This window comes from Euleptes europaea, chromosome 3, assembly GCF_029931775.1.
Source record: "Euleptes europaea isolate rEulEur1 chromosome 3, rEulEur1.hap1, whole genome shotgun sequence".
Lineage (NCBI taxonomy): Eukaryota > Metazoa > Chordata > Lepidosauria > Squamata > Sphaerodactylidae > Euleptes > Euleptes europaea.
The window spans coordinates 8232585-8371867 of NC_079314.1; the positions used below are offsets into that span (position 1 = coordinate 8232585).

The window sequence follows — 139283 nt, forward strand, 5'->3', positions numbered from 1 at the left end:
TGTCTGTTGTGGGGGGTGGAAGGCGATTGTAAGCCGTTTTGAGACTCCTCATGGTACAGAAAAGCAGGGTATGAAAACCAACTCTTCTTCTTTTTGGCCTGCAGTAGACCAGCTAGATTCAAATCCAGTAGCACCTTAGAGACCAACAAGATTTTCGGGGTAGAAGCTTTCACAAGTCAAAGCTAGCTCCCTTTGACAAATACGTTATCTGATGAAGGGAGCTCTGACTCTCGAAAGCATCTACCCCAAAAGTCCTGGTGCTACTGGACTCAAATCTAAGTAAACATCTTAACGGTTGGGCTGGCTTTCCTACCTGTTTGTCATCATGAAGCTGATTGATTTTTAGCCACTGAGATCCATAGGCTGCAATCCCACGTACACTTACCTGGGCATAAGCCCTATTGAACCCAGTGGGACTTCCTTCTGAGTAAACATGAGTGAGATCGTACTGTCTAGCAAGTCAGAGTCTGGAAGTGCCGGACTAAATCAAACAATAGAGTAGAACCTCAGTTTTTGTGGCTTTATGGAGGAAAAGGAAACTTTAAAAATATTCATGTTTTTATCTAAAGGGAATTCTGTGGTATTACTTGGTCATCTTTATTACCTTAATTTTATTACAGTTTCCCCCACCTGCCAGAGCTTCTGTGTATGAATTCAGGAGGAAGAAGTTTGCTTGTTAAACTTAGGGCTTCTGGTTAGTTGCTGAAGCACAGGAAATGCCAGAAAATGTCTATCGATAGCTGTAGGAAGGCGTTCCCCCCACCCCAAGTCCGATTGACCGAGGACCTTGTTTTTGGTTATGTGTAGCGCGCAACTTGCCTTGGTCAGATTCCACTGGAGTGGCATGCGTGAGTGCCCCGGTCAACGGGTGAGAGGGCTTGATCCAGATCTGACCTTTCTCTACCTATCCAGAGGGTGTCAGCAATCCATAGCTGACAGCTCCACCCAGTGACCTGGAAGCTGTTATCTCAGACATACATGGATTGGCTGTGGTTGGTCAATGGAAAAGGAAATGCACTTTGCACGTGATTAGAAGTATTACCTTGTTTTATTAATTTTATACGTTCGGGGGCTAGCCTTGGCATGAAAATAGGGTTCAAGAGCTGATGTAAATTGGCTTCTGGCTGCACTGTGTTGCAGGGGTGACGCTCCACCCGGTGGGGGGGGCTTGTTCCTCTAGCACAGGGGTCCCCAGCCTTTCTGAGCCTGCGGGCAACTTTGGAATTCTGATGCAGGATGGGGGCACCCCCCAAAAAAATTGCTACCACAGGAGGTGGAGCCAAACACACACAGGAAGCCCCAGTGCAGGGGAGAAGAGGAGTAATTTGAGCTTGGACCGTACAGAAAGAATTTTAAAAGTATACTGGGAAAGAGGAGTGAGAGAAAATAAACACTGTGGTGGCAGCTGCCATCAAAACATTCTTTTAATCTGCATAGCTGCTTGGATCATCGGTAACCGGTCAGAAGCCATGCTGGGCAAGAGCCCACCTGGCCCCACCCACCTCCTAAAAACACTTGGTGGACACCAAGAAATCTTTTGGTGGCTTCCATGGTGCCCAAGGGGACCCCTGAAAAGCAGCATCTTTCAAGGAACCCAAAGGGGCGGGGTGCCAGAGGAAAGTCCTGCAGGGCAGAGGATCGCCTGCTGGCTGGCCGGCTGGAAGAGGACACCAACGGAAACAAAGCTTAGGATCTGACCCCTAGTCCCTGCCTTCTTCCCTTCTGAGATTTTAGCAAAAGTGATTTGAACTCTGCAAGGAGGGCTTACCGCAAAGCGGAGGAGGAGGCAGGACTTCCCGACCCCAGAGTCACCGATCAAGAGGAGTTTAAACAAGTAATCGCTGTTGTTGGAGAAGGAAAGAGAAACAAGATTTGGTGACCTTTTTTTTTTTAGAAGGAGGCCACAGATGGTGTTCATGGAGGGGAGATGCGATAGAGGCTTATAAAATTACACCTGGTGTGGAGAAAGTAGACAGGGGGAGCTTTTTCTTCCCATAACACTAGAACCTTGGGGCACCCAACGAAATTGTGGGGAAATGGGTACAGGAGAGAGACAAGGAAATACTTCTTCATTCAATCAGTAATTAAACGGTGGAATTCAGTGCCGGTGGGGGTGAAGATGGCCTTAAAAGGGGGTTAGACAGCTTCACGGAGGAGAGATCCACCAAGGGCTGCTGGCCAGGGTGATTGAAGGGAGCCCCCATATACAGAGGCAGCCAACCTCTGAATACCAGCGCTTGGAGCCAGCATCAGGGGAAGGCTTCAGCCTCTAGGCCCTGTTGGTTGGTCCTCCAGATCAACTGCTTGGCCACCGAGCAGCCGTCTGATCCAGCAGGGCTCTTCTTAAGTGGTCAACGGGAGACTCATAGGCCATTGATGCACGGGAGGTTTTGCCTTGGATTTGCCGCTCTCTAGGTGCACGTTTTCCCCATCGGAATTCTCAAAACTCTGCATGGGGGGCTTGTGAATTTTGAGAATTTGGATGGGGAAAATGTGCATCTAGAGAGAGGCAAATCCAAGACAAAACCTCCCGTGCATAAACAGTGATCGTCTCCGGAGATCCCGCTGACTGTGGGTATGAATGAGTGTGGTTATCAGAAGTTGATTTCCTCTCCAGGTAGAGAGACACCCAAGACCAAATGGGCAACCTCTCCATTGACAGATCATCTCATTCACTAACCCTTTTTATATAACCTCCCTCCGCCCCCCCGCCCCCCCGTGCAGCCGTGTGACACACACAACCACTACCTGGCCACATGCCTCTTTGACACATGCTACTCACTATTCAGGGCTGATGGTTGACATGTTAGCAGGCAGACATGCACACAGTCAGACGTCCTGCTATCCTGAGCACGGGAAAGGGCGGAGAAGCCGGTGTGCCCTAGAGTAGCTTCCCGGAGTCTGTCTGTCTGTTTTGGACAAATAGAAGATGCATCACAAACAAAAATTTTGAATTTCCCCCCTTTAAATTAAAAAAAAAAATGAATTCAAGGAGTAGGGAGAAACAAGTCATCAATGAATTCCTGTTTCAGAAGAAAGAACTGCTGTATGGAAGCTGTTTGGTAGCTGAAATGTTCCCTTCCTAGCCGTATATTCGAAATTCAGGTCAGATTTTCAGTTCTGATTACATCTGTCACAAGTAGCAGGTGGTTCTCTTGGTACAAAAAGTAAATTGTCTCCTATCTGGCTTTCTATGAAAGCTTCTCTGTGTTGAAATAATCTAGTGTTTTGACTGTTGTGTGTATGTCAGGTGTGGGTTGCCAACCTCCAGGTGGGGCCTGGAGATCTGGAATTACAGCTGATTTCCAGACTACAGAGGTCGCTTCCCCTGGAGAAAATAGCTGCTTTGGAGGGTAGACTCTGGCATTATACCCTGCGGAGGAGCTTACCTTCCCCAAACCCCACCCTCCTCAGGCTCCATCCCAAAAGTCTCCTGGAATTTCCCAATCTGGAGTGGGTGGGCAGCCCTTAGGTTTGGTTCTTTGATAATGTGGCTTATCTTTCAGTGTATCTTTCTGTCTTTCTTGAGCTTTATCTGCCCCTGTTCTTCAATTTATAAAATTCAGCCTTATCCAGATTCTACCATTTTATTCAGAAGCCTGTTCAGAAGACCCAACATGAGATGGATGGACTATATAAAGGAAGTCACGGCCCTCAGTTTTCAAGACCTGAGCAAGCCTATTAATGATAAGACTGTTTTGGAGATCATGAATTTATAGGGTAGCCATAAGTCGGAAGCTCCTTGACAGCATTTAACACACACACACACTCTCTCAGAAGCCCTCCCTTTAGTTCAAGATGTGCAAGGGTGTAGCAGTGGCAAGGGGAAATCACTCTGCCCATGGCCAGAGGATTCTTTATGTCACATGTTCCAGGCTTAACCTTGTTCCGATCGATTTCATTGCCTCTGATGGATGAATCCAATGGAACTTCCCACCATAGTAAACCAGCGGGCCTCTAAGAATCCTTGTACATGGCAAACACATTGGTTTTATAACTCTCTGCCATACCTTCCTGCAAAAGAATCCTGGGAATTGTAGTTCTGTGATTAGGTTAAGTTTCTCTTTGAGATCTCTGTAGTTCTTGAGGGAACTACAGTTCCCACACCTCCCCAGAAAGGGAAGAAATTATTAAACCTGTTCATATTTGTGGTGTAGATGTACACAAAGTTGTCATTCTGCTCTTCCGTTTTTGCTGCTACGGACTAGCCATTTTAAAAAAAATATTTACTTGATGCAAATAGCTGCCATTTGTTAAAATATGGTGAATCAGTAACAAAGCCTAAATTCTACCTACTGGCTCATTTTAAAAGCCTAAATTTCCATGATTGTCACATCTGAGAGGAAGAGACTTTTTCTCTTTTTGCCCGTGCCTCCAGCTGCAGATTTTCCACCTGCTGTCACAATGGGTGTTTCCACCCCCCCACAACTTTGATGAATATGCCTCTGGCAGAGGAGTTTGGGTTTTCCAACATAAATCAGGAGATATTCACCAAAATGTGCCGTTTTCACCCAGAGTCGCTTAATGAGCCCCTCCCAAGAGAGCCTGGATGGCCCTCCTGCTCTCCAGGTAGTCCTGGCCCTGATTGCCCAGGAGGCAGCCAGGCTTGGAATAAAACTGTGCTTGAGGGGAGACAGGCAGCATTAGCAGAATACCCAGACACGGCAGCACAGTTGGCTGTCTGAATCCACCCAGCCTTAAGAGCCGGGTGCCTCGCGCCTGTCCTGCCCCCTCCAGCTGGCAGCTCTGCAGTAAAATGCCCCCCCTCCTTTCTGCTCTATCCTTCCAGAAAACCCAGCCCTTTATGAAAAGGAGGAATCTCCATCCACTTCTTGACACCCCCCCTCCGCCATTCTGGCAGGACACTCCTTGTTTCTTTGCCTGCTTTGAAACAAGGATGGGGGAGGGATGCCGGTGCTAAGGTTGATAGGGGGGGGGGGGTTTGATGGTCAGTGGTACCTTTGAGGCTTGGCCCTGCCAGTTCCTGGCAAGGAGCAGTTCCAGTCCAGTCCACAGAGGATGAGCAGGGTGTCCTGGGCAGGATGGGTCCCCTCGCTCAGGTATCCAGTGGGGAGTGAGAACAGAGGAAATCCCATGCAGGTGGGGCAGCGTTGCAGTGGCAGGTGGTGAGATTTGCAGCCCCTGGTGCACAAGGAGAGGCCAAGTTGGATCCAAGAGCACCTGAGTCGCTGCCTCAAAAGGGGGAGGAACAAAAGAACTCCCCTCCCCTGTTCCCTCCCCAGTTTCCCCAGCAGCTGGCCAGCTCCCTCCCTCGCCTTGCAGCAAAGATGCTCCCAGCTGAAGACACAGCTATTGGCCAGCTGTTGGGGATGACGTCATCTGACAGTGCTGAGGATTGGCTGGGATGGGAGAGGATCGGCCTGCCGGTATCTTTCATCTTGCAAAGGAGGGGGGGGGATGCCTGCAGGAGAACCGGTGGGGGCAGTCTGAGCAAATGTGCGCTCGTGCATGCGCAGGCTTTAGGGGAAGCGGGAGGAAAAGGCACTCTGCACAACAAATAAGGATTATTGCACTGTTTTAAAACCTGGCTACAGTTACTACAAAAGGGGGGGGGTTTCTGTGCATGCTTTGGAAGGAAGGGATGATCATCTACCTTTGTGATTGTAAATGCAGAAGCAGAGAGGTCCAGGTGCTTCCCTGAAGGCGTGATCTAGTACGCAAGACGGGACGGGACTCCTTGAATTCAGCTTTGGCATGCACTAGGAAGGGTGTGTGTGCGTTGTGGGAAAGAGAGTCAAGTATTACTTGGTGCCACTCTTCAAGGATGCTTTGCTGTGGACTTTAGAATATATGAATGGGCGTGGGGTGGCACCTTAAAGATGAACAAGGTTTTATTCCAGTGCCACCTTTTGTCAGGCTTGTGCATCAGGTCAGCACAAGGCAGGAATGTATATACGAAGTTACATCTGCCTAATGACTACCCGCTATGTCCATCTCATCTGAGAATATGGGGTCTGGCGCACAAGAGTTTGTGCTGAATAAAACCTCCTTGACCTTCCAGGTACCCCGAGAATCCTGTTTCGTTTTACCGCAACAGACGAACGCGGTGACCTCTCTGGAATTATTACAGTGTGCGATGCAGACATGCAAGTCAGTTGTCCCAAGCTGGATTGAGCTGCTGCTGATATTCTAGATAAACACATACTAATGGAGTCATCAAAAATTCATCACCATGCGTCTCTAGAAAGGCCAAGGTGGCTCAGGGAAAAATGTCTCGGCTTCTCAGAAGCACACAGCTCCAGGCTGTGACTAATGCAACCGTCTCATTTGGTTTTTGTGCCCCCCACCCCTGGTTTGCTGTGCATTGCAGTCCTGGGACCTGCAAGGGCCTCGTTTCAAGCTGAGCGGGAGCTTAGCACAGGTAGCAGCTCAGCGTAAACAGGACACGGTGCAAGTGCAAGTCCCACAGGTGAGTTCTTTTGCCTGAGCAGACGTCATCTTTAAATTGAGCCCAAGAGAATGTCTGCACCAGTTTATTGCTGCCTGGCTGGTCTCCAAAGATCCCAGGGGGAGCGTGCGCACCGCAGTTTGCCCTGGGACCCAAGTGAAAGCGTCTGTGTATTAAGAATGCTTCCCCGGATGGCAGCTAGTGGCTGAAAAGAGGAACTCGCTTTTACCAAGATGGGCCTTTGTCTCACTTCTGTGAGTGCTGGGAGGGGGTCACCCTTGTCCTGCTCTCCCTCCTTTCCTGAGAGATTCTTTCTCCATCTTGCAGAGCAGTCCCTTGAGGTCTCCTCTGCCTCGTTTCTCGCTTTGGCACAGCTGGGCCCGTGCGCACTGAGTAACTCTCTTCTCTTTCTAACTGGGACCTAAACCTCATCCGAAGAACACTGGAGCAGTAAGATACTGAAAAACTAATTTTCAGGGTTTTGTATAGATATACCCATTCAAAGCATGGTTGAGCTGATATGGCCTCTGTCATATTTCCACACCCCTCAACACATACCCTTTTCTCCTTGTTCAGGTTTGATTATATAAATAGGTTTGCCTAATGTTTCAACACTTCATGCATCTGATGAAGTGAGCTCTGACTTGTGAAATCTGATACTGGAATAAATGTCATTCCTCTTTTAAGGTGCCACTGGACTCCTTATGGACTATGATCTGGAGAACTGGGTTTGATTCCCCACTCCTCCACATGAGCGGTGGATGCTAATCTGGTGAACTGGATTAGTTTTCTCTCTCCTACACACGAAGCCAGCTGGTTGACCTTGGGCTAGTCACACACTCTTAACCCCACCTACCTCACAGGGTGTCTGTTGTGGGGAAGGGAAGGGGATTGTAAGCTGGTTTGATTCTTAAGTGGTAGAGAAAGTCGGCTTATAAAAACCATCTCTTCTTATTTTATTTTGCTGCTACAGACTAACACGGCCACCTCTTGGACATGAAGCAGGGTCTTGAATGCTTGTTCTTTAATACCGGTATTTGCTTTCATGCACAACCCCCTCTTGGATGCACACCTTAGCGTGGTGAGGAGGTTTGTGTGTGCCAGCAAAGCTGAGAGCAATACCCTAAGGAGTTTAGACTCTTGTCAAAGGGGCTAATCGCCAAGCAGAGTCACCCAGGGCAGAATGGTCACAAATGAGACACCAGACTAAGATGCATCCACCCTCTTCTGGGAACAACAGCCACATCAGCAGAAAAGAACAGACAGCTCCAGTGAGGATGGGGTTGGAGGAATTATTGAAGAGCAGCTACTGGGCAACAGCAACAGTGGAAGGTGACACTGGCAGAGGATCTTTTGTAGACCATGGCTGTGCTACTTCAGCTAACCCTGGTTAGTACTGTGCTGAAGAAGGCAATGGTAAACCACTTCTGATCATCTCTTACCTCAAAAACCCCAAGAGTAGATGGGATATCAATAGAGCTATTGCAAGTCACAGAAATTGACTCCATCAAAATCTTAAGAATATGCCAGCAAATATGGCAAACAATACAATGGCTCATAGACTGAAAATGCTTAATTTACACTCAAGTTCTGAAAAAAGGAGACATCAAAGACTGCAGCAACTATTGGACTATTGCATTAATTTCTCATGCAAATAAAGCGATGCTCAAAATCTTACAACAAAGATTGTTAGCATATATGGAATGAGAAATGCCAGATGTTCAAGCTGGATTCAGAAAAGGAAGCGCCACTAGAGAGCATATTGCAAATTTACATTGGTTACTGGAATGTACAAGATAATTTCAGAAGAAAATCAGCTTGTGTGTCATAGTTTACAGAAAAACTTTTGACTGTGTGGATCATGAAAAGCTATGATTGGTTTTAAAAGAAATGGATGTACCACAACATCTGATTGTTTTGATGTGCAACCTGTACTCTGGACAAGAGGCCACGGTTAGGACAGAATATGGAGAAACAGAATGGTTTCCAGTTGGCAAAGGTGTCAGACAAGGATGTATTTTATCTCCCTACCTCTTCAATCTATATGCAGAACATATCCTAAAGAAAGCTGGATTAGAATAGGTTTGATGAAGGTGGAGTTAAAATTGGTGGAAGGAATGTTAACAATTTGAGATATGCAGATGACACACATTACTGGCAGAAAATAGTGACAACTTGAAACAACTAGTGATGAAGGTTAAAGCAGACAGTGCTAAAGCAGGTTTACAGCTGAACATCAAGACTGGGGAATTACTCTAAGGTAGACAATGGGGAAATTGAAATTGTTCAAGACTGTCTATTCCTTGGCTCCATCAAAAGTGAAACTGCAACCAAGAAATCAGAAGGCAATTGAGACTGGGAAGGGCAGCCATGAAGGAGCTAGAAAAGATTCTTACATGTAAGGATGTGTCACTGGCGACCAAGATCAAGCTAATTCATGCCATAGTATTCCCTGCTACTATGTATGGGTGTGAAAGTTGGACAATGCAGGAAGATGACAGCAAGGAAGTTGAATCATTTGAAATATGGCATTGGAGGAGAGTTTTTCAGACATTGTGGTCTGCCCAAATTTGCGGATTCCAGTTCAAATCCCATCTCAACTCCCTAGAAGCTAAAGAAACTACTGTACTTTGGGCACATTATGAGAACACAAGTCACTGGAAAAGACAGTAATGCTAGGAAAAGTTGAAGGCAGCAGGAAAAGAGAAAGACCCAATATGAGATGGATTCTCAGTCAAGGAAGCCACGGCCCTCAGTTTGCGAGACCTGAGCAAGGCTACTAACGATAGGACTGTTTTGGAGGTCATTCATTCATAGGGTAGCCATAAGTTGGAAGGACTTGACGGCACTCAACAAACACAAACACACACACAACCCTGAAATTAGACTTTGCATTTCCTTGTTTAATTGATTGCCACTAATACTGGGGGCGGGGTTGTTGTTAAGGAAGTGAGAGATTAAGACAGTAGCTGATCCATGAGAAATTACAGAAGCGCCATTCCCCTCACACACAAAAACAGTCTTCAGGCTTACAATTACCAGTTGTGTTGTGCCTCAGACTGCATTTTAAAATTTTTGCATGAATATTCCTGAAAGACACTTTTCGGTGTGAGAGTTGTGAAATTCTGTCAGCATGTAGGGAACAAAATCCTGCAGTTATCTGCCCTTTTTGTTTTTTAAAAACCTGCTCATAAAGTTTTAGTTAGATATATACTGCAGAACAAGGCACAGCTTTTCCAGAAACTAGCAAACGGTATATCCGTTTCTGAGATGAAAGAGAGAGACAGATGCCCCCGCTTAAACGTGGCAAGGGTTTTCAGTGGGCACCAGTTGGCATCCAGTCCCATTCTCATGGAGGAATCCTGATTGGACCCAGGCCTCCGCTGGCAGGATCCATCTCAGGCCATTGGGTGCAGAAAAGAGGTTGACTTGGATCCCTCCGTCTTTCCTGCCTTGGACCAAGAGCCAGACTTGTTCATTTCCAAGCTCGGGTGCAAATTCTCCAGCCCCTCAGGAGCTCATTTCAGGATGCGGAGACTCATCTTTTGTTCAATGTTCAGCTTTTGAACAGACTGCAAAATAAAGGGGAGAGTGGTGGTTACACTGGGCATTGCTTGAGTCAGACTCAGTTTTTGCTGACGGGGTCAGTCTTGGAAGATATGATTACGGCATGATAAGAGGGTACTTTAAAGCATGTGCAAAGTACTGCCTTCTCATTGCTGAAAAACTACCTTGGCCTCTACTGCCACTGGAGAGTCGGAGTTTCCAGCTAACGTGGAGCCCTTTCTTTCTTTCTTTCTTTCTTTCTTTCTTTCTTTCTTTCTTTCTTTCTTTCTTTCTTTCTTTCTTTCTTTCTTTCTTTCTTTCTTTCTTTCTTTCTTTCTTTCTTTCTTTCTTTCTTTCTTTCTTTCTTTCTTTCCCTACTTACCTACTAAGGAAACCAAATTAAAACATGTTTTGTGTCAGGAGTAACTGGTTGGCCTCCTGAGGAACTGGTTGGCCACTGTGTGGGACAGGATGCTGGACTAGATGGGCCCTCACTGGTCTGATCCAGCAGGGCTCTTCTTACGTTCTTATGTCTATGCCCCACAGAATCCATATATGTACTGCCCAATCTCTAACCAGCCTGACCTTGGAGAACTCTTCAAAAGAGATGGCGTCGTCTCCATCGTGATCAGCCTCTTGGATGGTTCGGTCCGTGATGCTCTCCAGTTGCTCATCTGTCACCTGGATCCCGATCATCATTCTCAACACCTGGGGGTGGGTGGGGACACACACAAAGATAGGAGGTGCAGAGGGAGGGAGGGTTCTAGGGGAAAGGGGGAATAGTTCTTGCCATCCTTCTAATTAATCTCTTGGTGAGGAAAATCCTTTGCTTCTGGAGATTGGTCCTGATGCTGGATTGTGGTTGCAGGCAGAGAAAACCATTCACAAGTTCTGGGGTAGGGGGATTTTATACATACTGTGATTTTCTGGCCTGGACCAAATGAGTGAGAGAGGTTGTGCCTCTGGGGGTTACCTAGTGCATTCCCTTTACTACTGAATAATTGTGTCTCCTCATTTGAGAGCTGGTGTATCTATTTATTGACTTACCAACTTTATTTGTACCCCGCCTTTCTCCCCAATGGGGACCCAAGGCAGCTTACAGCATTTCCTCTCCTCCATTTTATCCTCATAACCCTGTGGCGTAGGTTAGGCTGAGAGAGTGTCGTGGTTAGAAGGAGGAGGCACGGGTTCTAGTCCCCACTCAGCCGTGAAACGCAATTGAGTGACGCCGGACTTTCTGTCAGCCTAACCTACCTCATAGGGTTGTTGTCAGGATAAAAATGTAGTGGTTCGGTTAAGGCACTGGACATCCCAGCTGCCTTGAGCGCAGGTGTGCTACTTCCTAAAAATGAATCGTGATCCTCCTCCACTTCTCAAGCACACTGACGTACGCATTTCCCCCTAGCCTTTCCCTGTATACACACATACAGTAATTACCTGTAGCAGTTCACCTCGTGAGATCTTTCCATCCTTGTCTTGATCATAGAGCTGAAAAGCAACTTAAGGGAGACCAGAATGATGGAGAGTTAATAAGGGGATCGAAGCGGAGGTGGTTCCAGCATTTATATCTACTGGGCTATAACTGCAGGGACCAAAGATATCGGCATGATGCAGTTTTTGATAGCCAAGTCATATTAGAATCCAAATTTTCAATTTGGTATACACTAATTAAAGCAGATCATTTTAGGGCAAATTACTTGTCTAAGATCACATTTTTTAAACTACGCTCAGCCTTCACATCCATCCATTTTCAGACCATGCAAACTGCTATGCTTGAAGGACGCTATAGCCAACGATCAGCTGCTCAGCATCTAAGTATCTTTGGAGATTCAGTTCCGGAAGATCTCTGCCATTATATGCTGGATAGGCCGTTCTATCTTGCTCCAAGGGGAATAATCTTTTAGAGATAATTTTGGCCAATGTAGGACAACACACTGTTATGGAGAAAGTTTTATTTCTCCTTGCAGAGCCAGAGCCAGCTGTCTTCTCTTAAAGTTGCCCTCTTTGCTTAAGCAGCAAAGAAAATACGTGCCAGGTTGGCCCAACCCATTAATTCTGAAAAGAATCGAGTTAACCAAGCGGCTGATGTGAAGCGGGCTTTCCTAATTACGTGAATCCTATCTGGCAGTCCTCTTGTTGCCCAGGACTAAAATAATCTTGGGCCTGAGATCACACTTTTCAAATTTCCCTTATTTTACGGGCGATTTTTGGCTTGAGTCGTTTTGTTGTTTCATGTTAGATAAGGCAAGATATCTCTGAAAGTTAACCATTTAATAATGTTTTGGGCTGTATTTTGATAAGATCTGGAGGGTTAGAGAAACATAACCTTAAAGCTTTTGATTTGTTTCTAAAATGTAACTTTTATTAAAGATCAACTGGATAACAGTTGATTCCTAATTCAGCAAGGAAGATTAGTGTGCAGGTTTTTGGTTGTCTCTCACGCTTCTGCAGAGTCAGGAAATTGGGCTCTGCTTGCAGAATTCTGCAGCCCGAGAATCTCAGGTTCCACCTTTAAAGAAAAGCACGTTTCTGGGGGACCCTCTTCCTGCTCCCCGGTGTTTTACACTCCCCTGTGATAATACTCACACTTTAGCTTGCTAAGTCGGCTGTTTATATTCTCTGAACCTTCCGTTCCCTCCACGGGCCGGAAGTGGGCCAGAACGTGGACAAACATTCGGAAGTCAGTCGTCTCTCTCCTACAGAGGAACAAGACCCTATGTGATGTAGCAGCTGCTTTGGGAAGGCACTTGATGGCTTGGCTTCAGTGGGACTGGCCAGGGGTCAGTGGGGCCAGTCAGTTGACCGTTCAGACCTTAGGTGGTTCCAAAGTGTTAATTTTATCCAAACAACAAAAAACATTAAGATGGCCTGGTACTTATGCTAATTGCAGAAACCAAATCAATGGTTGTTTTGGAATTATGAAATCCACTTAAAAAAATTATAACATTTCACAGTATTAGGAAAGTTTTTTTTAAAAAAATAAATGTTAAGTAAAAAGCTGAACAATTACTCTCTTTGGCTTTTTGTCCTGGAATACCAAGGTCAAACTACAATTGCAGTGTTACTCAAATAATGAAATTACTGCCAAAATAAAGTGAAGTAACAGCTGCCATTCAAAAAACCAAAAAACCAAGGGCAGCTGTGGAGGGGTGGGGGGTGGGCAGGCCTCCCCCCCCCCGACCTTGTGAACTACTGACAGCCGAGTGAAATAAAAAGAGGAAATTGCCACATTCACTGTGGTGCTCTTGGCTCCATAAAATATTTGACCATATCTGACTGTGCTCAATTAAGTGGTTGTTGGTTGATGGTATTTGCCGGGTGTGCTCATCCTAGCTTGTGTGTGTGTGTGAAGTGCCGTCAAGTCGCTTCCGACTCATGGCGACCCTATGAATCAATGTCCTCCAAAATGGCCTATCTTTGACAGCCTTGCTCAAACTGAGGGCTATGGCCTCCTTTATTGAGTCAATCCATCTCTTGTTGGGTCTTCCTCTTTTCCTGCTGCCCTCAACTTTTCCTAGAATGACTGTCTTTTCTAGTGACTCTTGCCTTCTCATAATGTGGCCAAAATACGATAGCCTCAGTTTAGTCATTTTAGCTTCTAGGGTCAGTTCAGGCTTGATCTGATCTATAACCCACTGGTTTGTTTTTTTGGCAGTTTCAAAGGAGTCTACTTTCTTCCTAGCTTGAGGGCCTCTTAAATATTTTGGAAAATGGCTGTCCTTAGGGAGTTGATTCAGAACAGGCATTAATTGAAGGGTTGCTTGAGAGACTGGCCTGATGTGTTTTTGGTTCCTCTCAGAATGCATAAGAATCTCAGAAGAGCCCTGCGGGGTCAGGCCAGGGGTCCATCTAGTCCAGCATCCCGTCTCACAGGGGCCAACCAGTTAGGGTTGCCAACCGCCAGGTACTAGCTGGAGATCTCCTGCTATTACAACTGATCTCCAACCGATTACAACTATTACAACTGATCTCACCTGGAGAAAATGGCCGCTTTGGCCATTGGACTCTATGGCATTGAAGTCCCTCCCCTCTCCAAACCCTGCCCTCCTCAGGCTCCACCCCAAAAACCTCCCGCCGGTGGCGAAGAATGACCTGGCAACCCTACAACCAGTTCCTCTGGAGGGCCAACCACAGGGCAGAGAGGTTGAGGGGAAGAACATCAGAAGAGCCCTGCTGGATCAGACCAGTGAGGGTCTACCTAGTCCAGCATCCTGCCTCATGCAGTGGCCAACTGGTTCCTCTGGAAGTCCAATAACAGGGCATAGAGGCCGAGGGCTTCAGAAGTTGACTGCCTCTGAACATGAATGTTTCCTTCAGTCACCCTGGCTAGTAGCCACTGATAGACCTCTCCCCTGTGAACCTGTCTAATCCCCTTTTAAAGCCACCTATGCCTGAGGCCACCACTATATCCTTTGGCAGTGAATTTCATATTTTAATCACTCACTGAATAAATAATTATTTCCTTTGTCCATCCTGAATCTACTGCCCAGCAGCTTCATTGGATGCCCTCAAAATCTAGTAATTTGGGGAGAGGGAGAAAAAAATTCCTTTTGTCAAATCCCTCCTCCTTGTGCATACTTTTATAAGTCTCTATCATGTCCCTTCTTAGTTGTCTTTTTCTTCTAAACTGGAAAGTGCCAGACTCTTCCCCTTTCCTCATAGGGAAGGGGCTCCAGCCCTGTGGCATCTCCGTATGAAGATGGGTGGGTGGGTGGGTGGGGGACTAGATGCCAGATGACACCCCTCCCCAGATTTGCAGACTCTTGGAAATATTTTGTAGCTTCCAAGTCCGTGGTGGGACATGCCCTCTCCGGCCCTGTAAGTGACTGGGCAGTGGAGGGAGGGGAGAGCTGAGTGATTGCCTTGGGCTTCCTAGACGGCGGCAAAAGACTCCTCTGTAAACAGGCTGGAATCATGCAAACAGTGGCAGCAGGCAGGGGAAGAGCGTTCTTGGCTCCTCTGGCTGGTGCCCCACCTGCAGAAATACATTCTGCCTTGCCTAATGGAAGAAGAAGAGATTGCAGCGGCGTCTAGAGTGGGTCCCAGCAATTGGTTTGGCAGAGTTCCCTTGCTAAGGGGTGGGGCTGGTTCCCGGCTGCCTCTTCTTTCCCCTCTCATCTGAATAAAAGATTTTGCATCTCCCTGCCAGAGAATGTCGGCACATCTCGCTGCCCTTCTCCCGTGTTCATGTTGGGTCTATGGTTGCCCTAAAAAGTCCTTCTGTGTGCTGCCTGTGGTCTTCCACCATGCGGGCAGGTAAGTCCACCTGTGCTACTAGCCTGCTTTCATATGCATACCCACTGGTGTCCTCTAGTGGGGCATTAAGGTCAGTTTCACTTGTGCTGAAGAATCATAGAAGAGTTGGAAGGGGCCATACAGACCATCTAGTCCAACCCCCTGCTTATTGCAGGATCAGCCTAAAGCATCCCTGACAAGTGCTTGTCCAGCCTCTGCTTAAAAACTGCCAGTGATGGGGTAGCTGATTCCGCTGTCAAACAACTCTTACTGTAAAAAATATTTTCCTAATATCCAGCCGGTACGTCTCTGACTGCAATTAAAACCCATTGATGCGAGTCCTCTCCTCTGCTGCCAACAAGAACAGCTCTTCCCTCTTCTAAGTCAAAGCTTCTTAAACTATGGGTCGCGACCCCATATGGGGGTCACGTAACTGAATGTGAGGGTTGCAAAAAATTTGGAAACAGTAAAAGGTTTCTGAATAAATTAATCAAGTAAATGTTTGATTTGTATACCTATTTTATATACCTATATACCTTGGGGAAGGCACTGGCAAACCACCCTGCAAACAAAATCTGCCTAGGAAACGTCGGGATGTGACGTCACCCCATGGGTCAGGAATGACCCAGTGCTTGCACAGGGGACCTTTACCGTTTTTTAATATATATACCTTGGGGTTACATAAAAATTTCTCGTGCAAAAAGGGTTTTGAGTGGAAACAGTTTAAGAAGCCCTTCAAATACTTAAAGAGAGCAATGCCCCCTCTCAATCTCAATAAATTGAACATGACGGGAGAGGAGAGCCAGCATGGGTTTTGTTGTTGTCGTTTTGTGGTCTGTGTGTGTCTGTTTCATCGTGCACGCTCACCCGTCTTGGAAGAATGCGTTGACGATCCGGTCCCCAATGGGATTGACAGCTAGCTCTCCAAGGCCTTGCAGGTCATCTTTGCTGCAGAGAGAATGGGGGCAGGAGAGTGCAGTAGAAGGAAGACGAGTATCCCAGAAGCAGTTTAAGCACTAGGGTGATGTCGTGTTTTGTGGGTCATGGCAACCTAAACCTGCTTCCCTGTTTTTTTGGAGGCCTTGGCCTGACTGTAGGCGCAGGAGTCCCCAATGTGGAGCTCGTGGACGCTGTGATGCCTGCCAAGTGTTTTCAGAAAGTGGAAGGGGCCGGGGGGGGGGGCCTTTCGCCTCGCAGAGCTTCTGGTTGCTGTGCAGATTTTTTAAAACAATGCCACGAACTTGCTAGGGGGCCACGTGTAATTAGTGGATGGTAATACTGGCCTCTTTTACAGGGCTGCTGAGAGAGGGTCCTGCATATGGTGAGAATGCTGAAGTACTTTAAAACATTCTCAGTTGCTTTGTGTTACTCATGGAAGTTCTTGCATTGCCGGGTCTCCATCGGCAAGCACAGTGTGTCTGGCACCAAAACCTGCTACCTGATCCCGGTGTGGGGCAGTGCTGGATAGTCAAGACACATTTGTGGATCGAGGCCTCCCAGATAGCAGGAGATGAGCCTTTCAATGCCTATCCAGTGCTATACTTCTTCTCCACCCTTACCTGAGGTAGCCTTTTTCATCCTTATCCAAGGCCTGGAAGCGTTGGTAAAGACGCGTCATCGTCGTTTGGGAAACTAGGCGCGAAGGAAAGGAGAAGGTTAAGGATTCTCAAGAAGACAGGCTGCAGATAAAAATTAGGGGAGCTGTCCCAGGCAGGAAATCAGAAGTGGGTGCTTTGTATTCCTAGCAATTATATATTCATTTTCCTTTGTTTAAAAGGTGGTGGTGGTGAGGATTCTGTATTGAAATTCCACCATCGGCATGCTGGAAATTTATTTCTGGTCTTTGTTCTATAAGAACTCAAGGTGACATATGTAGGGGCGGGGGGGGGGGCACCAGGAGGTCTCCCATCTAGGCCCTGTCCAGACCCCAGACCAGCATAACCCCAGAAAGTGGCTGTGCGAACACAGGAAGCGGCTTGCTCATGAGTCAGACCCTTGGCTTATCAGAATCACTCTTATCTATTCTGGCTAGCAATGGCTCTCCAGGGTCTCGGGGTCTTTCACATCACCTCAGACCTTCTTCTTTTAACCGAAGAAGCTGTCCAGGACTGATCCTGGGATCTTCAGCATGCAAAGCAGGGGTTCTACCACTAATCCATGGTCCCATCCCAAATACATGCCATCCTTCCTGGTATCCAGGTCGTTCCCATTTATTTCCCTTTTTCCTGGTCTTCATGCGAGGAATTCTGGGTGGTATGTGTGGTTGCCTCAGCCTCCCCTTGGAAGAGGCTCCCTCTCAGCTCCTGAGGTTTCACTAAGCATTGCTCTACTTTCTGCTTTCTTAGACGGACTAGATGCACTTCTGTTTCTAGCACCGAGGGGATGTATTTGAAGTGAGAAGGGTGAATACTTCTCTGGAGGTGCCGGCACAAGTCCAGCAGATGTAATTATGGCCCACCCCTGCTATCTTTAAGTGAGGAGGCTTCTTCTAGAGGGAGGTCACTGGAGCAAACCAGCTGCATTAGGGTTTCCTTTTTGTATGGGGGGGGGTGAGAAACAGCCTGCAAATCCTGTTCTCTGCGCCACTCACGGGTCTGAGAAACCCAAATTGTTTTAGCAAGAGGACCTGCACTATGGAAACGGCATTTTATTCCCCCACGTAATTCTTATGTATAATTCCTCACCTCCGAGAAACAGATGAATTAGAAAGCATTTCATACAAAGTCTCTGATGAACTCTCCAGACACACGGGACATGGACCAGTGTGATACAGGAAATCAGTGACATCATAAAGCGCCTGTACCGCCAGGGCCCAGGGAGTTCATTGCAGTCCCTGCAAAACTGGGACCTTCATGGCAGTTCTCTGCTCTGCAAATTAGCTCCAACCCCACCCTTTCCTTCCTTGTGGATTCCCTCAGACAATATGAGGACGGCTGCCAGATTAGATGCGAGGCCTTGGGTGGGGCACAGCATTCATTTTAATTACAGTCGCATTTAAGGCCAAAAATGTCCCCCCCCCCCAGAAAGCCCACACAGCCTTTCTGAAAGCAACAAGGTCTCCCTAGGAAGAGGACCGCCGTCTTCTGGTTCTCTGTTCTGATTGTTTTCAACACAACAAGGAAAAACATTGCATGCCCTTCTCCCCACCGCAAGCAAGTATGAACTTCTGGACTTTTGGCTCCGTGTCAGAACTAGACGCCACACCCTCCTCCCTTTCCAGAGCTGAGAATAAAACTAACATGTGTAGTCTGCCAAGCTGTTTTAACTGCTGTTCCCCTGCAAGTTAGAGTAGGCACTCAGATGTCCTGACTTGATAGCAGCTGCAAGTGGCAAAGTCCAGCATATTCGCCTCTTTCCCACCTTGGAAACAGAAGAGAAAGAGTCTGCATCCCACACCACTCTGCTCCCTCTCTAGCTTAGACCCCATTCCCCATTGCAGCCTAGGCATACAGTCCTAGCCCCTTGAAGACCTTTTGACTCCCCTCCTCCCTTTAAACCACAACCCTTCTCGAGTGCTGTGGCATCCATGCCGGGGATCCTGGAAACTTACAGCTCTCCCTGCCCCTAACCGGGAAATGATTTCCCTACCCCTGTCCTGCAGGTACAAAGTGATCACAAAGATCTCTCTCCCACACATGTTCTCCCACGAAGCTCATATCCTTCCCTACTTCCTAACCGACCTAACCATTAGGCACCACTCTGTCTTCCTGGCCTGGAAATCATACTTCCTAAGGAGGGCTTGAATCTGAGCCCCAGACCCCAAGGGATGAAACTCCGGAGCCTTGGTTTGCTATTTGCATTTACAGCTAGATTTGAGTCCTGGAGCACTTTAGAGACCAACAAGATTTGGGGGTGGGGGTGGGGATATGAGCTTTTGGGAGAGTCAAAGTTCCCTTCATCAGAAACAAGAGCTCTGACTCTTGAAAGCTTATGCCCTGAAAATCTTGTTGGTCTGTAAGGTTCTACTGGACTCCAATCTGGCTGTTCTACTGCCGACCAACACGGCTACCCTATGCAACTATTTCTTTTTATTTATGGTACCTAGGAAAAATGAAAAGGAGAACAGGACCTTAGGTCAAACGCAAAGTGAACCACTGAGGCCTCACAGCAAACCTCCCCGCCCCTCTGAAGTTACATAGCAGGGTTTCCAAGACACGCAAGGGGCCCTGGCACCTCTTTGGAAATCAGGCACCCCCCTCCCCGTTTCCCCTCCGCACAGTTCCCACGATCCGCATGCAGGTAAGGAACAAAACCTTTCCCTGGGGTTCCCCTTACAGCCGGTTTCAGTCATGAGCTCCTCCAGGTCAGGAACAAGGAAGGTATGGGAACTCTGGGCTCCCATGTCGAAGTGCCGCCGGCTCCCTCCCTCCCCGGGACAGCCAGATCTATTTACAGGGGCGAGCCCATGCTCTGTATTAATATCCAGCCCCAAACAACTCCAGAGCAACCCACAGGGCAGCTGTTAGCAGAGATCCCCAGCTAATCAGAGCTGTGCAGCCAGAGGAGAGGAGGGACTTGGGGAGGACCGGGAAGGGTTATTTTAAGGTGGTAACGCTGGAGGAGCAGAGCCGGCCGAACAAGCATTTACAGTTCAGTAGGCAATCTTTTGAGTTGCACGGGCATCATCTTCTCCAGGAAGGAGGAAGAAAAGAACACTTCAGCAAATAGTGCCTAAGAGACAAGTTACAACTTAGCCTGGTGGTATTAGTTAGCACAGTGCTTTTTAGTTGGCCCTTTGAAGGTTTCTTGGATGAACTGCAGACACAGGGGTCGGTTTTTCACGGAGCTTTGCTGCGGTCTCACGTCTGGTTTGCATCGGTGCAAATTTTTGATTATTCATGACTGATCCGATTTGAACCACAAAAGCCGCTTTCCCCCCGCATCAACCCAAACCTGTTGTGAGCCGTTCTTTCCTGATGCTGCGCAGTTTTTGGCTCAGAACTCCATGAAGAATTTTTTGCTTCGGTTCGCTTGCCCCCGCCCATTACGGCTACTTCCTCCTCCCCTAAGAACGGTGATTGGCTGGCGCGGCTCCCTCCCCTGGTCTTATTCTGGCTTGAGGGAAGAGGAGCCGCTGCTGCCGTCCTCCTCCCTCCCTGCCCTCTTCCCTACTTCCTTCCCACCAGGCGGCATGGAAAAGCCCCAAGAGAGCCAGAACGGCTTCTTGGAGCCGGGTCCCCCTGCACCACCGGCAGAGGGTTTTTTTGGGCGGAGCCTGAGGAGGGAGGGTTTGGGGAGGGGAGGGACTTCAATAACATAGAGTCCAATTGCCAAAGCGGCCGCTTTCTCCAGGTGAACTGTTCTCTATCAGTTGTAATAGCACATGAACACATGAAGCTGCCTCATACTGAATCGGACCCTCGGTCCATCAAAGTCAGTATTGTCTACTCAGACTGGCAGCGGCTCTCCAGGGTCTCAGGCAGAGAAATTTTTCACATCACCTACTTGGGACCTGCTGCATGCCAAGCAGATGCTCGACCACTGAGCCACGATCTCAGGCTGAGGTCTTTCAGGAGATCTGAAAGCAGGAGATCTCCAGCTAGTACCTGGAGATTAGCAACTTGACTTGGAGCATTTTAAGGACTCAAATACATATGAAGCCCAGCTCCTCCTGGGCTTTTAAATACCTATTTCCTATATTATTTATAATTCCTCCCCCCTCCCCATGCAATAATAGCTTTGACCTGGATGCCCCAGGCTAGTCCAATCCCATTAAATCTCAAGCTCAGCGGGTAGGGTTACCAGGTCCCTCTTTGCCACCAACGGGAGGTTTTGGGGGCGGAGCCTGAGGAGGGCGGGGTTTGGGGAGGGGAGGGACTTCAATGCCATAGACTTCAATTGCCACAGCGGCCATTTTTCTCCAGGTGATCTGATCTCTATCGGCTGGAGATGTTGAATTAGCAGGAGATCTCCGGCTACTACCTGGCAGTTGGCAACCCTATAAGCGGGGTTGGCCCTGGTTAGCACTTGAGTGGGAGACCCGGGTCACTACGCAGAGGCAGACAATGGCAAACCACCTCTGTTTGTCTCTTGCCCTGACCTGGCTGGCCCAATCTTGCTAGATCTCAGAAGCTAAGCAGGGTTGGTCCTGGTTAGTACTCGGATGGGAGACCCCCAGGAAGTCCAGTGTTGCCATTGCGGAGGCAGGCAATGGCAAAACAACCTGTTTGTCTCTGCCCTAACTGGCCTGATTTTGTCAGATCTCGGAAACTAAGTGGGGTCGTCCCTGGTTGGTGCTTTGTATGGGAGAACACCAAGGAAGTCCAGGGTTGCTATGCCGAGGCCGTCAATGGCAACCACCTCTGAACGTCTGTTGCCTTGAAAACCCTATGAGGGGTTGCCAGAAGTTGGATGCAACTTGACATCACTTTCCCCCATACAATGATAAAATCTACAAACTTGCTTTTAAAAGCAGCAGTTTGACATTGCCTATATATATATATATATATATATATATATATATATATATATATATATATATATATATACATACATATATATATATATATATACATATATATATATGTATATGTAGCTAGATTTGATAGGAAGCTTGAAGGAAAGAAACACAACTCTAGTGACACCTTAGAGATTTAACCAATTTTATTCTCCAGCATTACCTTTGATGGACTAGAGCCCCTTTTCCGGGGCAATGAATGGATCTTCACTGTGCCAACATTTTTTACAGGAAATGTGTGTGTATGTGTGTGTGCGGGGGGGATGCAGCAGAGTCACAAATAATGCCTGTTTAGTGCGGATCCACTCACTGCCTCTGAAGAAAGGGGCTCTAGTAATTGAAAGATAATGCTGGAATTAAGTCTGTTAAATCTTTAAGGTACCCCGACAGAGCCTGCTTTAATTTTATCCGAGCAGACTAACACGGCTACGTGTCCAGAATTATAAGAAGTCCCCAGCTAGGGGCAGTGTGCCAGTGAGCTGGGAGCAGCCCTCAGGCAGAGAATAAGACTCCAATTCAATTTGTCCTATCTCAATAAAGCAGGCAGACACGAGAGGGCACTGCTGGAATGCTCTGGGGATGGAAGGAAAGCGTTGTTTTCCCAGAAGGAGGTTCAGATGGGTTGTGGGGGGGGCAGGAGGGGGGAACATCTGGTGGGATTTCCACCAGCCCTCCATCTCTGAATTACAGCTGCAAACTTCTGTCTTCAAAAATCCAGACACCTTGAGAGCTCTAGTGAGCATGTACAGAATGTTTCACTTGTGGGTACTAGCCATGAAACAAAAGGAAATAAAATGAGCCTGAACATGGGTGGAGGGAATATAAAAGCAGCCATGCTGGTCCATCTAGTCCAGCACGGTGTTTCTCACAGCGGCCAACAAGATGCCCAGGAAGGCCTACAAGCCAGGCGTAGACTGTTTCCATTCCCCGCCGTTGTTGCCTCCAGCACTTGTATTTAGAGATACACTGCCTCAGAACATGGAGGTTTCATTTAGTCACCATAGCCAGCTGCAGACTTCTACCCTCCATAGGTTTGTCTTATCCCCCTTTAAAGCCAGCTATAATGAATGAAGCCCTGACCTGGATGGCCCAGGCTAGCCTGAGGATGTCAGCTTTTGGAAGCTAAGCAGGGTCGGCCCTGGTTAGTACTTGGATGGGAGACCCCAAGGAAGTCCAGGATCACTATGCAGAGGCAGGCGATGGCAAACCACCTCTGCTCATCTCTTGTCTTGACCTGGACGGCCCAGGCTAGATCTCGGAAGCTAAGCAGGGTCGGCCCTGTTAAGTAAGGCAATGGCAAACCACCTCTGAACATCTCTTGCCTTGAAAACCTTATGAGGTCGAATTAAGTTGGCTGCATATTGATGGTACTTTCCACCACCACTTAGTGAACATGGCCTATTGAACATGGCCTGTTTTGTGGCAGTTAATTCCACAAGCGAAGAAAAAAGTACTTTGGGGTATTAGGGCAGGGTGGGGGGGTAGTGTAGGTAAAGCCCTTTGGGACCAGCTCTGCAGGTCAGGCTGTTCTGAACTCTTACATTAGAGCTCAAGCACTGGATTGTTCTCCTTTGTGGACATTCATGCATCTGACGAAATGGCCTCAAGTCCCAAGTTTGTTAGAATGAAAATGTTAGCCTTTAAGTTGCCACAAGGCTTCTGTTCAGTATCATTCTAAGTGGCTGTGATGTTGTGTCCTGAGTGGTGTTTGGTGTGGTGCTGTCTCTTTTGTGCTTTGCATTTATGGGCGTGAGAGCTTTTGTGGTTGATTAATGTGAATTGGCGGCAGGGTCTGTTCTTGGAAGGGAGACCACCAAGGAAGGCTCTACAGAGGAAGGCCGTGGCACACCACCTCTGCTTCACCCTTGTCTTGAAAGCCCCTTGCTGAGGTCGCCATAAGTCGCCTGCAACTTGACGGCACTTTACACACACAGTGTGAATTGGTGACTAGATTAATGTGTGAACAATATTGGATCCTCATTAAGTGGGTTCTGCTCCTTTGTAGTTCTGTGCGGTTATGGGAAAGCCTCTGACCTGTTAGGGGGCTACAGCCTTTGATCCTTGTGGGGCTCTGCCCCGGGCCAGTCAGGCGGATGTTGGTCCCCGTAGCTTAGAGATCAGTAACTTGATCAGAGGAATGAAGTTTAGTTTGCCTCTCAAATCTGATTCTGTATCTGTGGACCATGCTTGGCTGCTTTGTGAATGGTGTTGTTTAAAAAAATATTTATTGGAATTGTACAAAACAATCTGTACAAGAAATTGTCAATGTCATAAGCAATTCTTGAATTAAAGCAAGCGATACCTGGAGGTGTGGGGAACGCAGTAAGGTTCTTGTGCAGACATCACAATATTAAGCCGTAGGTTATCCCACGCTATCAAGATGAAACAGAATACCAGCAACAAGAGGTGTCATAATGCCAGCATGTTCTTTTCATGGGACGATGGCAGTTCGATATGGGAAGGCCTGGCCATATGCCCAACATTGTCAGAAGAATCCATCTTTGCTGGTCCTTTTGACAGGTGTCTCTGGTGCAGGATTTTGTCCAGGAGTACATGGCTCCAGAGTCTAGTATGCCAAGTACATGGTGCTGTCGATTTCCTGTGAGGTGCCCCAAAAGATTTCCGCTCTTTCTGAAACAGATGTTCTTGATCCTCTGGGAAGACACTAAATAGTACCAGGCGTGGAGATTGTGGGGCTGAATGGATCTTATAAAACACCTTGTTCTGTTTGCACCAGGGACTACCATGTTATGTCGCCCTCTGGTATTTATCTGAATTTGTTTTATAGGGTTTTTTTAACATTTCCAAGGGGCCAAGCACCAATGGGTTACAGCTTTAAATAACATTTGTATTTTAGCAGTGGTAAAATTCAGTAGACCTGACCCAAAGTGGTCCCCCCCCCCCGCATACACAAGTGACTATCCAATGTTGAATCCTAGACCTGCTTTCCTTGACCCTTTTAGCACTGTTTAGGTGCTACATGCAAGACAAGCAATGTGAACAGAGGCACAGCGCTGCTGGATCAGTCCAGTGAGGGTCCCTCTAGTCCAGCATCCTGTCTCACACAACGGCCACCAGTTCCTCTGGAGGGCGAACCACAGGGCATAGAGGCCGAGTCCTTCATAAGAACATCAGAAGGGCCCTGCTGGATCAGACCAGTAGCCAACCAGTTCCTCTGGAGGTCCAGCAACAGGGCATAGAGGCCGAATTCATCCCCTGATGTTGACTGCCTCTGAACATGGAGGTTCCCTTCAGTCACCAAGGCTAGCAGCCACTGATAGACCGGTCCTCCATGAGCAGCACCATTCAGGGTTGCTAAAACTGAGGACATTATTTGAGTTCTGCTTTGCACGAGAGAGTGGCGCTAAGGGGAAATCAACCAGGTTTACATTTTCCATTGCCCTCGTTTTTTAGTGCTGAGAGAGAAGTGACTGTTCTGGTGTAAGACCACATTAGAACCCAGGGATGCTACAAAGGTAGCTTTTCCTGGGCCGACCGCAGTTTAAAATGCTGCGCCCCCCCCCTTTTTTAGGCATTTCAGATTCCGGATTCCAAGCATGCCCTGTTCTCTTGGCATTTGACTTCGATGCCTAGCAGAGCTGACAACACCCCAGCACCTCCCCTTGCCCTTTTGGACACTTAACACCAGGCACCCTGGGGTGGGGGGCTAATTTTTCAGTGTTGTGTTGACAGCTGCTTGTAAACAGCTGGGGGGGGCAGGTCAGCACTTCTCACACATTGTTCCCCGATGGTTTCCCCATTAACACTCTACTCAGTTAGTTCAGGGAGCAGGTCCCCTGGGGGTTGGTGGGGGGGGGGGAGAGGGAAAAGGTTTAGAAGGGAGTGGAAAAGCCCATTAATCTAAAAGAGATTTCTCGCCAGGGAGGCCCATTTCGGGACCATAAAAGAATCTGCCATCCCTTTTTCAGCATCCCACCCCCCCAACAGCTACATTGGGGGGGGGGGGCACGGCGGCCTCCAGTAGGGTTGATTGGAAAGGAATTTTGTCCTGCTCCTTGAAGATGACAGATACAAATGAAGGCTCGGGATACCTCCTTGAGGATTGGAAAAACAGACATGGCTATAAAGTAAAGGGGGCAGAATTTCCCCTGTAGGGAAATTCCAGAGGGGTAGCCTTATTAGCTGCACAATGAAAATGGTCCAGCGGCACCCTAAAGACCTATAAGGCAACCCTAGGGGCATCTCGGGAATGCCAGGCCTGTAAGATAAGAGATGTACCCCGCATGGTTTGCACTGTCACTAAGGATGCCCTCCTGTGCCAGTTCTTTATGTCCTGCATCCTTAGTAGGGTTGCTAGGTCCCTCTTCACCACTGGTGGGAAGTTTTTTGGGAAGAGCCTAAAAGGGTGGGGTTTGGGGAGGGACCAATTGCCAAATAGAGTCCAATTGCCAAAGCGGCCATTTTCTCCAGGTGAACTGATCTCTATCGGCTGGTGATCAGTTGTAATAGCAGGAGATCTCCAGTTACTACCTGGAGGTTGGCAACCCTACTGGTTAGCTGTAGGGTTGCCAGCTTCGAGTTGGGAAATACCTGGAGATTTGGGGGGTGGAGCCTGAGGAGGGAGGGGTTTATGGAGGGGAGGAACTTTAACGCCATAGAGTCCAATTGCCAAAGCGGCCATTTTCTCCAGATGATCTGATCTCTATCGGCTGGAGATCAGTTGTAATAGCAGGACATCTTCAGCTAGTACCTGGAGGTTGGCAATCCTAATTCTTAGTGTTTGGTGCCTGAGAGCTGTTCTGTAACTGGGTTGGGGCAGTAAAATGTTTCTAGGCAAATCTTGCCCCTAAGCTTCTAGCCACCTTCCAAACAGCCAGCCCTCCAGGACGGTTGCCAGCTCCAGGTTGGAAAATTCCTGGAGAATGGGAGGTGTGTGGTACCTGGGGAGGAGAGGATGTTTGGGAGGGGAGGGTCCTCAGCATATACTACAACCTCCAAAGCACCCATTTCCTCCAGGGGAATTGATCTCTGTCATCTGGAGTTCAGTTGTAATTCCAGATCTCCAGGCCCCTCCTGGAGGTTGGCAATAGGGTTGCCAGGTCCCTCTTTGCCACCGGCGGGAGGTTTTTGGGGTGGAGCTTGAGGAAGGTGGGGTTTGGGGAGGGACTTCAATGCCAAAGAGTCCATTTGCCAAAGCAGCCATTTTTTGCAGGTGAACTGATCTCTGTTGGCTGGAGATCAGTTGTAATAGCGGGAGATCTCCAGCTAGTACCTGAAGGTTGGCAACTCTAGTTGGCAACCATATATCCTCCACAGATTTGCAGAGAGCAGTCTCTCTCTGCAGTCCACTGATTTTGTGGAAGTTTTGTTCAGCGGGGGACAGACCTTCAGGAGCAGCATGGGAGGTGAATTGGGGGCATGGGCCTGCAGTGGGAAGGGGGATTTGTCAGAAACTGCTGCTGCTGCATCTGAGACTTACTCCCCCATATCCAGGCCCCACCCACTGGGTCTCCAGGAATTTCCTAAGCTGAAGTTGTTGGCCTTAACAGGGGGTGTCTCCTTCACCCATTACCCCAGCGGCAGACCTTACTGGGATTTCTCTGTTCCCCGCAGAAGGTTGTCTGTGACAGACAGCCTTTCTTTTTGCTGCTTTCCTGAAGATTTGAGTGGCTTCCCTTTTCCTGCTGGGCTGAGATTCTGGCCTGGCATTCTTCTATTCCATCCCGAGAATCTCCTTCTGCTGCCTTCCCTTTTTCTATGTCAGGGATTTTGAAGGTGTTAGGGTAGTGTTAAGTCCCCTCTTCTAAGGTTGCCAACCTCCAGGTACGGGCTGGAGATCTCCCGCTACTACAACTGATCTGCAGCCAACAGAGATCTGTTCCCCCGGAGAAAATGGCCGCTTTGGCCATTGGACTCTATGGCACTGAAGTCCCACCCCTCCCCACCCCTGCCCTCCTCAGGCTCCGCCCCAAAAACCTCCTGCCGGTGGCAAATAGGGACCTAGCAACCCTAGATACAGTGTGGTGGGCACAGCCACAAAATGGCATCCACAGCTCACCTTCAGTCACCCAGTGAAGATCCTTGTGCTGTGGTGGCAGCTGCTGCCAAATGAACATTTTAAAAATTCCTGCTAATCAAATCTCCAATGGCCAGTCAGAAACCTTGCTGAGCAAAAGTTCCACCCACTTTCTAAAAAACAGTTGCTGGGAGCCAGCTACGGGTTGGGAAATACCAGGAGATATTTGGGGCGGATCCTGAGGAGGGCGGGGTTTGGGGAGGGGAGGGACTTCAATGCCATAGTGTCCAATTGCCAAAGTGGCCGTTTTCTCCAGGTGAGCTGATCTCTGTCGGCTGGAGATAGGGTTGCCAACCTCCAGGTACTAGCTGGAGATCTCCCACTATTACAACTGATCTCCAGCTGATAGAGATCAGCTCCCCTGGAGAAAATGGCTGCTTTGGCAACTGGATTCTATGGCATTGAAGTCCCTCTCCTCCCCAAACCCTGCTCCCCTCAGACTCTGCCCCAAAACCTCCCGCTGGTAGCAAAAAGGGATCTGGCAACCCTAGCTGGAGATCAGTTGTAATAGCAGGAGATCTCCGGCTAGTACCTGGAGGTTGTATAAAGTAATAGTATCACACACAGCAACAAACAGACTAGCAGACAGCCAGGCGCACTGAGAACCTGAACCACTGAATAATTCTATACCTTAATTGATGTGCAAATAAGGAACAACAATATATGTGAAGCTATTGGCTGAAGAAGCTGCCTTTGGTAGTGAAAGCATGATTGTTCATCCGGACAGCGTTTCCATTTTTTTCAATATGCTTCCTTCCATGTTCCCTTGAAGAAGTTGATGATTGAATCAAAATTTATAAAAGAAAAGAAAAAAGTTATTAACTGAACTGAACTATAATTCATTTTGGTACTATTGTAGCAGAGATATAGCTACTTCGTTTCTCTGTTTTTATGTTTTGTATTGTCTTAGTTGTTACACTGTATAGAATTGTATAATTTTGGACATTCTGCACGTATTTACCACGTTTGTAACAAGTATAATATAGCATTTTGATTAGCACTGAGAGCCTCATACTATTACTTTATACACCCTAGCCCTATAGTATTGGTGTTTACCTTCTCTTGCTAAGTACCTGGAGGTTGGCAACCCTAGCGCCAGGAAAGGTGTCAGTAGGCACCAATGGCACCCACAGGTACCATGCTGGGGATCCCTGCTGTAGCAAAATAGAATGTTAAAGGAGGATGGAGAAGATGGTTGACGCAGGATGCTCCGCCCGCCTTCAGGAGCGTTTATGGGGCTCTTGGTTGGGCTTGATGCTTTCTGACCTTATGAACGGTGAGTAAAGATGGAGGAAAACGTGAGAAAACTGCATCAGGCAGATTGGTTTTCGCTGAGCAAAATAGATATTTTATATAACTTTCTTTTGAGTGAAAAAGGGTAAGGCATACATAAAAAGAAAAAGTGAGAGGGAACGGGAAGGAAAGAGGTATATACATGACATAAATATACAATATATACAATTTAAATATGTATATAAAGTATCTCCAACAGACTTCTTGTATACAGAATCTCTTGTGTTTTAAATTAAAAGGAAAAAAATTAAAACAATTTAAAAAGCAGCAAGCCCACCCAAATAATGTTACTAATACAATTCATTGCATTAAGAATTTGAGGCCGAAATTGTAAATCTTCCTTTAAAAAAAAAATCCCTAGAATTAAACGACAAAAAGTTGTTACCAAAGACTGGCAATATATATTGTTCCTTTTCGGGCTATAAAAATCATAATTCCACCCCCCCCACACACACACACACACAAAAGATACTATTACCAAAAGGTGTTGACTTTTCCATGTTTGGAATTTTAAATTTACTGTCTCTGTGTTGGTATTTTTAAGGGATGCTCACTTTGGAAGTTACCATAAAAATTAATCCAACTGATCTTATAAACAGCACTGGATCCTGCTTTGTCCAGATAGCAGGATGAATTCTTCATGGGACAATGAACTTCAGGCCGAGGGTGAATCCCTCTGGTTACCCCCTTTAATGCTTTTGGTTGGACCCCAAACCCCTGCTCTGGGGCCTGGATGCATTCTAAGGCGGGGTACGATACCACCAATAATGACAGCACCCTCCCTTGAAAATCTTGATTATTTAAGGCATGTGCAGGGGAAAAATAAACTGACTGCACAACTGTGAAAATACAGGAGGAGGCCAGAAGTGCGGAAGAACTGTACCCAAACCAAGTGCGGAAATTTGGATTGGTGCTGTCTCTGAGAAGACGAACTACACTCAGTATAACTTCTTCTGACGCTTACTGGCTACTCCTAGATGTGTCTTGGGCATAGCGCTGAGAGCAGAATTGGGTGAATTATCAATAGAGGCTAAGGCATGGATAAAAGCATCCCTTTGGAAAGTTAAGATCCTAACATCTGAGGGCAGGCCTACCTTACTTGTACAGGCAGATGCACACATTAGCCAACTGGGATCATTTATTGGAAAAGAAAATGAAATGTCTAGGAATTACAAATGACATGGTACCCAAACTGATTCCAATGCACGAGGATTGACTGCCAAGAAAGTCAGGAGGAATTGGGCTATGCGGAAAAGCTCACAGTGGTTAGTGCTGCTAGGAAGACCAGGCCACATAAATTTACCCATTGGTTTGTGTGTTTGTGTGTGATCATTTGCAGGTTTGTTGCGTCCTGCCAGCCAACTGGGAAGCGGCAATTTGACACCACCCTTCGACTCATCGAGAGCCAGAGTGGTGTAGTGGTTAAGAGCAGTGGTTTGCAGCAGTGGACTCTAATCTGGAGATCCGGGTTTGATGACCCACTCCTCCACATGAGCAGCGGGTGCTAATCTGGTGAACCAGGTTGGTTTCCCTATTCCTACACATGAAGCCAGCTGGGTGACCTTGGGCTAGTCACAGCTCTCTTCGAGCTCTCTTGGCCCCACCTACCTCACAGGGTGTCTGTTGTTGGGAAGGGAAAGTGATTGTAAGCCGGTTTGATTCTCCCTTAAGTGGTAGAGAAAGTCAGCATAGAAAAACCAACTCTTCTTCTTCATAAGAGACCCCTCCGCCCCTGAGTGAATATCCCGCATCCCTTTATCCCCTGAACATCTCACCTTCTGATTGTTTCTCTGTCCCAGTTCTATGATACTGATGGATGGATGCATATGCATTACATCTTGCAGTGGGATATTCTTACTCTTGACCAGTAGCACCTTAAGACACCGACAAGACTTGGGGGTATAAGCTTTCAAGAGTCAAAGCTCCCTTTGTCAGAGACCTCATGCTTTCACTCTCTAAAGCATACACCCCGAAAAACTTGTTGGTCTCTAAGATGCTCCTGGACTCTAACATAGAGCTGTTCTACCGCAGACCAGCCCGCCTACTCTCTGAAACTATTTTTACTCTTGACGCCTGCCAGTAGCTGCATTGAACCGGTAGCATTACCTTTCTTCACACTGAAAGGGAAGAGTCACAGTAGACTGGTGGGGAAAACCCACAGAACTGTAGGAAAAGCCTCAACAATTAAAAAGAACAACAACAACAACAACGAAAAGAACAGTGTATAAGAACCTGTGAAAATTACTGGCACTTATGTGGGAAAAGGGCCCGCCTTTTCTAAAGAGCAGACAATCTTAGCGCAGCGTCCTTTATTCCTCTATGGCTCCTTCAATCCTCCACCCATCCCAGATCAGCCTCCCTTTGGCCCCCTTTCAAGAAAAGAGACTCGACAAACCTTTGCAAACCCAGGACTAACTTTTCACTTTCCACCCCATTCGTCGTTCCTCTTCCTGTGATCTGCGAGTCACTCTTTCACTCTCAATGCAAAAAATATTTTTTTAAAAAAATAGCAGCAAGAATAAATATTAAATATTTTCCTTTAAAAAAGGAGTCTTTCTAATACTGTATGGATCAAAACAAACGGATAATGGTGAGATGCCAGTTGCTCTGGGAGTCCATTCAGTCTGCTTTGTAAACATTCCTTTAGCTGAGAATTTGGAGGAAAACAAAATAAAATAGAGATGCCAGAGCTGGGGAGAAGAATCTTCTTCAGACCTAAAGTGAAGATGAAAGATGGAGGGGAGAAAAGATTAGAAGGGGAAGTAACAGCTAAGCCTTAACTCCTTGCCCTGCCCTCCTCCACTCCTGCCCCCAAAAGTAGCTCCAGGGGAACCCTTTCCCAAGGAAGGAACTGGTCCCGCCAGGACTAGCTCAGATGCAGAAAAAGGTTGCCAGCCAAACTACACCTCTAGCCAGGTGTGGCCCTGGACAGGTGAGTTGCCTGCGCTCTGCAGCGCAAACGTCAGCACCTCTTTCCATCCTGAATGATGATGGCCGCTCCCTCTTGGTTACTGGCCATATTCCCAGCGTACGGGAGTCACACCCCAAACTGAGAGGGAGAAGGGATCTGGTTTCCAGATCTCACCTATCCCGTAGCTCATGTGGAAGTTTGTAAGATGTGGGCCTCTGTGAAATTCTGGCCTATTGGGGTTGGGGCAGTGGCAGAAATTAATATCTGCAATTCTCACATTATTATTCTCATGTGGTGCAGGGACATATGTCCATCTGTTTCTTTAGGAAGTAAATGGAGGGTGGTGGAATCCCTCCCATTGTGTGTTCCCTTCCTGGATGACTGATCATGCAGTCCTATTGGAGAACAGGAAGTGGAGGTTGGCTGCCCTTTGTCTTATGCATTTGGAGTTTAATTTAAAAAATTCAATATCCTCGGTTTTCTCTTTCATTCAAAGCTGCAGCCCATTGTTGGCTCAACACAACCTTATGCTGAAGCTGTTCTTGCTTTGGATGGAAGTGTAAATATAGGGAGGGGCTCATGATCAAAATGGACCCCTCCCCGACTGCCAAGGCTCCCCTTCCCAGCACATTAAGTAAAGCATCAGCAAACTGTGTTCACTCACCTGAGAGCTCTTCTCAGATTCTCCCAGCTGCCATTCCAAAAATGGTGGGTCATACTCTTCGAGAGCTGGTACAGGAAGTAACATTGTCTAACAACAAATTGATTGGAGACTGCCAAACCCACAAGCACCCGGCATTGACCGTTCATTCCGGGACAATTTGGAAAAACCAAGACAAGCAAAGTGAAAAGGGGGAGACCTGCATATTTTATAGACACGGAGGCTGCCTTAGATGGAGTCCTATCATTGATCTGCTTCATTTGGGGTTATCTTCTCTGACTGGCAGTGGTTCTTCAGGGTCCCAAGCAGAAAACAAAATGATCTTTCCCAACACTTTCTACCCAGATCCAAGGTGCCGGGGAGGAACTCTGGGACCTTTGTGTGCAAATCAGCTGCTCTGCCACGGAGGTCTGTCCCTTCTTCAGGCAGATGCTCCCCATTTCTCTTGGGAGAAACAGACCAGCCGCAAGGAATCACCTGAAAAAATATTCTGCAAGTCTGCAAATCACAATATTTACAGAGACAATATGCTCAGGTAACAAGCTGAGAGCCAGAGCCAGCATAACCTGCGACCCCTTACCCTGCCATTTCCTGTCCCTCTCCTTGCAGGTGAATGGTCAGAATGGCACCTGAGAGAATCAGAGAAGAACAAACTGCAGGTGAGAGCATTAATGGCCATTCTCCAGATTGTCTCAGATGCCACCGCAAGCAAAGGCCAAAAGCAGGTGCCAAATATCACCTCCCTCCTACTGGGTCGTTTCCATGACGAAATCTGGGCTCTGTTGCCATCAAAAGGCATATAACTCCAACCCTCTCTAATTCTGGAGAGCAAGTGGAAATTCAGAGCCAGTGGTTTGAGACAGTGATGTATCAGGTGGAGGATAAGAAGCTGACACTTAACACAGACAAAACAGATGTGCTCACTGTGGCCACAAAACGTAGGTGACCGAGTATGGGTGACATTTTCCTTGACAAGTTGAGTCTGCATATTGGGGTAAGGGGGCAGCAGGGGCCAAGGGTATCTTTCACCAGTGCTGTGCACTTTCTGGCCAGGGGGAACCTGTCCATGAAAACTCATACCTTCGTCCAAATTCAGCTGCTGGACTCCCTGTAGGCTCCAGACTTCAAGGACATGTCCTGCCAAGTTTGCTCCATCTGTCCTGTCTGCCGCTTAAGTTTCTTGGCCCATGCAAAGTGCTGGTTCTGCCCTTTCAAGCTGTCTGTGGTCTGGGCCTCAAGTATTTCCAGGATGCCTGCTCCCACGGGGAACTGAGGGCATCAACAGAGCTTCTCTGTCTCTCCACCATCAGATGCCTGGACCTTCTCGGCTGAAGGATTGGAATGCCCTCCCAAAAGATGTTTCATCTTTTCTTTACAGATATTTCTCCAGACTCTCCAAAAACTTTGGGGGTTTTGGCAGTCAGGGACAGATGTGTAAACAGTTGCTGCTTTGTCTAGTGGTTTGTGTCTATCTTTTTTTTTTTTTTTTAAAGCCTGGATTATTTTTGACTCACTTTTCTTGTAGTTTGGTGCCTTTTAGGCTTCCGTAGCAGGTTTCTTTTGGCTGGTTCTTGTATTTATGACTTTTATTATGATTTTTTAAAAATTATATTAACGATGTTACAAAACCATCCTGAGGAACAGATGATATTGAAGGGAGGGATATAAATAAATACCCTCCCAAATGCAGCCTCATGAAGGAGTGATGCTGGTGTAGCTGTCCGAAACATTTCTGAGGAAACCCCATATGGCAAGGCCCAGAATACCCTCTCTTCCTGTAACCAGGTGAAGAGGAACCCCCACGAGGCATTAGAGGGTTTCATAATGCAGAATAATTGTAATCTACCTGGGGTGTTCTACTGGAGGAAGGTGAGCCACAAAGGTTTATGGTCTCCATGCAAAAGAATCCGAGGTTCATATACTTGTTTAAACATTATAGCTGTGGTATCCATGTCCTTTATAGAGGCTTAGATGATTGTGGAGTACCTCCCCCTACCCCAATGCACTTCTGGTCTAATAAGACCGTCATGCATTGTCAAGTAGGTGAGATTGCAAACTTTTCGTTGAGGAACTCTATGAATTCTATGCTGTAATGTTCAGAGGAGGCTTATGTGTCCTCTGATGTTCTCAAATGCTCAACAGAACTAGGACAACCTTCCTCACATAGGTTATGTGGAAAGTAGGTAGGGTCTGTTGTATTCTTCTAGGGGTGGTGGTATCACTGTGAAGAATCGTCAGAGGATGTCCTCTGGAACCTTTGCCTGCTTTAAGCTGAAATAGAGTCTAGCACTATGGCTGGGGATTAAACGATGATTTGGCTGAGACCCAGCTTGTGAAATCTTGGTTGTCCAGCTTCTTTTATTTTTCATTTTTCGAGTGTGTGTGTGTTAAGTGCAGTCAAGTCGCTTCCGACTCATGGCGACCCTATGAATCAATGTCCTCCAAAATGTCCTGTCTTAACAGCCTTGCTCAGGTCTTGCAAACTGAGGGTTGTGGCTTCCTTTACAGAGTCAATCCATCTCTTGTTGGGCCTTCCTCTTTTCCTGCTGCCTTCAACTTTTCCTAGCATGATTGTGTTTTCCAGTGACTCTTGTCTTCTCATAATGTGACCAAAGTACGACAGCCTCAGTTTAGTCATTTTAGCTTTTAGGGTCAGTTCATTTGATCTGTAACCCACTGATTTTTTTGGAGGTCCAGGGTATCCGTAACACTCTCCTCCAACATCACATTTCAAAGGAATCAACTTCCTTCCTGTAAGCTTTCTTCATTGTCCAACTTTCACACCCATACATAGTAACAGGGAATACGATGGCATGAATTAACTTGATCTTGGTTGCCAGCGACACATCCTTACACTTTAGAAAATTTTCTAGCTCCTTCATGGCTGCCCTTCCCAGTCTCGATCTCCTTCTGATTTCTTGGCTGCAGCCTCCCTTTTGGTTGATGATGGAGTCATTTTTTGGGTATGAGTGAAAATGAGGCTTTGGCCCATGGGCCTCTTCTTGGGGTAGGGAACAGGGGAAAAGAATGGAAGGAAGGAGCTGGGGAGGGAGGATGAGCCAGGCAACACAGATGTGGCCATGGTGTGCTGTACTGATTCTCCAGGATCTTGCCCAAGGTGGGAATAACTGGCAGCAGGCACACGGTGAGACAGAAAGAGGAGCTGTGAGGAGGCAGAAGAAGCGCTGGCTCCCGGGGAGGCAGACCCCACTCTTCCAAGGTGCTTCAGGCAGAACGGCCTGGCCGGATGGTCTCTGAGTGTCTTGAGCTGCTCTGATGTGGGGCCTTCCAGCGTGGTATAGTGGTTAAGAGCGGTGGATTCTGATCTGGAGAACCGGCTTGATTCCCCACTCCTCCACATGAGCGGCGGACGCTGCTCTGGTGAACCGAGTTGGTTTCCCCACTCCTCCACATGAAGCCAGCTGGGTGACCTTGGGCTAGTCACAGCTCTCTCTCTCAGGCCCACCTATCTCACAGGGTGTCTGTTGTGGGGAAGGGGAAGTGATTGTAAGCCGGTTTGATTCTCCCTTAAGTGGTAGAGAAAGTTGGCATATAAAAACCAACTCTTCTTCTTCTTCCCAGAGAAGGAGCCTGCCCCTGTCTGCTGGGGCTGTGTGCTGTCCCTAGAGGCAGTCTCCAATCAATTGTTCGTACACGCCTTACTTCCTATCAACCGGTCTTCTGGAAGAGCACCCGAGAGAAGCTAGGGAGTTCTAACTGCCTGCAGAGGCAACGTTTAACCTTCTCCTGTCCGCACTGAAACATATGGGACTCGCATTTGGGTTTGACGGGTGGCTACGGTGTGCAGCCCCATGGTGTCTGCTGATAGGTAGGTCCTCTCTACAGCGGGTGCCTTATCTCCTGGCAGGGGGGGCGAACGTCACCCAGATTGGGGAGGACCCGCTTGCCGTCTCCTCTCGGCAAAAGTGTACCTACCACCAAGGAGCACTCATTGACATGTGAGGACAGCAGAATGGCGGCAGAGGCTGCTGCCCTTTGCATCCGAGACATGCGTTAAGGGAAATAAAACGAAACATTTGGCTTACCCGGGTGATTTATACAAGAGCTCGACTCCCTCGAGACTTCCTGTAGAACTCCTCTATCACAGGAGCTGTGCGTGTTTAACTCAAATCAGAAAGCTTTGGCTGCTGCCACACCAGAAACTCCGGGGAGCCCCCCCCCCCAATCATGCCTGCATGCACCCTGCCCCATCACCTCCAGTCCCCTAAATCCAGAACTCTACCTACACAGAGCTACAGCTGGGCATGCAAACTGGTATGACTGGCAGTCGCCCGCTCACGCTTATTCTCTGTGGTGACCCCCGCCTCGTGGAACGGCCTGCCTGAAGAGGTCGGGAAGGCTCCCAGAAGTACTCTAGTGCCTCAAAACGTGCAAAGCAGAAACGTTCAGGAGGGTGTCCTTGTAATGGAAATGGAACGATAGTGGGATAGAACAGTTCAGAGTGGGGAGTAGATAGTGCAGGGGTCCCCAACCTTTTTTTGTCTGTGGGCACCTTTTGAATTCTGACACAGGGTGGCTGGAACAATCCCCAAACGGCTGCCTCAGGAGGCAGAGCCAGCCACCAAACATCAGGGAGGGAGGGCATGCATAATTCTAATATTAACTCTCCAACGTTTCAAGCAGAAGCTCAGTTCACGAGGATGCCTTTTAAAATGAACCTATCGTTTGAAATATTTTATCACGTAACACAGCTCCATTGCATGACTGATCCTTGTGCTATGGCCTTGGCTGCTTCCACGCAACTTTTAAAAATTCTGCACAGTAGATCAGGTCTCCAGGGTGTCAGAATCCCAAAGTGCAAAAAAAGCCCACTCTGGGCTCAGTCGTGGAGTGTTAAGAGTCAAAGTGGCGTAGCTTTATGCAATCTATGAGTCTGCAAAACCCCAAACAAATCTCATTGCTTTCACTGTGGCCCTTCATGGTCAAGTCCTTCTAATGGTACAACAAGGCGCACAATATCTTGTAAGCCAGGTATCCCAGGAAGTTGTGAGTGTTTAGAGGCACGTGGTGAGGCATTACCACCATACGTGTGCTTGTAAAACCATCACTCCCTACTCACCTGCCCTCCTCAGCGCAACAGAGTTTTGGGAAACAGATTACTCTCTGCCACCCCCCTGCCAAACTCCTACACCACCCTCCATAAAATCCAGTATTGGAAAGGGTGGTTTAGGCACATCCTTAAGAATGCTGAACACAGGTGGACAGAGAGAGACGGGATCCCGCACGGAGTGTCTGAGGAATAACACCCTCCCCTACAAAACAAGGGTTGAGGCAGAAACATTTGTCCTTATGAGCCGCAAATGCCTGCAAGCAGCTTTTAAACATTACAACACTGTATTGACAACCAGGATACATTTCAAAAATTGTGCAAATGAAAAGTTAGAGAAGGCAACACGCCTAACATTGAGCTGGAATGAAATTTAACACAATGTGAAATTCAGCACATGCCTAAAATATCAGTTTACCTTCTCAGCTTTTTTTTTTTTTTTTGGGGGGGGGGGGCAATGTTTCCATTTTTAAAAGTTGATTTTTATGGATATTTTTAAAAAACACCTTTTAGCCCCAGTTCAGATACAATTCAGGGCTTCCCCCAAGTAAGAGCCTTGATATCTGGCAGGGCAGACAGAGATCGTGGCCCTGCTTATATAGCGCTTAGAGGCAGCCCTGCGTAACATCATCCATGCACATCTAAAAATCTGGCAGGCAGGCAAGTCAAGCTGAGAGAACACGCAAGCAAGCTTTTGCACGTGGATTTAGGTGGAAAGAATTTCTGGCTTTGAACTTTAACCTGCATCAGGGGGTCCCCAACCTTTTTGGGGTCCCCAAGTCCCCAACCTTTTTGGGGGCTATGGACACCTTTGGAATTTTGAGAGGGGGTGGTGAGTGCCACCCCGATATGCCTTCCATGGGAGGTGGCGCTAAACCCCAAATGGCTGCTTCAGGAAGCAAAGCCAAATTCCTCACGCCTCCTGGGAAGAAGGAAATTGAGACGGGGAAACAAAACCACACACTGACTAAGGAAAGCCCAGTTGCTTACCGTTCTTCTTCATCCTCCGATGAAAAACTGTTTCATTTGAACGAGGGAAGCCAATAACAAACCCTGCCTTACAATGGCCCCACCCACTTCCTGAAAAGTTTGGAGGTGCCAAGGGAAGTACCAGTGGGCGCCACGTTGGGGAACCCTGACATACACTTTTACACAGAGAGTGCTGCTGCTCCCAAGGCATTAAGTCAGCGACTGAGTAGACAGTCCACGTTCAGCAATCTAGACTGATTCGAAAGGGGCAGCTGGGTGGGTTTGCTGCTGTCCAGCCGACAGAAAAGTCTGCCTTGTGAGCGCCTGAGTGACTTAAACAAGTAGACGGAAGCCAAAACTTTAATGAGCCAAAGTCCACTTCTTCAGATGCATGAAGCCTTACCTATCTTCAGCTGGCAGAAATATCTACATGGATGCAGAGTTAAGATGGGTGGGGGCAAGGTGGCCAGAGCACTAGCCAAACGTGGGCAGTCGCTTAGGGCACCGGATTTTGAGGGGCACCAAAAAAAGGTGAGATGAGCCTCCCCTTGAAGGGAAGCTTGGCATTAACTGGCTTCTAGAATCCCTATATCTATTTATTCTGGTCTTCTGCAGCTTTAAGGATGCAACATGGTTGTTGTTTTTTTAAGCCTTCTTCTATTCTTATTTTTTATATTGTTCATTCTGAATGCTCAGTAAGTAAAACGTTCATTCTAGATTTCTCAGGGCTTTCCCGAATTCTCAGTTTCCTCGCTTGTAAGTTCCCGGGGGGGGGGGGGTTGGGAGGGGGGGAGTTCAGTTGCTCACATGTTTTGCTCCCTCTAGTGGTTGATTTGCTATCACAGAGGTTTATGTCCAGTGTAAAAACCTGCAGTTTAAATCTGCGGGGAGATATGCTGGATGTAAACCTGTCTGATATCGAATTGAACACTAGTGGGAGCACAACACATGTGGAACTGAACCCTCACCCCCAAAGAACCAACTGTTTTATACCCCTCTTTATACCAACTGTTTTATACCCCTCTTTTCTCTACCACAAGGAGTCTCGAAGCGGCTTACAATCACAATCCCTTCCTCTCCCCACAACAGGCACCTTGTGAGGTAGGTGGGGCTGAGGGAGTTCTGAGAGAACTGTGACTGGCCCAAGGAACAGGAAGTTACAAGCAAGGAGACTGAAAATGTGGAAAAGCCCTTACATTTCTCTGTATTAAATTGGGGGGTGGTGGAGCCATTGTTTATCTAGGATGCCAAAAAATCTTGGGCAGGCCTTGGGGGGAAGTATTAATGAGGCCAGAATCCACAGCAATCCGGGGGTGGGGGTGCGGGGATTAGAAGACAATTCAGAGAACAAAAGATCAGTTCAGATGAATGAGTGGCCCAATCAGAATATTGGGAACGGCACAGCCTCGCAGCAGATGAACCAGCAAAGCACAATCCCGCTTCTGCTTTGCCCAATAACATAACTGTGGATTAGTTCGATTCGAGTCCAGCAACACCTTAGAGACCAAGAAGATTTTCAGGGCACACATTTTTGAGAGTCATAGCGCCTTTTGTCAGATAGCAGGGAGCTTTGACTCTCGAAAGCTTATACCCTGAAAATCTTGTTGGTCTCTAAGTTGCTGCCAGACTCGAATCGAACTAATCCACAGTTCTTCTGCTGCAGAACGATACAGCAACCCTCTGATAACTGTGGATTATTGGCCCTTCTGGCTTCAATTGACAACACTCTCCTCCCTTCTGTTGTTTGTACCTGTATGGACTGTGGTTAACAAGAGCTCCATTTTTAAGGTGCCACAAGACTCCTGATCAATATAAAGACTGGCCCATGACTGACAGGGATTGGTATTGGTCAACCTCGTCTCCTTTTGGGGTGAAGACGGGAATCATATTCAGAGTTGTGGAGGTGGTTTGAAAATGCCTTTGCAGGACTCAGAAAGCACATTTCCAGGTCTGCAGCAAAACAACCAGCAAAAAAATCCTGCAGGTTTAACGCACAGTTTCCCATAGAGAAAAGCCAACTCTGTTCCTGACACTGATTGTGTTAACAGTAGGACAGGCACCTAGTGGCCAGTGCTTGTGAGGTCACCAACACCCTCCCCTCCACACTGATTAAACAAAAAGTTTTAAGGTAAAGGAGGCCCATAAGTCTTTCAGAAGGCGGTCTGCCCTCTGCTACCTAGGGGGAAGGACAAGACTAACTCATTCAGTGTTGGACTTATTGGTGTGGGTTCCTGCGATGGGTGAGGAATCCACTGTGGTTGCTAAAGAACAAGTGTTACTGGACTTGAATCTACGTGCTAAACAATGACATCTGTTTTCGCCTTTCATTGGCATAAGAAAAACCCTGCTGGATCAGACCAGTGAGGGTCCATCTAGTCCAGCATCCTGTCCTACACAGTATCCTGTTTCCCTGGAGGGCCAACAAACAGACCATGTAGAGGCCAAGGCCTTCCTCACATGTTGTCTCCTAGCCATGGTATTTAGAGGCTTGCTGCCTCTGTATATGGAGGTTCCCTTTAGTCACCATAACATAAGAACTCGATACGTGCTGTCCTTGCAGTGCCCTGAGCTAAATAGGCAGGGTGGAGAAGTGAGTGCATATTCATTACCTCCGTTGCATAAATGCACTGCTCCATCTGGTCTGGGATGATGTAGATGGGGTGGTAGGCGCCTTCTTTGGGATAGCCAGCAGGGGTGATTGATAGGATTGGCTCGGATTTTTTACTGCAGTGGAAAAAGAAGAACCAGGGAAGGGGTTAAACACTGGCAGGCAGATAACCTGTCCATAGTTCTTCGTTTCCTAAAAAGAGAAAGGTTATAGGGCTCAAAGCCCACACAGAATCACATCCTCTGTTGCCAGTCCACCCTGGCCACCAGTAGGGGATAAGGTGGTCAGATCCAGGTTGGGAAACACCTGGAGCTTTGGAGATGGAGCTTGGGGAGGACAGGGACCTCAGAGGGGTACAATGCCATCCTCCATTTTCTCCAGGGGAATTATCTCTGTAGTCTGGAGATGAGCTGTAATTCTGGGAGATCCCCAGGTCCCACCTGGAGGCTGGCATCCCTACTTCCAAGTCAGCCCCACAGGGAGCACTGGACAATAATCTAATCTTGGTTGTTACCCAGATGTTACCCAGATGTGTATGAGTGGCCACATCAGCCTTTTCCAGGAATAGCCGCAGGTGGCGAACCAGCCTACAAAACAGCTTCCAAGAAAATGAACATCAATTCAAACAAATAATCAAGAAAAAGCAGCAGTTAAAAATCAAATAATTAGCAAAACCGGCAAAATAAAATGCAATGAAATAATGTTTGAAATGCACCTATCACCCAAAGCTCAACAAGATAATTATCCCGATTCAGCAAACACTTTCCTTAAAAACAGAGTTTAGAGTCTGAAGACCAGCAAAGAAGTACGGGTTCCCCAAGACAGGCCCAGCCCTGAGGTGGCAGTTTCACTTCAGGTGATCTTAAAGTAGGGGTCCCCAAGGTGGTGCGTGTGGGGGCCATGGCCCCTTGACTCCTTTCCTGGCACCCACCAAGTGTTTTTAGAAAGTGGGTGGGGGCTAAGTGGGATTTTGCCCAGAAAGGCTTCTGATTGGCCACCGGAGATTTTATTGGTAGGGCAGATGCTTCAAAATGTTGTTTTGGCAGCAGCTGCCACCACAGCACAAGGGTCTTCACTGGTGACTGAAGTTAAGCGGCAGCAGCCATTTTGTGGCTGGCTCCGCCTCCAGCCGCCGCCATTTTGTGGCTGGCTCCGCCTCCTGTAGAAGCTACTGCATGCCCACCACACAAGAAGCCTGCAGGCTCCAAACGGTTGGGGACCTGTCTGAAAGATTGAGATGTTCCACCAGGCCTATGGTTGAGGACAGCGATGGTTATGTGGATTGGCTGGCCTCCTGCCCCTTCTTCCCCGGTCCTTCCTTCCGTTTCCCTTGCTGTTGTCCCTTCCATCTCCCGTTGTCCTTTCTGTCCTTGGGCTTCTTGGTGGCTCTTGGCCTTCCCGACGGTCATCTGGAGGTCCCACCTGGAGGCTGTCATCTTCGGGCCAGCCTCCCTGTTGAGGACAATTATCCATGGGAGCTAGCTGTGGAGCTGAGGCACCATCTGTGTTTTTAAAGTACGTTTATGTTTTAAAGTTCTTAGTTACATGCTTTAATGTTGATATGTATTGTATTTATTAAAAACACCATCTGTGTTTTTAGAGTAGGTTTATGTTTTAAAGTTCTTAGTTACAAGCTTTAATGTTGATATGTATTGTATTTATTTTGTTGGAAGCAGTCCTGAGCCTGGCTGTGCCGGGAAGGGTGGTGTATAAATGTTATAAATAAATAAGTAAAGCATGCCAGGGCACCTACAGAAGGAGATGCCCCTTCAGGTAAGAATGTTTTGGGCTACAGAACTCAAAAGATTTTCAAGTCAATCTGGGCACCTACTGGTAACTGGCTCAAGGCTTTAAAGGAAAGCAGAATACAATCCCATCATCTTAGCTCACCAACAGCAAATGCGCTGCCTTGTTTAGCCCCAATCGAGACGCCACAACCAGACTTATTGTCCAAATGTGTGTGCGTGGGTGGGATGTGTGTTTGTGGCTTCCTAGAGGCACCTGGTTGGCCACTGTGTGAACAGACTGCTGGACTTGATGGGCCTTGCTCTGATCCAGCAGGGCCTTTCTCATGTTCTTATGACAGGCAGTAACACAGACCCAGATAGGGTTGCCAGCTCCGGGTTGGGAAATACCTGGAGACTTCAGTGGGGTGTCATGCCACAGAGTCCACCTTCCAAAGTGGCCATGTTCTCCAAGTGAACTAATCTTTGTCTCCTGGAGATCAGTTGCAATAGCAGGAGATCTCCAGCCGACACCTGGAAGTTGGCAACCCTAGACCCAGAGTTCCCCGGCTGTCAGCTAGTTTTGGTGGAGCGTCGCCTTGACAAGGGAGCCAAAGACAGCTGGATCAGCCTCATTTTTGGTAGCCTAATCGATTTCTTCTTGCACTTAGAAAATTTATGGCTCTTTTTACTACAAAAAATATCTCAAGAGAGCCACAAAACAAAGAAATCAATAATGCCATTTACAATTTAGAAGCAGCCACCTTAATGTGAATATATGAAGTCAGAAGTCTCTTTCTTTGATGTGCATCATTTTACACTCATGTACGTTGAAGCTACACATTTGCCCAGGTTGGTAAGGTTCATTTATTCTACTTAGTTGCAATTATGCAGACATTTCTATACCGGCAGGGCTTTTGTAGCTGCTTGCAACAGTTAAAACCAGCCATAACAAAATATTGTAAAAACAGCAGAAAAACAGCGGAAGAGCAACACAGAGAATAAAAAATGCAAACAGCAGAGCAGAAACAGCCACCAGCTTACCTAGCCTCCCCGTGTCAAAGTCCACTGAAGTGTTTCTGTTTTTCTCCTGCCTCCAAAAGAAGAGTGAGGGGGAGGGGGAACTGAACAGCATGGGAGAGGATGCCACTGCTAGCACCTTGAACTGTGCCCAAACACAGCCAGTGAAGGCGCAAAGGGTGTAACATGCTCCCTCCTTCCGGGCAGCCGCGTCTGAAACAACGGAAGCACCTGAATAGTCTTCAAGGACAGCCTCATATAGAGCACATTACAGTAGTCTAGTCTAGATGACCAAACATAAATGATGATGGTAGTTTCCTGTTGCCCCATTAGAGGACAAAGTTGGCAGTTAGCTGGGGAAAGAGTCTCCTTAATGTTGCTGTGATCTGGCTTTCCAGTAGCAAAGGTGGCTCTAGAAGAACTCTTTCTCGAACCTGCTCTTTCAGAGGAAGAGTAACCCTGTCTGGAACATGTAATTTCCCCAATAGTTTCTCTTACCCAATATCATCTTAGTCTTGTCTGGACCGTGCTTCAGTTTGTTCGCCTTCATCCAGCCCATAAATGCTTCCTGAAACCTGATCAAAACAGCTGTAACTGGTTGAGAGGAACAGGAAATGTAGAGTTGGGGAGGGGGGGGTTCATCTGCACACTGTTCACACCCACTGCCAAATTCAGGAAGATCTCTTCCTGTGGATTCTTTAAACAGCACAGGGAACAGTGTGGAACCCTGGTGAACTCCACCAGATGTGGGGAACCACAGTAGACTCCTCGAAGGATCTCCAGGTAAGTCCTGTTTTGTCCTGCAAGAGGCCCCAGTCAGATACGGTGGTTGATGGTCCAATATCAAAGGCCATTGTGGAGTCAAGGAGCACTAACGGAGTCACATCTCCATCTCCACACAGGAGTGTGAAAGGACAAGCCCACCAGGGTATCAAGACCTCTTGGGCGAAGTAGGAGGCCTTGATACGCCACCTTGTTTGCCAGCTCCAGGGATGAGCTATCTCTGCAGGAGACGGAAGCCGTGATCTGGCCAGGAGAGTTTCCAGACGTCCCGTCTCCTGTGCTGCAGCATCTGCTCCAGCTTCCTTCCTGTTGTCTTCTGAGCCACAGTTCAAGGGGCTGGCGTCGGTTAAAATGAGTGTGGATTCTGCAGGTGCCCCAGACAAGGTACCGCTGCTCTGGATTGACAGCCAGCGTGGTGTGGTGGTTAAGAGGGGTGGACTCTGATCTGGAGAACCGGGTTTGATTCCCCCACTCCTCCACATGAGCGGCGGAGGCTCATCTGGTGAACCGGGTTGGTTTCCCCACTCTTACACATGAAGCCAGCTGGGTGACCTTGGGCTAGTCACAGCTCTCTCAGCCCCACCTACCTCACAGGGTGTCTGTCATGGGGAGGAGGAGGTGACTGTAAGCCAGTTTGATTCTTCCTTAAGTGGTAGAGGAAGTCAGCATATAAAAACCTGATCTCCGGCCGATAGAGATCAGTTCACCTGGAGAAAATGGCCGCTTTGGCAATTAGACTCTATGGCATTGAAGTCCCTCCCTTCCCAAACCCCATGCTCCTCAGGCTCCACCCCAAAAACCTCCCTTTGGTGGCAACGAGGGACCTGGCAACCCTACATAGAGTCCACCTTCCAAAGCGGCAATTTTCTCCAGGGGAACTGATCTCTGATGGGGCACACTGCAATTTCAAAAGCACTATTTAAGACTAGGAAAGTGGGACTGGTTGAGAGGGACTGTTCCTCCTCCCTCCCCCAATTAAGGCTAACCGTCTCCTTCCATATCTCCCTTCGCAGCAGCTACGGACATCAGTCAGCCATCTGTTGGCTATCTCACCATCTGGGGTGGCTCGCCCGGGACTTTTCCATCATGGCTTCGGCTCAGTGGAATGGGCTCCCTGTAAAGGTGTGTGTGGGGGGGGTCCTAGGGTTGCCAGCTCCGGGTTGGGAAACAACTGGAGATTTTGGGGGTGGAGCCTGAGGGGGGCGCGGCGAGGGGAGGGACTTCAGTGGGGCATAATGCCATAGAGTCTACCTCCCAAAGCTGCCCATTTTCTCCAGGTGAACTGTTCTCTGTTGCCTGGAAATCAGTTGTAATCCCAGGAGATCTCCAACCACCACCTGGAGGTTGGCAACCCTAGGGGGCCCTCTCCTTGGAGAACCGCTGCAAGGCCTGCCTGTTTGCAGGGGGGGAGTCTGAATTGGCAGGCATCTTTTAAGGTTAAAACGAGTGTGGATTCTGCAGGTGCCCCAGACAAAGGTACCTCTGCTCTTGATTGACAGCCAGCGTGGTGTGGGGAGGGGAAAAGAGATTGGGGATTTGCTATTTTATTTTTTGTCTTAATTGAAAAGGAGGGATATAAATGTTTCAATAAATGCAAAGAAAATTAATAAACAGCAGCAAACTGTGAGCACCGTTTCCACACACCCTGCTCCCAGGTGGCTGGCTGCAGCCCCCTCCTGCTCCCCCCTTTACGCCTGTGCAGTGGCCCAGGCTCAGTGGGATACTCAGCAGCACGCTCTGTAGCCCACCTACCCCCTTCCCCCCCACTCACCCCCCGCACTAGCCTTTTCTTCAACGGAGGTACCGCAGCCAATGGTGTCTTCGCTCCACAGAATGTCTCTTTCCGCACAAATCAGTATTCCTTTTTTATGATTTCCATGCTTTTGTTCTGTTTAATATGATTATCTTTTATTCATAGGGTTTCCAGGTCCCCCTTCACCAACAGCGGGAGATTTTTGGGGCGGAGGCAGGCAGGGGTTTGGGGAAGGGAGGGACTTCAATGCCATAAAGTCCACTTGCCAAAAGCCTTTTTCTCCAGGTGAACTGCTCTCTATCAGCTGGAGATCAGTTGTAATAGCAGGAGATCTCCAGCGAGTACCTGGAGGTTGGCAACCCTAGTTGCCAGGTCCCCCCTCTCCTGCGGCAGGGGGATTTTGGGGCAGAGCTGGGGCAGGGATCACATGTATGCAGCCGTGCAACACGATCACTTCCAGTTTAGACCCAGGAAGCGCTGCATAACAGCGGGCCCATCGTGTTGCGGTGCGTCCGGGTGTCATTGTGTCGCATGCAATCCTCACTCCTGAGCCGGCTGATGGATTGGCGGGCAATTGCGGGCAAACGAACTGGCAGCCCTTTTTGTCCACCCTCAGGTATTGCCCCAGGGTTTCGGCCTGGAAACCTCTGTTTCCCTTACAACAAAGCCTACCAATCCACTCTGGGCTGCTCTCTGTTCTCCAAGGGCCATGTCCACACTCATTCGTCATCATTCCCTTGTGGAGGGTTTAAAAAAAAAACCCCAAACTTTTGTTTTTTTACATTGCTCACAATGTAAATTGCTCCAGCCTTGCTTGGCAGTGGGCCTCTTCCGTTGACTTTGTGATTGGAAGGCCCGCTGCTTTCCAAACTGGGCAGAGTCTTTGCCCAAGGCAGCATGATTTAGGGTTGCCAGGTCCCTCTTCACCACTGGGTGGAACCTGAGGAGGGCAGGGTTTGCAGAGGGGAGGGACTTCGATGCCAAAGAGTTAGGGTTGCCAACTTCCAGGTGGTGGGGAGAAAATAGGCACCACTGCACTGGTATCAATAGATTAGGAAATTAGTACAGGAGCGAAAAGCTAGTAAGCAAAGGTGCAAAAGGGATGTTATAAGCTACTGAATTACATACACTTACATAGACAAGTCCATACATGGACATGACCTACAATATAACAGACAAATAAAGTGACAAATGTGCAGTGCAAATGAAATTTAAAAAAATGTCTCTTAAAAGAGTACAGTAAGTTTTCTTGAAATGCAGTATCAAACAAGGCTACATGATATTGCATTTCAAGAAAACTTACTGTACTCTTTTAAGAGACATTTTTGAAACTTTCATTTGCACTGCACGTTAGTCACTTTATTTGTCTGTTAGATTGTAGGTCATGTCCATGTATGTACACTTGTCTATGTAAGGGTATGCAATTCAGTAGCTTATAACATCACTTTTGCACCTTTGCTTACTAGCTTCTCGCTCCTGTACTAACTTCCAGGTGGTGGCAGGAGATCTCCTGCTATTACGACTGATCTCCAGCCGATAGAGATCATTTCACCTGGAGAAAGTGGCCACTTTGGCAATTGGACTCTATGGCGTTGAAGTCCCTCCCTTCCCAAAACCCACCCTCCTCAGGCTCCACCCCAAAAACCTCCCTTTGGTGGCGAAGAGGGACCTGGCAACCCTACATAGAGTCCCCCTTCCAAAGCGGCCATTTTCTCCAAGGGAACTGATCTCTGTTGGCTGGAGATCAGTTGTAATAACAGGAGATCTCCAGCTAGTACCTGGAGGTTGATAGAAAAAATAGTACAAGGCTCTACAAAATTCAGCAAAAAACATATATTGGTGAAAGTGAAAGTGCAACTAACATCAAAAAATACACAAACAGAAATGAAGCAAACCGTACATACAAAACAGCTCAAAATAAGGCTGTTGAACAATAAATACACATAAGAATGTATATAATAGGTCGCAAACAACTCTCGGAGATGTAACGAATTTAGCACGCAAACGGGAGAGAGGAACGAGGTCCCGGGTGAGCGTCGCGTTTTCGCTGCTGCGGGGGCAGCTTCTTTAGCCGTCCGTCTTAAACAAAACGACAAGCTGCTTCTTATCAACAATGTGGATTTCTCGTAGGCTAATCTTACTCTCAATGCGCCTGCTAGGCTGCTCCGCTCTGTTTGTGTATTTTTTGATGTTAGTTGCACTTTCACCAATAGACGTTTTTTGCTGAATTTTGTCGAGCCTTGTACTATTTTTTCTATCAGCTGTTTATTGTAGTATTTGTGCATTTTTCTCCAGCCAGTACCTGGAGGTTGGCAACCCTAGCATGATTCCTTTCCCTTCTCAAGACGATGACGAATGATGGAGAAGCCTCACGGAAATTTCAGGAGTAGGCTGACGTCTTGCTCTTTTACAGTCTCAGAGACACAGATCCTCTACTCTCCCTTCCCGGAGCTGGACGGCCCAGGCTATCCCAATCTGGGAAGCTAAGTAAGGCCTTTATGGTTCAACCCTGGTTGGTACTTGGATGGGGGACCACCAAGCAAGTCCGGGATTGCTATGCAGAGGTGGGCAATGGCAACCCACCTCTGAACGTCTCTTGCCTTGAAAGCCCCTTGAAGGGGTCTCCATAAGTTGGCTGCAACTTGAGGGCACTTTCCACCCCCACCCCCCCTTTCTGCTTGCAGCCTTCAACCTAACGCCCATCCAGGAGATGGCGGGCGTGTGCGTGCGGGCGTGAATGCACTGCACCCTTGATTGATGCAGGATTTTCTTCCCTGGGGAAAGGGTGTGAATGCCTAGGTTTCTGAAAGCCGTTGGGTCTCTACAGGTACATCCAATCTGCCCCCGGTTTGTAGAGGGCCCTGTCTGGTTGATCTAGCAATCAGTACAAAGCTCTCCGTTTTACTGTGATTATTTGCTTTAGGTGCCAACAACCTTGCTTTCTCATTACTGGTTGCAAAATAAGGTTCTTTGTGAGAAGGCTGGGAAAAAAATCTTCAATGTCATTGTGGGCCAAGAAGAATTCACCCCAACCCACCCACACACACACCACCCCCACTCATTTCCCCATCGTGTCATCACAAATTATTATTTTCTCATTAAATGAGTATCCTGCCTTTCTGTGAATAGTTCTGTGAACTACAAGGTGGCTAGCAAAACCAAGGAGGAGGATTAAATAAATGCAACCATGGAGGGATGATTAAATAAATATAAAATAGAAAATTGTCGGCCCTCCTGCTGCCCACAAGAGAGGACGTCAGATTCCTTTGTCGGCAGTCTTTGTGCCAGCGGCAAGGATGATGAATCTCACTGTCAGTTCTTGCCTACCCTATGAAAGCACACACTGGCTGAATCAATATACTGCTGGGGAAACTTAGACGTTTATTTTAGAAGAAGAGTTTGTTTGTTTTTGCCAATTTTCTCTACCTTTTAAGGAGATTCAAACCGGCTTACAATCACCTTCGTTTCCCCTCCCCACAACAGACACCCTGTGAGGTAGGCGGGGCTGAGTGTGTGTGACTCGCCCAAGGTCACCCAGCTGGCTTCAGTGTGTAGGACTGGGAAAATTAATCCAGTTCACCAGATGAGTCTCCGCCACTCATGTGGAGGAGTGGGGAATCCAACCTGGGTCTCCAGATCAGACTCCACTGCTCCAACCACCGCTCTTAACCACTACACCATGCTGGCTCTAAGAGAACTGTGACTAGCCCAAGGTCACCCAGCAGGCTTCATGTGGAGGAGTGGGGAAACCAACCTGGTTCACCGGATTACCACTGCTCATGATCACCAGATTAGAGTCCGCCACTCTTAACCACCACACCATGCTGGGTCTATTTATTTATTGATACCCCCCTTTCTCCCCAGTGGGGTCCCAAAGCAGCTCACATTGTTCTCTCCTCCATTTTATCTTCACAACAACTCTGTGAAGTAGGTTAGGCTGCGTGTATGACTGGCCCAAGGTCACCCAGCGAGCTTCCAGAGGTGGGGACTCGAACCTGGGTCTCCGAGATCCTAGTCCAACACTATTAACTACTACAACACTATTACCACACGCACTCTCCATCGTCAGTACATGGGAGTTTCCCCAGAGCATCAGGTAGTGGCTCCTGCCCTCTCCGCCTCTCCACCTGAAGCTGAATTGCGCCAGCATGTGCCAAGAAATCAGCTCCAAGCATGTTTGACCATAATAAAGTATAATAATAATAATTGCTCCAAGCACAGAATGTCCAGAACACGCCTGGTTAAAAGTCTTCATGGGGTCAACTGTGACTTTGCAACAAGTGAATCACTGTGTTCATAACTGCGGTGAAGTCAGGCTGAACCATAAGTGGGCCAGGTGATACCTGTGGGCATTCAGGACAGCAAACAGCCAAGCAGAAAGAGAAGCAGCCCAGGAAATCCCTTCAAGCTGGGCAAAGAGGCAGCCAAACGGGGGCACAAATTTCTGTATATTGAGGCAAACGAAAACAAAAGCTTAATTTCACAAGGACGGGACCCTAAAGGGCTACATCTACCCAAGGAAGATTTCAGGAAGGCACTGGAAACGTCAGCTCAGGGCTGAGCTAGACGCGGCAGGTGAATCGACACGCATTTCCTTGCATGCCACGTCCCAAGCGTGGAGGACTCCTGCTTTTTCTTCCGACACAACGGAGCATGTGGGCGAGAGAAGGTCAGCCCTGGCCCCTTTGCTCTCAGGACTTTCCTTCTGGCCCAGATAGCCGGGGCACGAGTGGAAGAAAAGACAAGGTTATGGGACGGGCCCACAAACTGCAGCTCAATCCAGACAAGACGGAGGTGCTGCAGATCAAAGACGAGGCTGCTCGAGGACTGAGGTTGCCAGGTCCCTCTTCGCCACCGGCGGGAGGTTTTTGAGGCGGAGCCTGAGGAAGGTGGGGTTTGGGCAGAGGAGGGACTTCATTGCCATAGAGTCCAATTGCCAAAGCAGCCATTTTCTCCAGGGGAACTGAACTCTATCGGCTGGAGATCAGTTGCAATAGCAGGAGATCTGCAGGTAGTACCTGGAGCTTGGCAACCCTACTGAGGAGTCAGCCTGCCCTGGAGGGGGTAGCACCCCCCACCTCCCTGAAGGGGCAAGTCCCCAGCTGGAGGCTGCTGCTGGATCCTGGCGTGTGGTTGCAGGCTCTGGTCTCCGCTGTGGCACAGAGCGTGTTCGGTCAGCTTTGGTTAACATGCCTTCCTTGAAAACTGCAGTCGGCCCATCGCGACCCACACACTGGCCGCGTCCAGGTTAATTTACTGTAGTGCGCTTTTTGCAGGGTTGCTTTTGAAAACCGGGCAGAAAATTCCACTGGTCCAAAAGGAGGCCGCCGGGTGACTGTCAGGGACGGGATACAGAGATCGTATCACCTGCGTACTCCGAGGTCCGTGCTGGTTGCCCCGTGTGTTTCTGAGCACAGTTCAACGGGCTGGTTCTTACCGCTAACGTCCTAAATGGTTTGGGGGCCAGGTGCTTGAAGGACTGCTTCCCCCCATACTGCCAAGTCTGCAAGCCCCGGCCTCCACCTCCCCACACCTGCATAGGCAAAACGGCTGGCAACCAGAGGCAGGGCTTTTTGAGTGGTAGCACCTCGCCTGCGGAGTTCCCTTCCCCTCGAAGCTCCCTGGTGCCTATCTCACTGTCCTTAGGCACTGTTCCAAAATGGTCCTTTTTATTCAGGCTTTTAGCTGTTTTGTAGTCTGCTTTCTGCTTTATGAATATAATTTTAGGCTGCTGAATGTTGCTTTTTTTCCGCTGTTTTTATGCCCTTGATTTAATTTATTGTTGGTAATTCACGTGTGGGCATTTTCATGATTTCAGTGTCTGGTTTTTACTTCACGAGTTGCCTCGAGCCCGCAGCCTCAGCACCTCCTCTATCACACGGGACTCATAGCCCTTCCTTGCCGTGCTGTGAAAACAATATTCCAGTTGTCCAGCTCCCACAAGAAACATTAAAAATGGCAAAACCCGTTTCTTCCTTTGAGGAAGGACCTGAATGGAAGTAGAGCAACAGAGATGCTTCAGATTGTCGTGACATTTCAGAACAAGGATCCCCAACTTTTTTTGAGCCTGCGGGCACCTTTGGAATTCGAACACGGGGTTGCAGGCGCAGCCACAGGAGGTAGAGCAAGCCACACAATGGCTGACGCAGCTTACCTTCAGTAACACAGCGAAGAAAACAATGGTTTTTAAAATCTGCACAGCCTATCAAATCTCCAATAGCCAAATCAGAAGCCTTGATAGGCAAAAGCTACCCCGGCGCAGGCCACTTTCTAAAAACACTTGTCGGGTGCCAGGAAATGTGTCAGTGGGTCTAGGGCACCCACAGAACCATGTTGGGGGGCCCTGATTCAGAACATACTTCCATCCTGTCTAAGGGAATCCTCTTTACTGCCGCAAGCAAGCCTGTGGATGGCAGCAACGTATTTCTGTAATGGTCCTATTTTCATGCCACTTTGGAGCACCTTTTCAAGCACAGCCCTGGCCACACCAAAGACTGGCATCTGAATGGGGTGCCCTCAAGGGTATGCCCATAAAAGGGACGCTGCTGTCTTTTGGGGGTTGTTCCCGGCGGTCACGTCAACTACACATGAAACGGTGAGGATTTCTACATCTCAGCTGTCCTACGGTAAGCCAAGTCTCCCCCCTTCCCAGCCATCAGCGCAGGGTTGCCAGGTGCCTGCTGGTGGTGGGCAAACCCCCGGCAATTGCCCCCTCTGCCTGCTGACCACCTGAGGGTCGGCAGGCTAACGTGCATGTGCGTGTGTACCGCGTGTGGCACTTCCGGTTTCCGCCTCGCAAGGGGCCTTTACCTCTTAGTTTGAGTGGTAAAGGGCCGCGCGGAAGTGCCGCACGTGCGTCGGCGTGCGCACACACTAAAACGCGAACGCCTCCCGCCGGAGGAAAAGAGGGACCTGGCAACCCTACATCAGCGTCACAACCATCACAGGTGGGGGTGGGAATGTTTCCTCATTTTTCCTAGCAACGTCCTTGCAAAAGAGTGGGTGGGGGGCAAGCTTATTTCTCACCTCTATTGCTTCAGGCTGCAAGGAGGGAAAGGCACAGACGACTGCGCACCCTGCCGCACAAACAAATTCCCTGGGCACGGAAAACTAGGACAGCATGAAGGAGGAGTCCATGTTTAGCCTTCTCCCTGACACTTGGTTTTCTCCAGGCAGGGAATTCTCAGTTTTGTACCACATCCACTGTGGATGAAACCATTTCAGACTCGAACTGAGCCAAAAACCGTGGTCGAAATCCAATCTTCCTGCTCAATATTGCCAGTTTGAGCAGAACCCAGAATTGAGAATACATCACACTGCAGCCAACAGCAAGAAAGAGCTTTGCGGCACCTTGAAGACCAACAAATTTACCCTTCCAGAATCCTCTGTGGAAGCAGAGTCTGACTCACAAAAGGTTACGCCGCTGTACCTTTGTTAGTCTTCAAAGTAGGGTTGCCACCTCCAGCTAGGGGAATTCCTGAAGATTCCTGGGTACTAGTAAAAATGGCTGTTAGTCATGATTCATACCTATCCTCTCCAGGATCAGAGGAGCAGACCTGTTATATTGGGTGCTGAGGAACAGCAGCGGCAGTCGTCTTGTTTGGGGGCTTCCTGGAGGCCCCTGGTTGGCCACTGTGCGGGCAGACTGCTGGACTTGATGGGCCTGGGTCTGACCCAGCAGGGCCTTTCTTGTGTTCTTAAGATTTGGGGGCAGAACCCAGTTAGGACAGAATCGGGAAGGGAGGGGAGGCTTCAGGTGAAAGCCTGACTGTGGTAAAAGTCCTTCTGGAGGCAATTCTCCCCGTAAATTCTGCATTATTAAGATTGCATCCGGACTTCACCGGGGGTGGGGAGTGATAGCTGGTATCTACTGGACCAACACAGTCTTTTCAGAACGACCGGTTCTTCTTGACACAATCACCGCATGAAGGCCTCATAATGCAACAACTATCGCCTCATAATGCAACAACTGGTTATAGATTTGTAAATGGAAGAACATGAAATTAAAATAGGGTTGCCAACCTCCAGGTGGGGCCTGGAGCTCTCCTGGAATTACCTGATCTCCAGACAACAGAGATCAGTTCCCCTGGGTGAAACGGCTGCTTCGGAGGGTGGACTCCGTGGCATTACAGCCCGCTGAGGTCCCTCCCCAAACCCCCCCCCAGGCTGCACCACCCAAATCTCCAGGAATTTCCCAACCCAGAGTTGGCAACCCTAAGCTAAGAGCAGTTCCTTTCTGAGCATGAGGTCTGTCTCCCACACGCCATCCCTTGCCATTCTTTACATTCCTTTCCCCCTTCTCACCAGTTTTCTAGTTACTAAAAAGGAAAAGCCCCTCCCCTACCCCAAAGAGATGGGATAGAGGAAGCGGACGTCCACTTACTTCTCCAGCTTCTTCTTGCAGATGGACTCACGGCCCTGATCCAACAGCTTCCTCTTGCAGTTAAACTGGTCGCTGTGGAACCGGCCATCTTTGTTCGACACCTTGAACCGCCCGGGGGAAATAAGGAAGCCGTCCCTCTCCTTCAGGTTGTTGATGGTCGCCAGGTCATTCCGGACGCTGCTCTTCACGGCCTTGCGGCCCTGCCTCATGTGCCGCAGCACAGCGACAGCAGCGCACGCCGCGAGCACCAACGTCATGAGCCCCAGGGCGAAGGACACCGCCAGGGCGGTGGGGAAAGGGCCCTCGGCCACCCGCTGGCTACTAACCGGGGTGGGAAGCTGGACTTTGAACTCGCAGCTCGAGCCCATGTAGCCGGACAAACACTCGCAGACGTGGCCCGAGAAGTGCGTGTAGCAGGTGCCGCTGTTCAGGCAGGGGCTGGAGCCGCAGGCGTCCATGCGGGTGCTGCAGTCCTTTCCGCCGTAGCCCAAGGTGCAGGAGCAGGTGTAGCTGTTGGGGCCGTCGATGCAGGTTCCTCCGTTGGCGCATGGGTTGCCGGCACAGTCGTCCATGTTGAGTTCACAGCGGGAGCCGGCAAAACCGGGACGGCATTTGCAGATCACGCTGCGCCCCAGGTCCAGGCAGTGTCCATCTAACAGGGAAGGGTAACAGGTTATGGAGGGCTGTCTTCGGACTGGCGTTGAGTTAGGGTCACCAGAAAAGGCTTGGAGATCTGCTGGAATTACTACTGGTTTCTAGACCAGAGATAATTTCCCCTGCTTACTTTGCAGGGTGGACTCTACAGCATTATACCCTGCTGAGGTGTCTTCCCTCCCCAGACGTCACACTTTCTGAGCTCTACCCCCAAATCTCCAGAAATTTCCCAGCCCAGAGTTGGCAACCCTATTTCAAGCAATCTTTCAGACTTGTAAAAAGCCACTAGCATGGCTAACTGGGGCCGGTAAGAGCATCCTTCAGGTGACTGGGCAAGGAAGCTTTTGTAAACTGGAAGTAGAGTTGCCAACTCCACGTTGGGAAACTGCTGGAGATGTGGGAGTGGAAGGTGGGGTTTAGGGAGGGAGGGGACCTCAGCGGGGTATATTTCGCCACAGAGTCCACCCTCCAAAGCAGCCTTTTTGTTTTGAAGGGGAACTGTTGTCTGGAGATCAGTTTTAATTCTGGGAGATCCCCAGTCCTCACCTGGAGGTTGGCAACCCTAACTGAAAGCAAGCTGCTTCTCAGTCTCCGCCCCATATCCAGGGCTCAGACCAAGCTACAATAAAAGAGTCGCAGCATCTGGCAAACAAAATATAAACATTCCTCTCCACCCCCCCCCCAAAAAAAACATATTTATGCTAAAGGCACACACAGCTTTAGAGAGATTCTAGTAGAATTCTCATTATTTTTACCAAACTACAATTCCGAGGATCCTTTAAGGGGAAACCATGACAGTTAAAAGTGCTGTAAAATCAATACAAGTTTGCCATGTCCTTAGAAGCAGCCAGGATCCTAAGCCAGTGAAAATAGCCCTGAATGACTTCCACCAAGTGCCCAGACATGGGAGGCAGCCCTGGGTGTGACCCACCATATCTATGGGGCAGCCACCAACATGCCTTTCCTATAGGGTTGCCAGCCTCCAGGTGGTGGCTGGAGATCACCTGCTATTACAACTCATCTCCAGCCGATAGAGATCAGTTCACCTGGAAAAAATGGCCGCTTTGGCCATTGGACTCTATGGCATTGAAGTCCCTCCCCTCCCCAAACCCCACCCTCCTCAGTCTCTGCCCCCAAAATCTCCAGTTATTTCCCAACCTGGAGCTGGCAAACCTACTCTCTTAGCATCTTCACCGGATGGACACGGTGCAGAGGCAGTGGAAATATTATGAAATTGTGAGTCTGCTATGTCAAGGAAGAGCCCCCGCCAAAGCAACTGCATAAACAGATGTAATCTGCAGGCTGAAGACATTGAGGAAGGGCTGTGGCTCAGTGGTAGAGTACCCTCCTTGGCATGCAGAAGGCCCTGGTTCAATCCCTGCCATCTAGGGTTGCCACATGGCTGCATGGGTACGAGGTTGCATGGGTACGGTTCCTCTCCAGCTGCAATCCTGCGGCCGCAACAACGTCACTTCCAGGACAAACCCAGGAGTGTGGCATTGCGTGGGACGCTCTTGCACTCTCCCTTCTTTTAAGATGGGGGCCAAACTGAAGCCATGTGTAAGAGGAGGCCCAGTGGCTCAGTCAACACTTCAGAGGGCGATCTCCTTAGTTGGGATGAACCTCCCATCCATTTGGAGTCCAGGGTGGGGGACTCCCCAACTATATATGCTATTGAGACAGTTTTAACCAGTTCCTTTAAAGCTCACCCACCAGTGGAGAAAAAATCTACTATTGACCATCTTGAGCAATTAAGGACTAGATTATTGGAAATAAATTATCACACCCAGGATCCTATACCACTCTCTACCACTGTTATTGTAGCTCACCCAGAGGCCCCTTTTTGGGCACAAACATCAGCAGAAACTGGTTAAGTTAGTAGATGTGTTCCTTAGTAAAAACCAACCTGCCTTATATAAAGATTGTGCTTTTCCTTATCATCAAATAAACTCTGGACTCTCTGCAGAAGGGCTTTTAAATGGTTATTTAGAGGGTGGTGAGATCGGTACAGCGGGCCCTCCTCCCAAAGGACACACAGAGCTTTCCAATTTGATTTCATCACCCACATATAAAAATAGATCAATCTTAGTGGATTTGAAAGAGATGGATAAAATAGAGACACTAAACTGACAATCAGAGACCCAGAGGGAGCATTATTTAAAGAGTATCTCATGGAATGTGACAGTGTATGAAAAGTGTATCTCATGGATAGTCAAATTATGGAAAGTGTATCTCATGGATAGTCAAATAAAATCCAGGACCCTATGTTAACATAAGAACATAAGAAAGTGTCAGGAGCAGGCCATGAGGATGGTATGTGGTTGTGTTGTTGTGCTGCTTCCAGGTGCTGTTGTGCTATTCTGTCCAAGACCAGTCTAAGCACCGTGTTTAGTCTTCATAGATTCCCATACTGTGGAAACCGCCGAGTGCTCCTTCCTGCCTGTTGGAGGGGGGGCAGGGCAGCCGGCCCCGGCGCAATCGCCTCCGGGGCAGCCGGCCCCGGTACAACCGGCTCCCGGGCAGCTGGCCCCTGGTCAACCACCGGCACCACCACCAGTGGGACTGGTCCAGTCTGTGGTCACAGTCGTGTAGTGGAAGCAACCCCGTTTGCGAGTGACATTTGATGGCTTTGCGGACGCTTTGCCCTGTTTCCTACACCAAGTGGACAGTTACATGAGAGAACAAGGGCATTCCTTTCCCACAGAAGACAGCCGAGTAAGATTTGTTTCCTCACTTTTGACTGGAAAGGCTGCAGAATGGATGGTCCTCCAGTTTGATACCCGGGCCCACTCCATACGGTCGCTTAATGAATTTATGCGAGCGTTGAGAAGACGTTTTGAGGATCCATTTCAAGGGGAGAAGACCAAAGCGGCCCTCCTACAACTCCGTCAAGGATCCTCCTCAGTCCGAGAGTTTGTGGATGAGTTCCAAAGACTCGCTAATAAAATAGTGGATTGGACTGAAGCTACCCGGGTGCATTACTTCACAGCAGCATTGCATCCTGAGATTCTAAACTGGGCATACATGCAGCAAGACCCAGCCACCTTGGAAGAGTGGATTTTACTGGCGGAGGAAGTGGAAAGCCACTGCCAGTTTATTTCTCTTGCCCGACGGCAGGCCAGGGAGGGGGGAAGCCAGAGAAACCCTCCCAAACCTGCCGCTCCTCAGGCCCCACGGAGGCCGGCTCTACCTCCGCAAGACCGAGCATTGCGGTTTCTAAGGGGAGCCTGCCTCGTTTGCGGTGCCATGGGTCACTTCGCTGCCACTTGTCTGTCACGTCCGGGACTGCTGAGTCCCACTCCCCAGCCAGAGGGGACTCCTCGTGGGAGAGGACGCGCTCGGGGGAGAGGCACCGCAGCCGAGCGGAGCATCGCTCCAAGACGAAAAACGCCCCCAGCTCTGCACGCCAGAGAAGTGACAACGGACCTTTCGCCAGTGGACCCGTCGGGGTCCAGGATTACAGTTACTACTCCTGGGGAGGGCAGCTCCGCTTCTTCAGAGGAGGGTGACCACTGGAACTCCCCAGCACTTAACTTGGAGTCTCCCCTCGAACAGCCAAAAACCGGACTGGGTCTGCGGTAGAAGGAGCGATACCGCAGACCTCCGCAGGTGTTCCTGCGAAACCCAAGGCTCCTTTCATGGTGAGTGAAGTAGAAGAGACTGTATATGTAGATGTGATATTATGACCTTATAGAAAAGGTCCTCAATTGCAAGTTAAGGCCTTAATAGACTCTGGATGTGCCTGCTCGTTAACTAACGAAACCACCTTTAAGGCGCTCCAAGTGAAATCAGTCCCTTTGCCGGCACCTGTTCAATTTGCTCAAATGGATGGCAGTGATTTCAGGGGGGGGGCAGTCGACCGTTGCACTGACGGAGTGGTGATGGGAATTGGCCACCATTGGGAACAAATCAACTTCACTATTGTGCCCAATGTTCGATATGCTGTGGTGTTAGGAGCAAATTGGCTCAAAGGACACAGTCCCACCATAGACTGGGAAGCTGAGACTTTAATGTTCAATAGCCTGCTGTGTGAGTTACACCGATATGAAGTGGCCATTAAAACCGTAATCAAACCAACTCCTGCCCTGGCCTCGGACACCTCCAGTCCGACCCAAGTGCCGCCCAAATATCAGGACTTTGCAGACTTATTTAATGTGCAGGAGTGTGATGTGTTACCCCCCCACCGCCGGACGGACTGTGCTATTGAAGTGGGGGGGGGAATGGAAAACTGCCAAAGAGTAAGATCTACCCAATGAGTCCTACGGAACGGACAGTGCTCCGCGAATTCTTAGACAAGAACTTGGCTCGCAGTTTCATCCGACCCTCCACCGTGCCCTATTCGGCACCAGCTTTTTTCATGCGTAAGAAAACAGGAGATTTGCGTTTGTGTATTGACTTTCGAAAACTCAGTGCTGTTACTCAAACAAATGCTTATCCCATCCCCCTCATTGCTGATCTCTTGGGACAATTGAAGGAGGGACACATTTTCACCAAATTGGACTTAGTCGAGGCTTATTACAGAGTCAGAATCCGGGAGGGGGATGAATCTTTGACAGCCTTTTCCAGTTGCTTTGGGATGTTCGAATTTATGGTGATGCCTTTTGGATTAAAAGGGGCCCAAGGGGTCTTCATGCAACTCATTAATGAGATCCTCCATGATCTACTGTTCAAAGGAGTGGTGGTCTATTTAGATGATATTCTCATTTACTCTAAAACCGTGGATGAGCATGTTGCCTTGGTTCGAGAGGTGTTGCAATGTCTCAGAGACAATCAGCTGTATGCTAAAGTATCTAAATGCGAGTTCCATAAAAAGCAATTGACTTTCCTAGGATATATTATCTCGCACCAGGGACTGACTATGGATCCTGAAAAAGTGCAAGCGGTGCTCGGTTGGGAACCACCCTCTATCCGTAAACAGGTCCAAAGATTTCTCGGGGTCACAAATTTTTACAGGGCGTTCCTCCCACATTTTGCTCAGATAGCGCTACCCATCACGAACCTCCTTAAAACTAAGGGAAAGGGAAATACAGCCACCTTACCCAATGCCCGGGTGGAGTGGACCCCCCAGTGTCAAGCCACCTTCAGTAGTCTTAAGCAGCTTTTTACATCCGAACCTGTTTTGCAGCACCCAGACTGCAATCAACCATTCGTAGACGCTTCCGACATAGCGATGGGGGGGTGCGCTCCTGCAGCGGGGGGAGGATGGGCACTTGCATCCGTTCGCTTTTTTTTCTAAAAAGTTCACTCAGTTCGAACTCAATTGGGCCATTTGGGAAAAGGAAGCCACCGTGGTAAAGGATGCCCTGACAGTGTGGAGGCAGTTTTTAGAGGGTTCCAAGGTGCCTTTTGAAGTGTGGTCCGATCACAAAAACATAGAGGCCCTAACGGGGGCTCGCAAGCTGTCCGCGAAGCACATGCGCTGGGTGGACTTCTTTGCCCAATTTCAATTCGTCCTAAAATATGTACCAGGGAAGCAAAACCTTCTGGCTGACGCTTTATCCAGACTTCCCCAATATCCCACCAAGGTTGATCGGCCCACAGAGTTGCTCTTCACCCCTGCCCAATGAGGTCTATTGCCCACCTTAGCCGTACAAACCCGTTCTCAGACCCGATCCCCACCGCTGCCACTTTCGGTGGGAGGGGAAGCCCCACGCCTGGATGAGCCGGCAGTGCCACCCGCCTCACTTCCTCCTCCCCCTGAGCGACTGACAGCCATGGTTCCCGAGGTGCGGGGACCTGAGCGCACCATTCAGTCACTCCCTGCACCTGTGTCGTCTCCGTCCCTGGTCCAGCTGCCCACTGGCACAACACCGGAGGGGGTGGAAGGACTGACTGATTCCTTTAAGGAGACTCTTCTTTGCAGTTATCAAGCGGAACTTTCCTCACAGACCCTTCCAGCTACTCTAATTAAACGCGGGGAATTTTGGTACAAAGATTCTAAATTGTATGTTCCGGAAGTGTTGTGGGGGGAGGTTTTGGGTTTGGTTCATGGCGCCAAGACTGCAGGACATTTCGGATTTCTCAAGACATTGCATTTGCTACGGAGACAGTTTTGGTGGGCGGGCATGTGGTCAGATGTGGACACCTTCATCCGCAGCTGCCCCATATGTGCAGCAGCCAAACGATCTCAGGGCAAACCGCCGGGACTTTTGCAACCGTTAAGAGACTCCCTCAAAACCATGGGAAGTGATTGCAATGGACTTCATGATGGACCTACCCCCTAGTGGGGGAAAGACAGTTCTTTGGGTGATTACTGATCTGTTTTCGAAACAGGTGCATCTTGTACCCTGCACAGGTATCCCTTCCGCCCCGAAATTGGCCCGCCTCTTTGTGTCACATGTCTTCCGTCTCCATTCCTTTCCGCGCAAGATAGTGACGGACAGGGGTTCAAATTTCGTGGCCAAATTTTGGAAAGCTTTTCTCAAATTGGTCGGAGTAGAACAAGGACTGTCTAGTGCCTTCCATCCCCAAACGGATGGTCAAACTGAATGGGTGAATGCGGTGTTGGAATGCTATTTACACTGTTATGTTAATTACCATCAAGATGATTGGCTAGACCTGTTGCCTTTTGCTGAATATGCTTATAATAATGCGGTTCACCAATCCACAGGGTTCAGCCCTTTCCAGGTTGTCCATGGTAAAGATTTTGGCCCTGCTGGTCATGTTAATGTTTCTGAGGAGGGGGGAACTGACATGGCCGGATGGGTGCGTTCCATTCAAACAACCTGGCCATGGCTGGTTAAAAATCTGGAGCGAGCCAAACGAAAGTACAAGGCTCAGGCTGACAAACATCGCTCCCCCGGTAAGGAATGCAAGGTGGGGGATCTCGTCTATCTGTCCACCAAGAACCTACGATCCACCCGCCCGTGCGATAAACTCAGTGCCAAGTACGTGGGTCTGTTCCCCATTTCCCGGATTATTAATCCAGTGACTGTAGAACTCTCCTTGCCCAAGTCTCTATGGAGAATTCATCTGTGTTCCATGTCAGTCTTTTAAAACCGTACATTCCTTCCCCAAAATGGCATCCTGAGCCACAACCCGAAGTGCCTGAAATGGTGTGTGTGTGGGGGAGGAACATTTTGAAGTAGCTAAAATACTGGATTCTCGCATTCTCTACGGTACCCTTCAATACCTGGTCCGCTGGAAACAGTCCCGCACAGGATGAATGGGTGCGCGCCTGTGATTTCTCTGCCCCCCGCTTGGTACAAGAATTCCATGCCGCCTACCCTCACAAACCCACACTGGGAGGGTGAAGGGGGGTCTTTAGGGGGGCAGAATGTCAGGAGCAGGCCATGAGGATGGTATGTGGTAGTGTTGTTGTGCTGCTTCCAGGTGCTGTTGTGCTATTCTGTCCAAGGCCAGTCTAAGCCCCGTGTTTAGTCTTCATAGATTTCCATACTGTGGGAATCGCCAAGTGCTCCTTCCTGCCTGTTGCGGGGGGTGCCTGGGTAACCGGTTATCTCCTTTTGCTCTCCCACATATGCTATGTGCCTTGCCTTTGACCCTTACTAGTGTCCTTTTGAATATGGCTTCTGAAACCTGTCGATTCTAACCAATAAAACTGCTTTCGTGGATTTGCCGTCTGCTGAAATCTGTTTATGGGTTTGCCGCAGGGCTAGAGCTTTACAGAAAGGCCCTGCTGGATCAGACCAAGGCCCAGAACTGTACACAGTATTCCAAGTGTGGTCTCACTATAGAATTGTACAAGGGCAGTATGATAGCAGCAGTTTTATTCTCTATTCCTCGTCTAATTATAGCCAGCATGGAATTTGCCTTTTTTACAGCAGCCACACACTGGTTTGACACCTTCATTGAGCTATCCACTACCACCCCAAGATCCCTTTCTTGGTCTGTCGCTGCCAGCACAGATCCCATCAGTGTATACTTACTCACATTGAATCTCATTTGCCATTTTAATGCCCATTCTTCCAGTGTGCATAGATCCTTCTGGAGCTCTTCACAGTCCTATTTTGTTTTAACCACCCTAAATAATTTGGTGTCATCTGCAAACTTGGCTACTTCACTGTTTAACCCCAACTCCAGGTCATTGATGAACAGGTTGAAAAGCACCGGTCCCAACACAGATCCCTGAGGCACCCCACTGCTCACATTCCGCCATTGTGAGAACTGACCATTGATTCCTACTCTCTGCTTCCTATTTTTCAGCCAGCTCTCAATCAATAAGAGGACTTGTCCTCTTATCCCGTGACTATGAAGACTGCTTAGTAGTCTTTGGTGGGGGACTTTGTCAAAAGCTTTTTGGAAATCCAAATACACAATATCCACAGGCTCATTCCTGTCCACATGCTTATTGACGCTTTCAAAAATCTCTAATAGGTTAGTGAGACAGGACCTACCCTTACAGAAGCCATGCTGGGTTTTGCCCAGCAGACCTTGCCCTTCTATATGCTTGACAATTCTATCTTTAATAATGCTTTCCACTAATTTACCCGGAACAGACGTTAAGCTAACTGGCCTGTAATTTCCTGGGTCCCCCCTGGAACCTTTTTTATAAATGGGTGTTACATTGGCCATTCTCCAGTCCTCTGGTACAGAGGCTGATCGAAGGGACATATTACATATCTTTGTTAGAAGTTCAGCAATTTCCCATTTGAGTTCTAGGATGAATACCGTCTGGTCCCTGTGACTTGTTAGTTTGCAGTTTGTCTAGACGTTCTAGGACTTCCTGCCTTGTTACCACTATTTGCCTCAGTTCCTCATTTTCCCCTCTCCAAAATCTCTGTTCAGGAGAAGGAATCTGCCCTGTATCTTCAACAGTGAAGACAGATGAGAAGAATTCATTTAGTTTTTCAGCAATCGCTTTATCCTCCTTTAGAGTTCCTTTACTCCCATTGTCATCCAATGGTCCAACCGCTTCCCTAGCTGGTTTCCTACTCCTAATACTTAAAGAATTTCTTATTGTTTGTTTTGACGTGTTTAGCAATATGCCCCTCAAAATCTTTTTTTGCATCTCTAATTATCTGCTTGCATTTCCTTTGTGCAAGTTTGTGTTTGCTTCTGTTCGCCTCGTTTGGGCAAACCTTCCAGTCTCTGAAGGAAGACTTTTCCCCCTCTAATTGTTTCCTTCACCTTACCCGTTAGCCATGGTGGTGACCTCTTGGACTTATTACTACCTTTCCTGACCTGCGGTATACAAGCTAGCTGAGCCTCTAGTAATGTGGACTTGAGTAACCCCCAAGCCTTTTCAAGAGATTTAACCCTCCTAACTGTTCCTTTTAACTTCCTCTTTACCAGTTTTCTCATTTTAGAGAAGTTCCCTCTTTTAAAGTCAAAGGTAATTGTGTGAGATTTCCCAGTCACTTTCCCACTTACATATAAATTAAATTTGATGCCATTGTGATCACTATTGCCAACTGGCTCAACTACATCCACATCCCGCACTAAATCACTGGCAGCACCACAGAGTATTACATCCAGGATCGCCTCCCCTCTGGTTGGGTCTATGACCAACTGTTTGAGGGCACAGTCATTTAGGATGTCTAAAAAATTTATCTCTTTGGCTTGACTGGAGCATACATTTATCCAATCAATATGAGGCAAGTTGAAGTCTCCCATTATTACTACTTCATTACCTTTACATGCTTCCCTAATTTCATTCTCCAACTCAAGATCACCCTGAGCCATTTGGTCAGGGGGCTGATAGAATGTCCCCAGTACTAAATCTCCTTTGGGGCCCAGAATCGTCACCCATAAGGATTCTGTGGATGAGTCTGCCCTTTTTATGGTTTCTAGCTTATTAGACACTATGCCTTCCTTGATATACATAGCAACACCCCCTCCAATACACCGTTCCCTGTCATTTCTATACAGTTTGTAACCAGGGATGACTGTATCCCACTGGTTCTCTCCTCTCCACCAGGTTTCTGTAATGCTCATTATATCTATGTTTTCCCTTAAAACCATGCCCTCTAATTCCCCCATTTTTGCTTGGAGGCTTCTAGCATTAGCATAGAAATACCTCCACACTGTTTCTCTCTTTCGACTTGCCTGGCATGTGCCTTTGGGCATCTTTAAGTGGCTATCCATCATTTTTTCCCATTCCCTTTCATGTCCAAATAATTCCCACGTGAGCAATCTGAAGCAATTTTCCCTTTGTCCATGTGCACTGAGTTTGCCCGAACCGGATGCTTCTCAGCTCCTGTCGGCTTTCCCCCCAGGTTCAGTTTAAAAGCTGCTCTGCCACCTTTTTTATATTACACGCCAGCAGTCTGGTTCCATCCTGGTTCAAGTGGAGCCCATCCCTTTTGTATAGGCCCGGCTTGTCCCAAAATGTTGCCCAGTTCCTTACAAATCTAAAGCCCTCTTCCCTGCACCACCGTCTCATCCCTCTTCCCTGCACCACCGTCTCATCCATGCATTGAGACTCACCGACTGTGCCTGCCTAGCTGGTCCTGCACGTGGAACAGGTAGCATTTCTGAGAAAGCTACCTTGGAGGTCCTGGCTTTTAGTCTCCTGCCTAGCAACCTAAATTTGGATTCCAAGACCTCCGGACTACATTTTCCCACGTCGTTGGTGCCAACATGCACCACAACCACTGGCTCCTCCCCAGCACTACCTACCAGACTACCTATATGACGGGTAATGTCAGCAACCTTCGCACCAGGCAGGCAAGTCACCATGCAGTCCATGCACCCACCAGAAACCCAGCTATCTACATTCCTAAGGATTTAATCCCCCACTACAAGAAGCTCCCCTCCCCTCTGAGGCATATCCTCGGTACGAGAAGATATCCGTTCATCCACCAAGGAAGAGGTCCCTTCTAAGGTACCACATTCCCCTACCTCAGTGAGATGGCCTCCTTCCCCAAGGGCTCCATCATCCGTGACTGGCAGGTTGCCGTCACCTTGGGACTGGGATGTGACTATTTCATCCCCGGAGTCCTTAGTCACCTCTCTCTCTGCCTGCCTCAGCTCCTCCAGTTGAGCTACCTTGGCCTCGAGGAAGTGAACTCGCTTCCTGAGAGCCAGGAGCTCCCTGCACCGAGCGCACACCCATGACTTCTGTCCAGCAGGCAGATAATCATACATATGACACTCCATGCAGCACACTGGATAGCCCCCCGACCCCTGCTGGCTCTCTACCTTCATAACTGGTATTTTATTAATTAATTAATTATTATATTATTCTTTGGTGTTATAACCCTGCCCTTTACTCTCTTGCACTCTTCCTATACCAAATAAGAACTGAGTGCCAAAGTTCCTTGCCCTGCAGCTATCTGCTGCTAATTCACATAGATATTCAAGTTGCTCGGTACTCCAACTGGATGGAGAGAGTTACTCTGCTAAGATAAAAAGATTTTAAACTCACCTACAGATCCCCAGTCACAAACCACAGGCTAAGAGCCACAGGGCAAGAGCAGGAGCCTTGGAATTTAAATGCACACAGCCCCCACCTCTCAGACACAAGCTCCAATCACAACAACCCCACTTAACAAGGGAACAATCAAGCTTTCAGGCAGCAATCAACCTTAATCACCCACTGGCACAACAATCACAACCCTCTCCCAGCATACCTCAATTAAATTCTCAGTTTAGTTAGGCTTCCCAGCGTTTAAAAAAAGGCAAAGTTTAAACTCACCCCTACCTGTAGTCCCCAGCTCAGCTCAGCTGAATCAAAATGCCTTATATTTTATAAGATACTATGATATAATCTTTATCCAAGAGCCCTGGTTAACATCAAAATTGACATCAAATGGATTCCTCACACACTCAGTGCCGCCCCTGTCGAAGTTGCAAGGCTGTCAGATTAGTTTGACAGGCAGCATTTAGTGAATCTGAAATGATGCAACAGGTCTGGAAACTCCCTGGATAAGCCTGAGGGAGCTGGCCAGAACTGGTTATGGCCAGGAGACTGATGCAATGTATTGGAAACATCAGTATGACTAAGCAAACTACCATGATTGGTATCTGAGATGGCATTATGTACATAACTGTGTATGAAACTTAAGCCCATGTGTTGGGATGCTATGAACGGAGGAGGAGAGTGTAAGGATTTGTGTTATATCTGTGCACTGTAAAATAAACGAGCGCTGCTTTTCTAGTAGCAAGGAGTTCTGGTGGTGTTTTCCTGGACCTACGGCATAATCCGCTGGCACCCGCATCAGCCCCCTCCCAACCACCAAAGGCTACCCTAGCGGGGGGGGGGCATACTGGCATGTTTGATCTCTACTTCAGTGACATGTGGGGTAGCATTGCTTCCCCCCTTAAGATCTTTAGCAACGGCTTGTCTTTTAACTTTTAAATATCAGGTTATTTTGATAGTGAATGTATATAATCCTCCCCGTTCCTCATCCTTTTGCTGTGAGAACTGTTGGCCTGACTTGGGAAATTACATCTATGAACTTCCGGGGTACACCTGGAAGTGCAGCATTATGTGGAACGCTCTTGCATAGTGCAATGCTGCACTTCCGGGTTTACCCCAGAAGTGACGACATCGCGGCCGCGGGCACAGGATCGCTGCCTCCAGCCCCAGCCCCAAAAAGCTTCTGCCAATGCCCAGGGGAGACCTGGTAACCCTATTGCCAACTCCCATTAAAAGGTGTAGTGGTTAAGAGTGGTGATTTGGAGCGGTGGACTCTGATCTGGAGAACTGGGTTTGATTCCCCACTCCTCCACAGGAGCAGCAGAGGCTAATCTGGTGAACTGGATTTGTTTCCCCACTCCTCCACATGAAGCCAGCTGGGTGACCTTGGGCTAGTCACAGCTCTCTTAGAGCTCTCTCAGCCCCACCTACCTCACAGGGTACCTGTTGTGGGGAGGGGAAGGGAAGGTGACTGTAAGCCGGTTTGAGTCTCCCTGAAGTGGTAGAGAAAGTTGGCATATAAAAGCCAACTCTTCTTCTTCTTCTCCTCTGCCTGAGACCCTGGAGAGCTGCTGCCAGTTTGAGTAGGCAATACTGACCTTGATGGACCAAGGGTCTGATTCAGTACAAGGCAGCTTTGTGTGCTCATGTGTGCCTAACCTCGGCCTCGAATGGAGCCCAGCCCCTTTCAGGCAGCCATTACAATCTGTCTCCAATTCACCACCCTGCTATCTAACACACGAACTACCAACAGCAACCGCTATAGCATCATAGAATCATAGAGTTAGAAGGGACCACCAGGGTCATCTAGTCCAACCCCCTGCACAATGCAGGAAACTCACAACTACCTCCCCCACACACACCCAGTGCCCAGAAGATAGCCAAGATGCACTCCCTCCCATGAACTGCCCAAGTTCATAGAATCAGCATTGCTGACAGATGGCCATCTAGCCTCTGCTTAAAAACCTCCAGGGAAGGAGAGCTTACCACCTCCCAAGGAAGCCTGTTCCACTGAGGAACTGCTCTAACTGTTAGAAAATTCTTCCTAATGTCTAGATGGAAACTCTTTTGATTTAATTTCAACCCATTGGTTCTGGTCCGACCTTCTGGGGCAACAGAAAACAACTCGGCACCCTCCTCTATATGACAGCCCTTCAAGTACTTGAAGATGGTTATTATGTTCCTCTCAGTCTTCTCCTCTTCAGGCTAATCATACCCAGCTCCTTCAACCTTTCCTAATAGGACTTGGTCTCCAGACCCCTCACCATGTATACCTGGCCCACACTGTTTTGATGTCTCAGGCGGAACAACAAAAAGGCACATCGCTTCAAGAGTCTTCCATTTCGAAATCGCCACCATCTCCAGTTTTAAACATCCGCGTCAGTTGGAGCTAGGAAATGCTTCTGCCTCACACCCTGGTCCCAATCCAGGAAGACAGATGTAGTCAACCCAGTTCTGGTCAAAAAGAGGGAGAATTGGAAAAGATGCAGCAAGGGGCAACCAAAATTATGGGGGCACCTCCCCTTTGAGGACAGTTAGGGTTGCCAACTTCCAGGTGGGGCCTGGAGATCTCCCAGAATTACAGCTCATCTCCAGATGACTACAGTTGCCAGGTCCCTCCTGGCTCTGAGGTTGCAGCAGTCGGGTCAAGGGCAGGGTTGCAAAGCCAAGGATGAACTGCCGGTAGTAGTATGTGAACTCCAGAAATTGCTGCACATCTTTCCTGTTACGCGGGGTCTGCCAAGCAAGAACCCCTTCCACTTTTCCTGGGTCCATCTGGATGCCCTGTGGTGATACAATATGGCCCAGGAATTCCACGGAGGGTAGCTCAAATGCACATTTTCCCACCTTGGCGTAGAGGCAATGTTGTTTGAGGTGCTGCAGCACCATGTGTATGGTCCAACAGGTTCAGAAAGATTTAATTCATGAACTGCTGGAACACTGCTGGTACATTGCACATCCCGAATGGCATGACTAGGTACTCCAACTGCCCATACCTGGTGCTAAATGCCGTCTTCCACTCATCCCTGCTCCTGATATGCACTAAGTTGTAGGCTCCCCAGAGATCCAGCTTGGTATACACAGTGGCCCCCCATAGGCATTCCAAAAGTTCAGAGATCAGGGGCAACGGATACCAGTCCCGCAGAGTGATCTTGTTCAGGGCCCTATAACCATAGTTCCCTACTCTTCTTCACAAACAGGACTAGGGGCTGAGGTAGGTGAGGTAGACAGCTGGATGAACTCCCATTGCAGATTTTTCTCTAGAAAATCCTGGAGGGCCGCTTGCTTGGGTTTCAACAAGGAGTTCAGGTGCCCCACTGGCAAGGGAGCCCCAGGGATTAGATCAAGGACACAATCATAGGGCCGATGTAGAGGTACTCGGGTCAGCCCACCTCCTCGAAGACATCCACAAAGTCCTCATATTGAGTTGGTAGGGTGGATGACTCTGGTTGGAATATTGCCCCCAAAACTGTATCTGGTGCCCGGTGGGGACAGGGCTTCTGAAACTGGAGTTCCTGGCATTTCCACCGAATGATCGGGCCATGAAGGGTAAGCCAGGACATGCCCAACACGACTGGTAAATGGGGCATACGAACCACACCCAGGCAGAGCTGCTCCAGATGGTGCTGCACCTGTAAGGTTAGCGTCTGAGTCTCTTGGGTCACTGGGCCAGATAGCAGAAGGCGGCCATCAATGGCCTCCATTAGGGTTGGGGTCTCCTTGGTAAGTAGCAGAACCTGGTGCTGCTTTGCAAACTTGCCATCTTTATGAAGCTCCAGGATGCCCCCTGAGTCCGCCATGACCAGGAGGTAGTGACCATCTGGCAAGAACATTTTCACGGGGACCACGAAATGCCCTGCTCCAAAAGTGTCCAGGCCACTGGGTTTGGCATCATGCCCCAAGTCGCATGGCCCATGCTGACTCGGGGCTGGTCGTTCTCCGCTGGCGGGCGTGGTCGTTGTTTCTCAAGACATTGCCTGGCGTAATGCCCGGGGCCTCCACAGCATAAGCATAGATTCTGCGTCCACCAACTGCTTTTTTCAGCGGCTGGTAAGTGGGGCCTAGTAGCTCCAACTGAATAGGCTCCCAGGCCTCCTCTGTTGAGGGACCAGGTGTGGGGTTGCTGGGCCCAGCAGGTAGGCTCTCCGGAGCACCCAACTGCCATTGCGCCTCTCCTCATGCCTGCTTCCTGGCTTCCAATCGTCCGTCGATGCGGAGGTATAGTCGTATCAAGGCTTGGAGAGTAGTAGGTAGTCTTCCTCTATGTCCTCCTCATCTGAGGAAGGTTCAGGCTGACCCACGACACATCCATTTTCTCCAGGAGAACTGATCTCTGTAATCTGGAGATGAGCTGTAATTCTGGGGAATCATCAGGTCCCACCTGGAGGCTGGCATCCTTACTTAGAGCAAAAGAATGCAGTCGTAGAGTTGCCGACTCCAGTCTGGGAAATAACTGGAGATTTGGGGGCAGTGGCTGAAGAAGGGGGATTTGGGGGGGGGATTTCATAGAATCATAGAGTTGGAAGGAGTAACCAGGGTCATCTAGTCCACACACCCCGCAAAATGCAGGAAATTCACAACTATCTTCCCCCCCCCACACACACACAGTGACCCCTACTCTATGCCCAGAAGATGGCAAAATAAAAAACTCTCCAGGATCCCTGGCCAATCTGACCTGGAGGAAAATTGCTTCCTGACTCCAAAGTGGCAATTGGGTATGCAAGAAAGGGCCTTGAGAGCCAAGCACTGGTTCATCCCTTCCTGCCCTCCCTCTCAGGATCTGCCTAACTTCACAGAATCAGCACTGCTGACAGATGGCCATATAGCCTCTGCTTAAAACCCTCCTAAGAAGAGCCCACCACCTCCTAAGAAAGGCTGTTCCACTGAGGAAACACTCTAACGGCCAGCAAGTTCTTCCTAATGTTTAGCTGAAAACTCTTTTGATTTAATTTCAACCCATTAATTCTAGTTTGACCTTCTGTGGCGACTAAAAACAACTCCGCACCATCCTCTATATGACAGCCCTTCAAGCTCTTGAAGATGGTTATCGTGTCTCCTCTCCAAGCGAAAAATACCAATCTCCTTCAGCCTTTCCTCATAGGAGTTGGTCTCCAGACCCCTTTCCATCTTCATTGCCCTCCTCTTTACATGTTCCAGCTTGTCTACATACTTCTTAAATTGTGGTGGCCAAAACTGAACACAATACTCTAGGTGAGGTCTAACCAGAGCAAAGCGATACCATCACTTTGTGTGATCTGGACACTATACTTCTGTTGATACAGCCCAAAATCGCATTTGCCTTCTTAGCTACCACATCACACTGCTGACTCATGTTCAGTGTTTGGTCTACTAAGACCTCCAGATCCTTTTCGCACACACTACTGCCAAGGCAAGTCTCCCCCATCCTATAATTATGCATTTGATTTTTCCTACTTAAATGCAGAACTTTACATTTATCACAGCTGAAATTCATATTTTTAGTTTTAGCCCAGTTTTCCAGCCTGTCAAGATCATCCTGTATCCATGGCTCTGCCTTCTACTGTATTTGCTACCCCTCCCAATTTAGAATCAGCTGCAAATTTAATAAGCATCCCCTCTATTCCTTCATCCGAATAATTTATAAAGATGTTGAACAACACAGGTCCCAGGACAAATCCCTGAGGCACTCCACTTGTCACTCCTCTCCAAGAGGATGAGTAACAGTTACAGATCCACCTAACAGTATTAGGACCTAAATCACATTTTACCAACTTGTCAACAATACCATGTGGAACCTTATGAAAAGCCTTACTGAAATCAAGATCAACTATGTCCACAGCATTCTCCTGATCCAGCAAGATAGTAACTTTCTCAAAACAGGAGATAAGATTAGTCTGACGTGACTTGTTCTTGAGAAATCCGTGCTAGCTCATAGCAATAGGCTCTTCCTAAATGCTCAAGGACGGACTGTCTGATGATTTGTTCTAAAAAAACTTCCCGGTATAGACGTCAAGGTGATGGGTTGGTAGTTACCCATATCCTCCTTTTTCCTCTTCTTGAAGATGGGGACCACATTGCCTGCCTCCAGTCCTCTGGCATCTCACTTGTTCTCCAAGAATTCTCAAAAATAATGGACAGGGGCTCAGAAATTACATCCATGAGTTCTTTCAGTACCCTTGGATGCAATTCATCTAGCCCTGAGGACTTGGTTCCATTGAAAGAAACTAGGTGTTTTTGTACCACCCCAATGCCTATCTTAGGCTGCAACTCCCTTCCCGCATCATGTGTTCTGTTTTTGCCATGTTCTGCACCGCTTCCCTCACAAGAGAAGACCGAGGAAAAGTAGGAACTGAGCAGTTCATCACCCTTTACAGTTTCAATTTCCTGCCCCCGCAGTGGACCTACCATGTCCTTGTTCTTTGTCTTACTCTGAACATAACAAAAGAGTGGGATTTCACCTAGAACCTATGGTATACCATACAATCTGCCCTCCAAAGCAACCATTTTTCTCCAGGGGAATTAGGGATGCCAACTGCCAGGTAGTAGCAGGAGATCTCCTGCTAATTCAACTGATCTCCAGCCGATAGAGATCAGGTCACCTGGGGAAAATTGCAGCTTTAGCAATTGAACTCTATGGCATTGAAGTCCCTCCCCTCCTCAAACCCCGTCCTCCTCAGGCTCTGCCCCAAAAATCTCCCGCCGGTGGCGAAGAGGGACCTAGACGTTGGCAGGCCCTGAACACAGGAGAGAGACTTCCATTTCTGTTGCAGCGAAACACAAAGGAGCAAAACAAAGAGCAACAGCCAGAGGCCAAGCCCCACTTCCCAACCCAGCTTTTCAGCCAAGGGTCGTTGCCACGAACGGCAACCAAAAAGGTCCTGGCCTCAGGCCAGGACCTTTTCGGTTGCCGTTCGTGGCAACAACCCTTGGCTGAAAAGCTGGGTTGGGAAGAGGAAGCAGGTGTGCTATTTACTTGCCTTTATCTCGAGTTATAAAATGACTTTCAAGGTCCCTCTGCATGAGACAATGGCAGGACCGGGAATCTCATTTGTAAAACTAATCCACAATAGAGTGGCCGTGGGACAAGAGTTAGGGTTACCAGGTCCCTCTTCGCCACCGGCGGTAGTTTTTTTGGAAGATTTGTGGGGCGGAGCCTTAGGAGGGCGGTGTTTGGAGAGGGGAGGGATTTCAATGCCATAGAGTCCAATTGCCCAAGCAGCCATTTTCTCCAGGGGGACTGATCTCTATTGGCTGGAGATCAGTTACAATAGCAGGAGATCTCCAGCTACTACCTGGAGTTTGGCAACCCTAAATATTCCCCCCCAAAAAACCACCAACTTTTTTTGGGGGGGATATTTAGGGTTGCCAAACTCCAGGTAGTTACAAAAACATATGCAACCTGTGCCAGAATTAAGATTACTTAAAATAATGGGCAGCACGAGGGCTCAAATATAATAAATCACAACTCCTGGTAGTAGCTGGAGATCTCCCACCATTACAACTGATCTCCAGTTGACAGAGATCAGTTCCCCTGGAGAAAATGGCCGCTTGGGCAATTGGACTCTATGGCATTGACGTCCCTCCCCTCCCCAAACCCCGCCCTCCTCAGGCTCCACCCCCAAAACCTCCTGCCAGTGGCGAAGAAGGACCTAGCAATCCCATGCACTGCTCATGCATTGCCACAAGGATAGGGTCGCCAACTCCAGGATGGGAAATTCCTGGAGATTTGGGGGCGGAGCCTGAGGAGGGTGGGGTTTGGTGGAGGGGAGGGACCTCGGGGGGAGGTATAATGCCGTGGAGTCCACCCTCCAGTGCAGCCATTGTCTCCAGGGGAACTGATCTCTGTAGGCAGGAGATCAGTTATAATCCCCGGAGATGTCCAGGCCCCACCTGGAGGTTGGCAGCCCTAAGGGTGGACCGTCCAATGTATGCAGGCGGGCCTGTTCCTTCCCAGCCGTGTGGCCGTGTCCTTGCGTGTGCTGACCCTCAAGCTGGGCGTCTCCACCTGGCGAAGAGACAACGAAGCTCCTTCGGCTTTTTAGGACAATAAAAGGTGCAGGGATCTGATAACTGCCATCTACTTCAGTAGCGTGATGAAAGGGTTAACTCACTGGACAAGGATGGGGGGGGGGTGCCCATGCTCGCGTCCAGAGTTCTTTTCTTTGACTTTTGATTTCCTGTGCTTTTGAGAGGCTGACGGCTTATTGCGGAAATAAACAGAATTCCTGTTGAAATAACTCATCCCGGTCAGTACCTGTGTTTTGGGAAGGAAACGTTAGCGCTCCCAGATACAGCAATTCCGGTTCCTCTAGCAACCGGCAAGGGCTTCCAACAAAAACAGGCTAGAACCAAAACACAAAACCAGGAACTGGTAAATAATGGGCATTGTTTACACTAGGAACAAACTGGTTTAACCGTTATGAGTCCTCCTTTAGGAACCCCAGGTAGTGGTTAAAGTGTTGGACTTAGGGCTGTTGATTCGGTTCGGTCCAAACTGAAAAACAGCCGAATTTCCCGCAATTCAGCGGTTTTTCGGTTCGGATGAACCGAACTCAAAAAGGGGGGGAAACCGGGGAGCCGAATTCGCCGAGTTCGGGGTGTCCCGAATAAATTCAGCGAATTCGGCCCCTTTAAACAGATCCGCGCCTTCCAGCTGGAAGACCCCCCCCCCAGCCCTGCCAGAACTCCCGGCAGGGCTGGCAGGGGGCTGGCAAGACCCTCTGGGCTGTCTTTGCAGACAGCGCAGAGGATCTTGCCAGCCCCCCGCCAGCCCTGCCGGGACTCCCGGCAGGGCTGGGGGGGGGCTGGAAACCCTCTGCAGATCTGGCGCAGATCTGTTTAAAGGGCCCCCCGCGCGCCTTCAGGGAAGCCCCTTGAAGGCGCGCAGGGGGCCGAATTTTCCCCCGAACTCTGGATCCCCCCGAATTTCCAGGGATCCGAAGTGGGGGAGTTCGGACTTCGGCACGGCCCGAATAAAAACGGGCCGAATTTTGCCGAAGCCGAACTATACCGATTTTTTTTTCAACAGCCCTAGTTGGACTAGGATCTGGGGGACCCAGGTTCGAATCCCTACTCTGCAATGGAAGCTTGCTGGGTAACCTTGGGCCAGTCATACGTTCACAGCCTAACCTACATCACAGGGTTGTTGTGAGGATAAAACAGAGGCGAGAAGAACGATGTAAGCTCCTTTGGGTCCCCATTGGGGGAAAAGGTGGGGTATAAATAAAGTTAATAAAATATATAACATCCCGGGAACTTTCGTTCTACAGGGGAGTAAGGGGTTGGCCCAACAGCTCTTCTTTGCTTAAAACAAATAGAAGATATCCTGCCTTCCCCCCAACTGACATGCAAGGTAGCAGAGGAGCATGATAAACACAGAGGACAGCTGCTATTGCGAGACCAACATGGCATCGCCTCAAAAGTTAGATGGTGCACTCACCCTAGGGTTGCCAGCTCTGGGTTGGGAAATACCTGGAGATTTTGGGGGCGAGGCCTGAAGAGGGTGGGGCTTGGGAGGGGAGACTTCAATGGGGTGTAATGCCATAGAGTTCACCATCCAACATGTCCTTTTTCTCCAGGGGAACTGATTGCTGTCACCTGGAGATCAGTTGTAATGCCGGGAAATCTCCAGCCACCACCTGAAGATTGGTAACCTTAACTGATCCCATTCTGATTAGTGTGAGGTGGGACAACTTACAACCCCCCCCCCCCCGCCATGGTCTGTCCTTCAAAGTCCAAAACACATACACGCAACATGTTCACCACCTCTACGCTACAAATAGCATCCCCCCGCCCCAAGATTCAAATTTCTGGGTTCCCGTCTCCCTCCTCTGGCTAAGTACCCATTTCCCATCCCATCACCTCTCATAAGAAGGGGTTTCAGTTCAAAAAAGCATGAACAAATAATTCTTAACAACTTCTCACCTGACACCAAGAATGAGAAATTCATGAACTATTTCTGAAGCCAGTGGGAAGCTAGGGTTGCCAGCTCCAGGTTGGGGAAACACTTGGAGATTTTGGAGGTGGAGCCTGAGGAGGGTGGGGTTTGGGGAGGGGAGGGTCTCAATGGGGAATAATGCCATAGAGTCCACTTTCCAAAGCAGCCATTTTCTCCAGGTAAATTGATCTCTGCCGCCTGGAGATCAGATGTAACAGCGGGAAATCTCCAGCCACCACCTGGAGGTTGGCAACCCTAGGGAAGACTCTGCACCATGAGGAAGTGGTATGGATCCACTAGGGCGGGGGTCCCCAGTCTTTTTGAGCCTGCAGGCACATGTGGAATTCTGACACAGCATGATGGGCACAGCAACAAAATGGTTGCCACAGCTTAACTTAAGGAACACAGTGCTGTAGGGTTGCCAACCTCCAGGCTGTAACTGGAGATCGCCTGCTATTACAGCTGGAGATTTCCCTGGGGCAATTGGACTCTACGGCATTGAAGCCCCTCCCCAAACCCCGCCCTCCTCAGGCTCCATCCCAAAAACCTCCCGCCGGTGGCAAAGAGGGACCTAGCAGCCCTACTGTGCTGTGATGGCAGCAGCTGCCAAAACAACATTTTAAAAAATCTGCTCAGGCAATCAAATCTCCAGTGGCCAATCAGAAGCCTTGCTGGGCAAAAGCCCTACCTGGCCCCACCCATTTTCTAAAAACACTTGGCAGGTGCAGGAAAAGATGTTGGCAGGTGCCATGGAGCCCACAGGCACCATGCTGGGGACCCCTGCTCTAGGATCGAACTAGCTGGTTTCAGGCTCCTTACACTGGGGAAATGTGTCACTGCCAGCAGAGTAGATCCTTAGAATCCAATCCCTTTTGATAGGAAGGTTAAAAATATTTACATTGCGGACCAGAACACCAACGACAGCCTTGTCAGATATCAATCAAATATCCCCAGGGATGACGGGAGGGAGGGGGGTACAACTCACTGTTCAAACAGGGGCTATTACTGCACCGGTCAATCTTCCTCTCGCAGTTGGACCCGTGGTAGTTCACCGGGCAGTGGCACGTGTAGCCGCCAGAGCGCTTCTCCGCACAGCTCCCGCCATTGAAGCATGGCCCGTCCGCGCAGGTCATGGCGCTGACTTCACAGTTCTTGCCATAGAAGCCTTGCGGGCAGGTACACTTGTAGTTGTTCTCCAAGTCCTGTAAGGGAGGGAAGAGGCTGTCACACAATTGGGACTTCCGGCCCAGGATGGAGGGATGGATTTCGAACCTGGGGGTTTCCTTTGCACCCGCCTCACTAAAAACAATTGGGAGTTGAGACACGGGACTAGAACTTGTGCAAAAGGCACCCCCAGTGGACTGGGCTCCACCAACCCTCTAGTCTACCCACCCACAATTTTTTTAAAGGATAATAAAAACACAAGAGCATCAGAAGAGTCCTGCTGGATCAGACCAGTGAGTGTCCATCCAGTCCAGCGTCCCGTCTCACGATAGCCAACCATTTCCTCTGGAGGTCCAACAACAGGGCAGAGAGGCTGAGGCCTTCCCCTGATGTTGCCTCCTGGTACTGGGATTCAAAGGTTGACTGCCTCTGAGCATGGAGGTTCCAATTAGTCCTCTACCAGCTGTTAGAAGTCTTAGATAGTATCCTCATCACGTTCTTACAGGCAGGCTCTGAGCAAAAACTACGAGTCCTTCTTTGGCTTCATCTAGCGGCTTTTGGAAACCTTACCTTAAAATTGCTCATGCTTCTGCTGAAGCAAACCTCAGGGAAGAACAAAAACCCCACCCTGCATTCACAACAGATTTCTAAAGAGCCAAGCTCTTACAAGAGTTAATTTGTCTTTGCCGTTCCTGGATAGGTCACCTCAACTGCCAAAATTCTGGTCGTAGAACGATCCAAAGCCCTTCATACGAAATGGGTGCACACAAAAACAAGCTACAGGATGCCTTTACACACCGGAAGATTGAACAGATGGGCATCGCCACGGGAAGGCCGGCACCCAAAGTTGGGCAGCCCCAGAGCAGAGATTGTGCCTGACAGCAAGGCTGCTTACCTGGTAATCTTACCCTGCTTGTCTTCCAAGGAACTTAAGAGTTGGCATTAAGGCTACCAACCTCAAGGTGGGGGCCGGCGTTCCCCAGGAATTAAAACTAATCTCCAGACTACAGAGGGAAGTTCCTCTGGAAAAAATGGCTGCTTCGGAGGGTGGCCTCTATGGTATCCTATTTGCATGGAGCTCCCTCCCCTCCCCAACTCTGTCCTCCCCAGACACCCCCACTCAAGTCTCCAGGAATTTACCAAGCCAAGTGGCAACCCTAGGCGACGCATGGCTCTCCCCTCCTCTGCTTTATTGTCACACCGACCCTAAAAGGTAGGTTAGGATGAGAAAGACTGGCCTGAAGTCACAAAAGGAAATTTCACAATTGAGTAGGGATCTGGATCAGGCTCTCCCAGACCATAGTCTGACACTCTGACCCCGACACCATATTGGCTTGTTGGCAAAACTGCTGAAAATAGAACTGCAGAGCTATTAGCATACACAGTAGGAGTCATGAGTGTCAAACTCAATTGTTGAAAGGGCCGAATATGACATGTCACTTGGTTGGGCTGGGTCATGCCTCGCCAGCCCAGATCGAGAAAGGGGAGGTGGATGCCTTGGTGGGCTGGATAAGAGCGCTCAAGGGGCCAGATCCGGTCCGCAGGCCCTATGTCTGACACCCCTGGGATAACTAATCCAGTTATATACACCTGTAAACTGACAGTTTATGAGACTTGGAGGCCAAAAAAAAAGGACCTAAAAGCCCACAAGTAATCTCAGTATATAAAGCTGTTGAATTTATGGACCCTTTGACAGTTGAGATTAGCGTTTGCTAGAAAGGATAGCCTCTGAGCTAGTGCAGAACACACACACCCCCAGCCAGTTTGCATCTCCATTCTGTCTCCTCACACCGGTGTGGTTCTCAGACTCCCTAGGAGCGCTGTGAGCGGCTGCCTGGGAACTCCAGGATTCCCGGAGGCACCTGCTTCCGTGGAGTGGTAAATCCAAAAAACTAAGTTCTGGAATGGGGTTGGCCTGGGCTTGAAGACTGCCTTGCTTGGTGCTGCCCCTTGGGAGCATACTCCCTCCACCAAAGCACTGATGTATTGAGGGGGGAGGGGAGGTTGGCTGCAAAGATTCAGCAGTGAGGAGGAAGACCCTGCGCACATGCCCAGAGGACCTTTTACTACTTCCCTTATTCCAGAGCTGAGTCCTGACATCACACTGAGTTCTTGGCATGTTCGCTTAAATTGCACCTGAACATGCCAAGCAACGGCACTGTATAGATTAACAATCCCAGCGTCTTTATAGCCACTCTTGTGGATTGTAGCAAACCTTTTGCTTTTAAAATACCCTGCATGTGAGCAGTTAAGAAATGGAACCATGGCAACAACAAAAAAGAGCACACAAAAGTATTCTGGAGCAGTCACAAAGGCGGGCGAGTCCCATAAAACAAACAGGATTAGCGTTTGTCTCAGCTTGTGGCGACTTTGGATTTCTCATCCATGATGCTCCAACACACGAATGCCCAGTTTGCTTCTGCTTCCCCCGGCACATATTTAACCTGGGACTCTTTATTTTCACACACACACCCCAATTAATGTTCTTATGTAGAATTTATGGCACAGGAGCAACCCCAGGAATCAAGACCCCCAGAGACAAATTAAGCAAAGGGAGCAGCAGCAACAACCTATTAAAAGAAAGGGGATCTAAAAAGGGACCTTTTTGGGTTGTGTCTCGTTCTGAACAACTCCCAAAAACGGGTGGGAGCAGTCGAACATCAAGAGCGGGCTGCAGCGCACATAAAAGCAAACTGTTCCCACGAGATGACAAACACAGAGAGCAGCTGGAAGACGGCACGTTTTGCCATCCACCACAGGCAGCAGGGCAAAATGGATTTAAAAGTGATGGAACAGAACGTCCTGCCCATAGTAGCAGCATGTTATGCTAAGGCACTAAGTGAAGGACATGTCCAAACATAATTATCAGATGCAGGGCTGGCTTTTACCATTGAAACCAGGCCTCCTTCAAGTCCAGGCTTTGCGTGAAACTTTCCCCACGGGGGGTGGGGGTGGGGAGAGTCGTGCACCAAGCAGGTCCTTCTGTGCCTGAGTGTTCAGTTTTCATCTTTTCCTTTGCTTTCGTGAAATGATCTGGGACGGTCAGGATGGAGAGGACTATACCAAGACTAGGAAGGACCTTCCTTCTTTCAAACGTTTCCCGTAGCCTCCTGTCAGTGTTTTTCGGCACAGCGATGGGAAGAGACCAGCCTCTGGTCTTGCTAGCTGGCCTTATGGAGGGGGGTGGGGGGCACCGTGCTAATTCCCTTCTGCTAAGAGTGACTGCAGTTGGCAAAATCTGTTGGCACGGCACAGCTATGAAGTCGCTAGGAGGCAGATGGTGCCAGAAGCAGAACTAGTCTTAAGTTCCAATAGACTCCAGGAGAGACATCTTCAAGAAAGTGGATTCACTACTGGTGGAAAGTTAAAGAAAAAACTGGCCAAGCCCAGCAATTCTGGCATCTAACAGCTGTGGGTTAAATGATGTGTGTTTTTGACTTAAAAATGTGATTTTAATATGTATATTATTCATGGCCCCTGAGGGTAGAAAAGGCAGGCTATAAATTTTGCAGATAATAATTGGGCAAGTATAGATGCACCCACATCCCTTCAATGTGGCAAGAGATACAGCCTTTAGCTATAAAAGTAACCACCACCCCCCATAAAAAAAATTCAGACAGATTGGGAGCCAAGTTACAAAGCTCAATGGTTTGGGCCCCCACAATCGTCCCTACCAGCCATGTAGCCTACCAGTCCCTACCCCAGCTGGGGTGTCACATGACGCTGCCTTCTACTGAATGAGACCCTTGGTCCATCAAAGTCAGTATTGTCTGCTCAGGCCGGCAGCGGCTCTCCAGGGTCTCAGGCAGGGGTCTTTCACATCACCTCCTTGCCTAGTCCCTTTAACTGGAGGTGCCGGGGATTGAACCTGGGGCCTTCTGCATGCCACGCAGATGCTCTAGCACTGAGCCACGGCCCCTCCTACTCCAAGTATTTTCCTGGGAAAGTCTTTCGGGATTGCACTGGAAATCGGCTCCTAAAACAGGAGCTGGCGGGCTGGGGCAAATCAGAAGGATGGCCGGGAGAACCCTCACCGAACGCCTCTGCTCTGCTGGACCCACCTGTGTGGATTCAGAAAAACGCATGTCGAGAGACTGGCTGGTGCGACTGTGGCACCCGCATCGCATTCCAGGCCTCTTGGGCACATGTGCCCGGCAGAGGCCTTCTTCCCACCGCAGTGTCCTGTGCCTGCAGTCTCACCATCCCAATTCCTGAACAGTCAGGACATGCCCCACCAGTGTAGGAGGGACTGCACAAAAAGCCAAGCATTGGCACATGTGAACCAAAAACCTATTGCACTCAGAGCATCCTTGCTGGGGAGCAGGTCCCACCTCACTTAGCAGGACCTGTTACTGTGTAGAAAAGTATGAGATTGGGGTAAGCATTTTGAGCGGCCCTGAACAATTCCCTTCTGGTCCAGAGAGTATGTGAAATTCTTGGATGCCGGCTATGGTCAAGGCCTTGCTCCTCCTCAGGCTTCCCCCTCCACAGCTGGGCAGACCTGCAGTCAACTCCTCTACTGTACCCGGTAGTGGGCCGCTCCCCTAAACCAGTAGTACTTAACACCATTAGCAAGTGCATTTTTAAGCCGTTCCTTCAAGACTCTTGGAACTCCCTTAAACTTGGCCTTGTTTGCTTCCTCCTCTGCATTCATGAACAGCTACCAAGGTCTCACCAATTTGAGAATATTTACCGTACTATTTGTCCTGCACCTACAATAAGCCTTTTTTTTGGGGGGGGGAGACTTTTTGCTCACTCCCCAGACTCAACCCATTCCAAAGATGGACACCGCAGGCCTCAGCCTTCTAAGAGGCAGCCTGTCCCACCCCGTCACCTTGCTTGGCTCACTTCTCTTTGTCAGCCGGCCAGCCCTCCACTTCCGGCCTTTTGCTCCGGTTTGTTATGCTGTGGTTTGCTCACCCAGCTCTTTGCACCTGCAGTGCCAACTTCCATCCTTTTTTCTCCACCTCCACTGGCTTCTGTGTCTTTATATTCACCACTGAAAACACCCACCTTCTCTTCTTCACTCCCCTTGTTCTGTGGCTCCAAGCTTTCTTTGTATGACATCCATTTTCTATTGCAAAATTCCTACTTGAAAGAACTTTCCTTGAAACTTACATTTTTATTTTCTGAATTCAGCCTCTCCTTCTGTCCAACTGTTTCTTCAAGCCTCACCCGCCTCCCATGGCTTGAAGAAACTGAACCGGACGGGAGAGGTTGGATTCAGACAAGAAAAATAAGCACAGGTAAGTTTCAAGGAGTCTTTTTTGGGCTAGGTCCGTGTCAGATCACAGACCTGTGGTGAGCGTGTACCTGTCTTGCGAAAAGCACCGCCTTGCTTCGAGCACAGTGTGGGCGGAAAAAAGGCATGTTTAGTTGGCGCACCCCTCCTTTAAGGAATCGTAATATTCAAATTGCAAAAGAAAGCAGGTAACAGTGACACAGTAATCTGCTTCCCAGGGACAGAGTCTGGCCTGTTGATGAGATGGCCTCTTTGCGTAGGGCACACAGGCATGCCCAACAGTTGATGTGCACCTTCGCTGGACAACATTGCGGCTACTAGACAGTTCATAAAAAATGTCAGAGGGCCTCATTTTTTTAAAGAAAATGGCTGGTCGCATGGAGGGTACAAACCTTGCCCTGGCATTACTAGAAGTCTCTGCAGGTGCCTTGCTCTGGAGCTTTAAGAGCAGACATGTGCTTGGCTGGGAGAAGAGGGCAGGCACAAGGTAGATTCAGCTCTTCCCCTCTCTCTATCAATTAGATGACCTGGGGAGGGGCTGTGGCTCAGTGGTAGAGCATCTGCTTGGCATGCAGATGGTCCCAGGTTCAATCCTCAGCATCTCCAGTTAAAGGGGCTAGACCGGTAGATGATGTGCCTACCTGAGACCGTGGAGAGCTGCTGCTGGTTTGAGAAGACAATACTGACTTTGATGGACCAAGGGTCTGAGATTCAGTATATGGCAGCATCTTGTGTTCATGGCCGGACGCATCCCACATCGTGGGTGCCAGTGGGACAGAGGTGGGCATTTTGCGTCCCCTTTGTGTCAAGGGGACACAAAATTTCTGGTGGGTCATTAAAGGCTCAAACATGGAAATTGAAGCAGGCCCGCGTGTTCCTCCTGGCATTCTCAGGAATGAAGATCTGTGAGCTCGGGGAGTCAGGAGGAACTGCTGGCAGCGGGCGATGAGGTTTCTTCTCTCCCTTCCCCACCCCATCGAAGTAACCAAATGCACAAACAGACAAGGAAGGGGGGCCTTTAACGGTGGTGTGGGAGAAAGATTTCTGGAAAGGGCTTCTCCTGCCTCCCATCAACTGGGAAGAACAAACAGCAAATGAAGTGAAAGTGTAATCTCCCCCCCCCCTTTCTGGAAGCCAGGTGATGTCAGGTAGGAAACTCTCTCTCAACCCTCAGCCAAGCAAGAGGGGATTTCTACCTCTACTTTAGCTTAAGTGTCACCCTTAACCCCCCACCCACATCCAAATATACACAAAATGGGTTCCAGGAAGAAGCGCTTCCTATGAATTTGCAGCCTGCCTGGCGCTCCAGAGCAGAAGACGAAGGGCTGCTGGATCGGGCTTGAGTTTACCAGCAGTTGTGGAACATCGATCCTGACTCAGGATGTTGTCAGTTCAGATCTCAGCTCTACCAGAAACCTGTCCGGCAGCTTTCGACGAGGCACTCTGTCCCAGACCCCACCATCACCAAAACCAACTTACCCGACAGGATTTTAGTGAGTTATCTTGCAATGTTTTGCATGAAAGCTTGTGAACAACAGACTGATGCAACACCATACTGTAGGTGGCTTTTGAAATGCCCCCCCCCTCAACAGGGGGATTCAATATTGTATGTGGGTGATAAATACCGGCCCTTGGGGCACAGAGAACTAGTGGTGTGGTTTTCTCAAAATGGTCTTAAATCGAGTTTTTGAAATTACAGCCTGTTGCTGTTAGTTCCCGTCTTCCCACTAGGTGGCGCCCTTGGCTCAAACATTCACAATCACCTCGCCCATCATATTCTGTCTTAAAATTTTACCATTAATACTCTTTTAAAAGGGAGACTGCTTGTGACAAGGGGGACAGGAGAAAACATATGGGTGCCCAGGTCTCCTCATGGTGCTTTTGCAAAATCCCCCCCCCCCCACAACTTGACACCTGAAGAAAGCAAGAGCTAAACACAGAGTGGACAATGAAGAAAGCTGATAGGAAGAAAATAGATTCCTTTGAAATGTGGTGTTGGAGGAGAGCGTTGCGGATTCCGTGGACTGCCAAAAAAACAAATCACTGGGTTATAGATCAAATCAAGCCTGAACTGACCCTAGAAGCTAAAATGACTAAACTGAGGCTGTCGTATTTTGCTCACGTCATGAGACGACAAGAGTCACTGGAAAAGACCGTCATGATAGGAAAAGTTGAGGGCAGCAGGAAAAGAGGAAGACCCAACAAGAGATGGATGGACTCAATAAAGGAAGCCACAGCCTTCAATTTGCAAGATCTGAGCAAGGCTGTCAAAGATAGGACATTTTGGAGGACTTTCATTCATAGGGTCGCCATGAGTCGGAAGCGACTTGACCGCACTTAACACACACACAAACACAGAGTGCTAAACACAGAAGAACCAGGGAAGCTTATTCTTTTCTGTCTTCCTACCCCACCTCACCTCTGGCCACAAGGATATGCAAAGGCTGGTAAGACTTTTGTATAGTCCCAAGGCATATCAAAATAAATGGGGTCCTGGGGAAAAGCCATTTTAAAGGGCTCCAAGAACTGCACACTTCCAGCAGTCCAGAATCAATAGCTGAGGCTTTGGCATGCCAGAAGATGCAGCGCTCGGTGTTCAGGGACGCCAAAGAACAGGGTGGTGGAAGGAGAACCGGAGCTCCATCCTTTCCCCAACCAAGCAACTTTCCGGTAACCAATGAAAGCCAGCTGTTTTGAGCACCTGCCGCAGAACTAAGCCCTTCCCACTCCCTCGCCAGTTAAGAGCTCGTCCAACCCACAAGGTCAGAGAAAGGCAGTTTCCCTCCTTCAGCACCAAAGCAACACGGGGCCTGCAAGGCAGGCAGCTGAGGACTGGCCTAAGCAGCCTGGACAGAATCCATCTGTGCAGACACCAAGGGGGGGGGGGGCAGAAAGCAGCCACGGGTACCTACGGGTGCCACATGAGAGAGATTTTTGCACGCACTGAAGTTTCAGGAACAATTCTAGAAGTTTCCCTTTCATTGCCCTCTCCCCCAAATACAATCCAGTCTTAAACGGAGTTAAGGTGAATCGCACAGTTTGGGATTCCCTTTTTTGGTCCTCCTCCATTACAGAAACCAGATCCATGTTCAGGCAACAGCTTTCCTGCCGTTTCTTCTCCCGTTATTCTTGCCTCCATCTTTTCTCTCTCCCTACAGGATGCAACCTCTTTGGGGCAGAGACCTGTGCTTTGGGCTCTTAGTTAATACAGAGATAATGCATAAGGGTGACATCCAAGATCACTGGAGAGGCAGAAGGTGTGTGTGTGTGGGGTGGGAGGAGCAGTCTACCCATTCTCATTGACAGCAAAAGGTGCCCTGGGGCCCCAAACTGATACTCTCACTCACAGCCCCTATAAACAAGATGCTCGATTTAGAGCAGGGATGCTGCTACCCCTAAGGTTGCTGGCTCCCGGTTAAGAAATTCCTGGAGTTTCTGGGGGTGGAGCCTGGAGAGGGCAGGGTTTGGGGAGGGGCCTCAGAATAGCGTCATAGAGTCCACCCTCCAAAGCAGCCATTTTTTATGCAAGGGAGAAGATCGCTCCCGTCTGGAGATCAGCTGTAATTCTAGCTCTCCAGGCCCCACCTGAAGGTGGGTAGCCCTAACTACCTCCTCCCAAAAACACTCTTCCCAGGCTCCTGGAATTTTGTAAACCACATCCCCAGGCCCTGTTAACAGACACATGAGTAAACAAAGACAATGCACATTTCTCACATGGAAAAGGACAGCAGAAGAAAGAGCCAAGCGTGGTAATCAATCTCCCTCCCAGCCGGCTTCTGCTCTCCATCAGTTTCATTTAAGTACCATACAAACCATTTCCTTGCTTGCTTGCAGCCTCTTAAACAAAGTCGCCACTGGCAGTGAACCAAGCCGGAGTCCAACAGCTAACTCAGACTCCGGTTCTTTGCAAGAACATCTCTGCCAGGTTGAGGCTGGGAGGAGGAAGGTGGGGGCTGGTAAGCCTGCCACATGAGCAATCCTGCGGAGAACGTCCCTGTGGATTATGCCCAGGAGTTGGACCTCTCCATTCCTTGCCCTAAAGGAGGCCCAGAATCTGCTGTCTGAAGCCGCCACCTCCAGGTTAGGCCCTCAGACGGACTGTAAGGAGTGGGAACCCGTTCAGAGGAGAGCAGAACAACTTCAGAGCTCGAATGATGGTCGCCGCTCATGCGACGGATCCACACAATGTTCATTTACCTGCATCAGCACAGGCCCACCCCCAGACCGCTCCCTCCCCACTTCTCAATTCCATCTTGTGATTTTTCAGTGTGCTTCTGTGCTCTGCTTTGGGTGCTAATTTTCTAAACACGATTCAGGAAGCCTTCGAATAAAAGGTAGGTAGTTATGTCACCCGGCTTTGCAGAACAACTCAGTGAAGCTGCCTACGGCACCCTACTTGTCTGAAGCCGGCGCATGAACTGAAGAGGTGTGTTTGCAGATCACCTTGGGAAGGAGGGGCTCAGTGTTCTGCAAACAATTGCTGGTGCCCCCAGCAGAACCAGACAGGCCACGTGAATCTCAGCTTCCATTCACTCACACATGCTAAAGAAAGAACAAGGTTCTAGTCCTCACAACCAGAAGCAAGCTGGAAAGTGCGCAGGTGGAACCCACTAAACCTCTGAAGGGCATGGGGCCGGGGGGGGGGGGGAGAAGCTGACGGGTGGGGGGGTCACCAAGCCCCTTGGACCTCTGATGGTTAAACACGTGCAGAATGTATGCATCTTCTAGCATTCAGTTGTCTATAGGCATGTACCACCGTGGCAAGCCACGAGCAAGCTACAACCTGGAGCCGAGGCATGGCTTCGTGTGCGTCTCAGATTAAGGATTTACATGCCTTGCCAATTTAAGCAGGCCTGTAATTACTTTAGATGCCAAAGCTCTGCAGGTCCAGTAAAGACCCCTGTGGGGTGTAATCTTGCAAGGGTGCCAAGATTCCCCCCGTAAACACTAAAATTCCCCCTCGGCAGGGTTCTGTGTTCCACAGGGGAAGCTTCCCTTCTCCAATGGACAAGACACATCCTGGAAATAATTGCGTGGCCTCTACTCCTGCTGCGGCCTCGAGAACAAGCGTCTTGCCCTCCTGTTTAAGAGAGAAGGCTGCGTTTTGGCTCTCTTATTTCCAGCTCTTCTTAAAATGCACTAAAGCCCTCCAAGGGCCAGACTGCCCTCCCACGGAGGAAGGCCTGCGGGACATCTGGGGATACAGGAACAGCACCTTTTAGAGCTGTGGTATTTAGCAGCTACAGGAAGTACCATTCCAGTGTGAAAGAATACTTGGGAAACAGTGGCCATTTACCCGTATGTCTCGGGTTGCCAATTCTGGGCTAGGAAATTCCTGAGGATTTGGGGGTGGAGCAAGAACCCACACTCTCAAAGTGACCCCACAGACCCCACACTCTCCAAGCAGCCATTTTCTCCTGGGGTACTGAGCTCTGTTGTGTGATCAGATGTCATTCCAGGAGATCTCCAGGTCCCAGCTGCAGGCTGGCAACCCTGCCATGGTCACCTAGTAAGCTTCTGGCTCAGGTGGGATCTGAACCAGAACTCCTTCCTTCAGTTCACACTGTTAACCGTTACCACTCCCACTCCCAACTTTATAGTTTAGCTTACATTCCTTTTCTGAGCGGCTGTCACTGTATCCACGGACATCCCAGATCGTGTCTAAGTGATGTTTCAGCACAGATAGGTCTCTGGGAACAGCCTTGCGGAGAAAACTTGTAAGTCAGCCCCAAAAATCTGAACATAGGAAGATCCCTACTGGATGCAACCAACATCCTATCCAGTCATTTCCCACCAGATCCCCCTGGGGTCCTTTAAAGGCGAAAGCCTCCCTCTGGTACATCTCTCCCCCTCCCAGCCTTTCCCACAAGAGGCGTTCAGAGGCAGGCTGCCTGCAAACCTGCGCTTCAACTCCATTAATTAATCCACCCCCCTATTAAAGTCATCCAAGCTAGTGGCCGTTCCTACGCCCAGTGGCAGGGAGCTCCACCAATTAACGCTGCTTCCCAGTGTGGAACAGACCGGGAACGAGGGACGGGAAGGGGTGAGGTGCAATACTGACGTTGCAGCTGCCGCCGTTCTTGCAGGGGTTGCTGTCGCACTCGTTGGTCTCGATCTCGCAGCTGGTCCCTGCGAAGCCGGCCCGGCAGGTGCAGGTGTAGCTCCCTTGGCCCGTGTTGGTGCAGGTGGCTCCGTTCTTGCACGGGCGGTGGTTGGTGCAGTAGTTGAGGTCCTGGTTGCAGAAGAGCCCGCCCCAGCCTTCCTGGCAGTTGCACTGCCAGGGCTGCACGCAGGTGCCCCGCAGGCAGCCCGGGTAGCGCACGCACTCGTCGCACAGCTGCCCCTGCCAGCCGATCCGACACTTGCACTCGCCGGGCTTCTCGCAGAACCCGTGGGCGTGGCTGCAGCCGGGCAGGCAGATGGCTGCAAAGAGGGAAGCAGAGAAGAATGGGGGGAATGGGAGAGGGAAGTGGGGGGAGAAGAGAAGGGAACGGGGGAAGAGATGGTGGAGTGGCAGTTAGGACTTTCTGTGTCAAACATCCGGTACCTGCCACCATGCAAAACCAAAGGCCCACAGGGCCACCCAACATCGGGCAGGCCTGGGGGTGTAATTAAATGCACACTCTTGTGATCTCTGAATGTCCGCTACTGTTCCTTGGGAAACCAAGCACAGTGTCCGGGGGTGGGGGGAAGGGGAGGATAATTTCTTTCTTTACTTCATTAATACCTCAACTTTCACCCAATGGGGACCCGAGGCGGCTTACATAATTCTCCTATCCTCCATTTTATCCTCACAACAACCCTGTGAGGTAGGGTGAGTCTGATCACCCAAGCAAGCTTTTATGGAAGAGTGGGGAGAATCAAACCTGCTTCTCCATACCCTACTCTGACACCAGCAGTAGAAAAGAGCAAGTGTCCAGTAGTACCTTAAAGACTAGCAGAATGTCTTGGTGGGATGTGAGCTTTTGTGAGCCACAGCTCACCTCTTCAGATACGTGGACTCACGTTCTAGCCGTATCTGAATTAACGAGCTGTGGCTCACGCAAGCTCACACCCCGCCAGGAGTTTTGTTAGTCTTGTTAGTCTTGAAGGTGCTATGGGACTCTGGCTCTTTTCTACTGTTAGTGACAGACTAACACGGCTGCCCATCGTCATCTATCTACTCCCGTGCTGGCGAACCTATGGCACGCGTGCCACAAGCGGCACGCTGAGCCCTTTCTATGGGCACGCGTGGAGCCGCCGGGCCCCCCTTTGTTTGGATCATCTTATGCTTGTGAGCATAAGATGTTAACGTATGAGTTGTTTTTTCTAAACTAAAACCTCAGTATTCAGGTTAAATTGCCGTGTTGGCACTTTACGATGAATAAGTGGGTTTTGGGTTGCAGTTTGGGCACTTGGTCTCTAAAAGGTTCGCCGTCACTGATCTACCCTGACACTACGCCACACTGGCTCTCACAATTCCCAACCTTCTTTGTCTCACCCCCCCAAAAAAAAAACTCACCAAAGAGTCAGGAGCACATCCCATGGTTAATTAAATAATTATCCATACCCCCCCCCCAACAAGTTAGCCAGCCCCTCCATATGCCATGGGGCTTTAAGAGTTCCCGGGCCATTTCTATGGAGAACAGCCAGTCCAAAGGCAACGGCTGGATTTTCCATCGTGGCTCCGACTCCGTGGAACAGACTCCCTGAAGAGGTGAGGGTGGGTCTCCTCCTTGGAGACCTTCAGGAGGCGCTGCGAGGCCTGCCAGTTTGCTAGGGTTCTGGGGGAGTCTGAATTGGCAGGGGGAGGGATTTGGGCCTTGTTATTTTCTCTTTGGTTTTAGCTTTGTAACCAGAGCTAAAGACCCCGGTGCAACAGATACAGAAATCCCATTTAGCTTCCTCCATCCCTACCGCCTCCCTTCAGGGCTGGATTTAGGTTTGATGAGACCCTACGCTAATGAAGGCAATGGGGCCCTTTATATGTCCAGCTGTCCTCTGTCAACAACAAATTGTCGCTGTTTTTTGTGTTGAATATATGCTATATGGTAATTTATGGACCTAATAGGTATCTAAAGCCATTTGCACATAACAAAATATGTATTTTATCAAATTGTTGAACTGAAATACAATTAAGAAGTAGTATATATAGAAATGAGCAAACCAGTGATATTTTAGGGAGCAGGCTAGCAGGGGGGGGGGCATTACTTACATCATAGGAGCCTACACAACACAAAACACTGTTGCTGTATGTAGGGTTTACTTTATTTTTTATCTTATATTTTGGAAATGTACATCCAGTTTTTTTTTTCCTTTAAATTTTTTGGGGGGCCCCAAGAGAGTGGGGCCCTAAGCTATAGCTTGTTTAGATGATACGTAAATCCGGCACACGCTCCCCTTTGTGCTCCACTAGAGCCAGAATCCTTCCACTGCTGTCTGCCACATTTAGGGTCAAAACCAACTGACAAATGCTCAAGAAATGCTATCTAACCTTCCCTGTTTCATATTCCTGCAACTGCAACAGTGAAGAAGCAATTGACTTGTAGAATTTTAATATTTCTTCCCTTTTTTTTAAAGTTTGAGGATTTCACTATAAAGGTACTGGATCACACCAATTTAAGAAATGGGGGAATGTATCCATGTGTAGCCAAGATATTGACATCTAAGTGACTCTAACATGATGAAATGTCTCATTTCACAGTATAATAGCTACTATATAATTATTGCAGGAGCTAGATAAAAAGGTATTAACCATTCAGCGTATGTATGTGTGCTCATGCTTCTGGGGGGCTTTAGCTAGGATGGGGGGAGGGAGGGGGGGGCACAATTAAGAACATGAGCGCTGCTTTGCTGGACAACCCAAGACTCCGCTTCCAACAGAGGTCCGTCAGAGGGTTCCCACAACCAGGGCATGAAGGCCAGAGGACCTGGGGGTCCCACCCCATTACCCCTGCTAGCAGCTCTCAGTAGTCTAAGCCAGTGGCCACTGCTGCCTCTTGTGGCAGTGAGTTCCATGACACATGCTGTTACCGCACTAGGTATTCCCAGCGATGTATCAGGAGTTTGGAAATGGTATAAAAAACATCGCTTTAAAAGGGTTTTTGGATGCCACGGCTAAAAAAGGGTTGGAAGACGCCTTCACAGCTAAAGGGGCCAAAGAAAGTGCGAACAGTATTTTTTATAACAGTTTCAAGCTCTTAATACATCAGTGGGAATACATAGAAAGTGCGAACAGTATTTTTTATAACATTTTCAAACTCTTAATACATTGCTGGGAATACCTAGTGCAGTAACAGCCTTAATTGTGAGTTGTGAAGTATTTTCTTTTGCTGCCCTGGATCTACTGCCCAGCTATTTCATTGGGTGACTAAGTACTATAGTTGTGGAAGGGGCGGAAATCTGCTCTATCTACTTTTTCCACACTATGAATAAGTTTTAAGTCACTCTCAAGCCCCTCAAATAACTTTTTCTCTCTACTAGAAAGACCCCCCCTTCTCCTTCCCTCACAGGAAGGGCCCTCCAAAGTCTTAATTATTTCACCCTCTTTTCCAGCTCTATGATACATAGGGTTGCCAACTCTGGTTTAGGAAATTCCTGGAGATTTTGAGGGTGGAGCCTAAGGGAAGGCAAGGGTTTGGGGGGAGGAAGGACCTCAGCAAAGTATAATACCATAGGGCCCACCCTCCAAAGCAGCTATTTTCTCTAGAGGAACTGATCTGGAGATCAGCTGGAATTCTGGGAGATGTCCAGGCCCCACCTGGAGGTTGGCAACCCTAATGATACATCACCAACCCGCATCGCAGCAAGCTTGAGGGTCAAGTAATCAGTGGGGCAACAAAATGGGGGTCTCCCACAGACAAAGTAGGTCTCTGTGTACTTTGGAGAGTCCAGAACTACGCCCCCAAACACACAGAAGACCTAACCATGCTTCCGGGAGCACTGGCGTGTTGTGGGGAAGGGTGAGGGAGAATTGGGGGTGGGGGGATGAAATTTCCCAGCAAAGGCCCTAATAGCTTTGGGTACCTTTGGTGGAATTGAGGCCAGGGGTATGAGTGCCGTGAGGTCTATTAACTCCTGCTTAGCAGCCCAGGACACTGTGAATGTTTAGGGCACTGGTTCCCAACCGGGGATCCGTGGACCCCCAGGGGTCCTCGAGAACTAAACCCATAATAAATTAATATTTTCAATTAAAAGTTTTCTATTATAAAAATATATATTCAAATATTATTCTAAGTTTAATGTTTAACTAACAGTTATGATTAAAGTTTATTTTCAAATTCTCAGAATTTTTATTTTGAACCTTGGGGTCCCTACACCAAACAAAAAAGTCCTAGTGGTCCCTGGTCAAAAAAAGGTTGGGAACCACTGGTTTAGGGGCTCTGGCCACATTGAAGATAAAAGCAGGAAACTCATTAGGACTAGAAGGAAGTTCTCCCAGTTCCTAATGCAGATGTCCCCAATCTTTTTGAGCCTGCGGGCACCTTTGGGATTCTGATACAGTGCGGTAGGCACAGCTACAAAGTGGCTCTGCCACATAGGGTTGCTAACCTCCAGGCGGGGCCTGGAGATCTCCCAGCATTCCAACTTATCTCCAGACTATCAATTTCCCTTGTGAAAATGGCTGCTTTGGAGCGTAGACTCTATGGCAGGCTTGTCCAACCTGCGGCCCCCGGGCTGCATGCGGCCCAGGATGGCTATGAATGCGGCCCAACACAAAATTGTAAACTTACTTAAAGCATTATGTTAGTGTTACGTTAGTGTATTTTATGTGTGGCCCAAGACGATTCTTCTTCTTCCAACGTGGCGCTGTTGTGGCAGCTGCTGCCAAAGCAACGTTTCATCTGCACACCCAATCAAATCTCCGGTTGCCCATTAGAAGCCTTGCTGAGCAAAAGCCCCCTCCCCCGGGTACAAACACTTGGCGAGAGAGGTGCCCGTGGGCATCACAACACCCACAGACATCACGTTGGGGGCCCCAACCTAACTCATCGTATGTACCCCCCAACCTACACCTTTATAATCCATTGAAGGCTCTGGTCCCTATGCAGCTTAGAATATTCTGCAAAGAGGGGGGCATGCTGTAAGACACACTTCCCTCCCCAGCCCCCACCCAAAAAAACTATCCAATGTAGCAGTGGGAAGGAGAAATAAAAATGCCCCCTCCTGCATTGGACCTAGGGTTGCCAACCTCCAGGTGGCACCTGGAGATCTCCTGCTATTACAATTGTTCTCTAGACAATCAGCTGCCCTGGAGAAAATGGCCACTTTGGAGGGGGGACTCTATGGCATGGTACCCTGCTAAGCTCCCTCCCCAAACATCGCCCTCCCCAGGATCTAACCCCCCCCCAAATCTCCAGGTATTTTCCAACCCAGAGCTGGCAACCCTGGCAACTGGACCACCTAGAGGGGCAGCTGCTACCACCTGGCTCTGATCCTCAAGTAGGAGTAACCACTTCTTCCAGTGCAGAGGTTCAGAGCTGGGTGAAAAGGAAGGGGCTTGGGTGACCCCAGGCCTCAGCAGGATGGGACTGGGGGGGGGGGTTCTAATCCCCACACCCCACGCTTCTCTTCCCAGCACCTTACTTGTATATTTGTGTCAAAATACTGCAATACTAGCCATTTTATTCTCATCATCTTTCCTAATAATTCCTGGTAAGTTATGTGCCTTTCCCCCCTCCCTTCACTTACAGTGAAAAGGCAAACTCCATTAAAAGAGAAAGAGAGAATTTGGGCGATTTCACACATTCCGAATAACTTTCAAGACACTTTAACGATCTGTTGCAAGTGGATTTTGCCATTTCACACAGTAAAATCCCACTGCAAAGTGCATTGAAAGTGGATTGAAAGTGCATTGTTCGACATGTGTGAAAAGCGCCTTTGAGGAATTTACACTGGATGCCAGAGACCCCACAAATCCCTCTGCATTATTTTAAACTTATTTTGATTTCCCCCCCAATTTATTTAAATAAAGCTGGCCCCTCCAGCACCAGACCCCTGGGCCCACCCCGGTCAGCATTTCCTCCTCTGACAGCGGATCAGCAAGGTTTCCAGGTGGGAGAAAGGACTCTTCTGGCACTCATGAACCAAAATCCTTTTAACTGGAGGTGCAGAGGACCAAGCCACAGCCCCACCAGTCCCCCAATAGTTCTTAGAATCATAGAATAGAATCAAAGAATTGTGAGGGTCATCTAGTCCAACCCGCTGCACAATGCAGGATATTCACAACTACCTCCCCGCCACACACCCCTACTCCATGCCCAGAAGATGGCCAAGAAGCCCTCCCTCCCAAGATCTGCTTAAGGTCATAGAATCAGCATTGCTGCCAGATGGCCATCTAGCCTCTGCTTAAAAACCTCCAAGGAAGGAGAGCTCACCACTTCCCCAAGCAGCCTGTTCCACTATTCTTCCTAATGTCTTCACAGAAACTCTTTTGACTTAATTTCAACCTGTTGGTTCTGGTCCGAACTTCTGGGGCAACAGAAAACAACTGGGCACCATCCTCTATATGACAGCCCTTCATGTACTTGAAGATGGTTATCATACCCCCTTCTCAGTCTTCTCCTCTTCAGGCTAAACATACCCAGCTAAACATTCCCAGCTCCCTCAACCTTTCCTCATAAGAGCCACATCTGCAATGACTGTCAACGCAGAGGCCTACCTTTCCTTCCATCCCCTGGCCTGAGCCTGAAAGAGGATCACAGCTTTGCCCGCTTTCCAGAAACAGAGGGTTAGATGCCACAGTAGAAGAGCCAGATGTGGATCCCGCTGAATGTCTACCACTGCTCTAAGGCAAGGAGACAGCTCACACTTCAGCCTTAAGCCCACCAGGACCTGAACCCAGCTCTTTCCCACCACTCCAGGGGCTGCTGCCACACCTCCCTTCCCTCCAAGGCTACTTACGCTCCGAACAGTATTCACCCCGCCACCCTGCCAGGCAAATCCTGCTGCCCAGCTCGTCACAGGCGTAGTGCCCGAAGGTGTCGTCCCGCGGCCGGCAGTAGTCTGAGCAGCTCTCCCCGTAGTAATGCTCGTCACAGGTGACGTGGTAGGAGTAACGCAGCTCGCTCTGGTCCCCCAGCTGTACGTCTTGCGACCAATCTTCGCCCACGGCCAAGCGCCGGCGGGTGGCCAGGCGGCTGATCAGCTTCTGGGCATCCTCTGGGAGGGCAAAACAGGTAGTCAGGGAGGGCATGGAGCAGTCAGGAGGGGAAAGGGCGGGAAGGCAGACCACGAGCAGTCAGGCTCTGTATTCGAGGCCCAAGCATCTCCACAGATTCTCTGAAGGTCCAGAGTCCAGGTCCTGTGCTGATGCTCCTATAACAATAACCAGTGGACGGTGGCAGCATCCCAAGGCAGTGTCTAGCAGGCATGCCCTCACTTCACTGCAAACCCAAGTCCAGTTTTTCCGGAATAACAAATTTTCACTTCTACGTTCCTGCCATGCCTTCAAGTGCCACTTATTTGTTTAAATATTTATATCCTGCCTTTCCTCGTGGTTCAAGGAGGCTTGCAACAATAGTTTAAAACATTCTCAGTTAAAAGCAAAAAATATAAAATAGCAAATCCCAAATCTCTTTCCCCCTCCTCCACCCCTGAAAAGGTGCCTGCCAAGTCAGACTGCCCCAAAAGCCCTGGTTAAACAGGCAGACCTTGCCGTGCCTCCTGAAGATCTCCGAGGAGGGGGTAAAGTGGGTCAGTGCGTTTCAGTTGACTATGCTCTTAGAATTGACCCCTTCATGAGAAGTGGTAACTTATTCAGTTAGTCACCTACTAAGCAGGACTCAACTTATTTAATCACAAAAGTCTTTTTATTGAATAGCTTCAGTGTAATAAATGTGTATATATATGTGTGTATATGCAAGTATTACAAAGTCTTAAAAGCAATAACAATGGGGTTTAACGCACGGCCAATTTGTCTCGCCTTTGTGCCTTAAAAGTAGCGAATCCCCGTGGTCCACACGCACGACTGTCCAAGGGCTGCGCATCGGACCCACCTTAGTCGCGAATTAAGGCAAAAAAACCCGGGTTAAGCAATCCCTGGTTTCTAGCGATCTTTTCGGTGCTAAACCGCTACTTTCTTTTTATTTCGCCATATTACCGGAATGCCGATGTGCGTGTAATGACTCGACTAGCTCACTACTAATGCCCCTTACCGGTCTCTTCCGTCCCGCCTCCTTTCCTGCGCGAGCAATTGCCGCTTTCGGTCTCCCGCCCCCTTTCCTGCGCGAGCAATTGCCGCTTCCGGTCTCCTGTCCCACCCCCTTTCCTCCGCGAGCAATTGGTTGAGATGATGGTATACCGGAACGCTGGTGTTCCAAGAAAAAAAAAAAGGGGGAGAATCGCCCTTTGATTGGATAACTCCTCAGCCAATCCTTGGGCGATGTCACTCCCCTGCTATCCCACATTGCGAACTATCCCACATTATATGGTTGGTTCAAACGCACGGGGAGCCTCCAGCAGCTACTTGTTTCAGACTTATAGTGGGATGGGCTGGCGTCATGCGTTTGATTATCCAGTCTTAAATATTGTGGGATTAAAATATTGTGAGATAACAGAGGAGCGAACCAGGAACATTCTGCCCATGCGTTAATCCCCAATGTATACAATAAAGCAAGCAAGTTCTACATATTTAGTTTTAAAATCCAGTACTTGAAATATAACAGCTAAAGAAGTCTGATTTAGTTAAAAGAATCTGATTCACACTATCTAGAACAGTATATAAGTAAATCAATACATGTGTGTGTGTAAAGTGCTGTCACGTCGCAGCCGAAAACCCCTTTTGGAGGTTTTCATGGCAAGAGACTAACAGAGGTGGTTTGCCAGTGCCTTCCTCTGCACAGCAACCCTGGTATTCCTCGGTGGTCTCCCATCCAAATACTAACCAGGGCTGACCCTGCTTAGATTCTGAGATCTGATGAGATCAGGCTAACCTAGGCCATCCAGGTCAATACATACCCCAAGCCAATCTCCTTTGAGATTCGCAGTCCAAAGACTTAGAAAGATCTAGCTTTCTAGCCTTTCCTTGCATATATTTATACTGTCCAAAGTCACCGTATTCCAATTTAGCTGGATTCCTACAGCTGGATTTTTACTGCTTTCCTGCAGACTACCATATAAGGATCTCCTCTTCCAGCTGGTTATCAGATAGACAGATAGTTTATTTGCGGCCCTTGGCCAGATAAAACAAGATACATGGACTAAAATGGTCTTACCGACAAAGGTTTACAGTCCAAGTCTTAAATCACTTTTAAAAATATAAATAAATAAATAACATCCAAGTTACATCTGCCATTTGGACTAAGAGACTACTCTGTGGCAACAAATTTTCATTGCAGCCGTACAAAATTTTGCAACTTGAGAGGTGATTGAGGGATTATCTCCTTGTAGGAGCTTTTCTATCTTTTCTCTTTCCCTGTCGGGTCCCATTCTCAGTATGAGGGACTCAATAAACTTAGAACGGGGTATAGTGTAAAAGTTACAATTCAGGAGTACATGTTCAGTGGTTTCTAAACCGCTGGATTTACAGGGGCATAGTCTCTCTGCCCTGGGTATCTTCTTGAATTTCCCCTCTAAGATAGCAGAGGGTAAGGCCGCGCACCTAGCCAAGGTAAAAGCCCTCCTATATTTGTTTATCTCTAAGTAACGGAGATAGGCTGCTGGTGCAAGGATAAATTTGGAGTGGGGGGGAGCCATAAATAGGGGCACTCTTGCTAGATCTACTTGTGGCTCGATATCTTTAACCCTTTGGTTTATAGTTGACTTAGCTTGATCCCACCCTAACTGAAGTAGTGCTGGGGGGTAAAACCCAGGTGTCAGGAGCAGGCCATGAGGATGGTATGTGGTAGTGTTGCTATGCTGCTTCCAGGTGCTGTTGTGCTATCTGTCCAAGGCCAGTCTATGCCCCGTGTTTAGTCTTCATAGATTCCCATACTGTGGGAATCGCCGAGTGCTCCTTCCTGCCTGTTGGAGGGGGGGGGTTGACTGGGTAACCGGTTATCTCCTTTTGCTCTCCCATATATGCTATGTGCCTTGCATTTGACCCTTACTAGTGTCTTTTTGAATATGGCTTCTGAAACCTGTTGATTCTAACCAATAAAACTGCTTTCGTGGATTTGCCGTCTGCTGAAATCTGTTTATGGGTTTGCCGCAGGGCTAGAGCTTACACCAGGTTATTTAGTTTGTCTTCAATGGCTATTATCCACTTTCACCTAACGGTATCACAAAGAATCAGTGGAAGAAGACCCTTGGGGTTGAAATTAATTTTCAGCCAGAGATAAAGCGAGGACAAGACAACCCTTGCCTCCACCTTCATCATGCCAGTTTCTAAACGGATCATAGCATTTGATGCACATCTTGGCAATTGCAGGGCAGCTCTAAGAAACTTGGATTGCACTCGTTCCATGGGAATAAGACATGAGGGTTGTGTTCCATATAACATTTGTGCTAAAGTTTTCGCCTGAAAAAGTTTAAGGATGGCTGGAATATAGTGTGCCTCTTTGGTCCGGAGAAAATTTATTATTGAACGGGCTGATCTTTCCCCTAAATTGGCAACATAGGTATTATGGGCCAGCTTGGAGCCAGATGCCTGGATTGTCATTCCAAAATATTTGAATTGGGTTACTTGTTCCAATCTATGGCTATTTATGCTCCACCTCCTATAATCAGGTCGATTACCAAAAGCCATTACTTTTGTTTTGTCATAATTAATAGTCAGGTGTTCCTTCTCACAGAATGTTCCCACTCTCACTACCGCCCTCCTTAGGCCAACTGGGGTTCTTGAAAGAAGTACCGTGTCATCGGCATAGAGAAGAATATGAATATGCCTGTCCGCTAGTTTAGATGGATGTAAATCCGGTGCGTTCAAGGAACTGTTATTTATATAATAGGCGAATAGCAGGGGGGTGAGTAAACAGCCCTGCCTAACTCCTCTATAGATGTTTATGGGGATGGTAAGATGTCCTCTTCTATTGCACCTGACTCTCAGTGCTGTCTGTTCATGTAGGGCTCGCAGCAGCATCAGGAGCCTTTTAACTACATTTGAGGCTTCAAGCTTGTCCCAGAGTAAGGGTCTGGAAATCGAATCAAATGCTGTCCTAAAATAAATGAATGCCGCATATAAAGAGGGTTGTCCCTTATTAGAATATTTCTCTGCTAGATGTTGCAGGACAAGGCAGTGCTCTATCGTTGCTCTCCCTTCCCTAAAACCTGCCTGTTCTATTGCCAAAATATCCTCTTGATTGAGCCAAAGGGTTAATTTATCTAGCAGGTGCCTTGCGTATTATTTGCTGATGACACTTAGGAGACTAATTGGCCTATAGTTGGAAGGGTCCTTTCGACTTCCTTTTTTATAAAAGGGGACGACTATTGCTAGCCCCCAGTCTTTAGGGATTCCTCCAGTGGAGTCTATGTAGGTAAACAGTGTGGATAGAAAGGGAGCCCACCAATCTATGTTCTCCTTGATAAACTCTGGGGGGATACCACCATATCCAGGAGCTTTACCCCGTCTTAGTTGGTTAATATGGGATTTGACCTCATTTAACGAGACAGGTGGCCAGGAGGGAATATTTGACGGGTCAGGACTATAGGCTGCCAAAGGATGCACGTCATCATAAAGGCTCTGAAAGAATATGACCAACCTATCCACGGCCACATGTGAATCTAAAGGTGAGTTCTCCTTGCAATTGCTACCAGTAACTAGCCTCCAGAATACGGATGTATTTTTAGCCTTGGCTGCTTTAATCAATAATCTCCAAGACTCCTTAAGGTGCTCCTTTTTCTTTTGAGAGATTAAGAGTTTGTACATCTTTTTATGCAGGAAAAGGATTGCTGGGCTGCCTTGATTTGGCTAACCTTTGATTAACTTACTATAGGCTTGTTTAAGGGCTGTTTTTGCTTCAAGGCAGTCCTTGTCAAACCAGGGCTTGGATTTAATTACCGGCCTCTTTCGTTGCTGACATGAGCTAAAAAGCAAGGGTCTTAATGTCTATAGAGTATTAATGGGTTTTGATCTAGGGCTGGATTTAAAAAGGCTGTACAGTATGAATATACCTCCTTCGCTGACAGGTGATCTTTCAATTTAGATTGCAGCTCATTCGATCATCTTATACGATTGCCCATTGGGTTAGATTCTGATGTGGCCGTTGTATAAAGAACGCTAAGGTGGGCGTCCCCTAAAGGTAAAGTGGCCTATAAGCATAAAGGAAAATGATCTCCCTCTAAATAAGGAAGAATTTGGAAGGACAGCTGGTTATTGCTGATCATAGCTATTTCTTAGACAGTCGGTTATTAGCTTTAATATACCTCTATAATGATTAATATTATCAGCATCTTCATCTCCCAAAGAGCATGATGAAAATGAATCTATTTTCAGCATTCTGTTACAATTCTTTCATATTTAAACTTTAAAACCTAATGCAACATTATATAACACCATTTGATAATGTCTTGTTAGGGACAGATTGGATTCCAGAAACTTAGTTTTCCAAAAAGCGTAGGATTCCAGAAACCAGTTTTTCAAAAGAGTAGGATTCCAGAGGAGTCTTCTAAAAGAGTCTCTTAGCCAGGCATGTTCACTTTAAATGAAAGACAAGCCTCTAATGGTCTTTATGAAAAATATGGTTTTACATTGAAGAATTCAGCATATGTACAACACTAATACAACTGTTCATATGCTCTAATATGTCAAAGCCTGTAACAGGGGCCCCTCATCTCTTCAGGGAGCCCCTTCCACAAAGTCAGAGCCATGATGGAAAAGGCCCAGGCTCTGCTCGATGCCAGACTGGTAGGGTTGCCAGCTCCAGGTTGGCTCCAGAGGCTCTACCACTGAGCCACAGCCCCTCCCCAAGCATAAGATTTGCAAAATATACTTTCCTGTTGAGCAGGACAAAGGGATTCAAGTGTGTTTTGCATCATAAGGCTCCTTCCAGTGGAGGAAAGCACCTCTGCTAATGGAGTGGACCTGTGAGACCCAATCCAGCGCATGCTGAAGCTGCCTTATACTGAATCAGCCCTTGGTTCATCAAGGTCAGTATTATCTACCCAGACTGGTAGCAACTTTCCATGGTCTCAGGCTGAGGTCTTTCACATCACCTATTGCCTGGTCCTTTTAACTGGAGATGCTGGGGATTGAACCAGGGACCTTCTGCATGCCAAGCAGAGGCTCTACCACTGAGCCATGGCCCCTCCCCAAACACACCCTTGGTCCATCAAGGTCAGTCCTGTCTACTCAGACTGGTAGCAACTCTCCAGGGTCTCAGGGTGAGGGTCTTTCACATCACCTACTGCCTGGTCCTTTCAACTGGAGGTGCCAGGAATTGTACTGGGGACCTCCTGTATGCAAAGCTGATGCTCTACCACTGAGCCACAGTCCCTCCCCCAACTGGTGCTCTACAGCAGTTTTGTCCCATGCAAAAATCTGTCTCCCTTTGACTAGTAGCTGCCCCATACATTTCTTTGCATTTGTAAGGAACACACTAAGAACAATCAAGTTAACTCCTTCTGTTTCCTCCCATCTGGCTTTCAAAGTCTTGGTCAAGAGATTCCTCTCATGCTAAGTACAAAGCTCCCTGCCGACTTGAACTGCTTCTCATAAACAAACTCTAATGATTCTACTGGGTTGTGTGATCATGCAACATTGGTTCCCCACCACACACTATTTTTTTAATTAAGGGTTTGTAGATTTTAGGGTTACTGTAAACCGCTTTGCACATACATATGGGGAAGAAAGCAGAATATAAGTATTTCGAATCGAAACATTATGGCATGAATCTCCCATCCCCTCCAATGTAGAAGAAATATTTTTCCTGATGTGTTGCAAAAAATGCTCTTCAAACCTTAATAAAAGTGCATTGATACCAATATTTAACAATGCATTCGCGTAGACATACAATCATGTAAAACTGTCAGACCACAAGTCCACCTAGGTCAACACGGTCTGTCTACCATGACTGGTAGCAGCCATTAAGGATAGGGTGGCCAGGTCCCTCTTTGCCACTGGTGGGAGGTTTTGGGGGCACAGCCTGAGGAGGGAAGGGTTTGGGGAGGGTAGGGACTTCAATTGCCAAAGCAGCCATTTTCTCCAGGTGAACTGATCTCTATCGGCTGGAGATCAGTTGTACTAGTGGGAGATCTCCAGCTAGAACCTGGAGGTTGGCAACCCTAATCAAGGATGACGAGTGAAGAAAGGCCTCCCCACTCTTTTAACTGGATACACTAAGGATCAGATCTGGGACCTTTGCTTATGAGGTCAATGTTCTGCTCTCTAAAACATTAGCATAATCCAAGTAATTACAAATATCCACACTCCTTAGTATGCAAGACTGATTATTTATTAAATGATTATTTATTTAGAACATTTCTATGCTGCCTTTCGACGCAAATAGGGGCCCCCAAGTTGGCAAATATCAAAACACTTGAAAATTAAACATTAAATCAGCATCTAAAATAGCGTACGTATAAAATATTAATTAAAAAAAATATATATAAACACATAACACAACTACAGAGGAAAGCCAGGAATAGTTAACTATAAAACTGTCTCTGAAATTAGGAATTACAAGTGGGAGCCTGCGAGACTCGCGGCGGGGGGGATCCCATCTCCTCCCCTATCACGGCTCCAGGCTTCCTCCTCCTTCTCCCCCAGCCCTGCTCTCTTGCTGGCTCACCTGGCACTGTGCTGGGCAAGTACGGCCAGGTCTTCTCCTCCTCCTCCTCACCCCAACCACTTACCTAAAAGCCTGGAATTGCCCAGGTATGCGCAGCTGTGGCAGCCCAGCCTGGGAGCCGCTCCTGGCATCTGCCCCTGACATGGCTGGGCCCGGCATATGCAGACAATGCTCTTTGAAAAATCAGGGGAATTTAAACCGCCCACCGCCCCCCATTTTTTAAATTTCAGATTTTTCTGCAAACCCAGGGGGTCCCCCGAGGCTGCAGAAAAACCTGTTGTGGGTGAGTGTGCCACCCCCAATCTGCAGATTTAAGTATCTGCAGGCAGAGGACACACTTCAGAATTCGATATATAGGCTGTTACCGCACTTGTATTCCCAGCTATGTATTAAGAGTTTGAAAACGTTATAAAAAACACTGTTCGCACTTTGTTTGGCCCGTTTAGCTGCGAAGACGTCTTCCAACCATTTATAAGCCGTGGTATCCAAAAACCCTTTTAAAGCGATGTTTTTTATAACATTTTCAAACTCTTAATACATTGCTGGGAATACAACGTGCGGTAACCCCCATAGATTGACATCTAATGGTAAACTGGCTGGCCCTCCCTCGTGTGGCTAATGAAAGCAGAAAAACCAGACCACCCAATAAAAAGGCAAGGGTCTTGGGATTCTCCAAAGCTATGCGGGGTGGGTGGGGTGGGAATCATTACTTTCTATATAAGGTTGCCAACCTCCAGGTGGTGAAGGAAAAAAGAACTAGCACAACTCAGTTCAATTTAAAGAATAAACAATTCATTAAGTGCTACAAATTAAACCACCACAAGTGTACAATATATACAAATAGAAAACAAGGAACAACTGGACAAAGTCCAAGGTCTAACAATCTAACAGTCTTATCCTATTCCAAAATCTTCTGATCCAAACGAAGGTCAGTAATGTCTAAATAGTTGGCACAAGGTCCACATGAGTCCAAGAAAACTTGTTTCGAGAAGGGAGGGAGGAAACGCTATCCCGGATATCTTAGCGCTTTCACCAAAGCATAGCTTCATCAGCCTCTTGGTGTGTTAAAAAAGCATACCAGTTGGGAAAAATATAATCCATACAATTATTTTTCTTTTTAATCATTCAAATGTATTATTTTCTTATAAAATTCTTTTTGCAATTTTTATTAGTTTCTATGCTCCCAAAAAAGGGCTGCTAAATCTTCCGAGTCTTTCCAGGTGACACAGATCACTTCCCCTGGAGGAAATGGCTGCTTTGGAAGGTGGACTCTAGGGCAATATAGCCAACTGAGGTCCCTCCCCAAACTCCACCCTCAAAACCTCCAGGTATTTCCCAACCTGGAATTGGCAACCCCATTTCTTAATGAAAGCAAAAGAAAAGGGGGGGGGACGGGAACCAACGCCTTTTTAAGATGGCCTGATGAGGACTGAGAATGCTCCAAGAGCACAGAACATTAAGAGCAGCTTCAGGTTCCTAACCTCCCAGGTTGGGGGTGGTGGTGCTGGAGATCTCCTGGAATTACAACCAATACCCAGAACACAGAGATCGCTTCCCTTGGAGGAAATGGCTGCTCTGGAGTTTGGATCCTATGGCATTATATCCAACTGCCGCCCCATAGGGTTGCCAGGTCCCTCTTAGCCACCGGCGGGAGGTTTTTGGTGCAGAGCCTGAGGAGGGCAGGGTTTAGGGAGGGGCTGATCTTTATCAGCTGGAGATCAGTTGTAACAGCAGGAGATCTCCAGCTACTACCTGGAGGTTGGCAACCCTATGCCCCTCCCCAAACCCAACGGTCCACCCCCAAATCAAAAACAAAAAAAAGAGAGAGGTCCCAGTACAAAAGCAAGCAAGAAAGAGAAATGTAGACCATTGGTCTACAAAGTGCAAACAATAACCACATAGAAATATAACATGTACATATATTCATAGAAGTCCAAAAGTGTGTATTAAATATTATAACAATATGCCCCATCCACTCCAAAAATATAACCACTAGCTAACTAATAACAATGCCATATTTAGTATGTGACAATATCAAAAATACCACTTAAAGACTGCTTAAATTTTAGATTGTATAAATTGAGGTTGCGTAAGATGAGCTCCTGGGTTCTTCTCGTTTCGAAAAGTACTCTTCTTCCGTTTGTTTTAAAGTTTCCCATTAATTGGAGACAAAAGAAGAGGTTCATGTGTTGCCACATAAATCATGACCAAGAATTAATCAAAAGCATTGGCTATGGTAGCCATGTGAAGAGAGATAACAATGCCCATCTGAGCAGATAATTTTTTCTCAGACCAGTTGCCTTCACCACATAAGATGGTCAGTGATATTGTAAGACTGTTGTGATATTTAATACACACTTTTGGATTCCTATGAATAGATGTACATATTATATTGCTGTGCAGTTACTGTTTGCACTCTGTACAGGTCTTAACTTTCCAGTTTCTTTCTACCCCCAAATCTTCAGGAATTTCCCAACCCAGAACTGGCAACCCTAGAGAAGCTAGTGGTAAAGAAAGAGGGAAGAGAAAAAAAAAAACCAGCCTGTGACACCTCAAGGACTGCCAGGCGGGATTTTGCCTCCTCTGACTGTCCCTCGCCAATTTTCACTGACCCTGTGTGTATGTTTTTTATTTTAATTGTTTTGATAAAGTTTTGTATCTTGTTTTATTTTTTAAATTTTTTATTGCTCGCCACCTTGGGGACCCAAAGTTGGGCCGAAAGGCAGCTTTAAAAGTTCTAAATAAATAAGCACGTCAGGTTTCCAAACTGCCTACCCTCCCTTCATCTGGAAGCCCCCCCACCCCGAGGTTGCATTTTCCTAAAAATGAAAAGCTGTCACGGTTACAATCAGCAATACAGGTCTCTCTCACAGATTCTCGTCAAAAAGAAAAAAAGTTATTCTCAAAATATACCAGGAAGAAAAGCCACTCTATGTGGCACTGTCTTCATTGCCATTTATTGATTTAAAATATTTATACACTTGTCTTTTTCCCAAGCAGCTCAGAACCCAGGGTGGGTAACAACAGCGTATCTTAGAAAACTGGATAAAAATGAACAGTGACATACAATACCATATTAAAAACCAATCTAGAAACACTTAATGCCCCACTGGGAAGATATTCACCCTCTACCCTGTTTAAGACTGCCCCAAAAGCTCTCTGAAGTGAAAACTCATTTGTCTTATACCCTTGCCAGAAACCCAGGAGAGTAAGCACCCTGACCTCTTCTCGAAGGCTGGTCCACAGGTAGGGTTGCCAACGATGGGTTGGGAAATTCCTGGAGATTTGGGGGATGAAGCCTGGGGAGGGTGGGACCTCAATGGGATATAATGCCATGCATTCCACCCTCCAAAGCAGCAATTTCCCCCAGGGGAACTGATCTCTGTAGTCTGGAGATCCACTGTCATTCTGGAAGATCTCCAGGCCCCACATGGAAGATGGCAACTATAGACCTGGGACAGCGGGGGCCGGTAAGACCGAGATGTTCCGCCAGATCCATAATTGATGACAGCAAGTGTTTCCATCATAGCTGGCCTCCCTCCCCCTTCCTTACATTCCATCTAAACGTCCATGAAACTGGCCTCATATTGAATCAGACCCCCCTTGGCTCACCAGAGTCAGTATTGTCTACTCAGACCGGCAGTGGCTCTCCAGGGTCTCAGGCGGAGGTCTTCCACATCCCCTACCTGCCTAGTCCCTTTAACTGGAGATGCCGGGGATTGAACCTGGGACCTTCTGCATGCCGAGCAGATGCTCTGCCACTGAGCCACACCCCCTCCCCTGCTTTTCCCTGGGCTAGCTGCGGACCTGTGTGCCAATAAACGGGCACCAATGCAATTTTAGCTTCAGAAGGTTTGGTTTTAAATTGGATTGAATTCATCTTATATTTGGCTATTGTTGTATCTTAATGGAAGGTTAGCCCCTCTGAGCCCGGCTGCAGCAGGGAAAAAGAGTGGGATAGAAGCCCAATAAATAAATAAGTAAATGCACAAACCTGTTGCAGAATATGTCTTAGAAAAAAGGGGGACTGAAAGTACACCCTGCCAGGAAGAACAAAGCTGCCACATAGGAATATCTTTCTTTTGGCAACAGCCCTCTTTGTTTTTTCAGATAATACCAGATGCATCACATACTGTATTTGATACACACTATTCATGTGTGTGTATTTTAATGAGTTGCTTACCTGTCGATGGTTCTCCTGATTCTGCCCTCCAAGATTCAATAATGAGGGAAAAGGTCCCCTAGCAAGAAGGAAGGAAGAAGAGAGAAAAATAAGTGGGAAGTCTGGAGGAACGGGAGACAGGGAGAGCCAAAAGAAATTCCAATAACAACACCAACTCCCAGCTAGGTCTCCGGGCACACAATTCTAAGTGCTGCTCTTGATACAATATCTGGTCCAGGATCTTTGAGACCTCTCATGGATCCCTTCCCCATTAAAATTCCCACAGGTCCAATGGCCACAGGGAGATGCTGTCTCCCACCTCCCCATGCCCTTTTGGTAGTTGGGCACAGCGGGAAACAATATGCACTGCTAGTGTGGAGACACTTTTGTTCTGATCCAGCATGGCTCCATTTATGTACTTGTCAAGCCTTGCTGGCATCTTTCTGCGGCACACGCATTCTCTTGCTTTGTGATCTGGGTTCCTGCCCGGGAATTAAGGTCACAGGGAGAGGCCCTCCGGACTGTCCTGTCGACCAAAGAAGCTCAGTTGGTGGGTTACATGAGAGAGTATCTTTTCAGTGGCCGCCCCACGATTATGGAACAACCTCCCCAGGGAGGTGCGCCTGGCTCACCTCACTTTCTATCTTCGGGAGGCAGCCGAAAGCAGTTTTGACTAATTTAGTTTTCATTTATTGGCAATCTTAATCGAGATTTTAAATTGTGGTCTTTTAGGCTTTTAAAAATATATATGCTGCTTTATTTACATTGTAAGCCATGTTGGGTTCTGCGAGGCAGAAAGGCAGCCAATAAATGTTTTAAATAAAAAAGAAATAAATGAGGGCTGATGTTGGGCAGTAGCAGAGGAACTGGGGCTCAAAGAAACTGTTGGCCATCAATGTGATGCTGTACTCAAGGTGCTGGGCTAGGGTCCGGCTTCAAATCCCCAACATTTCTTGGTGAAATGGGCCAGTCACTCTTTCATCCTAACCTACCTCACAAGGTTGTTGCGAAGATAAAATGCGGTATGTACAACTGTGTATGTCCTGGTGAAAGGGTGGCATAAAGATTACGTACTAGAGAGATGGGCAACCACGATTATGCCAGCAGTCCCAAACACAGGGTGCAAATGCCCCAGGCCCTACAAACTCTCACATCTAACCAGATGAAGGAAGAAGCCCAGCTCTAGAGGAGCTAAACCTGTCTAGAAGATGGAGACTCAAGATTTCTTTCCCCTTCATCCAATCCTCCTGGTATAAATCAAGTTCGCTCTTGTATACTTTACCTGAGGATGGGGAGCACGGAGAAAAGGGAACAGAAGAAATATAAAGAGCATCAAGATGGCTCTTAATGGGGGTTTTTGTGCCTAGAGACAACCTTTACCTTGAAAACCCTATGATGAGACAATCCAAAATGAAAAAATATACAGTGCTGGAAGATGGGACCCCCAGATCAGATGGCACTCAATCTGCTACTGGGGTAGAGCAGAGGACAAGTACGAATAGCACTGTTCTTAATGATGCGATTGGACTAAAGCCAAAAGGATGTTCAGTGGTTGACATGAATAAGCCACAGCCTTCAATTTGCAAGATCTGAGCAAGGCTGTCAAAGATAGGACATTTTGGAGGACTTTCATTCATAGGGTCGCCATGAGTCAGAAGCGACTTGACGGCACTTAACACACACACACACACCGACCTTATAATAGATTAATAGGGTGAAATCTGCTTTCCATCAGGTCTGTACATCCTGTGAAATTTTCTATTGGTTTCTGCTAAATATGAGCCACTGTACTTAAAGGAAAGAACAATTCACAATTAAAGGAAAGATGTAATTCACTTTGAGTCCCCATCGGGGAGAAAGGTGGCATTTTAACATTTATACTGTAAGCTGCCTTGAGATCCTATAAGATAGAAAGGAGGCTAATAAATACAAATAAAATAATGAAGTAAAAAAAACTAAAATGTAATTTTGTACCAACAAATATAGAGATGATTCTTAGGCTTTGGACCTATCTTTTAGACAATTAAATTAAGTTTCCGTTGTCCTGTTCTGGGGCACTTTGGACTGAGAACTGGGTCTCATCTGTGGGTCCCCCCTCTGTGGGACCTGTGGGTCTGGGAGTCTACAGCCCTATTTTCTGTGGGGTGGACAAAAACTGTGTACAGAGCTTGAAGGGGAACAAGATGGCACCCGATGGCCCTGCCTCCTGGACACTATGGATGTGTGTGGGTTGGGGGAGGCCAGAACGTGTGCCCCTCAACCAACAGGCACCATTTTGACCCCCGAAACCAATTTACTTAACTGGATATCTAGTATATATACGGATCAACAAGCGAAACTTATAATAAACGGCACCCTGACCAAAGATATTAATATTGAAAAAGGAACGAGACAAGGATGTCCTCTATCACCCTTGTTATTTAATCTAACATTAGAAGTGCTGGCAAATAAAATTAGAACAAATCAGAAAATAACTGGCCTAAGTGTACAAGGAGAAGAATTTAAAATTAGAGCATACGCTGATGATGTTTTGCTCACAAAGTTCTCCTTCTCAAAGCTTCTCCACCTCCTCTTCTGAGGAGAAAAAGGACCCTCCACTCGCACGCACTCTGAGTTGAATGTAATTCAGAATATTCAAGCACAAGGGAAAAGAGGCCATAGGCTCACTGTTGGGTGAAAACGGAGAAACTCTGGCAGAGGACAGAGAGAGAGAAGGAAGGCTCAATGCCTATTCTGCCTCAGTTTTTCCCCTGAAGAAGGGAACGGGCTCACCTAGAGATGACAGCAGGCAAGGCATGGCGTCCGAGCTGCTGGTTGACATGGGCAGAGAGGTAGTTGAGAAGAACCTGGCTGCATTAGATGAGTACAAGTCTCCTGGTCCAGATGGTTTGCACCCGAGAGGGCTCAAAGTGCTTTCTAGAGAGCTCGCAGAGCCTTTGTCCATCATCTGCCAGACCTCTTGGAGGACAGGAGATGTGCCACAAGACTGGAAAAGGGAAAATGTTGTCCCCATTTTCAAAAAAAGGGAGCAGGGATGGCCAAGGTAACTACAGGCCAGTCAATCTGACCTCTGTCCCAAGTAAGAAACTGGAGTAGATTTTAAAGATATCGATCTGCGACCGTCTGAAGGACAACTTGGGGATCCAGGAAAGTCAGCACAGATTTGTTCCTTACAAGTCCTGTCAGACCAGCCTCGTTTCTTTCTTTGATTGAGTGACGAGCTTACTGGATCGAGAGAATGCGGTCCATGTTGTTTACCTGGATTTCAGTAAAGCTTTTGACAGGGTTCCCCATGATGTTCTGATGGGTAAACTGGAGGACTGCGGACTGGACTTTAGGATAGGTAGGTGGATAGGGAACTGGTTGGAGAACCCCACCCAAAGAGTAGCGGTCAGTGGCATTTCATCTGAATGGAGGAAGGTGTCCAGTGGGGTGCCACAGAGCTCGGTTCTGGGCCCAGTACCTTTCAATATTTTTATAAATGATCTGGATGAGGGGGTGGAGGGACCACTCATTAAATTTGCAGGTGACACCAAATTGGGAAGAGCAGCAAACACCCTGGAAGATAAAGATAGAATTCAGTGAGATCTGAACACACTGGGAAAGTGGGCAGATGTGAACAAGATGCAATTCAACAAGGAAAATGCAGAGTTCTACATCTGGGTAACAAAATTGGGAAGCATACATACTGGTGTTGGAAGTGACAATATCTAGACAATATCAATATTTGATATCAATATCAAAGAAACTGAGAAGACCCAGCTGGGGGCAGCAAGTGGACAGCTAGACAGGGCTGTGAGGTTAGAGACCCTCCCACCTTTTTTCTCACCTGCTGTCCTTCCTTAGACTGATACTCTCAAGTCTGTTTCCTCCACCTTCTTGGAAGTTGTCTTTTCCCTCTCTCTTAGCCAGCTAGAGGCAAGCTCTGACTCTCAGCTTTCCTATCCAAAATGTAGTTCCCTAATAAACATTTAACTGTACCTTTAGTCAGTGAGTCTGTCGCTTCTCTGCATATTTAGCACTCTCTGCCAACAACTGGAAAGGGGATACAACTCTGGGTAGCAGTGTGTGTGAATAAGATCTATGGGTACAGGTAGACTGTAAGCGGAATATGCGCAGCCAGTGTGATGCAGCAGCAAAAAAGGCTAATGTGATCTTGGGGTGTATCAGCAGAGGCATAACATCCAAATCACAAGATGTCATAGTTCCATTGTACACCACATTGGTCAGGCCATACCTGGAGTACTGCATGCAGTTCTGGGGGCCTCACTTCAAAAAGGATGTGGACAGAATGGAGTGGGTGCAGAGGAGAGTGATGAGGATTACCAGGGGCCTGGAGACCAAGCCCTATGAGGAAAGGCTGGGAGAGCTGGGAATATTTAGTCTAGAGAAGAGGAGGTTGAGGGGGGACATGATTGCTCTCTTTAAGTATCTAAAGGCTGTCACTTAGAGGAGGGCAGGGAGCTGTTCCTGTTGGCAGCAGAGGACAGGACTGGCAATAATGGGTATAAATTAAGGGCAGAAAGGTATCAGTTGGACATTAGGAAAAACATTTTTGCAGTGACAGTTCAGCAGTGGGATCGGCTGCCTAGGGAAGGTGGTGAGCTCCCCCTCTCCGGCAGTCTTCAAGCTGCAGCTGGACGAATACTTGCAGGGATGCTTTAGGCTGATCCTGCATTGAGCAGGGGGTTGGACCAGATGAACTGTATGATTCTCCCTCAGCCAAATGACAATGCCCCCCCCCCAAAAAAACAAGCTGATTTTCAACCCATTAAACAAAGGTTTTAAATTGACCATTCTGAAGTAAAGTTTCACCCTCAAACACCAAGACTAGAAATTTCATCAGGTTTCCACAGTCCTCCAGAATTTGGGGGCTGCTGGGTGGGCTCTCATTTTGACTCTTCCCCCCACCCACCCCCATCCTGTGATTAGCAGAAGTCTTCTGTACCATCTCACAATCCACTTTTGCCAAATTCTTCATCCTGGTTCACACACAGAGAAGAATGAGGTGGCAGAACTAACAGCACCACTTCAGATGCCAGTAGAGGATAATATTTTGCAGTGTCTCTCCTATGTGAGAAGATCCCCGCAGCTAGAAATCCAGTACAGCAGCAAACCAAAAGAACGAAGAATCTTTTCCCCCACAGCACTGTTTTTCTCACTGCAATGAGGGTTTTAAAAAAAAACGAAGCACCATTCAAAGCTAGAGAGCAGTCCGCAGTGGTACAATCCATTCCACCACCTCAGCATTTTCCACCTCATTCAACTGCATGTGTGAAATGGGGTTCAGTTTCAAGAAACACCCGTCGCGCGGCATGCAAGTGGTATGACGTTTGGCGTTTAGAATCAGAAGTCCAAATGATGCTCGACCACGTGAACTAACTGTACCTTTGGATCCCAGTCCTTGTACCTGGTACACAAGCCTAGTTTTCCTGTCCACACATTTTCACACTCAAGTGATAGCACAGGTGGAAAATCCCCTACCATTCTGTGCTATCAAGCAGAGAAACTGCAGTTAGCACGAGTCATCCACAGTTAAGACGACAGGTGCATGCACATGGGTCTCAAAGCGATGACTCATTCTCTTGATTTTGTGCTAAACTCCACAGCCCCATGTGTCACACACCACTCAACTCCACAGCCCCGCTCCCCACATGCCCCTCAACCCCACAGCCCCATGTGCAACTAGCCAGGGTGTGTCCACTGTGGAAAACTCAGCTGGAGAATTAAAGAGGAAGACGTGGGAAAGGGAGAGAAAGGACCAAGGAAAGGCCTGGTTCTAAGCCAAGATGCCTGGAGGGTGCTGGACAGTGGCCTGGGAAGGACCTCACCGGCCACTTGAAGTGGAAGGGGACACGGATGGGTCCACTGGTTGCCACAGCACTGCGGTCAGCTGGGACAATGTCACTGAGGGCTGCCCCGAAGGTACAGGGGGGTTCGGGTGATACCACAGCCTGGGCATGCTTCAGGCAGACGCGGAAGAAGAGGCGGCAGGGGTGGGCACCGTGGCACCAGCTCCGGGGGCTGCTTGTGGCGAAGGAGAGCACCTGGAGCTCGAAGACACCGGCCGGTTTCGCCTGCAAGAGAGCAAAAAGGGGAAGAAGCACATAAGGATAGGAGAAGCAACGCCCAGATAACCCCCCTCCAGGTTTCCTTCACATCCCTCAAGGCAGCTGGGGGTGGTGTTAGCTCGCTGAATCAGGCACCCGCTCTCCAAACACCCTTTCAGTGCTCTGACCCTCAGCGGATGTGGGCCTCCTAATCTTATACCTTCTGCCCCTTCAGACTTCCACGCTACAGCCGGCTCCCCAAATACCGAAGGGGGTCAACACACCCAAGCAAATGCAAACAGCCTTGAGCCTCCTCTTTTATTTAAAACATGCATTAGCCATCTTTCTTCCTTATGGAACAATATAAATAAAACACATAAAATAGTTTCCCAAAAATATATTAAAAAGCTAAATTTAAAATTACACTTTAGGACTGCTTTAATCAAATGCAGTCCTAAATAAAACTGTCTTCAGCTGCCTCCTAAAGAAGGAAAGCAAGAAGGCCAGGCCCTGGGGAGGCTGTTCCATAACTGTGGGGCTGCCACTAAAAAGGCCCTCTTTCGTATACCTACCAAACAATCTTCTTTGATTGATGGGACAGCCAGGAGGGCCTCTCCCTGTAATCTTAATTCGCAGGGAGGAATGTATGGGAGAAATCACTTTGTCGGAAAGTGCTCTGTCCTGCTCCCCCCCACCAATCACAAGCGTCCCCAGTTCTCCCTGCTGAACAAGATGGCTTACCCCTCAAAAGCAAAGACTGTTCAGGAATAACAGCAACAATATTCATTTATATAGCGCTCGCCACAGCCAAAACACTTAGAATTATAGAGTTGGAAGGGACCCTATAGGCCATCTAGTCCAACCCTCTGCCCAAAGCAGGATCAGCCTAGACTCGAGCATCCCTGATAAGTGTTCGTCCAGCCACTGCTTGAAAACTGCCAGAGGGGAGCTCACCACCTCCCTAGGCAGCCAATTCCACTACTGAACTACTCTTATTGTAAAAAATCCTAATGTCCAGTTGGACCTTTCCCACCTGTAATTTATACCCATTATTGTGAGTTGCAACCTTTACAAAACTGTTGCAAAGCAGACCAGAGTGATATCCCTCAATGTAAGATGGGAAAGAGAGAGTGGCAGAGGCTGGCCAGCCAGAAGAAGAAGAGTTGGGTTTTATACCCCTATTTTCTCTACCTTTAAGAAGCCTCAAAGCGGCTCACAATCACCTTCCCTCCCCACAACAGACACCTTGTGAGGTAGGTGGGGCCGAGAGAGTTCGGAGAGAACCGTGACTATCCCAAGGTCACCCAGCAGGCTTCACGTGGAGGAGCAAGGAATCAGATTCGGTTCTCCACATTACAGTCCATTGCTCTTAACCACTATACCACGTGGGCCAGAGAGTAGGACGCTCATGGCTAACAACCAAGCTTGGTGAGATTTGAACTGGGAACTTTCTGGACCACAGCTCCTTCTCTTAACCACTATGATTTTAATTGATTTTAATCGCTTTATGCCTTGTGAATATCGTGATTATTAACTGTTATAACTTTATCTGTATTTGGTATAGAGAGGTTTTAATTTAATTTAATTATTTAAATTCGTAATCGATTTTAATTGATAAAGTTTGTAGTTTATCTGGCTATTGCCGCAATAATAAAATCATCAACCACTATGCTGAAGAAACCACCTTGAGTTTGTGGCACTGCAAAGACTCATTTATAGTTCCCTGAGCTATCCAAGGCCAAACCTGACTGTGAAGAAAGGTGTGTGCGACACTCACCTCACCCGCGGGGGGGGGGGGGGAAATGAGCGTCCTAACAGGAGAGTCGAAAAGCATTTTATGGGAACCAAAAGGGGAAAATGAAGCCTATACCAGTTATGGCTCGGTGGCGTGGCCTTCGGCTGGCAGACACAGCGGTCAGCATCCACGGCCTTTCAAAGCCGCCCGTCTCAAAGTCAGGGGACGGGGCGCTCCCCGGACAGCTGCAAAGTCTGGGGGAAGAGAAGCAGCCCTGAAAGGGGGCCGCCATCCCCCCTTCAAACAGCTGCTCCAGGAAGACGCTGTCCCCATCCTCTGGGCCAGTGCCGAGAGCAGCCAGACGGGGGCTCTGTTGCCAGGGGAGAGAAAGGAGGACCTTCGCCCACTCCTGGCAGATGGCTGGTGCAGGGAAAAGAGGGGGCAGAAGGTAACCCAAGCAAGCCCTTTTAAAGAGCCACAGGGGGAGTTGGTTTTTCTATGCCGACTTTCTCTGCCACTTAAGGGAGAATCAAGCCGCCTGACAATCTCCTTCCCTTCCCCACAACAGACACCCTGTGAGGTAGGTGGGGCAGAGAGAGCTCTAACAGAGCTGTGACTAGCCCAAGGTCACCCAGCTGGCTTCATGTGGAGGAGTGGGGAAACCAACCTGGTTCCCCGGATTAGAGTCCACCTCTCCAAACCACCGCCCTTAAGCAGTACACCACGCTGGCTCTCAGAGCGCCGTTGCAGAGGGCAGCCGTGTTGGTCTGCGGTAAGAAGTGCCAGATTCGAGTCCAGAAGCACCTTAGAGGCCAACCAGAGTGGCCAGGTACGAGCTCTCAAAAGTCCAAGCTACCTTCCTCAGCTGCAAGTAGGAGCCCAGTTTATCCTGCAGAACAGAGGGGTGCCTCTGACCATGTGTAGAGGGCTTTCTTTTTATGGAAATTAAGTCAGTTTTTTGTGATCTGGCAAAAGGGTTTAGCCAAGAAGGACCCCTGCCCATCCCAAACCCAATCGTGGCCTGGGAAAATCTCAGCTATAATGGGGGGGGGGGAGTCGTGCACCCCCTGCTTCGTGGGTTAAAAAGCCCTTTATATGTCAAACCTATCTGTTTGACCGAACAAACCCATTTAGCCTCTCTTAAGCACATTTCTTTTTTTATAACATTTAATTGTTCTTTATATTACAGTAGTTTCCATCATTCATTAAGATGATTATATGATATAAACAATATTTCTCTATTCTATATAACTAATTAATTCATATATTTACATTGACTTCCCCTCTCTCCTCCTCTATCTTTCTGATAACTTTATTCACAGTGGGTAGCCGTGTTAGTCTGTTTGCAGTAGTCCGAAAGGGCAAGAGTCCAGTAGCACCTTAAAGACTAACAAAAATATTTTCTGGTAGGGTATGAGCTTTCGTGAGCCTTTTTATAACATTTAATTGTTCTTTATATTACAGTAGTTTCCATCATTCATTAAGATGATTATATGATATAAACAATATTTCTCTATTCTATATAACTAAGTCATATATTTACATTGACTTCCCCTCTCTCCTCCTCTGTCTTTCTGATAACTTTATTCACCGTGGGTCGCCGTGTTAGTCTGTTTGCAGTAGTCCAAAAGGGCAAGAGTCCAGTAGCACCTTAAAGACTAACAAAAATATTTTCTGGTAGGGTATGAGCTTTCGTGAGCCTTTTTATAACATTTAATTGTTCTTTATATTACAGTAGTTTCCATCATTCATTAAGATGATTATATGATATCAACAATATTTCTCTATTCTATATAACTAAGTCATATATTTACATTGACTTCCCCTCTCTCCTCCTCTGTCTTTCTGATAACTTTATTCACCGTGGGTCGCCGTGTTAGTCTGTTTGCAGTAGTCCAAAAGGGCAAGAGTCCAGTAGCACCTTAAAGACTAACAAAAATATTTTCTGGTAGGGTATGAGCTTTCGTGAGCCACAGGCTCACGAAAGCTCATACCCTACCAGAAAATATTTTTGTTAGTCTTTAAGGTGCTACTGGACTCTTGCCCTTTTTGATAACTTTATTGTCACCTTTGCATTTAATTTCTAATTCAATACAATTATATATATATATAAATTGTGTATATATATATATATATATATATATATATATATATATATATATATATATATATATATATATATAGTATATATATATACACATATATATATATAATTGTATATATATATTTGTATGTGTATATATACATATATAATATGTATATATACACACACACATAAATCAGAACAATTCTTAAAGCCTAAATCGTTTATCTTAATGGCATTTCTACCTTAACCAACCGAATTAGAGCAAAACATAACCTTCAATCCCAATTTAAATTCATTTTGACAACATATGGTCCCCGCCTCCCATTCTCCCACAAATTCTGTATCCTCTTAAGCCCATTTCTCCAGCTCATGCATGACTTCTGCAGACGGGGCCGTTCGCGCTCCTTCCCCCCCCCCTCGCCCCGCCGAACAACCCTCCCCACGGCGCTTCCCCAGGATGCGGCCAGCTCCCCCCGCGGACAGCATCCCCCTCGGGGCCACTGCGCCTGGATCGAGCGCAGCTGACCACGCAGCCCCCCGCGGGCTGGGGGCTCCACGTCCGATGGCTTCGGCGCTCTACGCGCTCCCATCAATGAAGTTGATAGGCACTTCACACACACACACACACACACACAGCTGGGGGGAGAGCCGAGACACGACCCCCGCCCCCCCCCCGAGGCTTCCATCCCCCGACTCACCAGCTGGGCGCAGAGGAGAGCGAAGACGCCGGCGAAGAGGAGCGCAGCCATGGGTTCAGGAGGCGCGCGAGGGCAGCTGCGGACCGCGACTGGGGAGCGCCCGGACCGCCTCGGGGGCTTTTACTCGCCGGCCGGCCGGGACCCCCGCCCCCTTCGGCCCAGGCCCCGCCCCCGCCGGGCTCCGGCCCCACTGGGGGTCTCCGGAGGCGGGTCGGAGCTCCCCCCTCCTCCCCGGATTTATGTTGGGAATGTGGAAAGGGAAGAGGCGCATCATATGCCATTAAAGGTATGAATGAATGAATGAATGAATGAATGAATGAATGAATGAATGAATGAATGAATGAATGAATGAATGAATGAATGAATGAATGAAGAGTTACTCCTCTGAAGATGCCTGCCCGGATAACCGACGAGAACCAATGAAGAGGCACTGTTATGCATGTACGGGTGGATACGTACAAAAATTAAAAGCTTTTGGGAAAAGGTTATTAGGGAAACTCATCATTTGGTTAACGTGAGAGTGAAAAGAGTAAGAAAAATTAAAAGGTTTTTGGGGAAAAGGTTATTAGGGAAACTCATAATTTGATTAATGTGAGAGAGAAAAGAGTAAAAAAAGTAAAAGCTTTTGGGGGAAAGTGATTAGGGAAACTCATCATTTGATTAACGTGAGAGTGAAAAGAGTAAAAAAATTAAAAGCGTTTGGGAAAAGGTTATTAGGGAAACTAATACTTTGATTACTGTCAGAGTGAAAAGAGTAAAAAAAATTAAAAGCGTTTCGGAAAAAGTTGTTAGGGAAACTAATAATTTGATTAATGTGAGAGTGAAAAGAGTAAAAAAATTAAAAGCGTTTGGGAAAAAGTTGTTAGGGAAACTAATAATTTGATTAATGTGAGAGTGAAAAGAGTAAAAAAATTAAAAGCTTTTGGGAAAAAGTTATTAGGGAAACTCATAATTTGATTAATTCACAGTGGGTAGCCGTGTTAGTCTGTTTGCAGTAGTCAAAAAGGGCCAGGGTCCAGTAGCACCTTAAAGACTAACAAAAATATTTTCTGGTAGGGTATGAGCTTTCGTGAGCCACAGCTCACTTCTTCAGATACTTCTTCCGATACTTCTGAAGAAGTGAGCTGTGGCTCACAAAAGCTCCTACCCTACCAGAAAATATTTTTGTTAGTCTTTAAGGTGCTACTGGACTCTGGCCCAATTTGATTAATGTGAGAGTGAAAAGAGTAAAAAAATTAAAAGCTTTTGGGGAAAAGTTATTAGGGAAACTAATAATTTGATTAATGTGAGAGTGAAAAGAGAACCCTTGTTTTGTTTATTAAGAATTCCACAAAACAGCATAGGTAAATATGACAGGGTTATTTGTCAATACAGTTTTGCCGCTTCAAGAATAGTAATAGCTAGAGTATGGAAGCAAGTGAATAAATCTTCAATTTGGGACTGGAGAGAGAAATTATGGATTTGTATGAGGGTGGCCAAACTGACGGAATTCCTACATGGAAAGGATTTGGAAGAATTAAAAAAAACTTGGGGTAAGGCCGCCACATACTGGGATAAACTGGCAAAAATGGATTTTACTATTCTACTTAGAGAGTTATAGAAACTAGATTTAATAATTTTATATTTTATAGTTAATAATATCTTTAAAACTGTTTACTTCTACGAAAGTCGGGTGATGGGTCACTTTTTTTAAGGTGGGTGGAGGGTCAAAGGGGTATCTTAGGCTTTTCCAATTTTATGTACTCTGTAATCGTAAATATATTGATAAGTTTATATAGATACGCTTTTGTATTTTCCTTTTTTTAATGTCTTGTATTATTATTATTGTGTTTGTTTTTATGTTATAAATATAAATATAAATATAAATAAATAAATAAATAAATAAATAAATATATATATATATATATATATATATATATATATATATATATATATATATATATATATATATAAGCTCACCCCCCACGCCTGCCTGGAGAGCCCCGCCCTGCGCGGACTTTGCGGGGGGGGGGGAGGGAAGGCGCGGGCTTGCATTTGCACGGGGGGGGGGAGAAAGCCCCCTCCTCCTCGCGCGCAGCCCCCCCTGACCCGTGCCAGGCCGCGCTTGCTGGCTGAGGGGTCTGGGGGGGGCTCCGCTCAGCTGTATGCTAATAGGCGCACCCCGGAGAGGCCCCAACCCCACCCCCTGGCAGGCTGCCCGCCTCCACAGGTGGACGCGGAGAGGGTCTCCTCGGGAGCAACTGGCGGGGGTGGGGGAGAGCGGTTTCTTTTATTTATTTATTAATTTTTTATTTTTTTCATTTAACATATCAACATGGAAACGATATCCAATAGTAAAAATAATAGTAGTAATAATAAAAAAACAACAACAAGTAATATCACTAATTTAACAATAAAATGACTTCCCCCTCTCCCTCTCCCTCTTCCATCTAAAAATAAATTGTATAAACTTTGGCTAACGGAACTAATCCCAATATTATTTTAATTAACCTATTCTTATCCTATCCAACAGGAGCCCCATGGTGCAGAGTGTTAAGCTGCAGTACTGCAGTCAAAAGCTCTGCTCAAGACCTGAGTTCGATCCTGACGGAAGTCGGTTTCAGGTAGACGAGGTTGACTCAGCCTTCCATCCTTCCGAGGTCGGTGAAATGAGGACCCAGCTTGCTGGGGGTAAAGAGAAGATGACTGGGGAAGGCACTGGCAAACCACCCCACAAACAAAGTCTGCCCTGGAAACGTCAGGATGTGACGTCAACCCACAGGTCAGGAATGACCTGGTGCTTGCACAGGGGACCTTTACCTTTTATCCTATCCAACATTATTAAATCAGCCACAGAGCGGTTTCTTGGGGGGGGGGGAGGCAACTGACCGTTGACATTTTTTCATTTTCAGATCAGTACCCCACAACAGGGCTAGGGGATAGAATTAACGATGATGTCTTACAAAAAGTTTCGTGCTTTTGAAAATGTTTTTGAACATTGGTTGGCAATTGGGGGGGGGGCACAAGTGGGGCGCAGCAGTGCCAGGCACCGGCCCTGGTGATGGCCGCAGGACGCGGACTGGGGGGGTCGGGGAAGGAAGGCGGAGCCCGTCGAGTCTCGCGACACAATGAAGCGAAAAGGCGACGGAGTCCCGATCCGGCCCCACGGGACGCCGGCCTCGCCCCCAAAACGGGCCCGTCCGGAGGCTTTCCCAGGGCATGGCGGCCTTTGTTTCTCCCGCCGGGACGTACTAAAACTAGGAACAGCGCTTGCCAATAGACAATACATAACTGCCCATAGAGAATGCATCCTTACCCATTGGGAATAGTGGAAACCACGCTTGCCAATAGGGAATAGTAGAAAAGAGCAAGAGTCCAGTAGCACCTTAAAGACTAACAAAAATATTTTCTGGCAGGGTATGAGCTTTCGTGAGCCACAGGCTCACGAAAGCTCATACCCTGCCAGAAAATATTTTTGTTAGTCTTTAAGGTGCTACTGGACTCTTGCTCTTTTCTACTACTGCAGACAGACTAACACGGCGACCCACTGTGAATTTTCTTCAATAGGGAATAGTGAGACTATGCTTGTCAATAGTGTGGTGTCATTATTTCCTACTGGCAAGCGTGGTTTCCACTATTCCCAATGGGTAAGCATGCATTCTCTGTGGGCAGTTATGTATTGTCTATTGGCAAGCGCTGTTCCTAGTTTTAGTACGTCCCTTTCCCGCCTCCTTTCCCTGCCAGCTTCCTTGCATCCAAGTCGGGTTGCCGCCTCCAGCCTGGGAAGGACTTTGAGGTTTGCAGGGATGGAGCCTCAGGAGGAGGGGTTGGGAGGGGAGGGGTGCAATGCCGGAGAGCCCACCCTCCGAAGCGTCCATTTTCTCCAGCAGAACTGATCTCTGACGCCTGGAGATCAGTTGTGATCCCAGCAGGTCTCCAGCCACCACCTGGAGGTTAAAGCAAAAACAAAAAACGGCACTTATGGCAAAAAAGCATAGAATTACTAAAGGCTTAACTATGAATTTCAATATAATATAAATACATAAATGCAAGCACAAAACATGAAAACAATGTCCATATCAAGACATCATAGAGTTGGTAAAGTCCAAGAATGCCAAGAGTAAGATAGGTTTCCGGTATTGAGTCCTATTTCGCGTTAGCTTTTTCAATTCTGGCAAGCATTTATGTATTTATATTATATTGAAATTCATAGTTAAGCCTTTAGTAATTCTATGCTTTTTTGCCATAAGTGCCGTTTTTTTTCTCCTTCCTATCTTTGGCACTAGTTTTGCAGTTTGAATTCTATACCACCTGGAGAATGGCAACATCAGGTCAACTCCCTTCAGAAGCACGTCTCAGAAGTAGGTGTGAGGGAGGGTGCTGTGGGTCCTAGATGCTGGCACAGTCTAGCCCTTCTCGATCCTTCTGGGCCCTATGGTTCTTTCCATGCAGAACTGGGTGTGTGTGTCTGTTTTCACCTGACAAACCTCGCCCCTCCCACAAGCCTGTTCTAACACCCCACCCACCTGGGTTATTTACCTGCCAAGAAAAGCATCAGCCTGCTTCAGTTGTGGTTCTCCAACAAACCGAGAGAGGAGCATGTGCAGCCTGCTTCAGCACTGTGGTCCCATTCTCTCCCCCCACCCCACGTTTGAGGCCCTTCCACATGCCCCTGGCTTGGGCTAGGAGTCCCTCTGTGGAGGACAGTCTGCTTGATTATCCTGGGGGGCAGGGTTGCCCCCCCCTGAGCTTTGACCCCAGTACAGGTTGAGCGCCAGAAAGCACCAGCGGTTGCCCCTCCCCGCCATGCAGAGACCAGCCACGAAGGAATTGCTGGCCCCAAAAAACCCCAGACATGAACATCTCTCCCCCCCCCCCGCCCGCACAAGTTCTTCCCATTAACTCCTGTGGAAGAACTTCCATGCTTTTTGGGAATCCGGCTCTGTGCTCATCAATCAGCACAGAAAAGGGGGGCAAAAAATGAGAGCCATATAGAGGTTAAGGTGTCGGACTAGGATCTGGGAGACCCAGGTTCGAATCCCCACTCGTGCCATGGAAGCTCGCTGGGTGACCTTGGGCCAGCCACACCCTCTCCACCCTAATCCTGACTGGTATTTGTAAGGGAGACCTCCAAGGAATGCCAGGGTCGCTGTGCAGAGGCAGGCCATGGCAAAGGCACCTCCGAACGTCTCTTGCCTTGAAAACCCCACCCAGGGTTGCCATAAGTCAGCTGTGCCTTGATGAGAAAAATCAAAACACAACTTGTGAACACAACGTGATGAGAAGGGAGGACATGGATACATGAAGGCCAGGCAGACGGGATGAAGACACACTTGGGGAAGATCAGCTAATACGGGGAGCCTCCACATTCAGAAGCAGTCCATCTGTTTACTGCCCTAATCGGCTAGTACAGGGAACCTCCACATTCAGAGGGAGTCAATCTGTTTACTGCCCTAATCAGCTAGTACAGGGAATCTGCACATTCAGAGGCAGTCGATCTGGTTACTGCCCTGATTGGCTAGTGAAGGGGAACCTCCACATTCAGAGGCAGTCGATCAGTTTACTGCCCTGATCAGCTAGTGCAGGGGAACCTCCATGTTCGAGGCAGTTAACCTGTTTACTGCCCTCCAGGACAATTGGTTGGCCAGTGGGTGAGACCGGATGCTGGACTAGGTGGACCACTGGCCTGATCCCGCAGGGCTCTTCTGCCCTTAAGGCGGCATGAGGTGGAGGAAAGGGGAAACAGATCCTGCAGCTCTGCAGGGAGAAAGACCCGACTTCTGTTTTGGATCCTTCCTTCTGGAACTTCCACGACTCACCAGGGCCCGTCATCCCGGCACTGGTTCCCAGTTCCCAGGGAGCATGGAAGGCCCTTTTGTGCTGGGGGGTGGAATCTATTAATCTCGTATACTTTTTATCCCACCCTTCCTGCAAAGACCTCGAGGTGGAATCTGTGTCCATGGTGTCCTCATGCCTGGGGGTGTCACTTACAGCCATCCTTTGAGTTTGAGCATTGCCAGGGGCCAGCGTGCGCTGCTGCGTGGCCTTTGTTAGGCCGCTGGGATGGATCGGGTCCTGCCCACCATGTGTCCGGGTGTGAAAGAGCGTGCCTCCCATTCAGCTGCCCTCCCCCTGGCCCCAAAGGGGCTGATTTTCACACCCTGCCGGCACATGGCAGGAATGTGAGAGAGCCCCTCCCTCCCTCCGCATCACCTCTCCTGCAGCCTCTGACACCTTTCTCTGGCAAATGCATGGGGCGGTGGGGAGAGAGAAAAGGGGTCCCTGGGAAAAGCATTAAGGCTGAGGGAGTGGGGAGGAGGAAGAAATCTCTGACCTTTGAGAATTGGTTAAGAGGATGTAAACGAGGTTGGCAAGATCAGGAGCCTGCCCGGTGTGCCTCTGTGTGTGCCAGGGCAAATTTGGGGTTGGGGCACAGCATTCAAGCATACAGAAACCTCAGCATTCACAGTTTTTGTGATCTTTAAGCCAAGTTGCCCTCAAGATTTTGAAGGGAGGCTTAAAGCGGTGTGGATATTGTCCAGAAGAGAATCCCAACTGGATCAGAGCAAATATTCATCTAGACCAGCATCCTAGGGCCAACCTTCAGGAAGTCCACACGCAAGGAAATAGCTCTTCCCTATTGTTCCACATCCCCCCCTCACCTGGTATGGAGGCAACACTGCCTCTGAATGTGGAGGTTCCACTGAGACATTGGGCTTAATACTGGAGAGGTGAAAGAGGCACGAACAGAAGAGGGAAGTGGTCTAGGGATGCAAGGAAAGGCTAAAGGTGGGCTTTGATTTAGGAAAAGAAACCGAGAGGACAGCAGAGAGTTTGTGCAATCACCGTGTGGACAAGTAAGGAGAGGGACTGATTTCTTGCTAGGAGTCCAGGGGAGAGGGAGAGATTGTCAGTTTCTTGCCTAAAACTGCTGGTTTGGGTCCACACTGGCAACTTAAGAGACCAACCAGATTTCCAGAGCTTTCGAAAGTCAAAGCTCCAGTCGTCAGATACTACTCAGAATGATGAAGGGCTTTTTGACTTGCGAAACCTCCTGCCCCCCAAATACGGTTGGTCTCCAAGGTGCTACCAGACTCTCATCTAGCTGTTCTACCGCACACCAACACGGCTGCCCGCTGAAACTTGCCTAAAACCGATTTTCAGTAGCTTCTGGGCAGACAGAAAAAAACCCTACAACACTTAGTTAAGCTTGTGTAACTCAGTGACACAAGGATGTACCAGTGGGAGAGGAAAAAGAATGATTTGAGAGACAGGTGCTCAGTGGTGGAAACTGATATCTTTGTTCAAAAGTGGTACAGTAGATGTCTGGGACGAGCAACAGAGGTGGTTCAGCATCTTCCTTGCAGGCTTCCTGGGTGCATCAGCCGGCCGCAGTTGGAAATAAGGCGACGGCTGGGCTAGAGCAGGGGTCTCAAAACTGCGGCTCCAGAGCCGCACGCGGCTCTTTGGCCCGTTGAGTGCGGCTCTCCGAACTTGGTTCGGAGCCCCTGCTCTTGTGCCCGCTCGCGCCAGCAGCCGGGCTGCGGAGCCGGCGCGCCTGAGAGAGAGAGAGAGAGTGGGTCTCCCTTTCCCTTTCCCTCAATGGTTGGGAGGCTAAAGCCTCCCCTCCCCTCTAGCCGCGCGATTGCTGGGCGGGCGGCTCGGTGGTTCCTCCCCCCCCGCCTATCAGCTGTTGGGCGGGGCGGGCATCCTTTGGTAGACCTGGCCTCCGGCTGAGTCCCCTTGGGAGGCCATGTCTACCCACTGGCTTTCTTGGCGGTAGACCTGGACTCCGAGGAGGAGAAAAAGGTCCCCCTTCAGAGGCCAGGTCTACCAATTGGCTTCTATGGGCCTCTGGAGGCCAGGTCTACTGCCAAGAAAGCCAATGGGTAGACCTGGCCTCCCAATGGGACTCTGCCGGAGGCCAGGTCTACCAATAGGCTTTTATGGCGGTAGACCAGGCCTCCAGACGAGGACTCCGGACGGGGAGGGGGAAATGGCAGGGACTTACAATTAAATTTTTATCAATAAATAAGATCACTATTAAGTATGATATCAAGTTTTATTCAGTGTACCTATAGCTTAATTAAGACTTAAAACTTTAATTAAAGTTTATTAAGTTAATAAACAGTGTACCTACCTATATAGTTTAAGTTTCAGAAATTCGGCTCTCAAAAGAAATCTCAATCGTTGTACTGTTGATATTTGGCTCTTTTGACTAATGAGTTTGCCGACCCCTGGGCTAGAGAGATGCAGGCCTGATCCAGCAGGGCTCCTCTTGAGGGTGGAAAGAGTGGGTCTCCGTGCTAGGCCCCGGCTTTGCATGGAGCAGGGGAAGCCGCCCCGGCCCCTTTGATCAGCCAGACTCACCCTGGGCATCCGCATCTCTCTCCACCGCGTTCAGCTGCAAACAAAACATTATAGCGGCATTGAGACCAGTTCGAATGTGTCACAATATTGGCAGCGACACCAGGGAGGCAAGAGAGGGGTAATTAATTCCTGAAAGGGAGGTGGCGGAGTGGTCATGGGGAAGAGAAAGCTGTGATTTTTCAGAGAATTCCCATCTGGCACCAAACAACACAGTGAACGCCTTTGCCAACCAGCTGTTGCCATGTCAATATTTTAAGTGGGCACCCTTGCAAATGGACTTCCCATCCCCCACTGGCAGACCCAGGAGGCACTAGCGATGAATGCGGCACAGAGGAAGCCGTCCTTCAGCTCACGGTGGTGATACCACAGCGAGCCAGACCCAGTCAGGAGGTACTTGGGAGTCAACATAGGATGATAAAAGTTAGAAGGGACCACCAGGGTCATCTAGACCAACCCCCTGCACAATGCAGGAAATTCACAACTACCTCCCCACCCCCACATCACACACACCCTGCTCCATGCCCAGAAGATGGCAACAAAAATCCTCCAGGATCCCTGGCCAATCTGGCCTGGAGGAAAATTGCTTCCTGACCCCAAAGTGGCAATCGGCATTTCCCTGGGCATGTAAGAAAGGGCCACGAGAGCCAAGCCCTGATGCAAACCTTTCTGCCCTCCCTCTCATGATTTGGACAGGACAGAATCAGCATTGCAGCCAGACGGCCATCTAGCCTCTGCTTAAAAACCTCCAAAGAAGGAGAGCCCACCACCTCCCAAGGACGCCTGATCCACTGAGGAAAGTTCTTCCTAATGTTTAGCCAAAAACGTTTTTTGTTTACTTTCAACCTGGTCTTTCTGGTCCGACCTTCTGGGGGAACAGAAAACAACTCCACACCCTCCTCTATATGACAGCCCTTCAAATACTTGAAGATGGTTATCATATCCCCTCTCAGTCTCCTCTCCAGGCTAAACATACCCAGCTCCTTCAACCTTTCCTCATAGGACTTGGTCTCCAGACCCCTGATCATTTTCGTTGCCCTCCTCTGGACATGTTCTAGCTTATCTACACCCTTCTTAAATTGTGGCGCCCATCGGAAAGAGCTCAGCAAAACACACACAAAGCTGCTTTATTCTGAATCAGACCATCAGTCCATCATAGTATTGCCTACTCTGACTGGCAGCGGTTCTCCAGGGTCTCAGGCAGAGGTCTTTCTCATCACCTACTACCCAGTCCTTTAAACTGGAGATGCCGGGGATTGAACCTGGGACCTTCTGCATGCCCAGCAGATACTCTACCACTGAGTCACGGCCCCTCCCCAGAGCACTGGAACCAGGGCAACAATCACTGGGGGGAGGCTGAGGGTATAAGGACATGGCCCCCGCAGGGATTCGCTAGATTCCCCCCCCCCCGTACTTTCAGCTTTTCTAACAATATAAAGGTGATGTGCAGGGAAGGTGGTGCAGGGTAGCGGTTAGTGTGTCAGTTTGAAGACCTGAAATCAAACCCCTACTGGGAAATCTCAGGCCAGTCACTGTCTCTTAGCCTAATCTACCTGTCAGGGTTGTTGTGAGGATCAAATTAAGGAGCTGTCCTGAGCTCTTTGGAGGAGGCGGGCGGGATACAACAGAGCTCAGAGGAGCCCGGCGTCTGGTGGCCGGGCTCATGGTTGGCAAACAGCGAGGCATTTCGTTCATTTATTTGTTTCACTTTATTAATGCTCCGCTTTTCTCCCCAATGGGGACTCCAAGTGGCTGATGAGATCCTCTGTGGACTGCTGGTGGATGGAAAGTGCGGTCAAGTCGCAGCCGACTTATGGCGACCTTGTGGGGTTTTCAAGACAAGAGACGTTCAGAGATGGTTTGCCATTGCCTGCCTCTGCGTAGCGACCCTCGACTTCCTAGGTGATCTCCCCTCCAAGTACTCACCAGGACTGACCCTGCTTAGCTTCTGAGACCTGAGGAGATCGGACCAGCCTGGCCCATTCAGGTCCAGGCGCTCTGGGGATTACATAATTTTAAGAAAAAGTAACTTTAACCAGCAGGCTAATCCTGAGTAAGCAGAAACAGCTATGGCCATTTCAGGTAAGCGTAAGAGTTATTTATTTACGTTATTTGCAGTGATGCTAGTATCACTTGCAAAATCCCCCTTCTCATCAAAGGCTGTGCAGTTGCATTTGCTCGATTCATTCCTGATTGAAGCAAAAGACACTCGCTTGTCTGAGTGTGTGCAAAGTGCATTTCCCTCCCCAGTCACAGGAGAGAAAAATGGAGGAAAGGATACCTTGGTCACCAAATTTCAATGAGGAAAAGGCCTTGTGCATAACCCAGCCCTGCGAAAGAAGGAGGGAAAGGATATTGATTGATGATGGGCTGAGGACCCCCCCCCACTTCCCCCCAACCCCAAGAAAAGTATGCCCATACAGCAGTTGAAGTGCTGATTTATTCTTCCTTGAGGCACCAGCTTTCAACAACAGTTCCCCTGGAGGCTCAGCTGTCAGCGCTGGGTGTTCCCCAGAAATTTACAGCTCTCTCTCTACCTCCCCCCTTCTGTTTTCTCACATTAGCAAGCAGCAGGGGGAGAAGATACAACTGGGAAAACATTCAAGTGTGCGTACCTGCCTGGGTAGTGTCTGAGCACACATAGAGCGCCTTCCTTAGCGTGCACACCACCAGAGTCCCAAGGCAAAGGGCACAGCTGCTTCCAAGCAGGCCGGTTCCCTCTGAGAAGTCCCAGATTCAGGAGCCGGAGCGAAGACAGCAAGGGAGAACCTGATGGTGGACTTGACCTCAAAACTCTAGGAGGAAGGCACCAGCCTCTTTCTGGAGGGCATGCCCCCACTTTCTGAAAGTGACCCAGCCCCATACGACCAAAAATCCCCCGGCAAAGAGAGAACAAAAGGAGACGGCTGCAGAAACCCTGCGGTGGCTTCAATTGTATACTGAATTTACTTGGCTGGACATTGTCCAGGTTTGTTGTACCATATGTATGGTGCATGATTATTTGTTGTTTAATACAAACTTGTATTGTTTTGCAGTTTGAAGCTATTTCTTTGTTTGCTAACAAACTTACAGCTTGCTGATTTTTGTGTGCCCAACCTCCAGGTGGTGGCTGGAGATCTCCTGCTATTACAACTGATCTCCAGCTGATAAGAGAGCAGTTCACCTGGAGAAAATGGCCGCTTTGGAGTCTACGGCATTGAAGTCCCTCCTCTTCCCAAACCCCGCCTTCCTCAGGCTCTGCCCCAAAAATCTCCCGCCTGTGGCAAAAAGAGACCTGGCAACCCTACCCATCTATACCTGCTCTCCTTTAACTGGAGATGCTGGGGGACTGACTTTGTGAGACCTTCCACATGCCAATTGAGCATCTGACCACTGAGTCACAACCCTTAATACGTGACTGGAGCCCTGAAATTCAGGGAAGATACAATGCTACCTGATTCTGAGCAAAGCAGAAGTCTTCCTAGTTTAGAGTGGTTTACTCTGACCACCAGCAGCTCTTTGACCCTCAGGAAGAGAATCCTCAGCCATGCTTAGGGTTGCCAGTTTCCAGGTGGTAGCTGCCAATCTCCCAGAATTACAACTGGTCTCCAGGTTATAGAGGTCTCCTGGAGAAAAATGGCCACTTTAGAAAGCAGACTCTATGGCATTATAACCCACTGAGGTCCCTCCCCGCCCCAAACCTGGCCTTCCACAGGCTCTAACCCACCCCCACCCCAAATCTCCAGGAATTTCCAAACCTCCTGGCAACCCTAGTGCTGCTCTCCGTTCGCGTTTCAACTGGAGAGTCTGAGGGTCGGCCTAGATCCGTCTGTGCGCACACCAGTTGCTCTGCTGCAGAACCACAACGCCCTGGGAGAGAGCAGAAGCACCTTTCCATGAGCAGTCATTCTTACGCCTGCCTCATACAATAAGTTAGACGGTTTTAGCTTCTTTTAAATGGTGTATTTGTGTTGGTTTTAATTACTTTTAAGATGAGTTTTTAATGTCTATGTTTTCATTTCTTAGCCACCTTGGTGGCCCCTATGAACACAGAATGGCAGGGCAAAAAATCTTGTTAATAAATAGAAGGTAGTTTGATCTCGATATATGAACTGGAGCTTGCTTGAGAGTCTGGAACTCTGTCTGAACGTGCAAAGCTGCCTTATACTGCATCAGGCCACTGGTCCACTGAGATCAGCATCGTCCACTCTGACTGGCAGTTGCTATCTATTATCTCAGGTAGAGGTCTTTCACAACCCCTATGGGCCCTTTTAGCTGGAGATGCTGGGAATCGAACCTGGGACCTTCTGCATGCCAAGCAGATGCTCTACCGCAGAGCCGCAGACCCTTCCCTGCTTTCTCGGCCACTAGGCTAGCTGAAGCTCAGGTGGCAATTACCGGAAACACAACCTGTATTCCATGAAAGCGTCAGGCACGGGGAGGGCAGGCAGGGCGATGGGGTCGGAGCACGTGGGAGGCTGACATGGTCAACAGACCCAGCCTTGAGCTAAGTATGAATGGAAGGAAACGCCAAGTTTTGTCTCCAGCTCGTCTCCTGCCAGGGGCTCAGGGCTTTTGGGGAGGGAGCATGAGGAGAACACATTATAGAAGCAAAAAAACAAAAAGAAAAGTGTGTTTTCTGAGCAAATAAAAGCCATTTCCCCCCACCCCAGCCCACCGCTGCGACGGGCAGCTCCAGACACGGCTGTCCCCTGTGCTTCCTGCCCCTAAGAGCCCCAGCAGCAAGTTCTTCTCTGCCCATTTATTTATCTTTCCGGCATCAATATCCCGCCTTTCCTGCCCAGAGCTCCCAGCCTGGCACGCGGGTTTTCCCAAGCCAGCTTGGCTAGGTCCTGGCCAGGCTCAGATGTGCTCTGGTTGCCAATCTCAGGATGGGAAATTCCTGGAGATTTGAAGGTGGAGCCTGGGGAGGGATGTGATAACATAAGAGTCCAACCTCTGAAGCTGCCCTTTCCTCCAGAGGGACTGATCTCTCTAGCCTGGAAATCACATGTAATTCTGGAGGAACTCCAGGCTCCACCTGGAGGTTGGCAACCCTAGCTCAAGGTATCTTCACATGGCTTGAGGCAGCTGCAGACTGGGCATGCAGCTTGGTGAGTGAGGGGGGGACCATGAAGCCCCCCTTCCCTCCAAAGGGAATCTCACACCAGTGACTTCTGCAAGCAGAAAGCTTTTCTGGGTGCAGAAGTTCAGCTAAGCCATGCAACTTTGCCAAAACTCAAATTTGTGTTTATTACAGAAGAGGATGCTGGCATTTGTTTCCCTTCATTTCATGCTGCTTCTCCAAGCATGAGGAATGACAGACCAATATAAGCTGCCCCTCCATCCCCAGCACTCTCGGCCACACACACCCCAAACCCACCAGTCCACACAGAATTGTTATCTCCCTTTATTTTATTTACCGGTATTTAGTTTATGTGTGTGTGTGTAAAGTGCCGTCAAGTCACAGCCAACGTATGGCGACCCCTTTTTGGGGGTTTTCATGGCAAGAGACTAACAGAGGTGGTTTGCCAGTGCCTTCCTCTGCACAGCAACCCTGGTATTCCTTGGTGGTCTCCCATCCAAATACTGACCAGGGCTGACCCTGCTTAGCGTCTGAGATCTGGCGAGATCAGGCTAGCCTGGGCCATACACCACTGTTAATCCTGATGGAGACCCAAAGTGACTTACAACGTTCTCCTCTGTTTTGTTTTATCCTCACAACCACCCTGTGAGGTAGGTTAGCCTGAGAGTGTGTGACTCGCCCGAGGTCACCCAGCGAGCTTCCATGGCAGAGTGGGGATTCGAACCTGGGTCTCCCTGCTCCTAGTCTGACACTCTAACAACTACACCAGCTTTGTTTTTACTAGGAATCTTCACTGTTAGATTCAAAAACATCACCCTATTTTGTAACTGTCTCACTGACTGACTGAATAGTTCTACCGTCCTTGTAATCTGCCTTGAGTCCCAGTGACAGAGGTGGACTATAATTTATTTATGAAAATAAATACAAAAATCACTTGGGGAGGGGTGCTACTCGAACCCAGACTGACTCAAAGCAGTCGGAGTCCTTCCACGGCACAGAGAAAGACGAAGCCCGGAACTGGCATAATCCAAGACGCTCTGATTATGAGGGACATGCCAGAGCTATTCTGTACTGTGGAGTAGAAGGGAGAGGGGAAGTCGCATCATTACATATGGGCCTCCTCTCTTCCAGAGTCATAGAAGAAGAAGAAGAGTTGGTTTTTGAACGCCGACTTTCTCTACCAAGGAAGAATCAAACCGGCTTACAATCACCTTCCCTTCCCCTCCCCACAACAGGCCCCCTGTGAGGTAGGTGGGGCTGAGAGAGTGTGACTAGCCCAAGGTCACCCAGCTGGATTCATGTGTAGGAGTAGGGAAGCAAATCTAATTCACCAGATTAGCCGCCGCCCCTCATGTGGAGGAAAGGCGAATCAAACTCGGTTCTCCAGATCAGAGTCCACTGCTCCAAACCACTGCTCTTCACCACTACACTACGCTGGCTCTCCTAGCTTTTCACACCTGCCCTCAACCAGCATGGACCAAGCCACATTCTTCAGAGATCTCAAGGGAACATTGCAAAGCTCCGCTGGCAGCTGCGGGCTTCTGCCAAAACTACAACACGAATCAGCTTCTAGTGCCTGAAGACCTGCTTGCTTGTCAGTGCCTAGATCAAAACCAGGGAAAACTGGTGTGAGTGTTACCCTACACCCTGTCCTTTAAAGTCCACTAAGTTCTTCCTGCAATGCCAAAACCCTCTCCTTGTGGTTGCCACAACTTTTAACCTCTTAGGCATTTGTAATCTGCCTGTCAGCGATTTATTGACTTCATTTATATGCCACCGTTCTCCCCAACTGGGGCTCAAAGTGGCGTGCATCATTCTCCTCTCTGCCCTTTTATCCTCAACAACAACCCTGTGAGGTAGGTTAAAGTGAGACTGTGTGACTGGCACAGCGAGCTTCCATGGTAGAGTGGGGATCTGAACCTGTGCGTGTCTTAAGTGCCGTCAATGCACTTCTGACTTATGGTGACCCTACAAATTAATGACCTCTGAAACCTCCTCTCAGGTCTCGCAGGCTGACTGTCGCGGTGTCCTTGATGGAGTCAATCTGTCTCTTCTTGGGTCTTTCTCTTTTCCTGCTGCCTTGAACTTTTTCTAGTTTAGTTATTTTAGCTTCTAGGCAGAATTCCAAATTTGGGTTTCCCAAATCCTAGACTGATGCTCAGAAGGAGATTGAGACTGGGAAGGGCAGCCATGAAGGAGCTAGAAAAGATCCTTAAGTGTAAGGGTGTGTCGCTGGTGACCAAGATCAAGTTAATTCATGCCATAGTATTCCAATCCCCATTACTATGTATGGGTGTGAAAGTTGGACGGTGAAGAAAGCTGACAGGAAGAAAGCAGATTGCTTTGAAATGTGGTGTTGGAGGAGAGTGTTACGAATACCGTGGACTGCCAAAAAAACAAATCAATGGGTTCTAGATCGAATCAAGCCTGAAGTGACCCTAGAAGCTAAATTGACTAAACTAGTTTAGTCACATTATGAGAAGACAAGAGTCACTGGAAAAGACAGTCATGTGAGGAAAAGTTGAAGGTGGCAGGAAAAGAGGAAGACCCAACAAGAGATGGGTGGACTCTATAAAGGAAGCCACGGCCCTCTGTTTGCAGGACCTGGGCAAGGCTGTTAATGATAGGGCGTTTTGGAGGACATTGATTCATAGGGTCGGCATGAGTTTGAGGCAATTTGATGGCACCATACACACAGAGTCTGACACACTAGCCACTTCACCGTACTGGCTTTCAGTGATTGAAAAAAATCAAGGCAAGTTTTGAGGATATTAAACGTTGAGCACAAAATCATCCAACGCACAATACAATATCTTCAGGGACTGATCTGCCGAAGAACCCAGCACATTTGCCGAGGAAACCCTGGGTGATCCATACGAGTAGCACAATGAGCAGTTTTTAACTACCTTGCCCACTGAGTCAACATACTAGATATGTGTATTTCTGGAGAAAAGCTGCCTTTCTGGATGAATAGCTTGCTGTTCCTGATCTGCCCTCCAAGGAATCCCTGACTGGAATTCTGGGGAACGGCAGGGCTCTCTTGAAAGCCAGGACCCGACAAGCGGTACTACTCAAACTGGGAATATTGTCAAGAATATCCACATGCATCTTGCAGCAAAACAGGGCAGGAATCTCAAGGATACCTGAACCCCTAACCAGATGCTTCTGCCGACTAGAACCCACTGAAAGCATACGGGCCGCCTAAACTCCTGGACTGGACCTGGCAACCCGATATGCAGGCACACGACTACTGTTCCAGCCGCGCACCCGCCCCAAACGCTACTGGGACGGCTGCTGCGCGTTCCGTTGAAACTGACACAGCCGCTCCTGCGAGCTCCGTGCAGCCGGCAGCGAGGAAGCAGAAGCAAGGACAACCTCCAGTGAACCTGAGAGATTCCATGTGCAAACTCAAAACAGACAGTCATGTAGTCAGTGCCAACACCCCCCTTTCCCATTGCAACATCAGCAGCTTAATGGGCAATCAGCAGCGATCCTGATATCAGCTATGAGTCGTTCCTCCAGCTATGCAGCAGCGATCCCCAGACATTTGCAGAGATCGTGCCTTTTGTTCCAGAACGTTAATCACTTCAGCAGAGATCTCCCGGTTCCTCCCGGGTTGCAAAAGCCATTGGAATCAGAATAGATTTCCAAATTCTCACTACCCCACCCCGGCAGCCACAGATTAATCCTTTTGTCACCTTTTTGTCACCTGGGAACCTAGGAGGGGTAAATCCCCTCATCCCACCCCCAGAGAAACAGTATATCTGGGGTGGCCCAAACCCATAGTTTTACCTTAGGGCTTCCCTTTTCATACAGCCTGCCACTCTGCCGGAGTGTGTAGTCATGCTAGAGTATGCAGGGGGATACCCCTGCCATCTATTTATTCCCCATGCCCCCCCCCCCTATTTATTCATCTTGATCCTATGGAACTCTGGACTACAGGAAGGTATCGTATATCCCCGTAAAAATATTCCTACCTGCCTTACGGCAAATGTCTCTGTACTCCTCTCTCTTATTTCTTAGATTTCTCTGTATGTGTGTATGCATCACTGATTTGAAAGAAAACAACATAAACTCTCTTAATTCGGAATCCTCTGCTTCTGTCTTTATTTAAAGGTCACAGTTACCGGCTCTGGTATACAAAGGTTGCTCTCGCTATATAAATATTGTAGTTTGCCATCTTGCTTGCTAATTCCCCAAGTTAAAGAGCTTTGGCTAACACCACTTTGTAAACTCATGGCAGAAAGAAAACTTTGCAGCCTTCCTGGGTGCCCCAAGGCTCTGGTCTGCTTTTGCCTCAAGGCAGCTGCTGCCTGCTCTGGAAATACAGCCAGAAAACGCTGCATCACACCCCCCCACACACACTAGACTGGGGAAGGCAGGCAGGACATGGAACGGCAAGCCAAGGGTGAGGTCATGTCAAAAGGTCTAGGAAATGGATCCATTATTACACACCAAACAGGAAGCAATGAGGCAAGACCTTGGCAACACCAGGATTTTTTTTTTGTGGGGGAGGGGAGACAGCCCAGCAGGACTGGAAGGATTGTGGGGGGAAAGAAAACACAGGATAGGTTAGCAACCCTCAACCGCGGAGGTCACCGTTGCAACCCAAGGCAGGTGGAGAAGGAATAACCTTCAGGGTATAATCTGGGTAGGGTTGCCAAGTGGGGGGACTGGAGATCTTCTGCAATTACAACTGATCTCTGGATGACAGAGATCAGTTTCCCCGAAGGAAATGTCTGCTCTGGAGGGCGGATTCTATGGCATTACACCCTTCTGAGGTCCCTCCCCAGCATCCATCCCCAAATCTCCAGGAATTTCCCAACCTGGAGTTGGCAACCCTAGTTCTGGGAGAACTTTCCACCCTCCCTCTGGCTCAGGGGTCACAGGTTATCTGTATGGCCAGCACAAAACACTTACTTCCTGTTTGCAAACAGAGCACCTGGGGCCTTATGCTGCCCAGTGAGACCGCTTGACCGGACCCCCACATCTGCATCTTACCCCCTATGTGCCCACACTCTGTGGCCCTTTTACACTCTTTCAGTGAACTCTGCAACTGGATTTCACTGTGAGAGACAGCAAAACCCACTTGCAAACGATCACTAAAGTGCATTGAAAGTGGATTATTCAGCATGTGTGAAATTGCCTTGTCTGCTGCTCTCAGCAGGTGCCGTGGGCTCTGCGCTGGCTTTGCACTTTAACACAACCACATGTGCAGAATCACAAGAGGAAACAGGGTGGAGGCATGGGGGCGGGGGAGGGACTGCTTCCTCCCACAGTAACAGAGGGACATTTTTCACTGTGTTGCTACTACTGCAGTGGAGCATTTCTGTGGTCAGTGCCATATCAGATGTAAGAGCTTATTCACATTGCATCTTAAGATCCAGGCAGGGTTTGGAGATGCCCCTCTTGCTTTCCAACCCTAAAACCGAGCATACTGCTGGGTTCAGACACCTCCACCACCCATTTCTCCTGGTCTTTTTTTCTGGCAGTAAAGAAGGGAAACTTGTCACCACCACATAACCTGGCGCTTAGAAAGCAACCAGGAGGGATGGCTGCATCCTTGAAGACTCACATCCTGTTTAGAACATAAACACCGCTCTTCCCCCCCCCCAGCTGTTTATTCCTCTCCTCCTCTCTGCTACAACCACTGCAGAACGTCTGGCTTCGACAGCCTGGAAATGCATTTTCTTTGGGGAAGGGAGAGGAGAAGGGGCGGGGGGGGGGGTGGAGTGTGGGAAAGATCTAGATTCAGTTCCTGTCGGGAAATGTCTTTTTTCCTCTTGCATTCTTTCTAAGAAGAATAAGGTGGGGAAGGGAAGAAACAGCAGCCAATAATGTGTCCTGGCAACCCTGGAATAAATGGGGGGGGGGCTGTAAGGAAAATCGGTACCCATGAGTCACCAGGCTTGGTGGTGGAAAATGCCTTCAAGTGGCAGGCAATTAATGGAAACCCTGTAGGGTTTTCAAGGTGAGAGGTGGTCAGAGGTGGTTTTGCCATTACCTGCCTCTTTGTAGCAACCCAGGACTTCCTTGGGGGTCTTCCATCCAAGTACTAACTAAGGCTGACCCTGCTTAGCTTCCGAGATCTGATGAGATCTGGCTAACCTGGGCCATCCAGGTCAGAGCTTGAGACGTACAGAGGTGAACATAAGAACATAAAAGCAGCCATACTGGATCAGACCAAGGCCCATCAAGTCCAGCAGTCTGTTCACACAGTGGCCAACCAGGTGCCTCTAGGAAGCCCACGAACAAGACGACTGCAGCAGCATCCTGCCTGTGTTCCACAGCACCTAATATTATAGGCATGCTCCTCTGACTAGTAGCCATTTTGACTAGTAGCCAAGGATAGCCCTCTCCTCCATGAACATACCCACTCCCCTCTTAAAGCCTTCCAAGTTGGCAGCCATCACCACATCCTGGGGCAATTGGTTTGCCATTGCCTGCCACTGTGTAGTGACCCTGCATTTTCTTCATGGTCTCCCACCCAAACACTAGCCAGGGCCAACCCTGCTTAACTTCTGAGATCTGGCTAGCCCAGGACATACAAGGTACTTCTCCACTGGAAGAAGTGGAAAGATTTCAGGCCCACTCTCTAAAGGGATTTAGGGCCACATGTGTCTTGGCACTGGGGTAGGAGGGGAACATGACCGCGGCATCATGTTTTGCACACAGAAGTTCCCTCCATCTCAGAGGATGGAGGCTCTCTGCTTGAGACCTTGGAGAGCCACCACTAGGCAGAGGCAGCAGCGAGATACAATGCTCTCACCCCGCCCTGCGTCACATGAACACTTGAAGCTGCCTTCTACTGAATCAGACTGTTAGTCCATCGCAGTATTGTCTACTCAGCCCGGCAGCAGCTCTCCAGGGTCTCAGGCAGAAGTCTTTCACATCACCTACTTGCCTGGTCCTTTCGACTGGAGATGCCGGTGATTGAACCTGGGACTTTCTGCATGCCAAGCAGAGGCTCTGCCACTGAGCCACAGCCCTTCCCCATATGCAAGTGTGGGCTCCTCAGCCATATTTGGAGAAGGGATAGGAGTGCTTGCACATGTGGAGGCTTCCTGCCCAGTCCCAGCCTTTCGGATCCTGTGCTGGCATGCCCGTGCTGCTGGACAGGGGAAGAAGGCAGAACGTGTCCCTGCAGTACAAGAGGCCACTCCTGAATGCCAGCTTTAAAAAAATAATCCCTCATTCACAAAGCTGCGTGCCCTGCCACTGAAAAACAGATCCCTACATTCCAGAACATTAGTAAAAAAATACTGCCTGGTGTAAGGGAAGCAAAAATGTTTTGAGGCAATTGTGTTCATATGAACGTCAGCCCTACTGGATCCAACCAG

The 139283-nt window shown here is 48.4% G+C and overlaps 3 protein-coding genes across 3 annotated transcripts in view; all 3 read right to left on the minus strand.

The window, feature by feature from the left end:
* LOC130474207 (ras-related protein ORAB-1-like) overlaps positions 1 to 2844 on the minus strand; it is an 8582-nt gene extending 5738 nt beyond the window's left edge. Inside the window, exons 1-2 of the mRNA XM_056845741.1 lie at positions 2783 to 2844; positions 1769 to 1841 (exon numbers count right to left, since the gene is read on the minus strand). Coding sequence (XP_056701719.1) covers positions 1769 to 1841; positions 2783 to 2805 — 96 coding nt within the window. The 5' untranslated portion in view covers positions 2806 to 2844. The remainder of the gene's footprint in view (positions 1 to 1768; positions 1842 to 2782) is intronic.
* Positions 2845 to 9921: 7077 nt separating this feature from the next.
* Positions 9922 to 19532, minus strand: LOC130474208 (calcineurin B homologous protein 2-like). Its single transcript, XM_056845742.1, has 7 exons — positions 19466 to 19532; positions 16750 to 16822; positions 16058 to 16138; positions 12542 to 12651; positions 11393 to 11454; positions 10541 to 10663; positions 9922 to 9981 (listed from the first exon to the last, which is right to left on the minus strand). Exons 1-7 carry the CDS (start codon positions 19530 to 19532, stop codon positions 9928 to 9930), a joined length of 570 nt encoding a protein of 189 aa, XP_056701720.1. The 3' UTR covers positions 9922 to 9927.
* Positions 19533 to 31605: 12073 nt separating this feature from the next.
* On the minus strand, positions 31606 to 118583 carry DLL3 (delta like canonical Notch ligand 3). Its single transcript, XM_056845866.1, has 10 exons — positions 118533 to 118583; positions 115922 to 116118; positions 113795 to 114116; positions 107985 to 108042; positions 96039 to 96296; positions 89218 to 89579; positions 77736 to 77952; positions 54858 to 55509; positions 41196 to 41310; positions 31606 to 31692 (listed from the first exon to the last, which is right to left on the minus strand). The coding sequence occupies exons 1-10, from the start codon at positions 118581 to 118583 to the stop codon at positions 31687 to 31689; spliced, it is 2238 nt and encodes a 745-aa protein (XP_056701844.1). The 3' UTR covers positions 31606 to 31686.
* Positions 118584 to 139283: the final 20700 nt, after the last annotated feature.

What these genes read in the sequence shown, in the direction of transcription:
- LOC130474208 (XM_056845742.1), bottom strand. Translation starts at nt 19,532, where the DNA reads ATGGGAGCCCAGAGTTCCCATACCTTCCTTGTTCCTGACCTGGAGGAG. An exon ending in GATGAAAAAGGCTACCTCAG is followed by an intron (nt 16,139 to 16,749) that starts GTAAGGGTGGAG and finishes TTCTCTCTGCAG; the next exon opens with CAAAGATGACCTGCAAGGCC. An exon ending in CCGACTTAGCAAGCTAAAGT is followed by an intron (nt 11,455 to 12,541) that starts GTGAGTATTATC and finishes GTCTCCCTTAAG; the next exon opens with TTGCTTTTCAGCTCTATGAT.
- DLL3 (XM_056845866.1), bottom strand. Translation starts at nt 118,583, where the DNA reads ATGGCTGCGCTCCTCTTCGCCGGCGTCTTCGCTCTCCTCTGCGCCCAG. An exon ending in CTCTCCTCTGCGCCCAGCTG is followed by an intron (nt 116,119 to 118,532) that starts GTGAGTCGGGGG and finishes CCCTGGCAACAG; the next exon opens with AGCCCCCGTCTGGCTGCTCT. An exon ending in CCGTGGATGCTGACCGCTGT is followed by an intron (nt 114,117 to 115,921) that starts GTCTGCCAGCCG and finishes AGGGATGTGAAG; the next exon opens with GAAACCTGGAGGGGGGTTAT.